We start from the raw sequence: 123,520 nt of genomic DNA, 5'->3' as shown, positions 1-123,520 counted from the left end.
TATATTTGTCATGGTGCTTCATTGGCTGCTGGTGAAAAGGAGACAGCTCATTGTTCTGTCGCCTTGTCAACAGCACAGGGAGCACATGTTAGGTCACAGTAGGGAGGGCACTTCCCTTGAATTGAGATTTAATAAGGTGAGCTGTGATTTTTGTATCAGGCAAAGCAACAGTTGGCCTAATCTTTGTTCATTCTCACTGAAAAAAAACAAAAAAAAAGTGGTATAATTTCTTTTTATTTTAAAGCAAACGTTAACCCAGTTTGAACTTCAAAAAGTTAATTTGTTGCTAAGCTAATAGCATCTTTCAAATGACTCTGACTGAATAAATCTTTCGTCAGGTTTTGGTCCAGTAATTATGGGTGAGTCATGTTCATCGCTGTCACTAGTCACAGAGAGTATCTGTGTCATAGTATCTACATTCGTTGTCAGCAGTGACTATAATTGACCTGCTCACCTGTTAGAGTCTTCAGGTTTTACTGAGAGCAAAGATCAGCAAATAACACATTAATACTTTTGCTGCAACATGTTTTTATTTTACCTGACTCCTAACTCATTGTGATTCATCTTGACTTCAAGCTACAATAATCAAGACTTCGCTTATTCATTTTATCCAATGACAATGTGTAAAAGGAAATGGATGACCCACAGAAGATATCAACCTACTTTCCATATACATGCAGATCCTATGGTGTTCTTTGTTTCCTTGTTTTGATCTCATTTCCTACACTTGTGCAATAGAAATGCAAGAAAACCAAGTTAGTGATTAGCTTTGTGATCATAGTGGAACATGGAAGCTGATTTATGGCTCCTTTGTCAACCTGGAAGGGGTTACAATGGCCTCTTGTAAGCTTGTGGTAGTCTATGATGCCCCTTAGAGGGGGTGGAGCAATGACCGGGACAGCTTGGCTGGGGGAATTAGTAATATTCAATTGTTGAGAATGTACAGGGAAAAAATAATGAAATGAAATGAAGTAAATTAATTTAACAGTTAAGAGATAAATGAAATATGCTTTAGGTAGCTAAAGTTTGATGGCTTCATTTAAATTTTTGAATTGAATATTATATAATATGTACAACATTATTTGCAGACATGAGCCCCCTAACAACTGCAAAAAATATTACTGAGTCTATGGGAGAAATAATAAATCAATAAGGATACTGTCCACACCTGTTAAGGTAACTAAAATACTATAACGTGTGTCTGACAATGTTTGTGCAGACAAAAATAACCAACAATAATTACCGCATTAAAACCCTTAAAACCCTACCCCACTCCCAGAAAAAAGGCAGATGACATGAAAATCCAATTATTTTTCATGTCACATGTTTACCTGCTGGACATAAGATGTCTCTTACTTTCACCATCTACTTTCACCACTTGTGTCCTGGATGCTCCTTGTTAAACCTGCATTATTTGAATTTTGGACCCGGATCAGCTTCCAAGGTATTCATTGTACCACAAATCTTGCTCGTAGGACCACTTCTTGAAATGATATTTTCAAAGAGAGAAGAGAAATTAATTATATAATTACATAAATTATATAAATAAATTCAGAAATTGTTATACACAAATCTTGCTCTTAGGACTGCTTCTTGAAATGAGATTTTCACAAAGACACTCAAACATTCATCATTGAAGAAAAGACATTGACTGCAGGGATAAATATACATGAAGTATTTCAGTAGAGGTGGAAGTGTGGTCGTTGCATTACAATTGTCATATCAGGCAACAGGGGCAGGTGCATCACAGATGAATAAAGAGATATCAACTAACTTTCTAATGATGCAGTCTCAATCATCCCGGTATAACTAGATTAGTACTGTCTTGGGTTTATACGGTTCCTCTCTTGTCTTATTTACATTGCAGATCCAGAGGCAAACATTAACTTTGGGCTAAATCAAATATACAGCCTACTCACTTGACAAGCTTGTCACAATTTTTTGCTGCCACACGTCACTCTTGACACTTAGCTGAGCTGTTGTGTAATTATTCAAAAGGAGTTTTCACTTAACAGCAGACCTGTAATTCCTTCACTGACCTGAGCTTTATATGTTGAAAGTTGCATTTGTGCTGGATACAATCTGTAAATATCTGTGTTTGGAATCTCATGAAGTCACATGGAGGAAGAACGGAAGCTGAAAGATAACAGCTGAGAGACACCATGCTCCCTGGAACAGGTTATGGCATATAGCAGTAAGTTGGCTGTCTGGATTCATGTCCTGTATTACAAAGGGAGGAGATCTGGTGTCACTATGCTTTCTATACACTTATTGTGGTGTAAACATATCATTAGGAAGTGTAATAATTTTACATAGTGCTACATTACTGTTTGGTCCACTTCTTTGGTATAGAGCATCAGTCTATAAGGAAATGACACATTATGTAGGAGAGTTCTCAGAACACTAACAGGAGTGACAACCTATTTTTCGGAAAAGGTTCGCTCGTGGGCTGTGGTATTGTCTTTCAGATCAAATTTCAGTTTAAAACTGTACAAAACAGGAATGACCAACTTTCAAAGCAAAACTTGATATAGAAGGGATATTTAGCAGAGGATATAAAATGAGATGATATATTGACAAGATGTTTTAATAACTCAGTTGAGTAAAGGTTTGAACTCTGGTGGTAAAAAGGGCAGAGGATTAATCTACAAAAAAAATGCAAGCAGTTAAGGTTCCCACCCTTCGTCAGGAGCTTTACCTCTACTGTAAACTCCTCTAGGATTGCTGCTGCTGCTGATAGGAGTGTTTTCCTCTCATCTGCCTGAGGTCCAGGCAAGACCAAGTGACTTCTGGTGCAACTTTCAAGTCAGGAAAAAAATGGAGGAAAGAACTGAGGAGCTGAAGAAAGACATGGTGATGGATGCATCGAAACACTGTCAAAACACCTTCAAATATCATGTCACAACAGCTGTCTTTTAATGTGTGTGTGTGTGTGTGTGTGTGTGTGTGTGTGTGTGTGTGTGTGTGTGTGTGTGTGTGTATGTGTGTGTGTGTGTGTGTGAGACACAATTCTGCTCCATGGACTCAGGCTGACTGCATTGGTTCAGACATGCTGCCCTCCCCTGTACAGTTGCCCTATGTTTCAATGCAAGCAGGAGAATGGGCCAATAAAACTGTGAGTAGTGACTCAAAAACAACACACCTTCTGTTTCCTCTCAGGTTCTGAAAAACAAAGAGCAAGAATGGGAGCTTTATTTCCATTCTTGGTGCAGTCATGGATATGTAAAACTGAGCAAGGAGAAAGTGTGCTTTTCAACTATCAATTACTAAGTTTACAGTGCGTTCAGAGCTATAGTACTTATATTGCATATTGCTGAGGAACAAGGGATATAATAGCACTAATCATTTATTTTCTGATATGTAGGAAAAGGGTTTTAAAGGAATGGATTTTTATACATGCATGTGTGTGTCTAGTAGTTCAATGCCATACACATCATGCAGCAAAACCAAAGACAAGCTGTCATCTACCAAGACTTCGGGGAAGTTACGCAATGTTTTGTGAATGGAACATCATAGTGAGTAGATCATCAGCATATCTTGTGAATGCTCCTCTCCATTGTCAAAGATATTGCAGCGATCGCGACTTCCATTGGCAAGTTTTTGAACTTTTTTGGTCTGTCCTCATAGTGGCAATGCTAAAATGCAGATTTTTTTTAATTGCTTATCATGTTCCACGACCTTGCTAGTTAGCATGCTAACACAAGGAAGCATTAAACATGACATGTGACAGAGGCTGAAGGAAAGCCTGTGCGCCATCTACCCCTTTTACATGAATACATGTTGGACAGGCTGAGAATGTAACAAGAAAGCACTACAGCACAAGTACAGATCTGAGCGATGTACTGCTTGAATCTTTCTGGTTTACACTAGTTATTGGAGATTTAGGGTTGGATCTATAGATCTATAGATTTATAGATCTCAACAATGTCAGGTTGATGTCAACAGGGCGGATCAACTCACAAAAGCTTAACAGTTCATAACCAATGTGATTCAGTAGACGTGGAATACATCAAAAGTTGATATTACCAGAGCAGAACTGGGACAGGTGGATACGGGAGAACAGCGTTGTTGACTGTGGTTGGACTAAGAGCTCATACACTAATGTCACAGTATTAATAAAATCATTATTTTATGTTTTTCCAGCTTCAGCAGAAACATGCAGATGTGGCAGGGGCCCTCAAACTGTTCCAAGAAGGGGTGCGGGTGGCCAGAAATCAGAGCATGTTACAATGTCAGACCTCCTTGTTGATGAGGCTGGATCATCACATCTCAACACACCTGCTCACTGTCAACCAATGTCAGATAGATCAGGTACACCATTAAAAAAACAAAACAAAAAAACAACAACAACGCATTTGAAATAAAACCAAAAGAAACAAATGATGATGGGAGGACAACGGTATTCTCTGGATGACAGATGGATGTATTTAAGTCATTTTAGAGAACATGTGCCGATTGTATACAGTACATCTACAAACAGAGAGCATGAAGGTACTGAAATTGTTGGATAGATACCAATATCTTGTTAATTCTAAAAATTTTAATGAAGCCTGATCAGACTTTGAGACTTTGGACTTTTAGTGCATGTAAGTGTAATCAAATTTAAAATGTTATCAACAGACTGAATGCAAGCTTTCTTAAAGCAATTTAATTTGTTTACATTTGGGTGTTTGCAGAGTGAAACAGTGTCTCCACCTGAATCTGAAGCACATGATAACCACAGCAGCTTGAATGCAGTGCTGGAACGATACAGGAGGCTTCTCAGGGGGAAACTGGAGCACCTTGCTATCGACCTTGAAGACAGCATCTGCAAAGCGTAATGCAGCAAACCAAGACTTAAGGGATTGTGTAAATTTCACAGATAGAAAAGAACTTAATTGTACTTCTTTGCTGCCTGAGGAATTATCCAAGATATTAAGAGATGGGGACCAGGACTTCCAAACCTCATGACTATCTATTTAACATTTTTATATTTCGGGAAATTTTATTACATAAACCATTAATGTGAACGATAGCACTATAGTTAATCTCAATATTTATAAGAGAACGATGAATATCTGTTCTAAAAGCCATGACAATCCAGTTTATCCAAAGTCCAAACAGGTGGGTGGACTGACTGGCTGACTGATTAAAGAGTGGTGTGACACATTTTGTGGACCTAAGAATTTGTATTGAAATGTTATTCAATATTTTACCAAATGGAAACACAGATTTTGCCCCGTTTGTACATGCTGTCACCAATCAACTGGTCCTCAGTATATGGACATTACTGAAAGTGGATTAAGACACACACACACACACACGCACGCACACACACACACACACACACACACACACACACACACACACACACACACACACACGCGGTGCGCGCGCGCACAGGTAGCTATTTTTTTCCATGTATGTTGAATTAATGTCTTTATAAACTTTTACCACTCTTTGTCATACGCACATGTATAAAATCCTGACTGTAGCGCCCTCTGCAGAGTTTAGATGAGAAGTGCTTTATGTTGAATTTAGCAGGTTGGAAAATAGAACCGTGATTTCTTGATAATGATTTGACAAACTTTCATTTCTTAATGGAGAGAAATATTCGTCTGAAAAATGTACATTTTGAAATATAGTCGATCAAATATAAAGAATAGCATCAATTTCATTTCTGTTATTCAAAAAATTGATAAATCAAAGAATCATTTAAACCTAATTTTCAAGGACAGTAAAGTAGATACTGGCTCACAAACCAACAATCTTTTATAAGCTTACAGTCCATATTAACCCATAAGTCCCTTTATTTGATTTTACTATACAAATCTTTGCATGCATTGCATCCAAAACAATTACATTGAGTATTTTGAGTAATTTCCTTCATGTTTATAATATTTACAATTGTGAAATTAGATTTAAAGTGTGCTTAATCGCATTAGTCCAGATTTATTGCTTATGATCGGCCGGCAAAATGCAGTGCTCCGATTAGCCGAATCATCTTGATCATATGACCACAAGCAACAGGCTGAAAACAACGGACAAAAACATGGCAATGTATCAAATTTGATATAGCTAAATAACTAAATCCGGAAGTATCGCGTTTTTTATTCTTGAAGCAATGTACCGTGCCATTTTTATACTATATTTCCAAACACGTAAGCCATTTGTTTTGGTCAACTAATGTGGACCCCTAAACACTTCTCTGAGAGTTCTTTTGTATTCTCGTTTTTCAAATATTTTTATGATCATGTTACAATTATTATGACATGATTATGTTTGCCCCGCGACCCTTAACGGATAAGCGTAAGGAAAATGGATGGATTATATTTGCTAGTCTTTTATTTTGACTGCATTAACCGGAAGTTATGTTGCGATTCACGTGAAGTGACTTTTTTGCGTCACATGATATTCAACAAGCCTCAGAAGCTGGTCATCCTGAATGGACTTTTACCTGACTTTTAAGAGGATGAGCAGAGACCGAACTACTTTATGTAAATAGTCAGGGCAGTATGTTTTTTCTAATTGTTTAGTTTTTTTATTCATAACAAATGCTCTTGTTTCCGTCTCTGCTATACAGCTAGTTAGCTAGCTGTGTTTTCACTGGTCGAGCATCAGCGCGTGTCAGTGATTAACTAACCCTTCCTTAGAGGTAAATATTTACTGGCGGGTATTAAGTCTTTGTTGAGACGGATATTAGGAGGAAATCTGGGGTGACGCACGGTCCCTAATACTCCCGAACCCCTCATGAAGTTGTGAGGCTTGTCAGAGACAGGTTTCACTATGTCAGAGCGGACTCCTCTCCTCCATTACCGTCTCTCCACCAGCGTCAATGAGTCCGAGCCGCGGGCACCTCCGGCCGGCCAAGCTCCGGAGCAGCACCCGGGCAGCCCTAGGCAGAGGACGACCCACCAACGACAGCCGAAGAAACTCTCCACCTTCTTTGGTGTGGTGATCCCGACACTACTATCCATGTTCAGCGTGGTAGTGTTTCTGAGGATAGGTGAGTGTGAGGATGAAATAAGTGCGCTTTTAGTGTGAATTTGATTTTCAGGTAAAGTTAAATGAATGTGTCTCTACTTTAGCGTTGTGCTTGATGTAGTGTTGACATTGATGTGATGACCCAACTATCGGCCTTCATCACTTTACTTTGGCCTAATTGATTTTTGCCTTATCCACACTGAATCCAGATTCGTTTTAGACAGTTTGGACAGCAAAAACAATAACAACAAAAACCCAAATGAAATCTGATTTGTTGCAAATCTGTTCATTGGCATGAAATCTGTCTCCAAACAGATTCTTCTCAGTCTGAACACTGAGAAAAGTTTCATTCTCTACTTATAACCCATTCCTTCATTGAAATTTCCCACTTTCACTGTCTGCCTTGTAGCTACTGTGGTTTGGTGGTGCCTGGACACAACAAAACTGGTCTTGTCCAAATAACTGTGTAGACAGAAAAAGATCCGTTTTGACAATCAATCAGATTTGGCTGCAGTCTGAGAGCCCAAATAGATTCAGACTGAGAAGTGGATGAATTGCAGAAGGCCTTCTCAGGCAAACATTTCAGTTTTCACCTGCATTTTCTATTTCTATATGTAACACGTCTGTCTGTTCTGTAGTTCAAATGAAAGAGGAAGTCTGGGTAAATGCAACCAAAAGAGGATTTTATGCTAATTAAATCACTGGTTTAATGTTCAGAGGCTGAAATTAAGTAGTTTTGCTTGTAAATCTGGTCTGGAGAGGATGTTAACAAAGGCCCACCCTCATTAGATGTGGACTGCTTAAGCATTGTCATTTTATCTCCCAGAATTAGCGGAGGCTTGGCTTATGGGGGCAAAATGTCAAACATTAGATATGTGTTGTAGATGTGTAACTAGTAGAAAGGCTCAACCCATGCTGATGTTAGGGGAGGAAAAAAAAATACAATGTGAATATATAATGTGTGAGACATTCAGGAATCCTGACTTGTCTTCTATATCGATGTTTGGTATCACAAGACCTATCATTATTTATGTCATGTTATTTCATGGTAATGTTTATATGACATGATACAATTGTCGGTTTGTTAATTTTATGAGGCATTTGGTGAAGAATAACCAGATATTAAGTGTATACTATGTATATAAGTACTATGAATATATAGAGTATGTATACTTTGCTGTAGTATACTACACTATACCTCTGTACAATTTGGTTGTTGTCTTTTATTTTAACTTTACTACAAACAAACTGGAATTGTATTACTGAATCTTCACCAGCAGATTAAGTTATACATTGTCTCAACCTAACATCAGCAAAGATTTTTTCACAACACAATAGATGTGTTGCTCCATCCAGGGTATGAAATTAAGAAAATATTTTGGGAGCTATTTTGGCCCCCATGGTTTAAAAAAAATGGGAGCATTTTTAAAGCCTATCCCAGCTGACATTTGGCGAGAGGCCGGGTTCATTGTCGGGCCAATCAGGAGCAGCTTGGGGCTCAGAATGTTGCTCAAGGATACTTTGAGATGGTCACTGGCGGAATTGAGGATTGAACCAGCAACCCTTGTGTTGCTAGACAGCCACTCTACCTCTGAGCCATTCCACCCCCTGGAAATTTTGTTGTTGTGGTTTATTTTGGTCCAGCTCATTAGGAAGTGTGATTCAGTAGGTCGTCTGCAGTAATGACTTTGAAGGTTATAGTCCATGTCATAGTCCAAGAGAGTAAACATTCTGCGCTCCTGAGAAAGTGTGAAGCTCAAAATCATGATATGACATGCTGTCAAAAGGTTTTGCATTTTCCCGTCGAAGTGTAAAAAAGAGGCCGGCAGGCAACCAAAGAAGCGTTTAGAAAGATGCTTTCGTTTCACATGTAACTTCATCTTCCCTTCTCTCGCTTCCAGCTATTTGAGTGTTTTTCCCCTCCTAGTTACACCACTGAGTTGTTTTTTTAAGTCTCTCTCTCATCCCCCACCTCCCCTCCTATCCCCCCTCAGTCTCGTGAGATGTCAGCTGCTGTGCGTTCGACACTCATGGTGCACAGACTCACGCAGACACAAATAGTAGCGTTTCTGTGTAGGACCCACACACTAACATGCCAGTCTACAACAGCAACTTATAGTAGCTTCATTGTGGAAGTAAAGTAAATTAACCAGCCTCGAAAGCCTCATTATTTACATATATTGTTTGATAATGTTGTCAGAAGTTAAAAAAAAAAAAGCACTTAAAAAAATCATTCTTTGATCCACAAAATCCCCAATATAAAACGATTTCTACTACTCCTGTTTACAGTGCAGCAGCAGCTTTGAAATGTTAACTTCATACGCATCGAACACATAGACATACAGTAACTATTGACTCACTAATGTTAAAGACACAAGCTTGTACCAGTTAACAGAAAACTGTCAGTTCTTATGAAGCTGACTCAGAGTTCTTGGTCTGATATTTGCTGTCTTATAGAGAAGTTTGAATTTAAATCAGGAAAAAACTCTGAAGGAGGTGGTAAAAACCACAGTTTTCAACATTCTGGGAAATTTGTACATCTGGAATCTGTGGAAAATCTGGGTCGTAGTTTCACTTTCATTCTGTGCACAAATGGACAGTCGTTCTGGATTCATGTCAATGATAGAAACTGAGCTGATTGTTGATGAGTGCGTTCATGTGCTTCTCATTCTACACTAAATGATGCATTCTATATGTGTGGTACTCTTGGGAAAGTTTAACTTCTCTCTTTAAGACACCGCTGCCAACTTCTGCTTTCATCCAGCCAATGTCAGGGAAACTAACTCAGTACAACTGTGCTCTGTGTGTGTGTGTGTGTGCTCTGTGTGTGTGTGTGTGTGTGTGTGTGTGTGTGCTCTGTGTGTGTTTTACAGGGTTTTTGGTGGGCCAGTCCGGACTGTATCAAGCTATTGCCATGTTCCTGGTAGCCTACTTCATCATATGCATGACCGTGCTGTCAGTATGTGCCATCTCCACCAATGGAGCCCTAGATGCTGGGGGAGCCTACTGTATCCTTTCTCTTTCACTCTCCCTCCCTTCTCTCTCTCTCTCTCTCTCTCTCTCTCTCTCTCTCTCTCTCTCTCTCTCTCTCTCTCTCTCTCTCTCACACACACACACACACATACACACACTGCTCACAATATTTATTACATGGCATTTAATTCTTAACTCAGTTTCTGCAGTTTTGGGAGTAGTTTCAGTTCATAGGTGGTAGTTTCAGTTCGTAGGTATCCTTTGTATTTGTGTATATGTATTATGACAAGGTGAATATTAATTCTGAATAAAAATCTAGACAGCCACCTTCAAAAATGACATAGACTGTGTAAGAAATGGAGGGCAAAACAGGGAAAATGCTCCTCTATCAAATTTTTGCAACATTGCTATTATGGGAGACTTTTTGAGGAGACGCATGTGTCTTCAGATGCAATTGGAATTTACATCTTCAGGTAGAACTTATGCTTCACTATAAACCCCATATCCTGATGTAAAGTAAGTTAACCCTGTCCATATTAACCCTTCACCATAGGAAACCTTAGACTCAAGTCAAGACTAAACACAAAAACTAAAAACACACCCTTCTTCTTGCAGTGTACCTGACAACGTCTCCTTAACGTTGCTCAGACATGATCAGCCGAGCACTAGGTCCAGAATTTGGCGGCAGTATTGGCATCATGTTCTTTCTGGCTAATGTGTGTGGCAGTGCGCTATATGTGCTGGGTCTGGTTGAGGCCATTGTGGCCACCTTCGGGGTGCCAGAGGGTGAGATTTTATCATTGGTCCAAGAGGTTTTTGTAAGGATTCCAAAGCTTTTGAGTTCAGGTCTATTTCTGCTTATTAATTTTCTTTGTTTGCTTCCATAAATGTAGCCTGCAATTGCAATTTCATGCCATGGTGTTAATAAACAGGCAATGGAGGGGAGCTGTTTGAAATGAGCACTGTTTTCAGAGAAGCCAGTATTGGAGCATATTTCCTAAGTCTCTGGTGACATATCATGGCCTTTTAATGATGGAACAGTGAATTTAACACATATATGTACAGTATATATCTTTAAAATGACTTCTATAGGAAACAAGCTTAACAAATCAGCTGGATTTAGGTCATCATGACACTAACAAAGAATGTCATGGAAACATTTACAATTTCTAAATCATTTTTGTACAAAGTAGAAACTCTATTAATGGAGATAACACTATTCTCCTTGCGCAGGAATAGTACATGTTCTAGCCCCACAAGGTGTAAAAGCACCTTGCAGGAAAGAATATGTAGCTTAGTAATGATCCTTGGAAAAATACATTAAAATGGGATTTGTTCTTGCCAATTCTTGGGGAAAGCAGTGTTATTGCTCAAGAAAAAGGATATATAGAGAGGATATATATATATATATATATATATATATATATATATATATATATATATATATATATTTCTTTTAAGTTCATTCTCGACTCTTGAACGTATTCCATCAATCATCATTGACAGGTGCAACAGATCAAGCCTACAGTTGAATTTGTATTGCTGTTTTTCTCTCACAATTTCAGTTTCTGGTCATTTATTTTCTTTATTAAAGAAATGAAGTGAAATTGAAACAGCAGACAACAGAAAGATAGAGACACTGAGCTGAGAAGAATAAATAACATGAATATAGTTACTGTGTGCTCCTGTGTCATTACAGTATAACTTTTGTTTACATTTGGAACCAGGGTTGTGTGCAAACTGAACCTTGAGTAGTTTGTCTGGTATGAACAAGTCTTCCCCTCATGACTTTTGGCACTGATTCTTCCCCAGATGCGTCACTGGCAGCTTCTTCCTACCAGGTTCTGCCGTCAGGCTACTGGTGGTCCCTGCTATACGCCACAGTCATCGCCCTGCTCTGCCTGCTCGTGTGCCTGGTGGGTGCTCACATCTATGCCAAAGCCTCTTTTCTCATCTTCCTGGTGGTCATGTTTGTCCTGGGCACCATATTCATCAGCTTCTTTGCCGTAAGCCCTCGAACCATTGTCCTGCCTGGTTCTGCCTCCTTCAACCCAACAGTGAATGGGACGGCTCCTGCCACAGCAAACTTCACTGGCTTCAAGTTGGACACTCTGCTGGGGAACCTATGGGGTAAGGTGGACAAGAGTAACGTTGGAGCTCTTTTTTAACTGGTGACAACAGTGCAATTGAAAGTAGAATCTATTGGATCATCATGAATGAATGAACCATGAATGACACGTTCTCAGCTGCATGTACATGCACAAACATTGAACACAATACGATACATTTCGGGGCAGATCTGTTTTTCAAACAGATCTGCAAACTGTTCTTCTAGTTAAAACTCCGTCATTGTACAATGAAAAGCTTTGACGAGCCTTAGCCCCCAGTTAAGCTGCCAACCGGGATAAAAGCATTTGTGCTCATGTGCTCGGTTAATTCAATGTATCCTCTTGAATGAAAATGAATACAATTATTATTGTGCTACTTTGACATAATAAAATAAAATATTGCTTTTCTCCGTAAGCCTTGCCTGTACATGCTTTTAAATATCTCAGTCACTAAGCTATTCATTGCCAATATGGAATATTCACTCCCTCTGTATGCTTCTCGGTGATTACCTCACTGTTGGCCTGAGGTGTGATGCCCACCCGTATCAATCCAAATCCTAACCCATTTATGCTAATGCCTTCACCAACTGCTAGGCGCCGCTATTTTAGTGAAAGTGAACAATTGTTTCCGTGAACATAACGTAACTAAGTGAGTGAAATAGGATGATGAGGTGCCTTATTTTAAGCTTCATTTGAGGGAAATCCTACATACTCACTCTTTGAAATCCTTTTCAAGAATGTTTTGAGGGCCAGAGATAAATCAGATCATTTGTAATTCAGAGTAGTAGAGACAGCAGTGAAAGCCTCTGGTTTTTGTGTGTGTTTGCTTCACACCATCATAAGTTGATGTTATTATCTAATCCATACAAGCATCGACTGTCTTGTTTCCCAGGTGAACCGAGGGCCGAAATTGTTGAAGTTTGTGTTTAAATGTTAGTTAAACTTTTGACTCGTGTTAGACAGAACATTCATCCAAAGTCTTTTAGTAGATATATTTATTTACAATTGTCCACATCCAGTTTTTCTTAAATATTGGTGTGGAGCATCAACTATAGTTGACAGAGAGGATTTCTTACAGCTCACAACTCTGAAATAGAACAACAACAAAGGCAGGAAAGATTGGAATAGAAAGGCTTTATCAAAAGCTATAAAAACCTGCTCCTGAAGGTTGGTGCTGCACATGTATACAGGAGTGTCAAATGGACTGGCTCCTGGAAGACTGATGATGTTGATAAAAGCACAACTTCAGTGGCTTCTCTGTTGTTATCTCTCCCCACAGCCAACTACACTGTGGATTACACCACAGGGACTTTGATGACCTTCGCCACTGTTTTTGCTGTGATGTTTAACGGCTGCACAGGCATCATGGCTGGATCCAACATGTCAGGTATTTCAGATGCCAACTTATCACCTGCACAATGACTGAATGTGAAGAACATAATGTGTCTGTCTAACCAGGCGACCTGAAAAATCCAAGCTACTCCATCCCCCGTGGCACCATCACAGCCGTCATCTTCACCTTCATCATCTATAACCTGCTCAGCTTGTTGGTGGCCTGCTCCTGTGACCGGTCAGTAACTTTGTTTTTGTGCAGTTCCTTGGTTGAGAAGTTTAATTCCTAACAGCCTGAAACTCAAAAGCAAGAAGAAAAGCTGTAATTGATCCAAACAAGTTAATTAAAAATTCAGGTTGATAAAGGCCAGTTGTGGAAATGGACTTATTTGTTTAAAAGTTTGTTTAATTCATTGATAAAAGAAAAAAAAAAAAAGAAAAATTAATATGAAAAGTTTCCAAATCTTAAATGAAAGGAGCATAAAGAAGAAAAATCTTATTTTCTCTTCCTTTATACCAAGAAATCACTTTACAAAGAGCAAAATATAAAAAACAAAATTACACAAAATAAATAAACTATCCACAGACCCACACAGCCACTTACATTCCTTTGATTTTAAGTTTTTATTTTTTCAATCTGTGATAATAATCAGTATGGTACTCAAACTTGAACCATTTCATTATATTTCATTAACGTACTGGTTTAATTATTTTGTAAAGTATCGTGTTGGATTTGGAATCTTTGTTTTCTTTCTTTCGATTCTTCCATAAACTGATTACTTCCACAGAAATGCAATGTTACATCAGTTTAGTCATAAAATTTCCTTTTTTAAAAAAATGTTGGTTCCTTTTAAGTTCTAATGGCTTTCTCTATTTTCAAATCTCTTCTGGATCTTGACTGGTAAAGTTTTTTATGAGCTTTAACCATGATTTTCAGAATACTATAATCTACCAGTTCATACAATTTCACCAATTTTATAATAATGGATTTGTTGGATCTCTGTATCGTTTACGACTAATTATTCTAATGGCTCTTTCTGTAAAATGAAAATTGACTACATGGAATTTTTTTTTTTACAAGTTTTTCCCTGTACTTCACAACGGTAGGTCAGATGTGAAACAATCATAGTTTGGTATAAAATATACTGTTCTTTGTAATCTAATGAATCCTTTCATTTATGTAACAGCATTTTTTTCTTAAATTTTTCAGTTTTTTTATAATCCATCCACCCATTCATTTTCTTCCACTTATCCTATTAAGGGTCACGGGGGGCTGGAGCCTATCCCAGCAGCCTTCAGGTGAGAGGCAGGGTTCACCCTGGACACGTCACCAGTCCATCACAGGACCAACACATAGAGACAGACAACCATTCACACTCACAGTCACACCTACAGTCAATTTAGAGTATCAATCAGCCTCGTCCCCTCTTGATGTCTTTGGACTGTGGGAGGAAGCTGGAGTACCAGAGAGAACCACACAGGAACAGGGAGAACATGCAGACTCCACACAGAAAGATCCTGTGATGGAGCCGGGACTTGAACCTGGAACCTTCTTGCTATGAGGGGACAGTGCTGACCACTGCACTGCTGTGCCGCCGAGTTTTTTGTAATTTATTTGTGATTTCCGATTATTTAATTTAAGCATCAGTGCCTTTTTCTTGGTTACAAATTATAACAGTTATTTTATGATTATTACGATGAATATTTCCCATGTAGCCTTCAAAACATTGGTATTTATATTTGGTAAACTCCTATAGTATTCCTTTTTAATGCCTTTGTATTATCCATTACAATTTTTTTTAAATATATTTCTGACACCTATCTTCTCCCTCCTTTGCCCTTAATTAAAAAAAGTCAATATAAATGATTTTTTTTCTTGCAGGCATTTCATAGCCCTTTAGTCATCTGTGGTTTGTCAATAGAATTTTTCCCAGTAACACCCCTAAGTTTACAGTCATGGATGAATAACAAGCTTTATTAACATCATTTACATACACTCCATCCCGATTCTGCTATTTGAAGTCATCTTTCAATGCCTCCAAGGCTTCTCTGGATCTGTTCCTGGAGGCCTGGCGGTGGATGCTTTGTGCACCAGCCTAAAGCGGCAGAGCTCTGTCACTGTGTTAACAGATGTTAGCATGTTTTGTTTTCTGCAGATTAAATCCAATACGTAGTGGCGATCAGATAATTCAAACAAGGTTCATTTTCTGCTTCATGGAACAGACTAGGAGCATCAGTGAAATCTCAAACTATCCAGTGAAAGTTGTTTTTCATCATTGTCAGTTAATCAGTACGGCCATAATATACAAGAATGCAAATGACCCTACATACTTAACTGTAGTTTTCACTTATTTGGGCTAATTAGATTTTAAATTCAGGTTTCTGTGAAGTTTCTACACTAAACAGAATGTTGAAGCGCATCTGATCAATAGTCCCATTATGGCTATGGATTAAGTGTCTATGTGAAGGTTTGTATGCAGTGATGAACCTACCGTTGGCTGTAGTTAGCACTGTTGTAAGTTCCTTGTTTCAGTTTTATGGGCCACACCTTGTAATGTTAGTTTTAGTTCTCTCATCAATGTTGAGCCCACTGCACACCAATGGTCAAGCAACAGAAAACAGATTTAACAACTAGCTGCTGGAGCGATTAGCCACTAGTTTCAGCTGTACAGACCTCCATGGAGCTTGAAGAATCAAACTTATACTGATGTTTATCAAGAAGAACAGACATATATATATACACATACACACAGTCTTTGTTTCTTCTTGGTAAGATATCCACACACACCTATATGTATATATATGTTTAATACATTAAGGATAAAAATATTGTCAAATATAAATCAATTTAGTCTCCATAATTCAATTGTACACGAATAGGACAGTGTCACGACCAGGCTTGGACAAAGGCGCAGGGTTCAGGTGTTTCAATAAAAAGCTTTAATGAAGGTTTCCAGGCAACTCAAAGTTCAAGGAACATCAAAATCAGCTCTAAACCTATCGTATAGGATCACCCCTCTTCCGTACAGAAGATGCTTGGCTATGAAAACTCTCAAATAAAATATCACTCCACTGAAAGGAGGAATAAACACAATAGGCTATTGAAGGTTAATCGATATATATGAAAAATTACTAGTTACGGAGGAAACAAGAACACGAAATGTACAGCATAAACAACAAAAACACTCCTAAATAATGGGAGGCACCAAGTTATGTAAAAGAAAGGAAACAAGAGATAACTTCTTGCGGAGGAAACAAAAAGCTATGAAAACGATAACTAAAGACTGGTCTTACATAGAAAAACTTACAAACAACAACAAAAAATCTCTCACTTTGAGGCAGGAAAACACAAATCAAGGCTGTGGCCGGGGTTGCGTTCAAAGGGCTGGGGGGGAACCACAGACACAAGACACCCAGAGAAGCAGACAATATATAGATGCGAGGTAATGGGGAACAGGTGGAAACGCTTAGCAATCAGACCAAGCCACATGAGGAATGGCAAGTGACCTGAAAGGAGAGGAGAGTTAAATTTCAAAATAAAACAGGAAATGACAAGACAAAACATGGAGGCAGGACAAAAACCCAACTTGACTTCACGGTGTTCCGACAGAAAGACGGATTTTAGTCTAAAAATACTTTTGATGTCAGTTGTTTGACATTTGACATACAATATATTTAAAGATAAATGAACAATTAAACTCAAAATGTCAGTCAAGCATTGTTTGTAGTAATTCATGTGCTAATAATGTAGAAATACATAAGAATTCCGTCAATCTTAGTACAATCTACTCACATTTGCTATCTTTAATAAATATCATATTACTTTAATTCATCCATAGTCACATTAAAAAATGTATGCATTCCTATTTCCGTCCCTCCTTTCCTGTCATTGAGGTCAGCATTGTATACTCGTAAAGTAATGCTTCACTTTTAAAATCTTGTTAGGCAAATGAATTAGACACAGTATTTTTAGTTTTGAATTAGTTTGTGTCCACAGCGTACTAAAAACCCACACGTGCAAGCGCATACACACAAAAGGTAACAAGATGCCGAGCACAGCAGATAATCTTTCACACGTCTCCTCCTTTGACAGTCAAGACAGTTATATTGCAGCTAATAATCCACCCAAGACACATACTAATTTGCTAACTAACATTGGTGTCTGCATTGTCGTTTAAGTTGAGTGTGCCGAAGTGTTTACTTGGATGTCGCAGCCGGTATTTACTTCTTTGTGTTTATTTATATACCCTCTCCCTCTTTCAATCTGTCTCTTTCTATCTGTCTTCTGCTGAGTGCCAGAGTTCAGTATCGATGTAGCTCTGAAACGAGTGTTGCCAAGGTGCTAAACTGACATGACAGGGCTATAAAAGAGCATTGGAGATCAATACTGCCATCATTTACCCTGCCACACCTTCCTGTGTGTGTATGCCCACCACACACACACTCACAGATAACAAAGTTTCTCTCCTCCTGCGAACTTGATTTCTTCTATAGTCACACTCAGATTACTAACATAGGGGCACATTTTGTGTGGGGCATTGGGGCACTCAGACTATTGACCTTATTCAAATGAAGGCAATATTTTTATGTAGGTGTTTACGTGAGTTTCTCACAGAATATTCCATTTATATTACTTCCGGAATTTGACCTGAAACATTTCTATCATTTTGTGACCGTGGTAACATTTTTATAGTTTCCTCTCTATTAATGCAGAAAACTGTGTTTCGAAGTGAGTTGGGAATACGAACTTGAAGCTGTCTCATGCATCGTTCGGCAGTTTGACCGCTGTATATGTTGCAAAAATATACTGGGCCAATGGGCGATCAAGGTGTGTCTACAACACACTTCGATAATGCAGACTGAAATTCTCCACACGTAATCTGCATTATTGCCCTGTCCCACCATAACCTCATTTACTTTAAAGTTGTTAAAAATGCTGTTTACATGGTATTATCTTATAAGTATATTGCCATAAGCCATTTGGGGGTAATAGAATATAGCTGTCTATGTAAATGTCAATGGTGCATTTTTCTGCTGCTTGACCATTTACTTTGAAATGATGTCAAAACTTCTTAAAATTAATTCAGTTTTTAAAAAAATTTTTTGCTTGTAATATATATCTTTATATCTGGGTTCATACTGTTTATTCATTAATTTCTTTATATTTGTACTTTTATGATTATTGAAATAGACACATTTATGCTGTCCCTTTTTTTTTTGGAGAAAAAGAAACATCTTTTCTGCTGCATTGGCAACATTTTAAGGGGGAAAAAAAAATCACATATAAAGGCCATATCCAATATGCAAATTGACATAGAGAAATTAGGTAACAAAGAAAAAGATGAAGCCTACCAACAGCTGTAATTTCAAGCATGAAACAATCTGGGTGAGGGCAGATGAGACTGCACAGAAACCTGCTCCTACCCCAAAAAAGCTCAAACCAAGCTCAGTAGCAGTAATAACCCATTTGGAAAAACTATCTGCTGTATTTACATAAATTATGTCTCTTTGAAAGCTTCATAATCACGCTGTCGTACACTGGTGTGAACTGAAAGAAAGGGGGAGACTAAATATGAAAAATTAGACTTATTCCCCTTGTGTTTTTTTTGTTTTTGTTTTTTTTTTTAGAATCACCCTTCATCTTTTTCTATTAATCTCACTGAAGATAACCCTGTAAGATAAGATAGCACCCAGGTTTCTACCTGTTATGTATAGCACTTCCATTATCGATGTGCAACAGGGCAATGTGTGTGTATGTGTGTATGGCCGATGGAGAGGAATCTATGGGAAATTTTTCGATATGATCTATAACGTAATTAAGGGACCATGTATGACTTGCTGTGTAAAATGATCAGAACTACATTAAAAGATCTAGATATGCTATTTGAAATCTTGCGAGACGTATGCACTCCCAACCTGAGCAAGTGCCTGTGTATGGAGGCAGCATCTTATGCAGTGGGACCACATCATCCCTGAGTCTCTGTTCATATGACAGGCCTGGTTCAATTCAGGTCAATTTTATTTGTAAAGCCCCAAATCACAACAAAAGTTCTCTCATGACACTTGACAAATAGAACAGGTCCAGCAACTCACTCCTTCAATCAATCTACACCCAACAGTTCTCCATCAGCAAGCACATCCTGCAACGGCAGCGATGAAACCTTCCTTTAACAGGCAGGAATGTCAAGCATTTGGCATTTGTGTGAGTTTCTGTTTTGCAGCATTTTTATGCTTCCTTGCGAGTGACATCCTTGGCCCGGAGGCATTATGTTTTTGGGTTGTCCATCTGTCCTTCTGTCCCTTTCTTGTTTGAGGGAATTCTCTGAAAAAGCTTGATGATCTCGAATGTCCAGTGGAAATTTAGGATGAATTGTAAAGGTTTTGATGGTCAAAAGTCATTGCAGCAGACGCACGTCGCAGAGGCATACAACTGCAATGGGGTATTTCTTGTCATTGATATCAGCCGTGGTAAGGGACATTGTGCTGTATGTATATGTGGAAGCTCTTGTGTCTGTTTATACATACTCATGTTTTAATGTAGAAAGCTGGCAGCCAAAGGAACAGAGAGGTGGAGTAGAAAATGAAGTTTACCATCTATATCCTCAGGCTTGGGCACTGCTCGATTATGAAATACAGATGGCATGAACACACGTTGACTGTAGCTGTTAGTTATTTTGCTTTCCCTTCAGTCAGCTCAGTGTGTTTTAGCGGAGTTGACCAGAACTGAACTGGTAATGACTACTGTCTAGCTAGAGGATATGTAGTTTAGTCACATCACGGGGGAAACTTTTACTGAGAGGGAATTTCCTTGTGCACTTAGAACTGTTTACCCACGTTCAGGATTTTTTTTTTTTTTTTTTGTCATTCATCTGGAAAAAAAAGAACTTGTCAGAATTTTACCCTGCAGTTATTATTTCCTCATAATTTCTCTTTTAGGCTTCTGGAGGAATTTTCTATATTGTACAAGAGAATCTCTCCCTGTGATAATTCCACCTCTGTATTATAATAGTTGGAACTTAAACAGTGGTATTCACTGAGTTAAAAAGTCTCCAGACTATGTTGACACCTAACTCCTAAGAATGCACACATTGACTGGCTTTGCAGCCACTATCAGGATGTGGTAAGTTAGCCAATATTGATGGAAAATTCCTTCCTGGAATTTGAATGAAAAATTAATTTAATATCTAACTTTAATTCCTCAATGGATAAATTATAAGATATATATATAGGTTTATGTGCTGCTTTGTATTGTAGACTGAATGACTGAATCTGTCATTGACTCATTCATTAGTCTGGTCTAGTCCTTGCAGAAATATTAGCAGCAATACCTAAGTGCATCATAAAACCTTATTGATCTGTTTTTAAAAAGACCAATATTTATCACTGAACAAGAAAAACTATTTTGTAAAGTGGAAATGGTTCAAGAAATGAGGGGAACAAAAGGTCACATTGCTGTCCCGAGTGAAAATCCCTATCTTCTTATTCGATAGATAAACTCATAACAGCATATGTTGGCTTTCTTAGGAAAACATGAAGACAATCCTCAGGCAAAACACAAAAGTAACTGCTGGTATATTTATCTCTCAGCACCAGTTGTTGGTGCCAACTCCAAATAGCCCACACTCTGACACAAACATGTGACAGGCAGGCAGCGGGCTTTTGTTATTAAATTATGCAGACAGGGAAGCTAAGCAAATTATCATGGATTAAAATATGACTGCTTCAATTAAAGTCATCAGTCACGTTATGAAGTCACTGTGCCATGTGTGAGGGAAGTTCTCGCGCCTCAGATGAGACTCCAGGGAAATAGCAGCAATGGCTCTATCTCAGCATCATGAGATGTCACTGTGGGGAGGGTTTTATTGGATGATGGGTAACGCCGAACTTCATTCCCTTTAATTTAGGATTGATACGCACCGTATCAAGTGCCTAATAATTTTTCTCCCCAAGTCATTATAACGTGATGTGTTATGCAAGTATGGATTGTACATATGTTCAAATTATTTATAAGCAACTCAAAAGAAAACCTGTTTTGGCATGTTTTCATCATTTTAAACTCAAGGCTAACACTGAATTTCTCCTGATTCTTCTAGCAGCATTGTTTTTTTAGCAGAAGGAAAAGTACATACTTAATACAAATACAGTATAATAAGCCTAACTGAATGTAATAGTTAAAATTCATGTTAGTTTTAGTAACATACAGCAGTAAAACTTTTGAAACAAGGCGGCACGGTGGTGCAGTGGTTAGCATTGTTGCCTCACAACAGCAAGAAGGTTCCGGGTTCGAGTCCCAGCTCGGTCACGGTATCTTTCTGTGTGGAGTCTCCATGTTCTCCCTGTTCCTGTGTGGGTTCTCTCTGGTACTCCAGCTTCCTCCCACTGTCCAAAGACATCAATTGGGGACGAGGCTAATTGTATACTCTAAATCAAGGGTCTCAAACTGATCCAGTAAGGGGCCGTGTGGCTGCAGGTTTTGATTCCAACTGAGCAAAAGTAACACCTGATACTACTTAAATCAATTAAGCTGTTTCCACACAGCTCATTTGTTGGATCAGGTGTTGCTTTTGCTTGGTTGGAATGAAAACCTGCAGCCACACGGCCCTTTACTGGATCAGTTTGAGACCCCAAATTGACCGTAGGTGTGGCTGTGAGTGTGAATGGTTGCCTGTCTCTATGTGTTGGTCCTGTGATGGACTGGTGACCTGTCCTGGGTGAACCCCGCCTCTCACCCGTAGCCACTGGGATAGGCTCCAGCCCCCCGTGACTCTTAACAGGAATATGTGGAAGAAAATGGATAGATGGATGGAAGTTTTGAAACAACTACCCTGTATTTCACAGTAAGAGTTATTATAATATTTATAAATAAACCTTTAAAATACAAGTAAGATGAAATGCCAATAAGCCAAGTAATCATTTACTCAGAGAGGATTTTTCTAGAAATTTAAATTTATTGCTCTAGAAGTAAACTAAAACCATGTTGTTTTTGTGAGAATAACTCTGTAAACTCTTCTTACCTATTTCTTAATTATGTATACACTGCTTAATACACTAAATGTGGCACTGATAATGTCATCTGGGTGATTGGTTTGGTGCCCCTTTAATGCAGTTGCAAAAGTTGTCCAAAGGGTGGCAGTCACACTCTCTGACCAACCAGTCTTGCTTCCCTCAAAGGGAAGATTTAGAACCACAAAATAACCTTTAAATGGGTCTCTTTTAAATTTCCACCCCTCACAAATTGTAGTTCTGCATCATAGCTTTAAAAGGCAAAGCAGTTAAGAATGTATTCAAAAGTGAATGTCAGGGAGGAATGATAATGCTTGCTAATGGTGCCCCCTTTATTCATGCTTACCTGTGCCAGTGTGTTTGCTGATATCACTGCTCCGCTCAGGTGTGAGCAGTGGAGATGGGGGATTTTCTGTGTGCTCTCATTATATCGAGGGATGAGATAATTTGACCCAGACCTGATATAAACTCTGACATACCTCAGTAGTAGAGTGCCCATAGGCCCTGCATGTGGACGTCGCACTGCTCATGAGATTCCTGGAACATCAGACATTTTTTGACGTCTTGGATTGGTCACCGAAGATGGCTCGTCATACAAAAATATGGCAGCAAGCGCCTAATCACACAATGACAGCATTAACAAGGTTTTCAGAAGCATTAATGCAACTTTGTCATGGACCGATGGTGAATTTTCCACAGTGGAAAGCCTGTAACTGTGAGATTGACTTTGTAGATGCTCTGACACTACAGATTAGTTTGTTTTTTTTTTGTGCGTGTTTGTTTTTACAGCCATATGAGCACATTTTCTGCTTCACAGCTATTAGTCCTGCAAAGCAAATGAAGCTCATTTGGATGTAAAAGCAGCACAACTGATTTCCAGGTCACCGTTAATAGAGCTGCGCCATCATCAGTGATGATATGCCAGTATGGTGAGAGGGACAGCGATGGTGGTGATGAAGGCTGAGGGGAGGTGAGATAGGGGGAATCTATTAACCTCATGTGACCAGCCAGCCAGCCATGACAGATTGCCCTGTCGCCATTTTATCAAGCTCTTTTTTGTAGTTAGTGTGTTTGTGTGCGTGTGTGTGTGTGTGTGTGTGTACATGCACTGAAAAGTGATGACTTACTCTATTTTTTATTATTTTAGATGTTGTTATATACTGGAATACAAACTAACCTGCGTAGTCTCAGTGAATTGGCACATTCCAACTTTTCTATCTGTAATTTGTGTGAGTGTCTGTTTGAAAGTGCACACTACGACCACACCTCCTCCTCCTGCTCCATGATATTGTGCGTCAGTGACCTGTGGGCTAATCCGCCCTGTGCTATAGAAGCTTTTGTATTAATAGCTTACTTGATAATTATATTAGTTAGAATTTGCCAGGCCTTCTTTTGTTCCGCTATCTCTGACATGCAGCCTCGTGAACATGTGTGCAATCCGCATACCCCCCAAAGAGCCTTTGTCTCTCATCTCTCCTCTGCAACACACAAATACTGAATGCAGTTCCTCTCACTTTTCCACAAACATTTTTTACCTCCATAAATTGCATTTCTCTGATTTCTCTCAGGTCCTTCAAAAGTTACAGCATATCTACTTTCTCTTGTCTCTATGCACACAATAGGCTGAAATCAGTACTTTAAAAGTAAGTAAAGTAAAATATTTACCTAATTACATTGGTACTATCGTGTAGCAATTTACATTAATTTCATCAGTACCAAATCTCAGTACCTGAGAACACACCTGGGTGAGAGGGTGAAGTATTTGTTAAAAAGTGGAGGATTTTAAAGCTGCCTTTGCAATTCAAAGGGTGGGTACATTTTGGATTTTGTATGAAGGCAGATGTCCTTGATAAAACCCAGACTGAATAGAGGCTCTGTGCTTGAGTGTTAATATATTTAATTTTTCTGTCTTTAAGAGTGGCTGCCTGTTCATATTTTCTTTTGGGAGTTGATGCTAATGGTTACAGGTGGTCAGGGTGGCTGATAAAACCTTCAAATCAATATTACAGTATTTCAGAGAGATGTGTAATTTTGGTGTTCATGATGATGATGTTAATATGAAACAAAAAGAGAACACTATTTTACTGGTAATTGCAGGCAGAGGCATTTATTCATGCAAATAAAATGAAGTGAATTGACAGTTTTCATCCTTTTCCAGTTACCTCCTGTTATATTGATGACAACCTAATTAATGCACATCTATCACCACCAGCAGCAACATTAATAGTGCAGTAATGACTTAGCATTATATCTACTGACACAGCAAAAATCAAATAAAAAATAACAGTAAGTAGTCTTCATGTAGCATAAAAATTATTATTTCAAGGATGTCTTTTCTACTTTGGATTTTTTTAATCTTTGGTTGATCTCCTTAAACAGTTACGCTTCAGCAGTTTGGATTGGCATCATATCCCTACAAACAATATGCTACACCTCTTGTAACCTTTTCCTCCAAATGAAGTAGCTCCCAGTGCTTGTGGTGTTGTGAGAGGACACGTTGTTGGCCGCATATCAATGCATCATCATGGGAATCATGTAGCTATCATTTATATCACGACGTGGCACTTTTTTTTATCATGGAAAACTTATAAACTTACATTAGGGGCCCCCTTATCAAATAATGTGCACATGGCATGAACTGAGGATGTTCAATAACTACAATAATTCCAGTCACACTTGTTTAGTCCCTTCCTACTTGAGGTGCAAATGCAAATTAAAAACAAATATTTACAGGCTGTGATGTTTTTAGCTTCTCTCATTTATGTTGTTTTTGGCAAAACTGATTCAGGAAATTTGTGTGTAATTCCACACTCCATCCTTTCCCCCTCAAGCGTTATCCTCCACCCTGTCCAGATGTAGTCATTGTAAAGCAACAAGTCCAGCATCCCTCCCTCTTCCCTCATTCTTCTCTCCTGGCACTATCACCCCACAGCAGCACGCTTGGCTTCCCTCTCGTCTCTCGCCCTCCTCTTCCTGTCTATCATTTATCCATCCATCCACGCAGCCCTGATCCCTCCTTTTGTTATTCCCCCACTATCTCTTCACAGCAGAGATTCCAGTTACTTTCGCCCCCTCTCTCCTTTTTCTCATGGCTGTCCCCGTTTTGTTTTTTTGAGGAAGGGAGTGTAACAATGGCACCAGAACAGGCCAAGCCTTTGACAGCATGTCCTGTCTGAATTAAAAGCTTCAGGAAATGGAGAAGGAAATACAGAGAGAAGACAGGAAGGGTTTGGCTGATACAAAGTTTTAAAGTTGGGCTTTAAGGAAATAGGTTGTCAGCCCCACTGGCCAAGTGTTCGCTGTGATAGACATGACACTGTTTACACAAACTTAAATTCTCGTCCAACTGTATGATCAGATTCCACAAGCATTAAAATCTGGGTATCACCCAGTATCTAGCTGATCTTCCAGTAACTTTTATAATCCTCCACTAAAGTTTCACCCTCTATATTTCTGTTAAAAAACATCTTCAGGCTTTAATATTTATCCACTTCCATCAATGTGTGTCAAATTTGACCTGTTGTAGTTATATAGGACAAATGACATTGATGTGGAGATTCAAGCTGATTCTTGTCCTTGGAAAAAGCTGCAGTACTCAGCCTCCCTCACACAGTGTCATGATTATTCCTATACTATTGAATGAATATATTTCCCGGTGAGATTATTTATATCTCGTGAGCTCAGAATTTGAGCTCTGCGGTTACAATATATGTTATAGTACATCTGGACCCCTTCTTATCTGTAGCCACTAGGAGAGAGTGGAGTATGTGGTGTAACCGACGAGCACTTTCAACCAGTCAGCCTAACAAAGCATGTTGGCATCACATTCTGGCGAAAAGGTATTTTCTGCTGCGAAACTCTGCTCATGCATCCTGCCGTTCTTGTTTAATTGCCTTTATTGTGACATCAATAACTGCACTTACATTACATTATTATGAAATATTGTCACTTGCTGCTTCAAAGATGCTATTTTGTTCTACTCTGTTTGCCTGTGGCCTCATCAACTATGACAACCAATTAAGAGTTACATTACTGTTGGGTTGAAGAAGAGCAGTTGGAATGCGGTTTTGATTGGTTCAGTCTACTCTCTCATTTACAGGAGGGATCCAGATGTAGCTGCAGGGCTCAATTGTTGCCAGTCCAACCAGGCTATGATAATAATACAGCTGTTGAGTTCTTTGACGATACCAAAGTAAATAGAGATTCCTTTTTACACTGCCTTTTGTGATGCATTAACACAAATTTCTAGCATATTCTGTTGATATGACTGAATGGAAATATACACATACAAAAAAAAGTGGTGCTGGAACAGACTATGGCAGTTGCTGAGCACCTTTTGGTTGCCTGACATTTAATCTGTTAATAAAGAAAACTGCACCTTCAATGAAATTTCCAGTGCTGATGTGTCTATTATGCATAATCAGAAATGCATTACCAACAAGTCGTCGATCTACTGTAGCTGTAATGTGCCAAATTAGGTTTGGCAGCAGGGCAAAAAATTAGCATCAGCTACGAGCCAAATGCTGTTAAACATACAAGTAGCTGGTAGATTAGCTTCATTGAACAGCAAAGGAAAACAACAACAAAACCCCCATTGGGAATCTATAGGAGCTAGTATATTAAAAAAAAATTGCACATCTTTGAATTGTTCACTTAGCTGATTTGTTGGGTATTGGTCCATGAGGAAGTTGTCATCCTGTGACAGTACATTCATGAAAACGTAATTAGATCGACAGCTACACAGATCGTTCTCATACCAACTTAAAACCCATATTAATTGTTTCTTTGAAAAACATCACATCAGCTGTTCGTAGCAAGTGATAATGCGGCCAGACGAATCAGAATAAAACCCTCTCACTACAAAAAATGAGCCGACAAGAACACAACTCCACAATCAACAGATAAAGTGAAAGAAATGATTATATCAGGATAGATTTAGGTATCAAATGTGATAGAAATGCTACCTTTGTGGAGAGAGGATACACCTTAACCTTGGGAATCAAGTAAATTGTGTATCCTAAGGAAATGTGGTGTGTCAAGAGATGAAACTGGTGTGTATCTTCTGCAGTTTGTCTCCCACTTCTCAGCTGAACCATTCACAGAAGAGCCCAAAATGACTTGTTTCATTTAAGTTGTAGAGACTTCTGTCATCCAGCGGTGGCATAGATGCTTCTCCCTGGGGGCTTTGTCCCTCTGAACATTAGAAAAAATCAGCTGTTGATATTGCTGTCCTATATCAGTCGTATACCTGACTGAATCGGGTGGCTGAAAATTGAAAATGTTGAAATAGGGAGCAGTTGTAAAATGAGGTGAGAGCAGCAGGAGAGATGTGATATAAACATTTTAAAATGTGAATAAGAGGATGGACCTCAGTAACTCCAGAGCAGTTCAAAGTAAATGTGAGGGGTTAGGTAGACAGGAATGGAGTGAGTGAGTGAGTGAGGAAGGTGTGTGCGTGCATGTGTGTGCGCGCCTTTGTTTGGATGCATGTGTTTGTGTGAATGTGTGTACACAGAGGCCTTGTTAGTTATTGATCCCATTTAATAATCCTTAACCACAGTCTGCTCCCCTGGGATCACTTGACTCTCCTCTGGTCTCTGGTTCTCACAACCCCTCTCTTGCTTCTCCTTTACTTTTTACTTTTTCTTTAGGTGTCTTTTTTCCCTGTCTTACCCCCCGTGTACTGCAGCTATACTCTGTAAGAACCTACAAGGTCGAGTTGAAGTGAGGCTAAAGACCAACACTAAATCCCAGCGGTAAAGGCTGGTGTTTTGGGCGAATTCATGTTATGAAGTCAGCTATAGACAGCTTTAGCTCATTCAAAGTACACCAGGCCAGATATAGAATCAAGAAAGATACCATGGTCCCTCACTCATTGAGTTCCATATATTCAGGTTGTCACCGCAAAAACGTTCTTAAGTGTGCTTTGAGGACTTTGCCGTTGTCTTCGCTTTAAAAAGATCTCTTTGGTACGGTGGCAAATTAGGCTAGAGAATATTCATGTCTTTCAGCTAAAATGTTGTCTTTGTACTTGCATTTAATACACCCTTAACATTCATTTAAATTTAGGGTGATGGGGGCACATTTAGGAAGCAGATAAGCATTGTGTCTCAGTGAAGGGGACACATTTTAGAGGGATGTCGTCTTTGATTGTATGGCCTTCATAGATGGCGAAGGCCAAAGAACGACCTGGGCTTTGGTATTTCCCATTTTTCTGATTTTTGGATTCATGATTTTTTTGTCATTGACTCTTACTGCCTTAACCCTTGCATCATAGAATATCACTCCTGTCACTAAGCATCTTTCACACTTTCACATTTGGATCATCAGCTGTAGAAATGTGATGAAACTCAATACTTACTGTAGATTTAAAATTACACTTCACAACTGCGGATTTTGCTAGGGCTGGGCAATTAATCATATATTAAACAAAATCAAGATTAACGGAGAAAAATGTACTCGGGATGGTTTGGGCTATTTAGTATCCACCCATCGGATCCTCTTAATTCAGGAAAACAAGTCTGCTTTTCTTGACAGTATTTAAAGGTGCTCTCAAAATAGGACGGCCTTGGGTGCATTCGGTCATTAAAACAAGCCAGTGTTTTTTTCATTTAAAAGGGTAATCATTAAGTCTGTTTTTGAATTTGTGTATCCCATACCCAAAGAGTAGTCTGATGATATTTCCTATTTTCTGCTATGATTAAGTTCTGGTTGTGTATCAACATAGCAACAAAATGCTCTGTTATAACAAAGACCGCCGATTTATTAGGACACAGCCCTCACATACCTACTGTGCTGCTCTAAGTGCCCATTGTAGCATCGACGATAATATTTCTAGATTATTTCTACCTTTCTAGCACAGCTTCTCTACTGAAAGCCCATGTTTTAAAAACTGCGGGTGGACAAATAATTCGTTCAGGGTTGTTTTTTGTTAATTTTTTTTGTTTTATTTTTCTTTTAACTTTTAAATTTAAGCTGGAACATCGGCTCCAGGGCTATTGAGCTGCTGTGGAAGTATTTATGATGTATATTTAGATGTTGGAAAAGAAGTGTTTAGAAGACTGAAACTGAAAAACACCCAACGCGAGCACTTTGTCACTTTTAAGGCCGATATTGTGAACATGATAGCAATAGCTTTCTTTTCTCTTCTGTTTCAGACTGCCTCACTCAGTAGTCCAACACACACAATAGTCCAGATAGATCCTCTCAGGTAATTCCCCCTCAATGTCAAACACACTGAGAAGCTGTCCTCCTTCACCCAATCTCAGCATCTTATCAGTCATCTTGCTTCACACACACCGTCAAAACCCACAAAGGGGTCAGCCTCCACAGAAAGTAGCATGCCACTTACACTCCTTTCCTCACTGTCCAACAACCCAATGGGAAACACTTTGGGTTACTATGGTCACCATACTGGCAGATCTTTTTGCTTTGCCTCATTGTCACTTTGCCAAACATTCAATAATGATCATCTCACTTCATGCAGCTCTTGGAGAACAAACATTGTCAATTTTTGTAGAGCTAAACTGTCCCACCTCGTGTGGATTCTTACAGATTTTGTCGATTTGGGTCACCACCACCATACCCACCAGATGAATACTATCCTTGCACTGACTGACTTGAATCGCTTGTGTAACTTTTTATATCTATTGCCGAATTTTGTCCCATCTTCATTTCCAGTTTCATTTGCTGATTGTCCTTCTGATTCCATTTCACCCATGCCAAGCACCCCAGAAGGTTCCTTGAGAGAAATAACAAAAAAGGGAGTCATAATAAAAACATAAAGGGAATTTACAACAGAAAGTAGGGGCTGCTTTCATGCCATATTAGAGGATTTCACACTACAGAGCACAAGGGATTGCAAGTGTAGGGAATACATAATAGATCAGTTGCTGTAGTTTATATCCAAGCATTATGAGAAGTAAACCATGAATGATAAACTGAATATTTGTCCTAAGTGTCTGAATTTGTTCTACCTTCAACCTTCCTCCATCAGCCCATCCTAAAGAGCAGAGAGGAAGAAGCCTACTATGAAACGCTAATGCTGTCAGAGATTCACAAGAGGAACTAACCTTTGCTTTCAAGCGAAAGTAGTTGTATTGACTTCTAGGGTCATGGCATCCATATTGCAGTGACACAAATGGTCCCATAATGGTGCAGTGAGCATCACAGGGATGTTAGCTGTTAGCCAGAGCCATCTCAGTAACTAGCTCTGATCCCATTTGAGCATTTATTGGAGATTCTCAGGCCTTTGTTTCTTCTGGCTCATTAAACAACATAATTCTGAATGGCTATGTTGGTCGTGATGATTGACCTCACCCTGGCTGAGTTGAGACCACCAGGATAACTGCAGAATGAGCGCTGTTTGTGGCGTAATATACTGAACACACACATGCACATACTCCTTGTCAGCATTTAATCCAATTTGAGAAATAGTGGATGATTAATACATTATGTTTGACCAAAGCGCTGGTGAATTATCAGAAGCACAAACACATGAACTGATGGATTAAAAGATGAATACGCATGAATACACAAATGAGGGCATGAATAAAATATGGTAAACAAATGAGCTGAAGGATGGAGCAAACCGGGAGGAGTGAGAACAATCGGCCCAATCTCGGAGGACTCCTTTTAGTGGTTTAGCTTTGTTTCCTTCTCTTCTATGAACGAGCTCCTTTAATCTGTCACTTGCTCCCTCACGCTTTTGTTTCCCTCTTTATTTGGATGGCAGGGCTCATTTCCGCAGGATGATCTGATCAATAATTATTATCCAGCCCCACCCCCTATGCACATGCACAAAGTCGCTATATAAACAATTGTTCTTCGCTAATGGATGCACAGCTTTGAAAGAACCGCAAAATTATGAAACACACTAACTATACACATAGTTGTTCTTTCTATTAACTCATGAACAACCTCTTACTCTCTCTCCCCCTCCTTCTTTCACACACCCACACATGCTCCATTTCTCATCACTGTCACCCAGTTTGCAACATTTTTCGTGTTTTGTTTTTAGAGCTAGTTGGAAATGTCAAGCTTTTTGAGATTTATTTTGTTCCTGCTGCATATCAGACAAATTAAGAATCAGCTTTGGAGGTTTTGACCCATGTGATGTCGAAGACTCTGATGAAGCAACGGGTCTTAAACCCAAATCATACACACACCCACTGCAAGTAAACAAAGTAGCTGGCATTTCTTAATTTCCAGGGTGATGTTAACTCCTCAGCAGAACCTTTTGTTTAGTTTATTTGTGGTCATGTAAGTGTGTGTGTGTGTGTGTGTGTGTGTGTGTGTGTGTGTGTGTGTGTGTGTGTGTGTGTGTGTGTGTGCTGCCTGCCTCTCAGGCTCTGTATGAAATAATAGTGTGCTCAGATCTTTGAATAGAATGAACAATACTTAATAGGGTCATGATAATAAGTATTAAAATCAGTGGACCTGAAAGAAAATGTGATGAGACTCTTAATTACAAGAGGAAGACAAAGATAGAATGGACGCTGCTACAAAGTGGAGATGAAATGAGAGAAAGGGTGGACTGTGAAAAAAGGCTCAGCCCCAGAACAAGAAAAAAATACTTGAATGGGATTTAAAAACATCATGGTGAGAGAGATGGAAGTGATGTAGGAGGGAAATGGATGGATTGGATGTGTGTGTGTTCCAGCTATTGCCAGTGCTGTGGGGACATACATTTGTTTACTCAGTCTCATTGTTGGGAGTCGCCTTTATTTTGGGAACAAGTCTCATTAGATAAGTACATATTCACATGTAGATGTTAGTTATGGTGATGGTAAGACTTCTAGAAATTAATGTAAGTGAATATAATGTCCTCTGTTGTGTGTTTGTGTGTGTGTGTGTGAGAGAGAGAGAGAGAGAGAGAGAGTGAGGGAGAGATGAGGATGGATCAGGAGGGAGAGATAAATACTTTGCACTCTAATTCTGCTCTCTCTGGCTTTGTTGTATTGAACCAGTGAGGGGGGCCGGCTGTAATCATGCACACCCTGCTGAGGCTTTTCATCTCTGATCTCTCTGTCTCCATGTTGAGGACAGGCATCTCCTGTACAAACCAAACACACACCAACACTAACACTCTCTCCTGGATTTCATCATTAGGTACCCCTGGCAGTGTAATCATCACCCCCCCTCTTCAATCTTTCACTCTTTTTTTTTTTTTGAACCCCCCCCCCCGATCAAATGAGTTTGAAATGACACTCCACCTGTTGGACCACTTGATTTTGATCTCCTTTCTGTGAATGTAATGAAAACACAAACTCTATTTGCGGCTGCAAAAAACATGGGTGTCCCCTGCAAGTGCAGTGTTTCAGTGCACGGCAGAAGCAGTCAGTCCACTTTATTTGTTCTTGTCTGTTTCTTCTTATTCTTTGTTCCCGTTCCGTCATCAGTCAGATTATTTTCTTCTATATTCTGGATTATGCTGACTAACATGCTAAACTATGATAGTGAACACAATAAACCTGTGAAACAACATTATTCTGCCATTGTTGCTATTATGCAGCATTTAGCTCAGCCTCCAAGTACTGTTACTAAAAAAAAAAAAAGAATAAAAATATATAAACAAATTATAATGGCTTGAAGTTGAAATATCAACTTTGAAAAAATGAGGGCATAAAAATAAATAAACTGACAACAATGTAAAAATAAAGAAATATAATTTGGAATGGATGTGACTGGTAAGTGTCCATTGGCTGATGAGGTACCTTTAATGAAAACCAACCAAAATTATGATTACTGAACGAGAGTAAATGATAAATACACATTGCACCAACCAAATGTGAAATCGCTACCCAAATATGATGCCTGTGTCCTGTGTATATGCAAAGATCTCTGATCCTTTTGTGAGTCAGGATGTATTCGCTGCTCATATTTTGCCACATTTTCTTACGTGTGTTACTGTAATATATCCAATAAAATGAAAGTTGAAGTGGAGATAATTGGAACTGGTTGCTGTTTGCTTTGTTGTTGTTAAGGATTCCCAAGCACGTTTGTGCAAAGAGCCTGTTTTGATAGTAATTTTACTCTCTCAAACCTTGTAGTGTGCTGCTTCAGAAGGATTACAGTTTCCTGCGCGACATCAATGTCTGGCACCCCTTCGTCACCATTGGGGTTTATTCCTCCACACTCTCCGCTGCCATGAGCAACCTCATCGGAGCCTCACGCATCCTCTATGCCCTGGCCCGGGATGATTTGTTTGGTAGGTAGCAGAAGAATTTCATTTAATGCTCATCATTCATGTTTTTACGGTTTTTGGATGTGGATGTCTGTCTGTCCATCCGTTCCATGTTCATTAACATAATATCTCAGGAATGCATCAGGGCATTTAGGCAGACATTCTCACTTGGATTCTTGGAGAAACTGGTTAGATTTTAGAGGTCAAAGATCAAGGTTACTGTCTCTGCACTCAGTAATTTACACCCCGATTATAACAAAATGTCACACAACTGTCTTAATAGCATGGAATGATATAGTGATTGTATTTCATATCTTAAAGGTCAACTTCAATACGACATCATAATGTTCTGCAAAAACACTTCTGGCCAGTATTTCAATGCCATCTCAATAATGCCTTGAGGGAATAATGATGAATCCTATTTGCCAAAAAAGAAACTGAAACCCTTTTCATTACCCCTCTTTAAAGTCTACATCACTTACATTATATTATGAAGCTGGACACAAATGGATGGAAACAACCACTGGACTGATTGGTTGAACTGTCCTGTCAGTCTACATGAAGTCATGATTACACTGCATTTGTTTCGTTTATCATTATAAGTGACATAATAAAGGAAATACTATTAACATGAGGCTTCCACTCGGTAATGTCTCATAAAGAGTTGATGTTTTATGAATAGTCATTGTCACATGCAACGATGTGATAACTCTTATTTACAGTGTTACACCCTTGTGCAGGGCAGATCAAGAGAAACTAACCAGTGTCAGTCACTACATCTCAGAGTTGTCACGTTAACCAAGAAGATGTTCTCGCCGTCGTTCTCCTATCAGGTCCTGGCGGCATTTGTGCGATTTCCATCTGTCCTTGCCTCTCCGTGAATCCTTGCAGCCTGGTGCTTTGTCATTTGTAATGACTCTGAGCAACTTCCTTATCCTATCCTCTGCTCCTTTGTTAAGTCTGTTGCAAATTGATTTGTCGTGTGTGTGTGTGTATGTGCGTGTGCGCCCATGCCTTTGCACTACGCCTGTGCATGTGTCTTGGGAGATTAATGGCTGTATTAGTGCAAGTTCTTCCAGACTGATCGGACCGAGCGGAGGCAGATGACTCAAGTCAGTGCAGTCTGCTTGACAATAATCAAAGGGTTAACTGAAATTAGATTAATCAGTTGAAGAGGAAACAGAAAGATGTAATGACCGGGTGATGCAGTGGTTAGTGTACACAGTTGCTCCCGTCACCCCTCACAATTTTTAATTCTTTCGTCTCTATAACTTGCTCATCTCTTTTATCCGTTTCACCTCGCTCTTGTTTTTCTCTGTCTTCTCCTGACGCTCACTCTGCCTTGCTCAGCCACACCAATTTGGCTTTAATTCTTCTCCATTTGAATCCAGTGATTTATCTGCTTTGAGATCTGTATCCCCCTCCATCACTAACCCTCACATTGCTCCTCCCACCTGCACAACTGCCATTTAATTTTCTGCCTGTCTTGCTCTAATTTATATATATGGGATGGACAAAATATAACACACCTTGCAATACAACCCAACCATACCACAAATTGTAGTCCCAAATGTTGTCTTCACATGCCACACATATATCTTCTTTTTCATGATCTCATCCCAGAGATCTCCATTTGTAGAATTAACACCGATAGACGCTTTCCTGCAAGGTTTAGCATTTAGCCAAGGAAGCAGAAGCCGACTATTTTAACTTTACCAATTTGTCATATCATTGGAAAGCACCTTGATATTCGATATAATAGTTCATTTTTAAAGCTAATATCTGCAAATATAGACGAAATGCCTTGATATCCTTAGTAACAGGCCTCTCAATCAGATTCAACAAAAAACTGAGCATTGTAATCTAATGAATAAAGAACGTTTTCCAAGCTGTTGTATTATACAGCTCAAGTTTAACTGGCAAGTGATTGCATGAAAGGCTGCTATAATTCATCCACTTACTCGTATGTCAGATGAGTTTGCTTGGCTTACTGTCTCATCTAACTTACTTTCTCTCTCTCTCTCTCTCTCTCTCTCTCTCTCTCTGCATTAAATTTCAGTTTTTGTTCATTTTGCTTTAGATATCCTGGTACCTGCTATCGGGGAAGGGAATGACATACAAGACGTACTTCTCTTGTAGTCCTGCGATGCGTTGTGGTGTTGAGTTGGCTGCTGCAAGGTTTTGGGCATTTTTGAGACATTTGCATTAATTCAGAATTTTAGGGATCACAAGTCTGTAGTTGAAAAGTGTCAGGAAAAACAGTGTTTGTACATACAAAAAAGCAATAAAGTGACATAGCATCCCTAACAGTCAATTTTAGATAGAAGATGTTAAAATCTTACATCATTAATTCAATAAATCTTTCTGTCCAGGAACTATATGCGTCCAGTTTTTCCACAATTAAAGCCTCTGAAGGCCAATCATCCTGTTTTCATCCCAGAGCTGCTGATGGAGAGAGGGTTTTTTGTCGTTGTTTTGTTTTGATTTTCTATAGAATTCAATAAATTGGAAAGAATTCAATATTTTCACCAACACTCAACCTTTCCTTCTTAGCTGTAATGATATGGACAACACATAATCTTAACTTTTAATGGCTAAACAAAACAAACCAGCTTATGTAATAAGATAGTTCCATTCATCCACCCATCCATTTTCTACTGCTTATTCCTGTTAAGGGTCGCAGGGGGGCTGGAGCCTATCCCATTTGCCTTTGGGCGAGAGGCGGGGTTCACCCTGGACAGGTCACCAGTCCATCACAGGGCCAACACATAGAGACAGACAACCATTTACACTCACAGCCACACCTACAGTCAATTTAGAGTATCAATCAGCCTCGTCCTCTCTTGATGTCTTTGGACTGTGGGAGGAAGCTGGAGTACCAGAGAGAACCCACACAGGAACAGGGAGAACATGGAGACTCACACAGAAAGATCCTGTGCTCAAGCTGGGGCTTGAACCTGGAATCTTCTTGCTGTGAGGCGGCAGTGCTGACCACTGCACCACCGTGCTGCCTTAAAATATTTCCAAGTTGTGGTTTGACATTGGCAAGATTTGATCAATTCTATGTGTATATACAAAAATTAATAAATCAACTTGCATCAGTAATATTGGATTTGCCCTGTCTTTCCCCCAGGTAAGGTGTTGTCTCCTGCCAAAAAGACATCCCACAGTGGTAACCCCTGGGTCTCCGTGCTCCTGTCTTGGTTCCTTGTGCAGGTGAGAAGCAGTTTATTACTTTCACAAAGGAATCAAAGTACACAACAGACAATCAGCCAATTATATATCCAGTCTAAGAAATACTGTGGACACCAATTAACTGGCATTAGTCAATAATGAGACAAGGTTGAACAGATTTCTAAACAAATTCAAATTCGAACAAACAAATTCGAACAAACAAATTCACAGATACTGCTTATTTTTGTGTTCACTTGGTCTAAAATATGGAGCTTCCTTTGTCAGTAATGTAGATATAACATTCGTCCTGTAGTTTGTTTTACTATTTCAGCAAAATCGAAAAATCAGGGATAAATTCCAGCTGAGGTATGAGAGCAACAGAGCTCAGTACAAAAGAAATGCTGCTTTTTTGAACAACTTCAAACAAGTATCTATTATTCTAGGATAATAAATGCATGCTTGGCAAAGTGCTTGGATAAAATCAGCCCCATCTCCTGTTGTTTGGGTTGTGAAGTCTTATTGTTGAAACTGTCCTCAGGCATAAAGCTGAAGAACTACTCCAGTTTAACGTCGTAGAATTCTTCTTTTCAAGGGTTTCATTCACTTTTAGTGTCTTCATTCACCATCTGCAGTGTAGGGAATTAAAAGAAAATATTTAGTAGGTGCAACTGGTGCCTTCACTGTCAAATAACTTTGGGGTGTTTTACAAAATTTGAGGACATTAAAAAATGTATATAGTCCATGTTTGCTGCTTTTAATGTGAAAAGAGTCCAGGCTGTGGCTTTTATCCCATATATGTGTAAAACTCCCCACCAGTCTCCCAAATCCCACATGTAGACAGAAACATGTTAGTTGGCAACATTGCTTGCATTGATTTTAACCAGACCAAACTCTCCAGAGTCAGTGATAAGCATATTTGATTACTTGGTACGGAGGAGCCGAATACTTCTTGACCTTTGGACTGGCTGTGAGTAAGTCATGAATACTCGTGCTGCTCCATTCTTTGTGCCCTGTGTGCCTCAGTGGATGAGCGTCATCTTAAGCCAGTTTATATTTCATTTTTAAGTGGTGCTGCAACTTTCCTTGCCATCTTATTTAACTTTATTTTGCTTGATGGGGTTGGTGTTGGTGACGGACCAGAACTTGGGTTGCCATCTTCAGTTGGAGTGGTCAGATTTTTTTTTTTTTTTGAGAAGCCTGCAGTCCATTGTCTCATGGGTTTCGTACTGTATATGTTCGAGATAGACACAGAAATAAATTATATGCCTCCATGTAGATTTGGGATATTGAGCATAACTGGTAAAATTAGGTATGCACATTATTTGATGTTTTGCTAACAACCCATATGTTGATTTTTTTTTTAACAACAGATTTGTCTGATATTGTTATTAACCGATGTTGATATTATCAGTTTAAGAACACATTTATACAATATACACATTTTGTATATTAAAAAAAAAAACCCAACACATGTAAACACTGTGAAATTGGAAAAAAAAACAAACTTCTAAAACATTTGGAAAAGCCCATAAATCCCACCTTTACAAAACGGTTTCCTCATCACAAACAACAGACGATGAGCAAAGAAGAATAAACTTACTGTGAATATCAGCCATCAGACTGATGATGTGCCAATATTATCATGTATCCTCAACAAAACTATTTGTTTGTTTGGAGGTCTTGGGAACAATTTTTGTCCCTTGATCACATTATTTAGAGGCACTCTGACAGTTTCTTGTGGTATCTTTGCCCCTCTCCCTCGTTAATTGCAATTTTGCCAGTCTTGCATTTCGATTGTGTCTATGGTTAACACTTCATTACATTAGTCATAATCTTCTTGATTAGAAGGTGACAAAGAAGGATCCACTACTGAGACAACTTGTGTTTTTCAGTTTTCAATTAGAAAGTAAATATCACAAATTACTGTTAACTAATTATTATGACGTTTCAATTAATTAGCAAAATGTTGTGTTGTGAACTGTTTCACTCATTGTAACGAACCCACAGCATCTTTTAGCAAATTGTTGGAGCTTCAGTACTCTGGTCCACTGCTCTCGCTGCTGTTATTTCCAGTTGCAACAATGTTCTCAGCAAAAGAAGGTCGGATAAATCCACAGTACGTCACCTGCCCAGCACCTGAAGTTAGCAGTCACCTTGTAAATATAGTGCAGCATTTGCTAAACTGACGGACAGATCTCTCCCTTTGGTGCTGCTGCAGACGAACACAGGGCTAAAAGAGAAGTGAGTCAAATCGGGATGATAAGTGGATAGAAATGTGGATGCTTGTGCTGAAAAACAAGAAAAAGCAACATTTTTTTCTTTCAACAAGCTAATACAATGTAAAAATGTTTTTTGCTGCGAATGGCCAAACATCAGGTAATGCAGGTTTTTGTAATAGCTTTATTTCATCATTTTCCCTTCAGTAATTGCTCACAGACGGCAGAGATTGTTTTTCCGTTTTCTTCAACAACCCATTGATCTGTGGAAAATGAATTTCCTTAATGTTTCAGGTGTTTAATTTTATTTTAATGCAGAGACATTTCCTCATCATATAGCTTGTGGTCACTGGTCATGTCCTTTTAATTAAAAAAAAAGTAATTTACTTTCTTTTTGTTTGATACAAAAAAAAAAGGTGGTTTGATTACTTCAAGGATGAAGTCCTCATTTGTACAAAGTGCCAGTTGAGTGCTCCCTTCAGACCGAGTTACGTATAAAAAGGTTAGCAGGATATACATTAGGCCACTGACTCTGTTTTGGTCAGAATCGGTGATGTGAGACAACAGTGTTGTCAAGGGTAATTTGGGACCATGTCAGAACACTGTTTTAATCCAAAAAATCAGACATACATGTGCCTGTAGTTTTTTTTTCCTGTGTAGAGGCCTTCTAAGTAGCTGAACGACATCCTTTTAGATTGAGTAGGAAATTTTGGCCGAGGAGAGAGGGGTGAGGATAGGGAGACAGAGAAAGGAGGATCTTGGGATCAGATATGCCTGACTATTGCATCATTATCAGAGGTAAGTGTTAAAGACGGAATGGCTTATCATTATTTACGGTCTGTCTCTTATTCTCTCTCGCTCTCCGTCCCTCTCTCAGTCTCCTTTCTTCATCCTGCACGACTCTCCATGAGTGGAGGAGGAGCAATTACATGGAAATCGTTAGCTGCTCGAAGATCATTGACTCTCTCTTCATCTTTCTTTTCCTCCGCCATTTGAATGATTCACTGATGACAAAAGTCTGATTGTAATCTCGCCTCAAACACTCACTCACAATGCAGTATAGAAAAGGGAAGTGGGTCTTTCATTGGAATTTTATGTAAAGGGACACCAGGGTAAAAGAGGGACAGAAACATTTAGAAAAGAAGTTTAGAGAGGATGATACTGAATATGGGAGGTCAACTAAGGAATGCAGTTTGGCAGGAACTCATGGGATTAAAAAAGAAGACAATTGTATTTGATATAATCCAATTTTATTTCTCTCCCTGATGTGCAATGGTGCGGAGGTCAGCACTGGTTAGAACTTAGGTTGTAAAATTATGGGAATTCCATGGGAATTAACGAGAATTTGTGGGAATAAATCATGAATTTAAAAAATATATAATATAGTTAAAAAGATATAGGGATTTTAAATATAGTTGGGGAAATATATGTTTTAGCACAATCCTGACTGAAACAACTGGTACAGTACCTGATACCTGATGTACAGAAAAATATCTTGAGAGAAGCAGAAAAAGAAGCAACACATTGGAGGTAGCTAGCATCATGACCTCTTCAGTGGTCGATGAAATGGTGCTAGCTATAGCTTACATTTAGCTTCTAACTTATCAGCAAGCTATCTGCTGTATTTGTACATTTTTAGATGAAAATTATCAAGTTAAACATTAATGCCATACATCAAATATATTCACCCCATATTTCATTAAAACTTACTTCACTTTATGTAGTCCACAGGCTCAAATGTGTGGCTTCAATAGTCTTGTGCTCCGGGCTTCAAAAAGGTGGCCTCAGAAGTCCAGGGTTCTAGAACTCATACATGAGGTGGTGAAATGAACAGTGCATTTAGAGGGTGTGGCCTCAATACCACTGCAGGAAATAATGTTTTTTGTGTTTGTAATTGAGGAATAGCATAAATCATTTCAAATTAACGTGCATGAAATCTGGTTGTTTTGATCAGAATATATTGTCCCCAACTACATCTAAAATTCGGGTGGCATGGTGGTGCACTGGTTAGCACTGTCACTTCACAGCAAGAAGGTTCCAGGTTCGAGGCCCCGGCTCGAGCACGGGATCTTTCTGTGGTAATATGGTAAGTATCCAATTTGGAATACAACCAAAATTCTCCAGTTAAACATCTCATTGAAGATTTCTGGAAATTTACTAATTTTTACCCCATTTGCAACCCTACCTAGAACATATAGAAATGGTACCAATAGAAAAAGAACAGCTAGTCATTTAAACGTGGGTCTATGATACAAGGTGATTGTTTGGCTTGTCACCAGTCACAAGCACTTCTCCCAATACAAATGCGCTTATAGGTTCTATTAGCAAGTTTGCTAACATCATCCCAAGATGTTGCATTAGTGAGTTAAGCACTTTTAAGTTAGGCTAACTGATCTATCATCAAAAGCAAGCAATATGCTATGATTTCTGTGTGTGCTCAATATACAGATGAAACTTCTCCTCAAAAGAACTCACCAACTTTTAGAAAATACACTGATCTTCCACCCTCTTCAGAAACAGTCTGCATGAGAGGTGAAACTCATAGACACCAGAATACTGCTAGCTGCTTAAGCGCAATAAATGGTTGTGAATTAGCTGGGTAGCATCTCTAACCCTTAGATGAAGATCCATAATTGATGTAGTGCAGTGAGTGCTGTGAAATGTTTCTCACTTGTCGTTTGACCCAGGTTAAATAGACAGGGACAGAGGCAGCACTCTCCCTATTACAAGTCAGTGTAGCATCAAATGAGTTTGATGCTGTTAAAGTAGTTGCATAATGTTTCTTTGAGTTGCTTTATCTGCATCACAGTCCAAACATACACTCAAGCAAAAACTGAACCCAGAGACACGTCAGTGAAAGCACTGGCTTTGTCTACCTGAACATTACTCAGCTGCTTCCACTCTACTTTCCTTGTTGAATAAGTGGCTGTGTGTGCTAATTTATTTTACTGAAATTTATGGCGATTTATGCACACAGCTTTCCAGTAAAAACATTCTTTCAACTAGCCACACAAAATTTAATCAAAAGCTATCCAGCATGTGTGAGTAGACACACACACACACACACACACACACACACACACACACACTCATACACGCGCACGCACGCGCACACACACTCACGTACATGCGCACACACGCACACACACACACACACATACATACATACATACAGCACTGTGACAGCAGTTGTCCATGCCGGCCTGTGTCTGAGTTAATGGCTAATTAATGCTCTGGTTGAGCTGGCTCCCAGGGGAGCGCTGAAGAGACACCCACTGACTTTGACTGCAAGAGGTCAGACATATTCTGCTTTCTCTCTATTACTCATCTTTTTTAATCTTTTTCATCTCCTCCTTTCCCTTTTCTCTCATGTTTCCCGCCACCTTTGTTCCCTTTTTCTGACCCATGCCATTTTCTCTCTACTGACACTAGTAGGACATTATTAATCTCAATTCCCCATCATTAACTTCTCTCCCCTCTCTCTCAGTTTACTTCTGTGTCATGCTCACAAAGTTAGTGTCACAGAGTTCCTACAGTACTCTCCTCACCCTTCATAAATACAGTGGAGTGCCCTTGAGCACTAGAGAGTTGGCTCCAGTTCCAGTGGAGCTTCTCAGCAGTCAATCCTAAAATTCATGCTAATTGGAAAGAAAAAATATTGTGTTTGTTTTCTCAATTCTGGAGTTACCTCCGGGTTTGGGTCAATCACCCCAGCAGATAAAGATAAGGATGGCGCAATTGATGTTGAGACATGCTGATAGACTGTTTAATTCAGTACAGAAGAGCTAATGATGGCCTGTGCCTGAAAGATTTCACTTATACTTGTGTTTGTCCTGTTAAGAAAGAATAAGTGAGTGCTGCACATTTAGAAGTGAATGCAGCCATGAAGGGTTTCTACAGAAAATGTGTGCCACCCTTTGAGCCATGCGTTTGACTTCCATTATGTAAGCTGTTGTCATCTTGGCGACTAGCAAAAACATGTTTAAAATCCATCTTTTAAAAGAGGGGAAAACACAAAGACAATTAATATATAGAGAAGCTACACATAATAAATTACATTTATCCACAAAAGTGTGTAGTTTATAAATGGATTACTGATCCTGATTTATTAATTCCACTTTAATTTGGCAGTGTTTGAACAACTTCCGTATAACAATGATTAGGCTTACTAAATTATTTCAACAATGATGAGTTGATGTTCTGGTCCGTTGACCAATCATGTGCTCCACATTCTTCCTCTATTGTTTTCGTGATGGTAGCATCCGGTCAGGAGCATCCTAAGATCACCAAGAAAGAAGATAGTTATTTGCCACTTTTTAAATGTATGTCTAATTTAGCCAAAGATCAACAACAAGAGACAAAATAGTTATATGCCAGTTTTCTCCAGTGTAATCTCAGTTGAGCGGAGCGCCGAGGTGCTGCTGGGATGTGCCTGTTAGGCACTTCTGGTGGAAAACAAACCATTGATTAGAATGGACTTTTAAGAGCCACAACCCGCTCATGAGCTGCAGGGTCGGTATTGTGTAACTAGAACTTAATTTTCTCTTCCAATATTAAGCATTTGTGAGTTTTATTAATTTTATTTTGAACATTCAGAATCAGAAGCGTGAGCCAGTTCCTTTCACCCTACACTGAGAAGGTAGTTTGACAAGGAAAGAATGGAAGAGGCACATGCACAACACACAAGTCTATGCCTCCTGCATCTGTAAAGATGCCGTGTGTATCCCAACATGCAGAATGACGTTCTAGCACATTCTCCGTTGTTAAAGCTTGTAATACGCTGCTGAATGGATGGTTAATTGGTGACAAATATATTTACACTGAAAAGTTAAACAAGTGTAACGGAAAAACTAATCATGTGTGGAATGCTGCATTCAGTTAGATTGTCAGCGACTTGCATCAACTTTCATGGCATAAACACAAATCCTAGTTGTTGTCAGTGCTCGTACATCAGCGTGGATGGTAGAAACTTAACAATGTCAAGAGGAGGAATCTGATTGTTGTGAAAATTTGATACTATAGATTCACAAAAATTGTGTTTTTCTGTTTTCATAATGATCCGACTCCTCACCATAGATTAAGAACAAGACAGAAAGCCAAACTTCAGCCTCATACCAGTGCCTGTACAGAGCTCTAATGAGTGAAGAGAAACAGAGGATTGTTGAAGCTTTCATCCTAATCTGTGTCTTCTCCTCTGGGACTGTGGCACTGCTCTCCCCTGGCCCTGGTTCTTTGTTTTAATGATGGACTTGGCTGACTTGTACCAGGCATTGTGCTCATTCCACCGAAACAAGCAAATATTGATACACACTATCAATGTTAAGGATATTGAGACTTAGGTCAACTTTTGTAATTTAATCATTTTCACTGCATGAATTGATTGTAATTTCAGGCCTGGAAAAGTTAAAAAAACAAACAAACAAATAAAGCTAAAATGTTTTTTTTGGGATAATGTGCTTCAGAAAGACCTGAATATCAGAGTACTCGTTGTTAAGATGAAATGAGAAAAATATTTTGGTTAATATTGATTTAATTTAATACACATTCTTTTTTTATGGGGGAGGTTCTGAATAAATGGTTTCTGGCTTCTGATTTTGTGTCATAAAATGTTTGACAACCCAAATTTACGATATTAGCTGGCATAGTTTAATCATCCTGCAAGCTACCATAGCTTTTCCTTTGGGAGGGGTGAGGGGCTGCTATTTCCAACTTAATTTTTATGCCCCTTTCCCACCACCCACACTAAGGTGGGTAAACCCGCTGTTAAAAGGCAGTTGATCCTTTAGATTAGGAGTTGCCTGTCTGTTTTGTACTTTTGTGCTGTCACTTTTGACGTCAACTCAATGGAATTCATCGTATGAACCGGAGTGTTGTATCTTGGGCTTATAAACAAACATTTTTAACTGCAGTAAAAGAAGCATTGATAATCATGGTGTTTCTTAAATTTTTGTCGTGTCTGTTTTCCTAACTCGACACCAACTGAATGTTAGAGGACATTACTGCTTGAATGCATCAGCTTTTATTTGTGTCTGAGATGACATGAAATTGTGAAAATTGCAGACGGAGGCAACAAGCTGTCATTGGCTCCATGTATATATTCAATAGTGACCCTGACCGCTCTTCATGTGTAGGTCAACCGGCACTTTGAGTCGAGGTCTAGATTGGAGCAGGTGCCGGTGCCAGTGGTACAGCTTTGGCCAGTGTGCTCTAGATGTTACTGATCCTACACACTGGACTTTTAATGCTGCAATTATGAATATTTTCCATATTATCAATGGATCAAAAGACTAGTTTGTGACAGCTATAATATGAAAATCCTTTATAATACCTATGCATCTTCATTCTTTTAGCTTTTTTATGGTTGAGATTTAGAGAAGTAGAGAAGTATCTCTTAGGGCTTGTAACTGTACTGTGTTGTTTCACTGCTGCTCTGAATGAGGAAACCCTGAAAAACACATTCTAGATTTCTTACCCAGCACCAAATGGCAAAGTTGTCAGTGACCTGGTGAATATTGTGCTGCATGTTGGAGCTTCAGAAGATGTGGTGGTAGTGGATACAGGTGAGAGTAGGGACAAAAAGAAAGTATCACACATGACTGCAGCCTAAAATATGAATACTTAATGATGCAAATGTTATGCTAAATCTACATTCTATGCAGCCATAACGTGTTATATTTCTTTCATTTTTTTGTTAATAAAATAGCAAGATGTAGCACAAGTGAAATAGAGGAGACTATCTGCTCTTATTTAGGTCATTAACAGGAAGATGGTCTGCACACGGTCTGATGTCAGAGAACATGGCATGAAGCTCTAGTTATAATGGAGGTCATCATTTCCTCTATTAGAAGTCACCTTTTACTCCGGAGTCAGAGATGGAGAGTGAATCTCATACATTCATGTGCTGTCAAGATTATTAGATATTCGACTCTCCCGCCGAATCAGAATTGTAAATGTGTCTCGGCTCGGCTGTGTTGGCACATAGCTGCTGTACAGTAGCGAACATAACTGACTGAACAGCAGCCAAGATACCATCTTAATTAAAACGAAACATTAGCATCAATCAGTAGCTGCTAGACTGGAGTATGGGGAGGCTACCTGTGGTAATTTAAGGGTCCCCTGGAAAATGTAGAACAATTACATTTTTTAACAATTTAATTTTAACACCCTGGTGCTCACTGAATGTTGGTCAAATCTATCCCAGACGTCACCTTCCTAATACAGTGCCGGCAGATAATCATATTTAACAGTTTAAATCTCCGTTGGGACCTGGGGACCAAAAGGAGCTCATGCCTTTCTCTGTGGGAATCACTGGCTCAAAGAACGTGTTGAAACTGGCATTGATAATATTTCACACTCCTTTTGTGTTTAAATGATTTTTTTTTAATGGTTTGGTTAGAAATATGTTCAGAATAGAAATAGAATATATCGATTGTCACTGGAAGCTCCACGTACAATGAAATCAGGAGTGCTAATACAAACATTCTGTAAATGATTACTAAAAAAGTAAGATGTAAAAATATTGACATAAAATTGAGAGCAGGAAAAAGTAGTTAATATAGCATATGTTGGTTGTAAAGTGTTCAATGGGTAGCAGCATGAATGAGTGAAAATGAATGAAAATGAGTCTGTCAGTGTATTTTTGTGTTTGGTGTGCAAATTGCCCTGGGAAACTGTCTCTGAATCAGGAGGTGCATGTTTTGGCCAACCTGTGGTGCCTGCCAGTGGGCATCAGTTGAACAAGGTAGTGACCAGTGTGTGTGGAGTCTTTGATGATGTTGATGACTCTGCTGAGATAGTGTGATATGGTGATGTCCCCCAGTGAGGGAAGCAGGGGATTTTTTTTCCACTGTTTTTACAGTTCCCCTGTTCCCCTTCAATTAATTTACAGCCAACAAATCTCCATGAGCAAGCAAATCTTGTGATAGTGGTGATGAAAAACTTCCTTTAAACGGGTAGGGGCGTTGAGCAGATCTGGGCTCAATGGAAACAGCCATCTGCTTTGACCTGTTGGAACGAGAGCAGTATAACGGGGGCAAAGACAGAGACGGATAGGGGAAAGAGAGAGAGAAAGGAAAAACACGGGGGCAAAGACAAAGAGAGAGGGAAAGGAAGGGAAGAGAATGACAGACAGAAGGGAATGTGAATATGACCAAAGGAAAAATACAAGTGGAGGGAAAGACAGAGGGGCGGGGGGGGGGCACACAACACAACAAACAACAAACACTAACAACAGCAGTAGAAATGATAGTAAACTAGCTACAAATAATAACGTACTGATTACTTAAGCAATCAATTTCAGCATAATATGAACGTTCACAGTATGTGCTAACAAATGCAACACAAACACAATGTTGATATTAATGTTAGTACAGTATTACAAATACTCATATCAATACTACTAGTACTAGTACTTATACTAATACGGATATTTAGGGTGGCAACGAGCCCCCTCCAGCAGCAGCATCAGTCAGGGATCTGGAGGTGGGAAAGCACAAAGTCTCAGGGGGAAAATTCCAGTTAGTAACAAGCATTAGTACAGGAGGACAGAGAGGAGGAGAGAGAAGCCCAGTGTATCATGGGTGATCCCCAAGCAGTTTAAGCCTACAGCAGCATATCTAAGGGCCAGCAGCCCTAACTGTAAGCTTTATCAAAAAGGATGGTTTTATGTCTACTCTTAAATGTAGAGAGGGTATCTGAATCCCAGACCAAAACTGGGAGATGGTTCCACAGGAGGGGAGCCTAATGACTGAAGGCTCTGGTTCCCATTCTACTTTTGTAGACTCTAGGAGCCACAAGTAACCCTGCTTCCTGGGAGCAAAGGGTTCTAGTTGTAGGGAACTGAAAGCTCTGTTAGATAGGAAGATGCTTGATTGTTGAAGGCTTTATATGTTAGAAGGAGAATTTTGAATACTATTCTGAATTTGACAGGGAACCAAGGCAGAGAAGCCAGTACAGGAGAGACATGGTCTCTTCTACTAGTTCCTGTCAGTATACAGTCAGCAGCATTTTGGACCAGCTGGAGAGTCTTTAGAGATTTACTGGTGCAGCCGAAAGGAGAGAATTGCAGTAATCCAGCCTGGAAGTGACAAAAGCATGGACTAGTTTTTCTGCATCTTTTTTGTGAAAGGATGTGTCTGATCTTAACAATGTTGCACACATGAAAGAAGGCACTCCAGGAGATTTGTTGTATGTGAGAGTAGAAGGACAGATCCTGGTCAAAGAGAACACCCAGATTCCTTACAGTAGTGCTGGAGGCCAGGATAATGCCATTCAGGATACCTGTCTCATTTGATAAAGTGTTTCTAAGGTGTTTGGGCCCAGCATGTAACTTCAGGTATGTCAGAATTTAGTTAAAGACAATTGTGGGTCATCCATGTTTTTATTTCCTTCAGACAGGCCTCCAGTTTGGTCAGCCGATTGGTTTCATGTGGATGCATTGATAAGTAGAGCTGCGTATCGTCAGCTTAAGACTGAAAATTAATCAAGCGTTTCCAATGACCTAATGAGAGCGGATATAGGGTGAAGAGTACTGGTCCAAGCACAGACCACCATAGCCGACTCTAGTGGTGAAAAGAAAGATTTGATATTGGTGGACAGTTGGCCAAAATTTCTGGATTTAGAGTCATTCTTTTGGAGACAAGGTTTAATTAGCAGGTGTGTTTAATATGTACGATCCTGGGCTAAAGTCAATTCAGAGCAGCCTCTCATGACTACAGTTGTTCCAAATAGTTCAGTGAGGTGTGACAGAGGGCCCATTAGCTCCCCGTGTCCATGGGTCCAGTCATGTGCGTTAGCAAAAATGGGAAGATACACAATTGGTTTAAATGTATTTATAACACATTTCTTTTATGTCTATGTGAGACAGTTGTAAAATTGGCCTAACTGAACACATCTGAAAAGTAGAGGATAGGATAAGTAGTTTACGTTTAAAGAAGTTAAAGTTTAAAGAAAAAATGCACTTTTCTGTCAACAAATTCATCAAATCAAATCAGCAAGTCAAATTCTATTCAAAGCACATTTAATAAGGCAGCTCAATTTGCCTCACTTTAGAAGAATGATAAATCCATCATCAAAGTTGTCACAAAGATTTAAAAAAAAAAAATTTACATTTAAAATACAGGAAGAATGATTCATATCTTCTAACAGGCAGAAACAATGTGCAGAGCTGGATGTTGTGTGTGCGACCATCTGAATTGACTGCTCTGCTAAAAGAGGCGAGAATAACTTCATGTTGATGGTTCAGTGGACAGCACATCTACCATCTAGAGTTTGATTTCCAGGCAGGTTATCATTTTCACCATAACATTTTGACTTGGGCTTTCCTAAATGTTTCGACTTGGGGAACTTTTTAACACTGACCTTGGCAAAAGCAAGTGCTTGACGAGGTCACAACATTAATAACTCGTATGGAGTTCACTCTTGTTTGGCAGTGTGTTTTTGGGCAGTCAGATAGGGGAAGCTGAAAGAGATTATTTAGGCATTTAAAATGTACTGGTTCTTCCTGGAATGATGTGTGCAGTTGCTGACGTTAATCCATCCTGCCGTCTTCTCCTCTCTCTTTCTTTGGTTCTTTCTTTTGTTTATTTATTCTAGCTGGTGCTTTTTTCGGGGAAGCTAAACACCATCGCCAGTATTGTGACCATTTTCTTCCTGCTGGTGTATGCTGCTGTGGACTTGGCATGCCTCGCGCTGGAATGGGCATCAGCACCTAATTTCAGGTAAGACACACACACACACACACACAACTCCAGTATATGGGCCGTGAGTGTCAGAAATGCATAATTACATTTTCACACAGAAATATAGCACAGCAGTAATGAAGACATGCCTTTGCCTATCATACACTTGCACCACTCACTTTCCATTGATAATGAAGATCTTGTTACCCTGTAACTTCCGAAAGCACTTTTCCTTTTTTTCCCCCAGCAATCCTACTCTTTCTCCTTCTGTCGTTTCTCCCTCTACCATTGTTTATTTATGTGTGAAGGGGAGGGGGTTTGCTTGCCAGTTGGATGCTGCTATACTGACTGGGTACTAATTAAAAGACATAAACCTGGCCCCCGCTTATAGCTCCACATTGGCGAGGGACCGACAATAAAACTGTGTGAGGATGTGCATGTTTTTGTGGGGAACTGGATATTCAAGTAACCGGGTGTGGAGACGCTAAGAGATTTAAATTTACAATGTTTGTGCATCCGTGTTTGCTTGTGTTGTTGGTATTTCAGGGACACTCGCAATGATCCTGATTTATAAATGCTCCCTGAAGCCATTTTCACACAGCAGGAGCATGAGGAGCAAGCTGGTGTGTGTGCTAGCTCAGTGATTCCATCATGACACTGCCAGAGGTTGGCATATATATGAGAGTCTCAGTTGTAGGCTAGCGACTTTGGCAGAGGTCTTTTCGTTTATAAATGTACATCTCTGTGTGCAATAACCTATACTGTTTTCCAAGAGACATATCTTCCATGATTAAACTCTTCCACTAGCTCTAACACACCTTCTAAACATGACTGCAAATGTTTGTGTTTGTTATTGAGGAGAGAATCTGTTGAACACCGTGCATCACCTTCTTATCATGACGGAAGGCCCCCAGTGCTGAATTTTCGATGATGGGTTCATCTTCAGAGATAGTTGGATATTAGTCTGGAAACATGTGAGAAAGCTGGCAGCTTCCCACATCTAGCACTCATCCGTCAAGTGTATCAGGACATTGCAGGAAACATTGTAAACACATGTGCATCTGAAAAACAAAGAGGATGACGACCGGTTTTCGAATAAGTTAGTTCTTCTTGTTTTATTGATCCTCAGCAGAGTAGGATTAATTTAGCGGCTGAACTCCTTAACATGCTATAGGAGGGTGTTGGCAAATTATACTAATTGTTGCAAATTGCATTTGCTCACCACAGTTGTTCACCTGAACGTTGATGTTTTTTTGTTAGCATTCACATCCCTGCTAAGCTGTTAGCTGCACATACAGAATACTGTATGTGCAAAGAGACTACTTTGTTTCCGTTCCTTGTCATATATCGCTAAAAATCCAGACCATTTACAAATATCTCTCGCCAGCATGACCCTCACACACACACACACACAATTTCCCAACAGCAATAAAATGAACTTAAGTACAGATAGATGTTACAAGTATTTATTTTAGTGCGCAGAAACAACAGTTTACAGAAATTAAAATTACTATGTCCAGTCTTGCCGTGAAAAAAACAACTTTACAGCATAGTTTCTAGTGTATAGTTTAATCAACACTACCAAAGATACCATGGACTTTATTTGTCACGAATGATGACATAAAGCATTCATCTTATATTTTCATATGTTAAAAATAAGAGCTATACAGAGAGAGAGAGGGAGAGCGAGCTGTTTTGAAGTTAACTTCCTCTTGGTACATTGAGTGGTTTTGGCTTTATGCTTAAGTGTGACAAATATGTCTCTTTTCTCACATAGTGGGTTTATTGCCATGAGCTATAAATTACGTAGATTATATAACAAACCAGTATTATTTTTAATCACCTAATTTGTCTCAACATTATACTTTTAAAAATGATTGAGGCTTCACAATTGATCTCTAATCAAATCTAATCAAAGTTGCAATGTGACCTACTGGATTTTCAAATTGCAGTGTATCAAAGTACCATTTTAAATGAAATGATTTGGTACTGCAGAGATATCCTGCTGCTACATAATATTCTACTGATTTAAGAAACCACCTTTGTCTTATACTGATTCACACAAAAAACACACAGTTGTCATTTCACCAGCCAGTTTGTATCTGTTTTTTTTCCCTTGATGTATTATTCTTCATTTCTCTTTAAGTTCAATTGAGAGACAAGCCATTATCCATCGTCATCTTCCGCTTATTCCTACACATTAAGGGTGCCCGAGCTGGGACTCGAACCCGGAACCCTCTTGCTGTGAGGCCACAGTGCTAACCACTGCACCACCGTGCAGCCCCAAGCCATTATTATCATTATTATTTTTTTTATATTTATGGTTTGCCCTGTTGTTCCCAGAGCACATGCTTAATTTTGAGTAGATTGCCTGATATATTCACAGAAGTTGGTAGCTCACAAACCATTTTGTGTGGCTCCCTATAGTTGGACCATGCAGTGGTGTATAGTGATGCTTGACCAAAGTATCTGAGGCTCATCCAAGCCTTGTTTGATCAGCTTACCTGAGCAAACCTACCAGTGAACCTAGCAAAGGGTGACTTTGGTTGATTTGGTCATTGTGACATTTTGGGTATTATGCATAGTAGGGGTGCAACCATTATACAAACCAAAGGTTAGGTTTGTTTTGCAGTTTGTGGGTCATGGTTTTGGTTTCAGTTCAGTTTGTATTGCAAAGTAAGGAGAAGAAAAAACATCCCCAACGAAGAACAGCAACATGGAGAGACACACAGACTGTGTTGAAATGAATACAAAACAGAAAAATCAAGTTTTCGGATCAACACAATAATTAAACTCTTTCTAACATCATGTAAATGTACTGATTAACGCTACTGTGTTTTTACTGTCATTTATGGTCGTCTTTGTTATCTTCTCTGTACCCTCTTAGTGAAGGCAGAGATGATGAGCCGCGGTGTGTTTGTGCCTGTGTGTGTGTGTGTGTGTGTGTGTGTGTGTGTGTGTGTGTGTGTGTGTGTGTGTGTGTGTGTGTGTGTGTGTGTGTGTGTGTGTGTGTGTGTGCTGCATATGCAGTTGATACACAACCTCATATCATTTTTTTTTCCCCTTACGGAATTACAGTTGAAAAGTGCGGTCACCATTTGCAGATTAAACCTTTTGTTTGTGAATTGAAATATTCATTTTTGCATCCCTTTGTATCCCTTATGATAGCCCATATGAATTGGTTATATTGGTAGAAGTGTTCTGAGTCTTCTGAAAATGATCCAGTCATCTTTTTACTCTTTATTTAACTTATGATGAGGTTGTGCTTATCCTCACAGTCGTACCATCGACTGTGGATTTGACACCTCAGATACTGTGGAAATGTTATGCCTGATTTATTGTCTGGAGCTGAACTTTTTTTGTTAACTGGTCCACTTTGTCTTCCATTTCCACTGCTTCCCTCTCCTGACTCCTAGATTACTTCTTAGCTAACAAGTTGCTGAGTGGGAGTTGGTGAGCGGTGAAATTGGTACAGTTTTAGATGATGTAAAGGTAACACATTTGTGAGCCACATAATTTTGTAAATCCTGAAAATATTGAAAATATGTTTGTCATCTGGGGCTCATTGGACTGAGAATGCATATAACAAGTAGGCCTGGTCAGAAACTCTCCCTTCTCACCATGGCTAGCACCCAGACTGATGCCTCACACGCACACAAGCATACACCATGCGACTTATTTCCCTAATCCCTACACTATTTTTTGTAAAACCCACAGGTTGAGTCATGACTGACGTTGTAGTGACAAAATTGGGGTCAGAGCCTATCCCAGCAGCTTTCTGGCGAGGTTCACCCTGCACGGGTCATCAGTCCACTGGGCCAACACATAGAGACAGACAACCATTCACAGTCACACCTACGGTCAATTTAGAGTATCAATCAGCCTCGTCCCCTCTTGATGTCTTTGGACTGTGAGAGGAAGCTGGAGTACCAGAGAGAACCCACACAGGCACAACATGCAAACTCCACACAGAAAGACCCCGTGCTCGAGCCGGGGGTTGAGCCCAGAACCTTCTTGCTGTGAGGCGACAGCGCTGGCCACTGCACCACTGTGCCGCCACCACTTTTGTCTCCAGGCAAATTGTTTTAACCCAGCAGCCTCTAAACACACATATGTTGGATTTCTTACCCTGTTTTCTGTGCATCCTATGACAAAGGCAGTTTTGCATTTGGACCACACTTTAAATAAGAGCTCTCACACAAATATATTAACGCCCGAAAAACACTGGGTCAGTCTATTTTTGCTATCAGTATAATCAACAGGAGCAGCTACACAGACCACATTGGTCAAGTAAATCACAGCACATCTCATCTCCATTTTTACCAACAGGTTTAGTTGCCTGCCTGTCCTTCGGGCATTTAACATAACCCAAACTTCACAGAAATGTAGAAAAACAGAGTATTTAGAAATTATGTAATGAACACCTTTTTTCCATCATTGGTTACATGAAAGGCTGCACAGTGGTGCAGTGGTCAGCTCTGTCGCCTCACAGCAAGAAGGTTCCAGGTTCGAGTCCCGGCTCAGGCTCGGGATCTTTCTGTGTGGAGTCTCCATGTTCTCCCTGTTCCTGTGTGGGTTCTCTCTGGTACTCCAGCTTCTTCCCACTGTCCAAAGACATCAAGAGGGGACGAGGCTGATTGATACTCTAAATTGACTGTAGGTGTGACTGTGAGTGTGAATGGTTGTTTGTCTATGTATGTTGGCCCTGCGATGGACTGGCGACCTGTCCAGAGTGAACCCTGCCTCTTGCTCTTAGACGCTGGGATAGGCTCCAGCCCCCTGCGACCCTTAACAGGAATAAGCGGAATACAATGGATGGATGGTTACATAAAGCTGCAGAGCATTTTTCCACATAAAATAGATTTATCAAATCAGTGTCAATAAATGATGCTGTGTTGGTAGAGATCACGTAGGGCAGCTGATCACAAGGAAACTGAGCTGATGGAAGGGCTAAAAGAAAAATAAAGCCTCTCACCTGCTGAAGTTTACACATCACGTGCACCCCAGGATACCTTCAGGCCTGTACTGTTATGTTGCATTTAAGACAGTGGAAAAGTTATGTCATCTTTTAAAATAAGGAAATAAATGTGAACTCCCTACATGCTGGAATAGTTAATGTTCAACTCAACTCTGTAACTGGCATCCTATTTAATTTGTTGTTTTAAATTTTCTTATACTTTATTAAGATTATATTTTTTGAAAAATGAAGTTGATATTGACAAAGGAGATAGGTATTATGTTTTGGATTTTTAATCCCTGTTGTACCAAAAATGAACCAAACTGTGATATTACAAGGAGAGGTACACACTGGAGTATGATATTGTGTAACAATACAAACCTAATGGAGAGAAAATAATTGTTTCCCCTTCAGTGTGGGTGGGACTTAATTGTGCACTCAGTCTCTATTAGCTCTGTTACATCTATTAGCTGACTGTGGAAACAGATATCTATCAGTGAAACATTCAAGTCCAGGAATAAGAAAACCTTTTCATCACTGGAGGGAGACATTGTGGGCGGCATGGCTCAGGGGTGGAGTGGCCGTCTAGCAACCAAAGGGTCGCTGGTTTGATCCCCGACCCCGGTGACCATGTCAAAGTGTCCTTGAGCAAGGTACTGAACCCATAATTGCTCCTGATGAGTAGGTTGGCGCCTTGCATGGTAGCCTCCACCATCAATGTGTGAATGGGTGAATGAGATGACACTGTAAAGCGCTTTGAGTACTGCTAAGGTAGAAAAGCGCTATATAAAATTGAGTCCATTTTCCATTCATTTCTGCAGTATCAACATCAGTTGTACATGTACTTTTACTCTGGTAAAGCGAGAAAGTGTGTTGAAGACTTACTGTGAGACAATTCAGAACCTCTATGTAACACACTCTACAGCGTCTCCTGTGCCTTCTATGTCAAGTGCTATCGGTTGCTTGTGCCTCGTTATCGCTGCATGACGTCCGGCAATGGCTACAGGACATAAAGTTAAACACGCAAAACTTTGCCTGCCATTGATTTCTCCTCTCCCTCTCCTCAACTGAGGAACCCCACGGGGTCCCCACAGCTGATAAGACGGCTTGTTGTTCAGTCGATTCGCCGTCTCCGTCCACTTCCCCCGAGTTGTTAATTCTGCTTATTGTTGCTGTGTCATTGGGCATTTTTTCTGTTTGGTGGTTTATTTATCTATATTTTTCTTGTACTCTCGCCCTCTTTCATCCTGCGCTCTGTCTGGCTCTCTCCCATGTCTCTTTCCAGGCGAAAAGAATTAAAAGCCATTTAGCGCCCTCTCTCCCCCTGAGAACAGCTCTGTAATTAGCATAACTAATTTAGCAGAAATATTTCCCTTAAATTTGCTGTTGTGTAGGAAAGGGATTGAAATTATGATGTAGCGGAAAAGATGTCTGCTTGTTAACTCTGTGTGTGTGTGTGTGTGTGTGTGTGTGTGTGTATGCGTGCGTGTGTGTGTGTGTGTGTGTGTGTGTGTGTGTGTGTGTGTGTGTGTGTTAGTAACACAGCAGTGAAGGTATGCAATTTGGAGACTGAGATCCAAGTCACGCTTTTTCCTGATCGCTGATGTGTGAGTGCATCTGCCTCTTGGACTCTATGTGTATTTGTGTGTGTGTGTGTGTGTGTGTGTGTGTGTGTGTGTGTGTGTGTGTGTGTGTGTGTGTGTGTAGTTGTGTGCATGTGCGTTTGTAGTTTTATCTCTGCGTGAGGGGGCTTTTGTTGGCTACAGCTTTATCAGTGGTGGCTCCAGCTGTGTGCAGTGTTCCTGAGGGGGTGCTGCGTGTCCTGCTGATGCTGCTCAGGCCCTGGACTAGTAGCTTAAACACGCATCAGCGCACACATGAACACACATACATGCATACAGTATCACAGGGTCACTGGCCAGGATTCAGGACATAACTGTGCACTCCACTCTGATGCCAATTGATGTTTGTGGAAAGCTTTGAACTCGGCCGCATACGGGAAATGACCTTCAGTCAGAGTGGACAAGTGAAAGCAACAACTATCAGCTCAACTCACACACACACACACACACACACACACACACACACTCACACGCTTTACCAGTTCAGGGCCATCTGCTGTCCAAATTACAGCTGCATATTCTCTGCAGCCGCTTTGATTGTCTTTGTAATAATCTGTGAATTGTCCAGCTGAACCATTAACTCTAAAAACAAAAGCTCCACCCTCTGCCAACCCCATCCTTTGTCCAAATACGAGTCGGAGCAATCTGACCGGACCGTGTTATTAAATGAGATTAGGGTGTCTTTAAACCTAGATGGTTCATCAACTACGTCTGTATGGATGAGAGAAAATTGGATGTGTGAGAATCATTTTCTGTAAATGGAGGGGTATGACTTGATGATGGGTTGCGAATAAAGGCTCATGCCTCAGATGACAATATAAACTCAGAGCTCTGCCATTTAGGTTTTGATAAGGGTCTGTGAGCTTGCCCTGTATCAATTTACATGTAGATGTACTCTGTAGTAATTCACTTCAATGTCGATGTATGGTTGGGCCGATGGTCGATGCCATTGTCCATTGCAGTTTGTCTGTCATTGCTGCTGAGCCCTCTACCATCATAGCATAGTTGTTTAATAGCCTTTAAATTTCATAGATTTAAAGCCTTGGGTGAAGCCAAGCTCACTTGGTTACTTTCGTGGCAGCTGTTTTTCTTTACTTTGAGTTGCTGTTACTGTGCATCTTTCAATCAAGTGGTTTTTGTGTTTAGCTTAGCATCCTCAGTCTAGCTAGCAGGGTTGGTTAAAGTTTAACACAACAAGTTGCATACTTATTGCAGTGCCAGACTTATTTAAAGTCAGCACAGGGATGTATGTTCGACATTCCCCTTGCAGGAGTGCAAGTCTCTCTGTTGAACAGTTTTTCTGAGCAAGACAGCAGGAGGTTGCTGTCAAAGCAAGTGGTAGATGGTGATGACTCAATTGGGGGGACTGTCTAGCTAGTCGGCTTTGTGATACGAGACAGCGTAAGTGTGCCCTCCACGTAAAAATGAAGTCATGGTCGATTGGTGATGTTTCACAATGGACTGGGGCTCCCTGTGTTCTGGGGGTTTCTGGGTACCCTGGTGGCTTGGTCCTGACCTGCCTGCTATCCTGGACTGGGGGCGTGATGTCCTGGTCCCCCACATCAGCTACAGTCAGCTACCCACAGCATCCAAGACAAACCGTAGCACACACATAGACGCACACATACACACGCACATACACACGTGCGGTGCACAACTGATCCATAATCACACATTCAGACATTTATCTAAAAATTATGTTAAACCAAATGGTAAGCCTGCACTGGAAATTCTGCAACCAATGTTTTTTCTTTTTTTTCTCTCTGTTGTTATTGTTGTTATTGTTTTTTTGTTGTTGTTTTTCTGCTGTTTTTGTGTGTGTGTGTGTGTGTGTGTGTGTGTGTGTGTGTGTGTGTGTGTCTCCCCCCCATTGTCTTCCCTATCCTGTCCCTGTTCTCTCTTCCTATCCACTCCTGAGCCTCAGTCCGTTAGCTTCATCAATGAACCAACACCATTCCAAATAAAATTAAGCACAAATGGCGATAGGAGGAGTTTATCAGATTCCTCCTTTGCAGTTTTAAACTATCTAATTATATCAACCTGGGACTAGTGTGTGTGTGGGACTTCTTGGATTTGTTGACAACTTCAGAGCATGAATTACTGTTAGATCTGCGTCAGTCCTGTTGCCATGTGATTTAGATCACAGTTCAAATACTGGTCTGAGAAAACCCAGTCAGAAGGCAGTGTGGATGCACACATACATTAAAGCAGGGGTCACCAACGTGGTGCCCGCGGGCACGGTTTCGCCCGCAAGGACCACGTGAGTCGCCCGCGGGCCTGTTCTAAAAATAGCTCACCACAGCACCACTCACCAGTGAGCTGCATCTAATTTTTTTTTCTATTCTTTAATCACACTTGCATTGCTGTGAATTAGAAAATGACAACAGGCCTGTCCCAGATTTATCTATGTATAAACAGGTTTTTATATAAAGAGGTAAAAAAACAAATTTTGTATGTATACAATCTCTATATGTGTGTCAATATGGTAGCCCTTCACATGAATTGGTACCCAAGGAGCAGCTCTCCGCTTCACAAAGGTTGGTGACCCCTGCATTAAAGTATACAGAAGAGAAGAGATGCTTGCACCTGATGGCTCTGATGCAGGACCACCTATGTACACTGTCAGAGGAGTTGGAGACATACTTCCCCTCTGCAAAGGATACGAGGATAGGAAGAGTTCCTTTACCTCTGAGCTGTCACACACTTGTGAGGCCGAATTTTCAGCTTTGACTGCCACCAAAAGGCTACACAGCAATCTGGATGTTAGAAACACACGGCTGTCACACAACACACACAACGCCATGTTACAACTATTATTGTGTCTCTGACAACAGGCAAGGGCTCTCAGTGATGGTGAGATACATTTTCAGGTTGCATTCTGTGTGTAATGTACTTCATATTCGATCAGAAATATGAACACTGCTGTCTGCTTTGTGTTGTCAGAAAGGATCGGGTCCACTGATTTATTCTGTCTCTACTGGAACTTCTATATCAGTATAAACTATTTTATGCTAAATGGACTGTATCTATGTAGTACTGCTCTACTTAAGCGTGAGTCAAAGTGCTTCACAGTGTTGCCTCACTCACACACATGCAGGCACGCACGCACACACACACACACACACACACACAGATGCACACATGCGCACACACACTGATGGTGGGGGCCATCATGCAAGGTACCAACCTGCTCATCAGGAACAATTGGGTAATTTGAATCCAATAACTTACTCAAGGATGTACGGTGACATCAATTTAGATTTTCATCCAAAGATGAACAGAAGGACGTTAAACGACGACAGCAACATTAACACTGTAGAAACATGCATCTGGTACAAGGGTCACAAATTTATAGAGACTGAGTTTTCTGCTGAAAATTAGTTAATACTTGTCCACTTAAGTACTTTTCTGTTGATCTGAATTCTGTGGCTCTTCCCTAACCCTGATTAAATCAGCGAGACTCCAGTAAGATCTATTGTGTTTAAAGGCTGCTGTACCGAGCATAAATAGCAGCCAAACCATAGCTCAGTTTGTCTGAGAGAAGAAGGATAACTTCTCTTAGATGGATATGCTCTAAGGGCCATATGTACATAGCTGACAGAAGTAAAACCAAATTATAAAACTGAGTAGATAAAAAGTGAAGTTGAATATTTAGTGCATCGTGCATTTTATTTCATACATATTACGTTATTAATAAATTGTTTTATGCTAAGTGAAATTTTTTTTAATTTGAAAATATTGATTCCCCACAACAGATTTTAGGACTTCATCCTTTGAATACCGTCTGAAGGTGGAGACGTAAAGGAGGCATTGGTGCAGAGAAAATAGACGAGATGCTGCTGTTTAGAATGGTGTCTTTTCATGACATAATGGCCTTGTATGTGATTAATCAGAGACTGTGATGAGCCGATCGCATTCCTGCACAAGCATTGGTGGATTTAACAGCAGGTTTCACTCTGGGGACCTGGAGATCATGTGGTGAGGTTGTCATTGCACTTTCCACGAGTGTTGACTGACGTAATGTCTCATACACTCACTGACCTCTCACTTATAGAGACTGTCATCTCCTGGCAGCATGCTCATCTGTGTGTGTGTGTGTGTGTTGTGTGTGTGTGTGTGTGTGTGTGTGTGTGTGTGTGTCTCTCAGTGAGAGAGAGAGGGAGAGTAAGGATAAAGTTTTTGCCCTCACTTTCCTTTAATTATGACGTGTTTCTTGGCTTAATGCCGGGCCTCCTCTCCATCTTCATCCCTCTCCTCTTTTTTAATGTCTCTCAGGGCTTGATTTGCGACGATTATTTCAGTGTCCTTTTGCTGAGTCAGCTAAGTGACATCACTTGCTGGAGAACCAGTGAGGAGACAGGTGAAGGGGTGAGAGTGAGGTGATTGTATGGAGGGGGACCATTGTCGCTGATGATAGAGGGACAGGAGAGACAAAAGAGATGGGTGGGGGAGAGCAGACCGGATGGGTGAGCTTTTATCGTAATTACAGCTACTTTCCAACGGGATGGAGACAGGGATTAGAGGAGGGAAATGTGGCAACCCCTGAAGCAAAGTGATCAAGTTGAGAAGAGACACAAGCAAACTTCGAAGATAGTTGGCCCATGCAGTGCAACAGCAGAAACTGACTAGAATACATCCAGACACAACAAGATGATCACAGGTGCAGTCATTGGTGTCTGGATAAATGCATGGGTTCGATTTTAGCATTTAGATTTAACAGTCGTAATACAATATTTTCCTCCTCGATTTCTACCTGTCACGGTGACCTTGAACTTTGCGCTCCAAAAGCTTTTGAGTCCCAAAGGATGTTCCAGACTTACCCTGTTCATGATAATGGGATCGACATTAGGATGAGCAACCCATGGTTGTTTGGGATGCAGAGGCATAAATAGCCAGTTTGAGCAAGTGTGTTAAGACAAGGTCAACTTTTCCAAAGCAAAGTTTACAAATTCAGATTGTGTTCTTATGTCTTTGTCACTGACTCCAGCTCACAAATGCAATTCTGTGCATGTGGTTCCACCAGAACCTGATTTGTTGTTAAGGGCTATGCGATAGGATTATTTTGGCTACTGCTAATTAAAGGTCATCTTCCTTTATTCATTTATTGATACTGGTAAACCAATTACCAGTGAGGTTGAAAATTAAGGGTAAACGGTAGATCCGTCTCAGTTACACAGAATGACACTTTTACAACAATGCAAAATATCAGCTTTCAGTAGGTTTGATGTGCAGGTATAAGAGAATTTGCTTTCAAGATCCGCTCACTTTCCCCATTGCTGTTCCTCTACTTCTCTGTGTCTGCATCTTCCATTCCCTTGTGTGTCTCTTCTTCTTTAATTCAGCCTCCTGGCACTGTCACCCCCTCCTATGCTCTCAGTATATTAGCCCCTTTCCCCTGTGTTCAGTGCTGCTTACTTCTCTCCCGCTTCAGAAAGTCCAAATGTGCCAGAGGGCCAACAGACAAAGGTGGTCGGTCATTTGAGCTGCATTATGTAATTATAGCTGGTACTATTTTAAAGACTGTTGATGTGAATGGTGGCAGTCGCAGCAGGAAATTAGGGTCAGTGACATAGGGCTCCAAAAGTGTAAGTAAGTTTAAGTGTAAGGGACTCCATTCTTGGTGGAACTCCACAAACTCTTCAGATTGTCCATCCATCCATCCATCCATTTTGTATATGCATGGGGGGGGGGGGGGGGGCAGACATTGGGCAAGAGTAGGGGTTCACCCTGGATGGGTTGCCAATCGGTCACAAGGCCACAAGGCCATCAGAGGAAATTAGGAGTTCAGTACCTTGCTCAAGGATACGTCGACATGGTCACCGGGGTAGTGAGGATCGAACTAGCGACCCTTCAGTTGCTAGACAGCCACTCTACCTCTGAACCTCTTCAGATCATTTACACTTAAAATGCACAGGTACAAATGAGCAATGAATTTCACTAATGCTCACAACTATATTTAATTTTACGCTCATGCACATAAACACAGTGCATTTTGCTGTGGCATTGTATTGCTTGTGTGTGTTTATGTTAATTGCTCTTTTTCCAGAATTAATTCTGTATTTGCTTTGATTCTACCGCACAGCTTCATATTAGAAAGTCAAAGTGTGTTTGTGTGTGTGTGTGTGTGTGTGGGGGGGGGGGGGGGGTTGTGCTTCATTTTTAATTAATATCTTGAAAATTAAATGTAAGCATGGCCAAAATTGCATCATATAAATGTGTATTGGTTGACATGTGTCAGTAAAAAGTCCTTTGTTTACATTTCTATAAAAAACATTCACTTAACCCTGTATATTCCAAGTGCAGTGGAAGTACAAGAGTGTGCTTGCCAGGTGACGTGCATCGTGTTCAGCTTCCAGAGCTCATAGGGCACACATTCTCTTGCAAATTTTCCAATTAATACCCGAGTAAAATTGATTCGGATAAATACAACAGCTTTACAGCTTTTGGTTACAAAAATTCATTACATTGACCATCATGTGACATTAAAATTGTATAGTGGAACCCAGACAAATGTATTGTTTTTCTTGTTGTGTAGCCTCTCTTTAAAAGATTCACTCATCATTGATAAGTTCATTCTCCAAATGTCTGTTGCTTGTGCTTCATGTTCACACTCAGGATGACAAAGGAAAATATATACAGAGAAACAGATAACTAGAAGTACAGCACCACACAATGATGTGTGTCTGTCACGGTGACCATTGACCACCAAAATCTTTTCTATTGTCTTTGAGTCCCAGTGCACATTTGTGGCAAACTTGGATGCATTCCTTCAAGGCATACCTGAGATATGTATAGAACTGGAGACTGCTGTCAAAAATGCTGTGAGAATAAGGTCAGTAATGACAATAAATAAGACTAAACATGTATTTCTTTTCTCTTGCCAAACTTGAATGATACATCATTCCTGTTTAATTGACCTTTTCAAACTAGGTGGATTTAAAAGCATGTTAGCAGAATCTTAATTTTTTAATGAAATCTCTTGTGTTTGGTTGAATCCCCCTTTTTCCATTTGGGAAGTCCCTCTTCACAGGAGTAGGATTGCAGCTTGTTACTAACAAAAGGATTTTCTTGCCTCTAAAGAATCCCTGTAAAAAAAACTTTAATCAGAGAACCTCTCTTTGATAACCCTCAAAAAAAGGCCACAACTCTATCACCAGAAACTGCCTGATTGCTTTCAAAACTTTGGAGCAATATCAGTTCATCTGTGAGGACTTCATACAAGGGTAACCTTGTTAATATCACCTTGAGAGTACTTAGGAGCTGAATCGATTTGTCCTTGATTCAAGTTCTGCTTTTGACTGATTCCAAACCTTCTGAACCGGCGAAACCATACCTTAAAAATCAAATCGGATGCATATTTATTCATCGGTTATTCTTTATACCTCTAGCAGCGGTCAAAATGGAATTTTGGGTTGGAAATGGGGCTTTTCCGAACAATCGTTGGGTAGAATTGTTATTGAAGTAGTTTCTGTTACAACCTTAAATAATTAATCGACTTACTGCCATTTTTTAGGGAAGATCCTGTAGATCCTGGTTCCTGAATAGTGTTGTAGGCTGTTAGCAGTACGTAGCTATTCACGGAACAGCAATTTTTGATGTTAGGAAATTTTTATAAGGGTACGTCCTTGGTGGATGTAAATGTTCTTTGGGGACTTTATAGTTTTGATTTTGTTTTTAAAAAGCATGTCGACTGTTATTCTTTCCTGTTTAAATTGATCCATTTTACCGCCCATTTCATATGTTTTTTTTTTAATGTGTGAAAGTATCCAGTCTTGATATTCTTGCAAAACATCACAGTTTAGTTTTTGTTTCTTCCTTTTGTACGCTTGATACTCGAAACAATCAATGACCAAATCTAACCCCCACCATACACAGATATATCAAAATGTATTTATCGCGGAGGATCCTCTATTCACCTGAGGTTTCTTTCATCTATAATAATGACTTATTTTCTTTTCTCCGCAGGCCCACTTTCCGCTATTTCACCTGGCACACGTGTGTGTTAGGTATTGTTGGCTGCGCCGTCATGATGTTCCTCATCAACGCCATCTATGCCTCAGCCAGCATAGCCTTCATGCTTCTGCTGCTTCTGCTGATTCACTACCTCAGTCCCACCTCCAGCTGGGGATACATCAGCCAGGCTCTTATATTCCACCAGGTCAGGCAGAGAAACATTGAGACACACTCACACACACACACACACACCCTCAATACTGCTATGTCATTACTGGAGCAACTAAAATCTCAGCCCCTCAACTTTAGAAGAGCCTGTACCTTTGCCAAGCAATCATTTCATCAGGTTTATAGGGACACACAAACACAAACAGACTGCTGCCTCACTCTCAGCCAGGCACTTTGCATTTAGCAGACACACACATTTTCCCACTTTTCCCTCGCATTCACACAAAATACTTTGTTGTCATTGCTACAGCAGCCATCTATCACATTTATATCAAGCTCACCAGACACATACATACATTTACATTTTTCCTCCTCAGTAAAGCAACCTGCTTTTATTACAACATTTACAAACATTCACAGCTGTACATCATCCAGCTCTCCATGTCCTCTATCTTGCGAGCCTGTTGCTCTCAAGGAGAAGGGGCACCATTGCCAGGAAGGCCCATTGCCGAGGGGAATCGTTGCCAAGGCTGCAGGCAGGGGTTATGGGTGGGGGGTTGGGGTTTGGGGGGGGGGGGGGGGGGGGGCTGGCAGGGTTTGCCAGCAGCTTGTCAGGAGGCAGAACATTATTACAACCACTTAACTTATTGCACTTTTCCTCCTCCTCCTCCTCCTCCTTCTTCACCTTCCTTCCTTTCTTATACTACCTCCCCCCTCCTTCCACTCTCTCTGCTTTTTCTCTCACCTCAAACAGAAGGAACCAGCTCAGTCCGATTTAAAAGATTACTCTAATAAGCCTAACGGGAGAGGTCTCATGTGTGCATGTAAATATCTCTCACATGCCCTTTTTTTTCTTCTTTTTTTGTCTTCCTTTTTTTTTTATTGTTCTTGCCCCTCCAAGTAGCAGCCAGTGTGGCTGAATGCCAGCTAGGTGACATTGCAACGGGGACGGCTTGCCAGAAAAACACACCAGGAGATAACGGACAGTGTTGAGAAACGAAAAAAAGGAGGAGGAAAAAGACAAACTGAGGCAAGAAATGCTGATGGTATCACAGCAGGAAGAAGATAGAGACAGAATATAAGCAGAGGAGGGGGGGGGGTTGTGAAAATGGAGTGATGGATGAGACTGAGGCGAAAGAGAAATGATGATAGCTTGATGGATGAGAAGACAGGAGGAAATGGAGAGATAAAGGGAGACAGATGATTAGATGAGTAGAGGCAGTCAGTTCCTGAGACCTTTTTTTGTTTTGTTTTAATAGTAATTACCAGTCACAAACACAAAAACAGTTATGGTGACAGTAATGTCGGAAATGGTTGTAACTTAATGCTTGATGGATAACTGCACGGACCTTGAGTTCGACATGTTTTTCTAAGACGATCATTATCTAAAGTAAAGCCACTCTTTGATATCAATACCTCAAACCTATTAAATACACCCTAAAAGTGTTTCAGGTCATTCTCAAGGGACTCTGCTCCATTTAAGAGCTGTTTATCACAGGCACTAAATAGTGCCACTTGTGAAATTGCCTTAAAGGAGTTGAGGCTCAATCCCAAACAAGCTTCTATACACTCCCCCTCCCTTTTAGCATTCGCGTGATGGGTTCATCAGATGAAGGGCATCCCAAATTTAGTAGTAGGGAGGGGACGATAAAACCCCTCATCAGTGAGTGTGCATCAAAGCCAGCGCCACCAACCCTTGGCGCAACAGTGAATAGAGAATAGAGGAAACAGGATACAGTTCTGTCTTGCTACTTCGTTAATTATTAGCTAAAGTCCTGCACATGAAGATAAATTGTGTTTATGCCACTTGGATTTACCTGAAGAAGGAAAGAAGACCGCAAAAAATATATATTTTTTGTCTTATCTGTTTTCTGATCTCTGAACATCTTTATGCATTTTTTTGCTCATACGAATGCCATAGCTAAGGCAACAAAAGAGGATGAACAGTACTGTTTGCACGACTGGTTTTATGTGACACACATAACACCCTACCCTGAAAACATGTTGACATATTGACACAACACAAAACCACAAACACACTGGATGTAACCATGGTGACAGCTTATTCCTGTGTCTGAAGGAAAGCAACAAGGGTGCCTCAAAGCTTTTACACCCCCCTCCTGAATAAGGAGGGCCCTCCTGGGGTCGTCAGTGTGACATCACAGTAGGGAGAATGACACTCCGAGTGAAGGGCGAGTGGATAGAGGCCAGTTTGGGATTGAATCTTCCCCCACCACATTCGCCCTTAGTGTGGGGTGACTGGAGGACCACGTACAGTTTCATCACATCACCACTGCGCTCACATCGGACATGACTTTCTCTGTGCCTCTGAGATAGAAGCTCTCATGTGCAGCAAAGAAAGAGGCTGTGTTATCCTCTAAAGCCAACCTTCAAAGCGAGTATGAGCACCAGATTTAATATGGGGGGCATGTTGTCACCGAGCTAATGGTCATTAATTCCAATGAGGGTATAAATTGAGTGTTAATCATTCTTAGTAGACTGTAGGTTTAGATCTAACATTTGGTTCCACATGGTTACATTTCCTTAATGGTCCCTTGATGCTGCCTCATCAGCACACTGGTAGAATTCTAATGCTGGTTGTGTTTTAGCGTGCTGTGTACTACAGACTCATACACACTGGCAGTGAAAATTAAACAATCATAGTTGGGTAAATTCATGAAAAATAGTGAATAAATGTTTCTAAATCAAAGATTCTGCTGCAGCACACCAGTCTACGCATGCATTCACGACAGAGGTGCAGAGAGTTGGTGGATTATGTCAGCCACTTAAAAAGAAACTATGTAACCTTTGCAAAACCCTGCACACGATGGTACAAGTAGTAATTAAAATACACAAATTGGGCTGAATAACGGTGTAATAGTAGCATAAATAAAGTAGAAGGTGGAGTGGAATCAACGTTAATTTTAATGCTGTGGTCTTAGTAGTTGGACTTGTCTCTAAATTTCTGGGTCAGTAGGAGCAGACCACGCTGACCCTCTTGTGATTTCGCAACTTATTAGTGTTCTAATTTCTCCAGCTTCTGATTTTGTTTTAGAGAGTATAATTTCCCATTCAATTCTTCCATTATCATTATAAAAAGCGTTTTACAAACCAACGAGCCGGTGAATCATGACCACAACACACAACAGAAGAAAAAGAATTTGAAAAGGCACAGGGACAAGACTGTGTACATAATTCTCTGAGGAGTAAAGGAAATACTCATCCCACAAGGCATTGCAAACTTTACCTGAGATCCAACATATTTTATATTTCTTGCTAGAAAGGGAAATCATATTTTTGAGAACATGAGGGGTGTGTAATAATTGTGGAAGTCGTTCCTTATTTTTATCCCATGCATATCTGCCATGACCAGAGTTTTTGAAGTGAAGATTTCACAGAACTCATGTGTCGAAGTGGGTAAAGTATCGTTAAATCGCCGACGTTAAAGAGAAACTAAGCTGAAGACTCATTGTTCAAGCTCAGTTGTCGGAAGTTACACAGACCCCCCCGCTGCCCCACCCACCGTCCCGACCAAAACTGTCTTTTTCTTGACTATAATACTTACAAATTAGTGAACCTGTTTGGATCTTTATAATACTAATATCTACTTCTCCTTCAGGGTTCTGTAAATATCGGGGATGTATTTTTGCTCCAGGGTAACTACACATCCGATATGAAGGCCAGTTTATAGTTTTGAAAAAATGACCACACACTCACATATGCACACGTGGCTGCCTGAGCAAGGCATCAATTCCCTGGTGTGCCTGAATCATGACACGTTGAGCTTTAGGGTGCACTTGCAATCACTGAAGTCTGGTTAATTAAAAAGAGAAGGGATTTTAGATAGACATTTCACTGCCATAATCCCTTCTCTTGTCACCTGTAGGTGCGTAAATACCTGCTGATGCTCGACGTGAGGAAAGATCACGTCAAGTTCTGGCGGCCTCAGATCCTGCTGATGGTTTCCAACCCTCGGAGCAGTGTTGGCCTCATCACCTTCATCAACGACATCAAGAAGAGTGGACTATACGTGCTGGGACATGTTCAGCTTGGAGACCTCGGTAAGGACACCGACACATCTAACTTTACCTTTAAGTCTTATTGGAATCATTTTTCTCTCGTGAACGTTAATGAGAGCAAATACTGTCGACTTCCAAAGTTGTTAATGACAGTTTCCACTCAGACAACATTTGCTTATGCACCATTTCTCGTTGACTCTCTCTGTGAGAGGGTGACTATTAAACAGCCAAACAAATCTGTAGTGATGGGATATAGTTTTGAGGTAATTCAACAAAATAGCCATTAGATTTATATTCACTTCAGTGTTTTCATGCAGGACTCATTCAAAACGTGTGAGTATGAGTTGCAGTAGCACATGCAGTAGAGTGTCACAGTCAGCACTGCTTCACTTAGTGGATCGTTTTAGAATTCTGGCTCTTCTTCCATGACATCGGCTCATCTGCTGCTGGTGTCTTTCAAGGGAAGTAATCGTACTCACACAATCCTCTGAGGCGTTGCTTTTCTTTCCTGCAGAGACACACACTCGCAGAGTTTCAGCAAGTGCAGGGTCATTGAATGTTTTCTTTTCTTTTATGGATTGTGTGTGTGTGTGTGTGTGTGTGTGTGTGTGTGTGTGTGTGTGTGTGTGTGTGTGTGTGTGTGTGTGTGTGTGTGTGTGTGTGTGTGTGTGGACACCAGGGCTGAATGAAGACTCATCCTGTGAGAGTTTCACATTGGAGGAAAAAGTGATATGTTCATTAGTAGCTGAAGAGCCCTTATTTCATCTGAGTACTAATGAGGGTCCTGGTCTTGAGAAATATAAAAGGTGTGATTCACCCATCATGTATCCGAGGAGGGACAGTGTAGATGTGGCCTCTGGATTGCTCTCTACAAACAACATATTGATGTTTTTATTACCAGATTGATCATTTGTTACTCTCCTTTGTGTTTGCATCTCTCTTTTACCACTCCCCCACCCTCGAATTCCACCTCCTGTTAGTTCTACCTGTGGTTCTTGATATTCTGAGCACATACTGAGCTATTAGCTTCTTTCTCACCTCATTTTGCCCTCCTCCACCAGACACATTACCATCCGACCCTCTGCAGGCCCAGTATGACTCATGGTTGTCCCTGGTTGACCATCTCAACATCAAAGCCTTTGTCAACTTGACGCTAGCCGATTCTGTACGTCACGGCATCCAACATCTGCTGTTCATCTCTGGTCTTGGTCAGTGTCTCCCTCATTACTTTTAAATGTCTCTAACATTTCAAATGTTAGCTTTCCTTTAATATTTGTATGTGTTTTAAGTGAAATTTTCTTTGGTCCATCCAACAGTTTAAAATGCAAGAATCTTAGTTTTCTCTTATAAATACCAATACAGCAGCAAATTCTCATATTTATGAGAATGGAACTAGCAAATGTTACGAATTTTTGCCTTTAAAAAAAGCCTGAAACAATTTATCGATTCAGAAAATAGTTGATGAATGTCATTTTCAGCCATTAGTTTGTGCAGCTTTAGTTCTGTTCTTCATTAAGTTTTGATGTGTAAGTTTGATAGCAAACCATAAATTCCTTTTTTTTTTGTGTGTGTTTTTTGATCAAATACTCTGACACAAATGTTGACAGAAAATTTTAGATTATGAAATGAACCCAGTTCCCCCATTGAGATTTCTCAAGAGATCACCCTTCTTGCTTTGGAGTGAGGAAGAACGTATACTTACCAAGATGGAGTGGATGAATCTGTGTCAAGTTCTTATTGTTGGAGGAAGTCCACCCCCCCCCAACCCCCTCGTCACATCTGTTTACCAGTCAGGGCTGACATAGTTTAACTGCGTTGTCTATCAACACAATGGACAGCAAGGGCTGCTGATCTCTGCTGCCTCCGGCTTGGTTCATAGTCTAGACATAATTGACCGTGTTTGTGGATGGGAAGCCAGATGAAGGTATGTCACTACACTCACACCTCCTCTGGGTGATGAGGCACATGTTTGGAGGGAGTGAGGGAGGGGAACTGGGCAGGAATAGTGTGATCCTGCCAAACACTACGTTCTCCTAATGGAACTCTTTGCCCACCGCAACTCCAGATGTAACAGAGTTGGTTTGTGGTCGTCCGCGGTGCTCCCCAGATAGGCTATGTTCAATTAGGGAGAAATACAGGAGGAAAGAGTAAGAAAGATTAAATCCATCCATCCATTGTCTTCCGCTTGTTCCTATTAAGGGTCACGGGGGGGCTGGAGCCTATCCCAGCGACTATGGGCGAGAGGCGGGGTTCACCCTGGACAGGTCGCCAGTCCATCGCAGGACCAACATAGAGAGACAAACAACCATTCATACTCACATTCGGTCAATTGAGAGTATCAATCAGCCTCGTCCCCAATTGCATGCCTTTGGACGGTGGGAAGAAGCCGGAGACCACCGTGCCGCCTGAAGGATTAAATGAAAATCAAAACTTTTTGATATTTTGACACCTTCATTTGTGTTTTACAATCCCTCAGGGGCTCCTTTCCCCCACTTTGGGGAGCTAGAGAGAAGAAGCTTAAACACCCATAAACAACTTTTTCTGGATTAATACATACCATTATACATTGCACCACAACATCTCCTAGTGCGTGTTTTCAGATTAGTGGTTTTCAAGTTCTTTCCCGGTTGCCTGCCATCTTTGTTCTGTTTTTAAAAGTGCCAGTTTTGTCTAACTTTGACCACTCTTCTTTTTTTTCTGCCCTTCCCTTGTCCCCCTCTGGCTTCCTCCCAGCTCCCGTCTACTTCACATTTGTCTCTGTCTTTCTCTTCATCAGATGAAGTGACTGAACCTCTGCAACCTTTCAATTAATACCTCAGAAAATCAATGCCAATGACAAAGAAATGATTTGTGTAACGAATGGGCTCTTTCTCTCATTTCTTTTTTCTAATTTCCAGGTGGGATGCGTCCCAACACCCTCATCCTGGGTTTCTATGACGACAGCCTTCCAAAGGACAAACTGATTGAGCCCTCACTATCCGGCAGTCTGTCCACAGATCTTTTGTGCACCTCTCAGGAGCTGCAGCATCAGCCCCTTCGCTTCCACTTTGCCTCCCTTCGGGGGTCAAGCAGCAGGCAGGATGGTGGTGAATTTGGGGACGGGAAGGTTCTGGGGCCTCAGGAGTATGTTGCTATCATAGCTGATGCCATGAAAATGCTGAAGAATGTGGTGCTGGCTCGCTATTTCAACAACTTTGACCGTGCGCAGGTCCTCTCCCAAGCCTCATCCTCTCCCGGGAAGGGCGCTGTGTATGTGGACGTTTGGCCCGTCAACCTCTTACGTCCTGACAGCTCCAGCTACGTGGACACTTGTTCTCTCTTCTTGCTCCAACTAGCATGCATCCTCAACATGGTGCGAGCCTGGCGCAAAGCCACTCTCCGTCTGTTCTTGTGCGTGGAGGAAGGCCGTAGCGTGAGAGGCTCTGAGGAGAAGCTGGGCCAGCTGTTGAAAGAGCTGAGAATTAAAGCTCAGATCTACCCTGTTTCATGGGACCAGCAGGTCTCGCTACACTGGCAACGTCAAGGCAAGTGGGGCAAGAATCTTGGGCCACCATCCCCGGATACCATCAAAGAAGATAAAAAGCAACAGGTAGATGAGGAGGAGGATGAAGAGGATTACGTCAACAGCTTTCCGAGCAACACCACGCGTCTCTCAGATGACTACTTGTCAGCTGTCAATCAACTGATCCTGGAGCAGGCCCGTCCACCTCCTGCCGTGCGTTTCCTCTACTTGCCCCGCCCCCCGGCTGACACCCGTCGCTACACCACTTACTTACGCCAGCTGGAGCTGCTGACTCAGAACCTGGGTCCCACACTGCTCATCCATGGCGTCACTCCTGTCATCACCACTGATCTCTGAACAGTTCCTGGCACATCAAGAGACGTGTCTTTAATGCTGCAGTATTCTGACCAGCTGCTGTGTGGAGCGCTCCCCCAGCGCTGACCTATTCAACCCAACGCAGCCCAGTTTTACAGCCGTTGAACTCAGGCTGGGATGTCACAGCTGACTCACTGCTGCACTGTGATGCACGACATGGACAACAAATTTAACAAGCATTTGAATTGAAGACCAGATATTATACTGTACATCTTGAAATGAAAATCCTGTTTGCTGCAAGCACATGAAAGAAACCTAATATAATGTCACAAGGACAACTTTAATTTAAACAAATTATGATTAAAAAATGGACGAACGCCTCGTCTCCACGTACAGACGTCCACAACAAATTATAATACACTGGATATCCATTTATGGCCTATGGAAACTATCGTCTCTGATGTGTTTGTATTTGCCTCTATTTAGTTTAGCTTCTTGGTTTATCATAAAGATCCCCAGTAGCTGACTGCTACAAGGACTAGCTAGTCTTTGTGGGGTCCTCGACAACATCACATTACATTCCACAACACAAAAAGATGAAAGTAATGAAATAAATAATAAAATGCTAAAAAGTAGGAGGAAATACAACCATTGCCATGAAAAAGGCCACTCATTGAAAAACAACCAATACTCCGCTTTAACATATACAGGCACTAAAATTATAATCAGACAGCAGCACAAAACTAACTCTGACCATAAACCTCCTGTTGTATGTTTTTAAGTTGGAACAAAGCTCATATCAGGATAATGTATGCAGATGCAGGTGGGTGCCCTATCTATTTCTAAAGCAAGTCTTTCTAATAATTGTATGAATATAACTCTGAAGATGATTCCACGAACCTCCAGCCCCATGAATGACTCTTAACTTTTTTTTTCTTTTTTTTTTGTCAGAAAGTTGGATTCAGGTTGAGGGAGGGTCATAAGCCCACAACTTGTACCATGAACAAAAATGTAAGACTTGCTGTGGAGTTAAGACAGAACAACCTGGCTAAAATTAGCAAGAAACAACAGGTATTTGCTATCAAGTTTAGGTGACAAAGGCAGTTAAATTATTCTCTCACCCAGGATATAAGAGGATGTTTCAATTGCCTTTCAGGGGACGTCCAAATGAGGAAACAAGGTGTGAAGACTCCGACACCCTAAATTTGTCATCCACTTGGAGTGTTTTTTTTTTTTTTTGGATTACATCACAGTTTGTGCTGCAGGGTAGCCAGAACGTAAAGAGAACAGAGCGGTTTCTAAGGAGGTTCTGTCGTGTTAAATATGAGGAAGAAAGAAGAAGAAGAAAAAAAAAAAAACCTGTAGCAAAAAAGTCATGTCATCAGTGACATTTGAATCTCACACATCAAACATGGCCAGTGTGGCTGCTCCGGTTCATTGCAGTAATTACCAACTGCAGTCAGTATTGACTGAGTCGGAGCGTTTCAGGCTTAAATTTACCGAAGTGAAGTTAGCAAGGGACAAAAAATCAGGCAGTCAGAAACATGTATCACACAGCCGAAGATGTTCTTTAACTCAGGTGTGCCACTGTTATGTCCCTGAACCTAGAGGCCTACGGGGGAGAATGTCCACTCATCTAGAATGCCATCCCACCGTAGTCGCTCCATCCACTATTCCCTCACCCCTACCTTCGATAGAGATAGTGCTCTAATGAAGGATATACTCTCAGCTGAATCTGAAGTGTCCTCTGGCTCCTCTTGTGGATTTTTAATATTTTCTCTGCTACTGCTGCTGCTCACATTTCTTTAGATGATCATTCCATATGCCTTTCCCATCAAAAGTGCCTAGCTGGTGAGGGAGCCAAAGTGTTAAATCAGTCCACATTTCATGGGTAGTTGGACCGAATATTCCAGAAAATATGTTTACTCAGTTAGTACGAATGCATAATTGAAAATAATAATGATGATATTAATGACGGTGCTACTATGACAGTCTTAGAATTATTGTCTCAGGAAAACATTCCTCTTTCTCCCAAGTGCACTTTTCTGCTTCCTCTGCCAAACAGCATGTCGTGCAGCTCTCCAGGACGACCCAAACATTTTTACAGGACCAAGAACTACTGTGATTGTCCACAATGTCGGAGTGATCGCCTTCTGTATTTTAGCTACTTTTAGAATTGTTTTTAACTCACTTGTGATGCTAAAGCAGCCTAGAAACTGAAACACCTACTTGGTACAGAATATTGAAGCACTATCTCGTGGCATGCAGTACTTTCAGCAGTTTCCGGTACTTCCTCTGGAGATGTTAATTATACTGAATGTGCCCTGTGTTACGTACAGTATTATTTTAAAATAATTGTAAAGAATGAATTGTAAGTCTTTGAATCCACGACAATTTATTCGGCTTCCCCACACTGACTGTGTAAGTTTTGAACACCCCCCCCCCCCCCCCCCCAAAAAAAGGTTGTTTTATTTAGGTTTCCACTTGTCTTGACATCCCTGTATTTGAAATGAGGTAAATGTTTACTTGTGAGCCAAATGGACCCATCCTAGTTTCATGGAACGGTTCTTGTTTGGACACTACCTTCCTCAGTAGACCAGCAACACTACATCTCTTCAAATGTTTGTCATGACTATCTAATCTTAAAAGAAGTACAATCTTTGAATGAAAAAATTAAAGCATCACCAAAAAAGTGTATTTTCTCTTTAAAGTATTGGCAAATAGGTGTTTTCCCCCCAATGAATCACTTCCTTGTAACTCCAGAATGCAGAAGGAAACCGCTATGCATATTTAGCTTAAAGCTAATGGTGACTATTAGCTAACAACAGCTGCAAAACTGTCAAACTGTCACTTTGCAAATGTTCATGTGCATCGTCCCCTGTAAGGGACGTCCTCTTTATCCAGCTGTTTGCTCAGTAATCGATAAAGATTGATTTCAACTAAAAACAACTACTTGCCCTTCCTTCAAGAGTAGACAAGCATGACCAGCTGAAGCCATCAGTCTCCATTACATTCAAGCTAGATGTATGTGGCTAGCTCTGTCTGCATTCTTGACTCACAAACCATAATGCAAGAAGGGGAAAACGTTTTTGTGCGCCGAAGTTTTACGCCTTAAAGACAAAATACACTTAAGATTGAAGAATAGCTTGAAGTGTTTGAACTGTTTGGTTTTTTTTAATTTGAAAATCAAATGCTTAAGATGTAAGCTGAAATGACAGGAAAAAAAATAAAAGGTTTATAAGAGAGGTCGTGTTTTTACTGACTCTGGAAGTTGTTTATGAAATCCATATCAAACATAATGACCAAGTCGAACTTCATTTGATTTCAACCATTTAGTTTGTCTCTGAGCTGTGGATCTTTGTGTCGACGGCACTTGTTTGTTTGAGGTAAACTCAGGAAATTGAGGCTGCGACGGCTCGGGAGCTCAGACAGCTAGCGGGTGCCAGCCAGCCAAATTACCTTGTCCTACAGTCAACCTCGCCGCCAAGCAGGCAGAAATGGATTTCATCTCTGCTTTGAGGGAAACAACAGATTGGAGAAATAAGCACAAATACCCATCGATATCTTCTCAGGAAGAGGAAGGTTGACATTTATCACTGAGGGGAAGACCCCTGCTCTGAGAAGATTTGATGCGTGTGTAAAGAAATGGGTTCAGGATTAGGTCTTGTGATGTGTAGAGGAGTGTGCATTTAGAAAAGGCCGCAGGCATCCGCATTAAATTTTACATTCAAAGTGTTTTGCTCGTTAAAACAAAAAAAGCTACAGGCTACAAGAACACAGGAGACGGTGACAGGAAGTAGGATGGGTGGGTGCAGTGGTGAAGAGAAAATGCTCACCTTAAGGGGCTTTCCTAAATGTGTGTATGTGTGTGTGTGTGTGACAAAATCAAAGACGGAGACCATCGAGACTGAGCGTGTGTGAGCCTCCGAGCCTGAAACTCTCGCTCTGTCATGTCTGTAGCCCTGATCAGAGGAAACTTGTCATTAACTTGTCACTTCCTTCATGTATCATATCCCTAACGCCCAGTCACAGAACTGGCACACACTCCAAATTCTACCACACTCCCCATTTCATCTGCCTCTCCGCATCTTAACATCCACTTAATGTTACATGACATGCAGTTTGCTTGAGTCATCAGATGGATCCTGGGAAGAGATGGAGGCAGAGAAAGAATTAAAGGATGGAAGTGGAGGGTAGAGTGTCAAGTGGATTTTGGTCACACTGACACCTAGATGCGATTACTAGTTACAGGTTTTTTTGAGGCCAAACAGACCCCTGGCTTTCCTTGTGAATCATGTATGCATTGAAGTTAACGGTGTGTGTGTGTTTGTGTGTGTGTATACATGTGTGTATAGATTCAGACTGGCTGTCAACAGAGGCATTTAAAGTTCAGACTGCTGAGAGCCTGAAAAAAGCTGAAACATAAAGGCTAAAGCAGCGGGATGCACGTCTTCGCACGCGCATCTTTGCATGTCGGCTCTATGTTTTCAGCCGCATGGCAGTGACAGTAGAAGTACGATTGACTGTTAGTAGCTTTTAAAGACAAAAATAACTGAGGAAAGTGCATTCAGTAGCATTACGAGAGCCTTAAAGTTTTTCCAAGTCCACTTCTCTCATGTCAATCATGTAGCAACACCAGTAATCTTCAGCTCAACCTTTTATCTATTTTTTTAATCTATTCTATCTATTTTCATGTCGAATTTGATCAACTCTTCCGAACCTGATTGCCTGATATACTTTTCTACGTTGCAAGAATTGGAACAACGGAGAAACACCTAACAACACCCCAAAACCAAAAGTCACTCAAACCTTCATCTCCATGTGTTGACATCCCAGGCCTCATTTTCAAATTCGAATTCTAAACCTCTTTTATTGTGTTCAGTGGAATTTTCTCAGGGGAGTTTGTCATTGTCGCTACAAACCAGAACCACTTAACACTCACTATAACTAAAATTCAGTGTTTCCTTTTATCCTTCATTTACGGGCCAATTTGGGTCATAAATAAATGTCTCAAGCATAAAACAAATGAGTGGAAGTCTTGTTCACAATTCAGGTTAAAACAATACATTTTGCAGTGTCATTTATCACATCAGGTACGGGCAAAGAATAAAAGCATATGACAACAGCTGTCTCTGCTGTGATAGTGGAGTCCAGGCAAGGAAAACTGCAACAAGAAGAATAAAGATAAGCTGTTTTTGTCGTAGTTTGTTTATTTTTTTCTTTTAAGTGGAAGTGGTTTGAAGAAGCGAGTCGCGGTTCATGATGTATTAGAGCGTTTTGTTGCATTTGGGACGAATAAAAACGATATCAAATTCCTCAAGCGATGACTGGTCAGCTAAAAATGTATAAGTAAAGTATTTGTAACTTGATTCCTTTTTTGTACTTGATGCCTCAAACCAACAAATCAATGACAACTTAAGTACTGATTGATTGATTGATCTGTAAAATATCTCCTTCATGTGTCTGCAAACCTTAAAAAATATGTCATTTAAGCAGAAAATATACCTGTTGCACCCAAAGTTTGACCACCTGGTCACACCTCCTCTGCTCAGCCAATCAAATGTCAGAAAAAAAAAATCGCCCCATACACCTGGTAAAAATGAGACAGGTAGATTCTTACCACTGTGGAGAAGAGGAGGTGTCCATCTTCTCAGATCTTTGTCATTGCCTGCATCTGCAACTATCCCTTGCATCACACCTAAACTGGATCACAGTCTTCACCCAGGCCCCGGGCCCAAGGCCCCAGTCGCAACCCACGGGGCTGTCCCAGTACTACAGGTAAGTCTGACAGTGTCGGGGAGGTTTTGGAATTCTTTTGTAAAGAGTGTGTATTTTATCTCTGAAGCAGGAGGGATTAAACATGACAAAGGTTGCCTCATGACTGTAACAAAGATGTCTTCTTTATTTGGGTGGACAGGATGTCTCGCCTTGACTGGAACTCTGTCTATATTTTTGACAGTGTGGACCAGAGAACTGGTTTCTGGTTGACTACGTGACTGCCAGCTTTTGAACAAATAACACACTTAATATCTTGCATTCGAACTGAGTCATGGTCTCTATTACGTATTGCTGGTTGAATCATTTCTATGGTGTTTGGGTTTATTAGACGTGGGATCATGACTAAGCTTTGTGAGTCCACTGTAGGGTTTTTGACAAACTAAAAAGGGTCAGGCCAACCTGACTGGCACCGTAGCTAAGATGAATGAATGAATGAATGAATGAATGGCACATTTCTTTGAGAGAGCACCCTATCAGCTGTTTCACCTAAATGTAAAGCAGAGCTGAATCCTGCCGTACACGCCAGTCTCTCTAATACTTTAAAGCGACAACAGAAATGATCGCTGGTACATTTTACACTTCCCTATTGATAACTCTACCAGGGGTGGAACAATACATCGTGACACTCACAGACACTCGTACTTTGGTGCAGTCCAATGCTGATGTGAAACATTCAGCTGTGTGAGAGTCAGTGTTGTGCCTGAACGCGTTCATATTTTGGAGGAACGCGTAATGAGCGTACAGCACTGCTGCCTAGTGAACTCGTTCTGTCTGGTGTCTGTGAACGGTTTGCCCTCTCGTTCATCTTCGTTCAATGGGGTACCAGATTTCAGGTAAAAATCCGGCTGAAAAAAACTCCGTAAACACCTTTTAACATATAACGGAAAAACACCCAATGCGGCGGCGCAGCCACCAGTGTCGCGCCGCCGCACGCGTCATCAAAACAGAAAGCAGCATGGAGGAGGCGACAGGAGCGGCGTGTAGTTCCAGCCCACGGACAAGACGAAACTCGACTCAACAAACCAGCGAGGATGCGTCGTGCGGTCATTTAAACGCGTTTTATGACAAAGTCGAGGAAGATGGCAAAAATCTTACATTTCTGTGCAAACTTTGCCCGCCGGGTTTCAAAAGGAAAATACGCACTTCAGTCACATCCACCGCAAACCTGAAACGGCAGATTGAACTGAAGCAGCCGGGTAGCCTTTCAAGGGATGCGCAAGTAAACAAAGGATGTATGACACATTGTTTCATTGTTAGAACTGTTAATAGTTAAAAAACGAATACAGTAACTGCTGTCTGTGGTACTACATGGGCTGGAGCAATCATTTAAAAAAATAAGAGCTCAAAGCAACATATGGGAAAAAAGAACCGAACAAGTAAATTTTTAGAACTGTGAACTTAGTTCAAAATTTTTAATGATGAACTTTGAACTGAACTAGTTCATTTTAAAATCTGTCAACTGAACTTTGAACGAGTTCATGTAGAAAATGAACTCTCCCAACACTGGTGAGGGTTATGAATTTATTTATACTGGTATTGATGCAAACATTGTGTGACTGTTGCCGTTTTTGTGTTGTGTTACACGTTAGGCTTATGACTAATGGCAGAGTGAGACAAACTCCATGAAGCAAATCTTTAAAGATGTATCCACACAGTGTGTGTGTGTGTGTGTGTGTGTGTGTGTGCGCTGTTTAGCGCTCCAGCTGGAGTTTCCCCCTTGAGTGTTTGAATATGGTAATTATGCTTGGTGAGCCACAGGTGGAGAACCTCCAGCGTCCATACTGTCTCACATTAGTAGGGCAGCACGCCAGCATGCAGGAGAAGGTGCAGAAAGATGGTGGCTTCCTGGCTGAATGTCATACCACATTCCCACCACTGTTCCACTGGGCTACGCAGCATGTCTGTATATTGAGGGGGTGGGTGGTGAGTTGGGGGGGGGGGGGGGGGTGAGAGGAGTTGGCACAAACAAATCACATCAAATGGAACCAATAGTGAGCCTCCTCAGAAGGCCAAGGAAAGTGTGTGTCGCTGCTATTTTTGGTATAATGGCACAAGATCTCAGCCCCTCTTCATCAGTGGCCTTGATGGAAGTTTTAGCAGGAACAGTCGAATCCTCTCAGAGGTTGAACTCAGATGGCGTTTGTGTGTGTCTGTTCTTGTCATATTCAGGGTCAGTCTGAGAGATGTGCGTGTCCCTGAGTAGCGGGAATGAAAAAGTGCTGTTGCCTTTGTTGTTATTACAGCTGTAATAATACATTAAAGTAGCTGAAGCAGAATGAGTGAAAAAAGCTGAGCACGTTCGTAGCCGACAATCACGTCTTTTAACATTTCCCTCCCTTTTTCACTCATCCACCCTCCACCTGGCTGCCCACTCTTCATTTACTAAAATGATGATTTTTGCCATCTTTAGTTCTCCAACTCCTCTGAAACCACCACCCTTTTTGTATTTTTATAAAATGTTTGCATGTTGACATCATTGAATCAGTGCTGCATCCCATTTGCTCGAATGGCAATGTTTGAGAATGATTGCAGATGGGGCTTGGATGTCTTCTAGCTGCACCAGCACTGCTGAGTTTGTTCATATATATTTTGTCAAAATGTTCCTTTAATAATATGATAAATAAACATGTTTGTCTAGTTTTATGTTGTTTTAATGCACCCTCCCTTCTTTATTGCACAGATTCTCCCACGTTGTGTTAATCTATTCTGATTTCATCCCATCCTGTGGTCAAAATTACTACCAGCCTCCACATGGCTTTTAACCGTCAGTAATATTGCTTTCTCCGCTTGGATAGGCTAACTTATTGTTTTTCTTAGAAGGACAGCCTCCTCTAACCTGACAGGCCAGATAATTCAGAACCATTTGGGAAGCTCTCTGTAGAAACTGCGAGAAAAGACCGATATTAAACATCCTTCATATCAAGAAGCTGCTAGTTCTGATAGGACTGATGCTACTGCAACGCCTACAAGAACGGCATTGTTGTTTTGAATACGGTCGTGCTGTGCTCCTTGCCAGCAACATGCATGTGGTTCTTGGCCCACTGGACACAGTGTCACGTTTTCAGATCTTTGAAATCAGTGGACTATAGCGTCATTATCGAAATGATAGCAACATTATGATAAACAATAATTATATTAATATGTGTTTCCATTCAATTCCCGGAGCATGTGTGCTAAAATCAAGCCCAAATGGACAGTAACTCTTTCATAGTCACTGTTGCAAATTGAAAGCAACCCAAATGTTTGATTTCTGGTTGGCAGAATAGCCCATGAGGCCAAGAAGATTACGTCCACACCTCTATCCCTCGATCGTACTCTCTTTTTTTTGTTGGGAAATTATATCTTATCATGTAACTGACAGAAATTTTTCAAATCGGCTCGCCACAGCTGAGCTCTTCATGATCACCCATTTTGTGTGTAATCTTCCTGATGAGTCTGCTTTAAGCAACATAATAAACCTAATACTCATTTCATCTCAAGCAATCAGAAGCAGAGCAGTGACCCAAATGAGGAACAAAAACAGGTGAGTGACCTTTTCTGCCGTATTCTACTTGAGTCTCGCTGCCTGTCATTATCTTTACACCTCTTCTTTCGCCCACTTCTACCTTCCCTCCTTTACCCCTCCACTTGGCCTGCACATGTAATCACATACATCCACGACTAACGTCGCTACCACATCTACCACCCACTTCCTTCTCAGGAGTCTGGTCATCCTTTCAGGGAACAAACAAATGATGTGTCCATACACAGTCCAGACAGGAGCAATCAATTGAGGGGAATCAGAGAGCAGAAGGAGCAAGGAGGGAGTGAAATTAGCCAGCTAAATGGTTATGAGTGTTATTCTTTGTGTGTGTTTACAGCTGTAATTAGTGCATTATGCTGTGAGTAAAATGCTCAAGCTAGCCATGCAAGGGAAATTAGCAAGTAATGGAGTGTTACCTATGCTGAAGCACACCCACGGTGTTCATTTAACATCCAACACACACACACGAGTGCACTCATGGATGCTCCTAAAGACAGAGAGAAAATGTCACGCAGGCTACTGGCAAGTGTTTTAGTTAAATGATCATTGGCCTGTGTGATTAACTCCAACTTTAGAAGCTGAAAGGAAGTGAATGAGTGTGGGATCTTGATCGTTGTAAAACAAGACAGCGAGGGTTAATGAAAACAACACAGTTATGGCAGTAACTCTGTCCCCTCTGGGCCACTGAAGGCACAAATAGATGCATTAAAGGTTTCTCAAAGTGCCGGGGATAACAAAGTCCTAATAACCTTTGCTTTTGATTATTAGGCAGCTCTTTTGACACATGCTTTTCTCCTCAATTTGACTGCAATAAATCAATTTTAACAGAGGTGCAGAAAGAAAATACAAGAGTGACAAAATCAATAACAAAAAAAGGAATTGTTTGAGTTCCCAATTTTCTTTTTTCAAGCCAACAAACAGCTGCACAATATGTTCGAAATATGCATTCAGCGTGTTGTGCTGCATGTGCCATACTATCAAGTCATTGTTAGATTTTTTGTGACAACCTGATGAATCACACATTTTTTTTTTTTTTTTGGGGGATTACTTGGGTTACGCAGCCCCTTTTCCAGTTCATGGGTAAGGAGTGTCTCCTATGTTTCCCTTCTTTACTGACAAGAAGCTTCAAGTAACATTATTAACACGTGTAAATGTGTATCACAGTCTTTCCAGTGCAGTAGTTCCTACTCTGCACTTGGCGTTTAATTTGAATTTAAAAAACCTCTGTGGACAAAAATGGAGGATCTGGCAGCAACGTGTGGAGATATTTCACGCCCATAACATCTCCAGGTCAACACAACGATTAAAGGACAGCAGAAGGGGAAGATTATACTGTAAGCTGTGTGTTCTTGCTACCACCATAGATGTTGAACCAAGCATTAGCCTACATAGCTTAGCCTTGACTCCAGTATGTAATCTTACCAAAAGTTCTTTGATACACTCACTTCCAACTCCCTCTGGAGTCCGTAGAGTCCATCCTCTTCAGGCCCGCAGATTTTTTTTTTCCTCCCTTTTCTTATTTTTTAGCGCATATAAACATGGTTGTTTACACTGCATGCTCACACAGGTGGGGGTTTGGAATGTTCACATGGCTTCAGTGGAAGTGAAAAGTCATGAAGTGTGTGTGTGTGTGTGTGTGTGTGTGTGTGTATGTGAGAGAGAGAGAGAGAGAGAGAGAGAGAGAGAGAGAGAGAGAGAGAGAGAGAGATCCCCAGTGGTTAATCGTCATAGCCAAAGCTTTAAAATCTTCTGAAAATTAATATATACTCCCAGTCTTTGCATTTTTTGTTAGGATTGGGAAAGTAGTCACATGGACATTCTGGTGGCCACATAGAAAGCGAATCTATGTACATCTCTTTTGGTTGTTTTTAATCCAGAGCTTGCAGCAACTTTTGGCCTTTCTGAATGCTTCGGGCTGTAATTGAGCTGAGTGTGTGACGTACTGCTCATCAAATTGAACTCCTGGATCATGGGAGTCAATTCAATACTCCTAATATAAAGATGTTCAAATAGGGGGACTTATCTAACCAGCATGTTGGTGTGAATGCAATGTAATGGGCTGAGGGTGCATATAAAGGGCTGTAAACAACAGTCAGAGTTTGGAGCAGGAGGATCTTTAGCAGCCCTTGTGATTTCCCCTCAGAAGAGTCGCATGACATTCTTCTATATAAAACAAAAATGACAAAATTTGATTCAAAAATAGGTCATCACTCACCAACTGCATATGAAACCACTGATAGAAATGTTAAAGTGCATGGCTGACAAATGATGCGTTGCCTGCTGATGAATGTGAAGTCTGGACAAACCGTGTGTGTGTGTGCGTGTTCGTTGAGGGAACTGCAAAGGTAGACGAATGTCCCCTGACACTTTAACTGCGTTGTGTGTTCTCTAGCCTTTATAGAAAATGGTGGTATAAAAGTCAGTCATGCACAGCTGAGTTTATGCTGTGAAGAGGAAGAAGAAGAATTGGACATAAGCAGAAAACAGGGATGGAGGTGGGACTCTGAATGGGACTCTGATCTGGCCAGCAGGAGGAAATGAGATACGACATCTTCATTTAGTTTTAACATCTGCCTAACTCTGCAACCTGCTCGTCTCAGGAAGACAGCAGCAGGCTCAGCTCTCAGCGCTAACAGATGGATTTAGACTTTGACTCAGACACTTGGCAATATTCGCTGCCTCAGGTGAGATTTTAGAGTTTGGTATTGAACCAAAGCATATCAAAGCAGTCTTGGGATATGAAAAGTTGATGCATAAATGGGATTTTCTTTTTTAATTAGTCACTCTTCTGTATTCCAGGGCCCCACCTGTATGGTTGGTGCCTCTGGGCTGTGAATTTTGTAGATTTCTCTATTGACTGTCATGAAATAAGAAAAAAAAGAGAAAGTAGGAGGAGGGATGTGACAGCAGCTCATCTGACTGACTGCATTACGCTTCTGCACCACTGAGGCAAAAATGCGTCCATGCAACTCTATGTGTGTGTGTGTGTGTGTGTGTGTGTGTGTGTTACATGAAGTATGTTAGTTTTGCACCATCCATCCATCCATTTTCTTCCACTTATCCTGTTGAGGGTCACGGGGGCTGGAGCCTATCCCAGCAGCCTTCAGGTGAGAGGCGGGGTTCACCCTGGACAGGTCACCAGTCCATCACAGGGCCAACACACAGAGACAAACAACCATTCACACTAACAGTCACACCTACGGTCAATTTAGAGTATCAGTCAGCCTCGTCCCCTCTTCATGTCTTTGGACTGTGGGAGGAAGCTGGAGTACCATAGAGAACCCACACAGGAACAGGGAGAACATGGAGACTCCACACAGAAAGATCCCGTGCCTGAGTGGAACCTGGAACCCTCTTGCTGTGAGGTGACAGGGCTGACCACTGCACCACCATGCCACCCTTAGTTTTGCACATTTAGTAGAAGTAATTAATAAATTGTTTTTCAAACTTTTTGTGTTGTGACACACACATACACACGTCTGCCGCACCTTTTCGCGTACATGACAGGATAAAAATCTATTTTAGTTTTATATTTGTTTAAATTCCTGTACTGTCACAGTCAACATTTTATAGCCAACATTTGTTATAATCACTTACTTGTCTCATCTTATCAAAATTGTAAAGACGGGTGACTGACATGACAGATTAGACACACAAACACACACACACACACACACACACACACACACACACACACACACACTTTTTTTCATGATCATGATTTGTAAGATGTATGGGAACAATGGTGCATCCATTTACAGAATTACTACAGATTAATAGAATTTCAACCATATAAGATAGAGTAATAATTCTTTTTCATATAAAACCTATGGGGGCTGCACGGTGGTGCAGTGGTCAGCACTGTCAACTCACAGCAAGAAGTTTCCAGGTTCGAGTCCCAGCTCGGGCACGGGATCTTTCTGTGTGGAGTCTCCATGTTCTCCCTGTTCCTGTGTGGGTTCTCTCTGGTACTCCAGCTTCCTCCCACAGTCCAAAGACATCAAGAGAGGACGAGGCTGACTGATACTCTAAATTGACCGTAGGTGTGACTGTGAGTGTGAATGGTTGTCTGTCTCTATGTGTTGGTCCTGTGATGGACTGGTGACCTGTCCAGGGTGAACCCCGCCTCTCGCCCGTAGACGCTGGGATAGGCTCCAGCCCCCCCGTGACCCTTAATGTAGGAATAAGCGGAAGACAATGGATGGATGGATGGATAAAACCTGTGGAGTTACACTTGCATATCACGCATTCAACCTGTCCCTGAGCGCTGTTTTCATCCAATAAGGAGCTTGCAGAAAACCAGGAAAAAAATTCACAAAAACAACCTCAAAATCCATATAGCGGTTCTTCACAGCACTGCCAAAATTGAAATGAATGTCATTACATAGTCTGCGTAGTCAGCTGTATCACATGATTTTATGTCATCAAGAAGTGACACACTTTCCCTGTCATTTGTAGTTTTTTTTCTTTTAAACGATCTAATGTGTTAAAATCCCTCTGAGTTTCTCTGAAACCCCTGCCACATATGGGACGACAATGCTCCTCTTCTTTTGGGCTTCATCTTTCTTATCCTCCCTGGGCTTCTTGGCAGTTTTAATGAAAGCCCAGTTCGGATAACCACAATTTTGATGAGCTGAGTGGATGTGGTTGTGTTTCCTTCTTTTCCCATCTGTTTTGGAAGGGATATTTTGCGCTCTGTGCTTGAGAGTTTGGATCACCCCTAGTTTGTGCTTGAGTGGGTGGTGTGAGCCAAACAGGAGATACTGATCTGTGTGAGTGGGTTTCCTGTAGACAACAATGTTAAGTTCCCCATTGTTTTCAACGTGTACCGCACAGTCTAGAAAAGCCAAACAGCTGTCTTTGACATCTTCCCCCGTGAATGTGATGTTCTTGTCCACCGAGTTAAGGTGTTCAGTGAAAGGCTCAACTTCACTTTTCCTGATGGTGACCCAGGTGACGTCTACATATCTATACCAATGTCTTGGCGGGTGGCCTCTGAATGTTCTCAAGGCTAGACTCTCCATCTCTTCCATGTACAGGTTTGCTACACTGGGGGATACCAGAGATCCCATGGCACAGCCGTGTTTTTGCCTGTAGAAACCATTGTTTTATTGGAAGTAGGTGGTGTTGAGGCAAAGGTCAAGAAGGTCCCACACCTGTTCAGAGGTTGGTCCTTTTCGCAAAAGTTTTGTCTGTCTGAAATTTTTTCTTGACTGTCTGTACAGCATCTCCCATGGGGATGCATGTAAACAGAGATGTCACATCCTATGAAACCATGGTTTCTTCAGGGTCTAGACTGATTTGTTGGATTTTGTCTGCAAAATCCATGGAATTTATTATGTGGTGGGGGGTGTTACCCACCAGAAGAGAAAGGATGGAGGCAAGAAACTTTCACTTTAACCACTTTCACCAGTTCTTCTAGGGAAATCCCAGGACACGAGATGTTCCCAGGCCAGCCGAGAGATCCTTCCAGCGCAGGGGTCTCAAACTGATCTAGTAAAGGGCCTCTGTGGCTGCAGGTTTTCATTCCAACCCAGCAAAAGCAACACCCGATCCAACCAATGAGCTGTGTGGACACAGCTTGATTGATTTAAGTAGAATCAGGTGTTGCTTTAGTTTGGTTGGAATGAAAACCTGCAGCCACATGGCCCTTTACTGGATCAGTTTGAGACCCCTGCCCCAGCGTATCCTGGTTCAGCCCAGAGGCCTCCTCCCGCAAGGACATGTCTGAAAACCTCCCAAGGTAGGCATCCAGGCGCATTCTCACAGGACTCCACAACTGACTCCTTTTGACATGGAGCAGCAGCAGCTCTACTCCCAAATGTCCAAGCTTTTCACCCCATCTCTAAAGGAGAGCCCAGCCACCCTGTGTAGGAACCTTGTTTCGGCTGCTTGAACCTGCGATCTCATTCTTTCGATCTTTACTAGTTATGACCGTAGGTGAGGGTAGGAACCTAGATCGACAGGGACATTGAGGGCTTCATTTTTTGGAATAGCTCTCCACCACAACGGACCAGTTTAGCACTCGCATGATTGCAGACATCGCCCCAGTCCGCCTGCCAATCTCCCGCTCCATCCATCATCCTCCATCACGTGTGAACAAGATCCTGAGCTACTTAAACTCTTCCACCTGAGGCAGGACCTCTGCCCTGACCCAGAGTGGGCAGTCCACCGTTTTCTGGACCGGTCTTGAGGACCATGGTCTCAGACTTGGAGGTGCTGATTCTCATCCCAACTGTTTCACACTCAGCTGCAAACTGCCCCAGCAGGAGCAAGAGGTCGTTGTTTGATGGAGCTAAGAGGAATCTACAAAAAGCAGAGACGACATCCTTCCACCACCAAACTCAACAACCTGACAAACGGCAGCCTTGGTGGAGTCCAAACCTCACTGGGAACAAGTCTGACTTACTGCCAGCAACGTGAACCAAGCTCTCACTCCCTTGATACAGAGACTGAAAGGCCCTTTGCAAGGGGCCATCTTCCCCATACTCATGGAGTACCCCCCACACACACACACACACACAAACATACACACAGGACGCCCCTGGGAACATGGTCATAAGCCTACTCTAAATCCACAAAGCAGATGTGGATTGGTGGATTAGCCCAATGCCCTTTCCAGCACCCTTGTGGGAGTAAAGAGCTGATCCAATCTCCTCATTCTGAGATTCAACTATCAACCACGACATCAACCACGACACTCCAGTACCCTGGCATCGACCTTTCTGGAGAGGCTGAGGAGTGTGACCCCCCGCCCCCAATGATTGGAACACACCCTCTGGTCCCCTTTCTTAAAAATGGAGACCACCACCTCAATCTACCACTCCAAAGGCACTGCTCCCCAATGTCCATGCAATGTTGCAGAGATGAGTCAACCAAGACAGCCCTACAATGTCCAGAGCCTTGAGATCCCAAGAGCAGATCTCATCCACCCCCGGAGCTCTGCCACTGCACAGTTGTTTCACTGCCTTGGCGACTTGTGCCTTGGAGAGGAAGTCTTCCTCCGGTTTTGTTTCCTCCATGGAATACGTGTTGGTGGGATTGAGGAGTTCCTCAAAGTACTGCACTGTCCAACTATCTCTCCATTTGAAGTCAGCAGCCTCCCATCACCACCGTAAACAGTGTGAGCAAATTGCTGTCTCCCCATCTGAGGTGACGAATGGTTTGCCAGAACCTCTTTGGAGCAGATCGATAGTCTTCCAATCCAGTTTAAGATCACTGAGAGATCAAAGTAAGCACAAAGAAACTGGTTTCTTAGAGACCACAGAGCACGGAATTTAGACACGTGTCAGTGACATCGAAAGCCCATATAAAAGAAATCAGCTTCATCAGTAAAAACATTTCACCCATATCGGCCACCAGAATCAGTTGTCACCCAGAAAGTCTTTGGTGTAAAAACATGTCTTCTTCAGTTCAGCCCACGACTCGCTGGCTACGCTCCAAGACTTCCAGCTACCAGGTGGTGTCCCACCTTGGACAAGGCTCCTTTGGTCTCGTCACCAAATGTATCAAGACAGATGAAAACAGTGACAGAAGACAGAAGACAGTGGCCATCAAAATGATTAAGAATGAGGAATATTTTGCTGGAATGGCCCTTCAAGAGGTAAGAAGGCAACCTGAGGATTCTCAGCATCCACACTTGTGATAATCCTTTGGGACACGAGTCTGGTGCTAACCACTGCACCAGTGTACCGCCTCCTTTGTGACATTTTAAAATCTTAGTCTCATAAATTTTCAGATCGCAGCGTTGAAGAAAATTAGCAGCCTGCACTCAGAGAAGAGCAATCTTGTGAAATGGTATGGCCATTTCATCAACAATGGACACATATGCCTTGAGTTTGAGCATCTTGATCAGAGTCTCCAGCAGTTCATGTGTGAGAGACAGAACAAACCTCTCCTCCTGGAAGAGATACGGCCTCTCGTCTCTCAGGTATCTTCTATCATGTCAAGTTCTGCAAGTAATAGAATTCAGAAAAAAGATTTCTGATGAAATATTTTTGACCTTGTTCTTTAACTTTTCAGATAGCAAATGCTCTTCAACACCTTAAGTCCATTGGAATCATACATGCAGACCTCAAGTTAGATAATATTATGCTGGTCGGTCGGAATGAGCCCTACAGAATCAAGGTTATTGATTTGGGCCTGGCCTTTGAGGTGTCTGCTGCCAAGGTGGGGTCATATATTCAGACCCGGCCATACCGGTGAGTAACTGCAACCCTATTTGATCTCTCAGTATTGTCTTGGTGGCTGAAACTTAACTGTTGATGCTCTCTCAGGTCTCCAGAGATCCTGCTTGGAGCTCCGTTTAACGAGGCCATAGACATGTGGTCTCTCGGCTGCACCGCTGCAGCTCTTTACCTTGGTGTACCTCTCTACTACGGAAAGAATGAATATGACATGGTAAGTAGCACATCAGGTCTGTTCTGTTTTGAACTTGGATCAAGATTTTATTGAAACGCGAGTGAATGAACTTTTTACATTCTTTCACTGTTCATACAGTCAAAAACTGCAAACCAAAAAAAGAAGAAAGTGACAGACATTTTGCATTTGTTACATGTTCATTTCTTATTTCAGTACTGACTTAAAAATCATTTAAATAGTGAGTGGGAACATGTGGCATGTTGCTCCAATGGTATGTCAGAATGATGTGTCTTTCATAGGAACTTGGAGGTAATTTGTGACGTGACGATTAACTCCCTCACTTTTAGCCCAACCATGTGACAACAGATATAGCTGTTTCATTGAAACATTCATACTTGATTATTTATGTAAATGAATGAATTGTTTGAAACTGACTTTCTTTGTGTTATATCTTTAGTTGAGGTACATCATGTGGACGCAGGGTCAGCTCCCAGAGAACCTTCTGGCTTCTGGAAGCAAGACAGAAAAGTTCTTCCAGAAATGCTCTGACCTTCACACCACCACCTGGACATTAAAGGTATGGAACTCTCCAGTAAACCTTGAATCTTACTGACACACACACACTTCTTCTAGTGCTTCATATTTTAACAAACAACATCTCTTACTCATCATTTTTCCTGAGAGATCATAGATGATGGTTGTTTTCATCGCCTGATAGGTTTTTCGAAAGAATCAACCTCTAATTGGCCTGTACTTGGTGCCTAGTTTAGACATGTGGAGTTAAGATCCAATCAGAGGAAGAGAAGCAGGCTCTACACTGACACACAGAAAGCATTGGTTTAGTTTTGACTGAGGATTTTGAGAGGATTAAATAAATGTTTTTAGGTGTGTCTCTTGACATAACTTTGATCTCTGCCCCCCCAGTCAAAAGAACAGATCCTAATAGATGCTGGGATTGAGTCTAAAGAGACCAGGGCAATCTGGTTTAGCAGCCTGGATGATCTCCTGAATGTAAGTGACCTCAGTAGAAATGAATAAAGGTGTTACACGCTCAATAAATCCCAATGATGTTTCTATTTACTCTGAGAACTGAGTGATACATCTGAACTCTCTTTTGATTTTTCAGCGCAACAAAAACGTTTTCAACCGGGATAAAGATCAGGCTACAAGGAGAGCAGATACACTCATGTTCGTGGACATGATTAAAGGACTGCTGCAGCTCGATCCGTCCCAGCGGATGACACCCTGCCAGGCTCAGAAGCATCCCTTTATTAGCATGAGCTACCTGACGGAGTTTCACTCCAGCAGCTCCTAGTAAGTCCAAGCTCTGAATTTGATGAACTATTCCTCCCTTATCTCTGTGATTGTGGATTTATGTGTAATGTCTGGGACATATAATGAGCTCTTACTGCATTTTATCCTGCAAGTTTTTTTGAATAAGTTTTACATTTGCACTGAGTTGATGACGGGAGCAGGCCATTCAGGCCATGGAGTAAAAAAAACTGATCCATTTGCTTCATTTGAACATGATTCATTCTTTATATGTTATATTTTCAAGGCTAATGGATGACTTGATTTTTCTTTCAGTGCACAGTCCTGCTTCAAAATCATGTCCATCGCTAAGATCAGGACACAGCCAGCTCCACAGCAGTCCCATCCCAGGACTGCCATCCTGGTCCGTGAGAAGCTTTGTCCTTCTCTTGCTAAGAGAAGCAGTCTGGACCACCTTCCCCACAACAGTGGACAGAAGAGTGGCATCCAAGAGATGAAGAGGAAGCGCAGTCCTGGTCCTGATCCACTCAGGACTGCAGATCCTGGAGATCAGCACAGGTAGACTCACCTGCATCACTCTTAAAAGACTCAGAGATTGACCTTTTTCAGTAAAGTCCAACTCATCTTGCGCCCAACCAAATAATATTTCCTTCCTACATGGCCAGCCGATTCCATCAGATGGCTCCTCCTCCTGCTAAGAGGAGCAAACAGGACCCTCCTCTCAGCAGTGGCCACAGAGGTGACATCAGGGGAACGAAGAGGGCTCGATCTAAAGATGAGATGAGAGCACCCCCCCACCACAGAGGAATCAGGACTGCAAATGATGATCAGCACAGGTAGGCTCACCTACATCACTCTTAAAAGACTCAGAGATTAAACTTTTTCAGTAAAGTCAAACTCATCTTGTGCACAACCAAATAATATTTCCTTCCTACATGGCCAGCCAATTCCATCAGATGGCTCCTCCTCCTGCTAAGAGGAGCAGACAGGACCCTCCTCTCAGCAGTGGCCACAGAGGTGACATCAGGGGAACGAAGAGGGCTCGATCTGAAGATGAGATGAGAGCACCCCCCCACCACAGAGGAATCAGGACTGCAAATGATGATCAGCACAGGTAGGCTCACCTACATCACTCTTAAAAGACTCAGAGACTGACCTTTTTCCATTCAAGTCAAACTCATCTTGTGCACAACCAAATAATATTTCCTTCTTACATGGCCAGCCGATTCCCTCAGCTGGCTCCTCCTCCTACCAAGAGGAGCAAACAGGACCCTCCTCATAGCATTGGCAACTGGGGTGACATCAGGGGAAAGGAGAGAAAATGCTCTAAAGATGAGATGAGAGCACCCACCCACCCCAAAGGAATCAGGACTGCAGATCCTGGAGATCAGCACAGGTAGACTCACCTACATCAGTTTTGAAAGACTCAGAGATTGACCTTCTTCAGTAAAGTCAAACACATCTTACACCCAACAAAATAATATTTCCTTCTTACATGGCCAGCCGATTCCATCAGATGGCTCCTCCCCCTGCTAAGAGGAGCAAACAGGACCCTCCTCTCAGCAGAGGCCACAGGGGTGAAATAAAGGGAACAAAGAGAGCAAGGTCTAAAGATGAGATGAGCGCAGCCCCCCATCACAAAGGAATGAGAATTGTAGATGCTGGAGATCAGCACAGGTAGGCTCAGCTACATCACTCTTCAAAGACTCAGAGATTGACCTTTTTCAGTAAACACATCTTGCATTCAACAAAATAATCCATTTGCTTCATTTGAACATGATTCATTCTGTATATGTTATATTTTCAAGGCTAATGGATGACTGGATATTTCTTTCAGTGCACAGTCCTGCCTCAAAATCATGTCCATCGCTAAGATCAGGACACAGCCAGCTCCACAGCAGTCCCATCCCAAGACTGCCATCCCGGTCCGTGAGAAGCTTTGTCCTTCTCTTGCTAAGAGAAGCAGTCTGGACCACCTTCCCCACAACAGTGGACAGAAGAGTGGCATCCAAGAGATGAAGAGGAAGCGCAGTCCTGGTCCTGATCCACTCAGGACTGCAGATCCTGGAGATCAGCACAGGTAGACTCACCTGCATCACTCTTTAAAGACTCAGAGATTGACCTTTTTCAGTAAAGTCAAACTCATCTTGTGCACAACCAAATAATATTTCCTTCCTACATGGCCAGCCGATTCCAAGAGTTTGCTCCTCCCCCTGCTAAGAGGAGCAAACAGGACCCTCCTCTCAGCAGCGGCCACAGAGGTGACATCAGGAGAACGAAGAGGGCTCGATCTGAAGATGAGATGAGAGCAGCCCCCCACCACAGAGGAATCAGGACTGCAAATGATGATCAGCACAGGTAGGCTCACCTGCATCACTCTTTAAAGACTCAGAGATGATACATTTCAGTAAAGAAGAAATACATTTTCTGCCATTAAACTTCTTATTTGACAAATATTTACTTCCAGGAAGAAGAAGCTTAGGTTGGGCCACACCCACAGCAGCGGCGTGTTTGGGCTGTCCGACCACGGAAGGACAAAGAACGATGGCTGAAGCTGGAAAGCTCAAGCTAGAGTCGCCTGAGAAAACCTGGCATAAGAAGCAGAGAGACAACAGCAGCTCCGATGGCCCTGTTCTTGTTTTATTTCCCTGTTCTTTTGATTTTTTTTAATGTTTGTTTAAAGAAAATAAAATTGACATCAAAATAGACTCAGCTTGTTTTGTGTCAGTCCATTTGACAAATAAAGAATGTTGCATTTTTCCTCAATATTTGAAATGTCAGTAATTTTTTGCCAGGACTTCCAATCAACTTAATCGGTGTTTCGCCAAACATGGGTTCCCAATTACATCCGCGGGCGAGCGTATACAGGCTAACACCGCGCTCTGTGCTCCAGCCAAAACCTGCCCCTGTTGGTCTGAATGAGGTTATCTTTTGCTGTGGATTTTATTTCTATATGATTTATTAGACTCTACTAATCCACTGGACGTGGATACTCCGTCACTGCCCCGCACCTGCTGCCCTCTATGCACAGTATTCTTCTCCACCGTGCACACACACACACACACACACACACACACATACACACACACACACACACACACATACACACACTCACACACGCATATACAAATTCACAAGAGTACTGCTTCAAGGCATTTATTTGAAAATTGCTACCTTCAACAAATAAGATGAAATATGATTTTGGAACACAAGTATGTCATGCATTTGTCCTGCTGTCAGTCAGAGACACTCATTGGTGAGTGACACCTCTGGATTTGCTGACACCTCCGGATTGCCTTGGTTGGGTTGAAATCTTTGAGTGGCCCTGTTCTACTACATCTCACCTCCCACTGACAGGTCACCCACATGACGCTAAAATCGATGATTGTCATGGCTGCACGGAAATACCAGCTTGCTAAAATGACAAGTTGCTTACTGCTTTTACAGTAAATTAGAATCACAGTTCTGGATTATCTTTATGCTTCTTAATTCCTGTTTCACTATACGTTTTGATGAATTGGTGGGTGCTGTGTTTGGACTTTCACAGTTTTAGTTTTGAGAAATTATTAAAAAAGATCATTTGAAAACTGATTAGTGTCGTTATCTTTTTTCATTCTGCTTTGACACATTCATTTGTTGTGAAGCCTTTTGCTCTACATCTTTACGTCTCACCCCTCCCTTCAAGCCCAGAGGGGTCTCCACCCCAAGGCAATTGTTTATTCATGTCTTGACATTCTTATTTTATTTTTACCTATGTTTTTAAATTGTTCATGCATCTGTTTTTTTTCTGCTTATCCTGCTAAGGGTTGTGGGGGACCGGAGCCTATCCCAGCAGCCTTCAGGTGAGAGGCAGGGTTCAGCCTGGACAGGTCACCAGTCCCTCACAGGACCAACACACAGAGACAGACAACCATTCACACTCACAGTCACACCTACAGTCAATTTAGAGTATCAGTCAGCCTCGTCCTCTCTTGATGTCTTTGGACTGTGGGAGGAAGCTGGAGTACCAGAGAGAACCCACACAGGAACAGGGAGAACATGGAGACTCACACAGAAAGATCCCGTGTCCGAGCCGGGACTTGAACCCAGCACCTTCTTGCTGTGAGGCAACAGTGCTGACCACTGCACCAAGAGTTCAAGTAAATCAGGTGTGACACAAATTCATAAATGAAAGCCTGACAAGATGTTTTGTGACATGCTCTTGTGACATTATAACACTACATCTGAAAATATTTCTTTCAGCTAAACATACATTGCTGGGTCTTTCTGCATTCTGGAGGCACAAAGAAGTAATGCAGGAAGAAAAAAACATTTTTGTGAATAAAAAAAAACTCCTATTTGTGAGCACTTGTAAGGCAAAATCCACTTTTTAGAGAGGTATCACGTTTTAACATCTGCACGAAAGTTCTCTAAACTCCTCTTTGCACATTTGCATGAAAGCACACAGGAATTTAACTTTTCAATTTTTTTGATTTGTATGGAAAAAAAATGGAGCAAAATTTACCAATGTTAATGAGGAAAATGATTGGAAATAGCAAGAATCTTATAGGGAGAAGAGGAGCAGATTGAGGTGCTAAGTCCTGTACATTATCCAGGATGTTTCCGGACAACATTCATGGAGGAAACTTGTGAGTTAAGAGTCTACATCATGAACAGAATGATAGCAATGTTTAGATTAAATGAGGATTAGCTCTAGATTGAGGCAGTGTCAGAGCCTCAACCTCAGTGTTACCACACCTTCAGTCTATAAGTGCAGTCAAGAAAGGCTTCATAAACAAATAATACAAACTCAGTCTCTGTGTGTGTTTATTGTGCAGCTCAAGTGTGTAATAAATCTTAAAGGCCGGAGAGAGAACGAGCAGCAGGTGTAATTCACTTCTGTCACCTGTGCCGCCATACACACACGCACGCACGCACGCATGCATGCATGCACACACACACACACACACCGACTATGTAAGATACATGTGACTATACGCACATGAAATCAACATCATCTGTGTCTTATTCTTTCTCATTAAATGTGTGTGTGTATGTGGTCATGCTGTATGTGTGTGAGTGAGCTGTGGGAACATTCAGACTAAAGTTATTTGGCTCCTACTGGGAAATGAAAGAGAGCGAGAGAGAGAGAGAGAGAGTGTGTGTGTGTGTGTGTGTGTGTGTGTGTGTGTGTGTGTGTGTGTGTATGTGTGTGCGACAGAGAGAGAAGAGAGAGAGAGAGAGAGAGAGAGAGGGAGAATAGAAAATAAAACAACAGAAAGGGGGGAAAAAACAAAGGCTCCCCTCTGATTGAATCTGTTGAGGCGTGGCATTGAGATAGATCACAAACAGTGGTGTGTGTGTGTGTGTGTGTGTGTGTGTGTGTGTGTGTGTGTGTGTGTGCGTATGTGCGCGCAAGTGCCGTCTGTCGATTGCACAAAGTGGAAAAAGATGGAATTTCCTCTCTATATCTGACACATGTGTTGGTATGGGTTTGTGTGTATGTGGGTCTTCCTTTATATGTACAATTTAAGAGTGTGCGTGTATGTATGATAAACACATTAGTGTGTGCATCAGCATTCATGCAGCTCGGTTTGTGTGATTAGATATTTACTTGGTGCTGCAGTGTGTGATTAAGTGCGGTTTGAGCAGTGGCTTTATGCTACACCGCGTCTTGGACTCTGCAATAACAACACACACACACACACACACACACACACACACACACACACACTCTCAGGTAGAGAGAAAAGTACCAGCCGAGTGCTGCATTCCATTTCTGCTCTAAAGAGACGCAGCCTATTCAGAAACTAAGGAGAAACTAATATGTGTGGAAGCAAAGAGGCATGCTTGCTTTGACAGCCTTCAAACACACTCAGTGCCCCTCATGCCTTAACAGAAGTTCCTCCACTTTTATATACTGTAGGAGAATAGATGGGAATTACGAAAGATAAACCGTGATATTTTATTGTCATTTTTAAGAGAAGTATTTGAATCATTTCTGTCAGTTCTGAACAGAATAAAAAGGAATGACGACTGAGCAGCGTGCTGGTACTTTGTGGTCTCGCAGTGCAAATAATTACCTGCAAAGAATTTTAAAGATGGGGCGGCATGGCTCGGAGGTAGAGTGACCATCGAGCAACTGAAGCGTCCCTGGTTTGATCCTCATTTCCCCTGGTGACCATGTCTCCTTGAGCAAGATACTGAGCCCCTAATTGCTCCTGATGGCTCTGTGACAGACTGAGGACCCATCCAGGTTGAACCCCTCCTTTCACCCAATGTCGGCTGGGATAGGATCCAGCCCCCTACCCCTGTGACCCTTAACAGATAAGTTTTATAGAAAATGGATGGATGAATGGAATTTTTAAAGATCTGTGGGTTCTTTTTGAGCACTGGCCAATCAATTAATTATAGCAATTACTATATAATGATTTGAAGAGGCTTGCAGTTGTTGTTTTCGGTCAATCCTCCTTTACCCTAAATTACTGCTGATTTCAGGGTCCTAAACAGGTGGAGCTGACGTGGCCTCCCTCAGAATAAGTGAAGTGACCACGACCTCTGAACACCTCATTGTGAGGTGGTGGCAGGGATGAGAAATGGGTGGAAATTCTGTGCAATGTGAATCAATCAAGACTCTCTGTTGTGGTGGGCATATGAATCACACAAGGGGAGATTGTTATTAAAACATCCACTTAAATGGAAATGAAAAAAAAGATAATTTAATGTTGTTATTTTTTTTTTTAAACCTTCAAAACAGCTTTAAATGCCAGCAGTAATGTTGTGTTGTTGAACCAGTGATCTTAGTCCAGCAAGGCAAAAGGATCCTCATAGATCTGCTCTTGTTTCTGTGGTGCCGGAATATAATTCCAACATGGGATTCCATGTTTGGAGGATTTTTAAAGGACATGTAGTTCCATTGGACATGCGATAACATGAATGTAAATGTAACATGTTCAGGTCAAAGATGCACTGCATTTACTGTTTATAGCAAAATGATAATTTGCAATACATGTCCAAGTTAGGAATCTAAAATTTCTTAGAAATATAGAGATGAAATATGAAAGTTGTATTTTGCGTTGTCGTTACAGCTCGGTTAGCAAACAGTTCCAAGGTTCTGCTCCAGTAAAAGAAAAGATTACCTTTAGCTGGGGCCCCTGTGTTCCCAGGACTAGCATCCTGCTGTCTCGTTACAAATTCATTAAAAAGAGAAGGAAGCAGACCATACAAACATTCGTAAATATATTTTAAATAACGATCAGGAATGAAACTTTCGAAGTTGAACGTGCAGTGTTTTTCTAAGCTGTGACATTTGATGAAATCATTGACTCGAAGGCTGTTTTTGGGGTTTGTGACCAGAAAATAACGGAGTATGATAGAAAAATACTAATCGAAATATCATGGTTTGCATATACAGCCGAGATATGTTCAGTGAAATATATTTTCTGAGGATTCCGAAATAGTTGAAACTGGGTTTAACGTTTTTCTTTTTTTTTGCAAAATATCATTCGTTGTTTGTCAAATATTAAGTGCCAGTCCGAGATAAAGCTGGACATTTCTGATTTCATTGATGAGCGCGTTATTTAATTTTTACTGCTGCAATGGTTCCATTCATGCTGTTTGTGCAAAGGAAAACTTAGGAAGACGGTTTTTTCTTAAAATCTCAGACATTAAATGAGATTGAAACCGATGTGATACAGAGTACTATATTCATATGTATGAAAAACTGTAGTACCTTAGTGGAGACATACTACAGAGTAAATAACTCAGGACAGACAGAACCATTCAAGAGAACCACTGTTCGCCTCTATAAACTGGTATGTATTTGTCAGGCTATGAAGCAGGCATCCCTCACTGGAAACAGCTACTCGATATCTCACGGATCACATGGTGCAGATTCATGTGTTTGTGGCTTTGTGAGAAAGCATTGTGTTAATGGTGTTGGCTTGTTTATTTTCACCTAGAACAGCTGTGTGTCTCCCTCACAGATAAATCATTGCAAAGTATCCGAGGACATGAAACTCATCTTCTTGTTTCATTGTCTTCAGTTTCCAAAATGTTTCATGAGTGTGCGCGCGTGTGTGTGTGTGTGTGTGTGTGTGTGTGTGTGTGTGTGTGTGTTATGAATTACAGTCCGTAGCCCTCAACCTCCCCCAACCCCTCATTGGGATTATTTTTTTGACTGACATGTCTGCCCTCTTCACCTTTTGAAAACCAATACACATTCCGAAACCCAACTGTGGGCTGACAGGACCAATGGGGTAATATCTGTGTGAGTGTGCGTGTGTGCGTGCACTCGTGTGTGCATTCATGTGTTCATGTGTGCATGTGTGCTGGCGTGCGCGCACCAGTTAAGTAAACACAATTTCCTGTCATTAGATTACTCCACCACCACATTCATGTCTCCTTTTCTTTTCCCACCCTCCTCTCCATCTTCTATTCTATCTCTACGGGTATATGTGGTTAACTCTGAAGGACTTTCCAATTGCTGTAGTGTGTGTGTGTGCGCGTGTGTGTGTGTGTGTGTGTGTGTGTGTGTGCGTGTGTGTGTGTGCGTGTGCATGTGTGTGTGAACGATGATAGATTTATAGGCCACTCACATATGCCGGAGCAATCAAGGAATCACCCCCAACTCATATTCTCTCTTCTTATAAAAAAGAAGAGGGCGAGAGAGAGAGAGGGCGAGAGAGAGAGAGACAGAGAGAGAGAGAGAGAGAGACAGAGAGAGACAGAGAGAGAGAGAGAGAATAAGTTGGAATTGATGAGTCAAAAATACAGGGAAGAAGAAAGGGATGGAAATTTTAAAGACAAGGTGTGGGTGGACCCCTGATTATGTGTGATTTTTTTAAAACAGTTTTCAAGTTGTTGTGAGATGCAAGAAAAGAGAGGAAAGGAGGGAGCGATGGATGGATGCTGTGGGGAAGGTTAGATTGAGATGATTCAATATGGCTGGTCTTTATGAGGTTACTAGTTTGACCTAAGCCCCTCTCTCCTCTCTTCTATAGTCAAGATAAATTAACTTTAATAAGTAACATAAGGGATATTTTATCCCCTCATTCGTCAATATTTAACATATTGGCAGTTTTTATATCTTTGTTCACAAACGTCTAAGCAATATTGGACATATTTTCATCTGGACATCGATTTGTTTCCTGATATATTTCTTGATATGACCTCTAAAGCAGCTTTCTTCATTAATTACTCATGAGAGGGAGGTTTTGAAGCACTGAATTCAGTTTTTATGCTAAAAAAAAAAGTAGAGCACAAATATGAGCAAAAGTTTAAAGCGTGGAAAATCACAAGTGGATACACTGCCTTAGAGTAATTTCTTCCATTATTATTTAATTTCTCAGTGTCAATCATCATCTCTAAGGATGTCTTCAGAGTGTAAGTTACACATTTGAGAGTTCCAATTTCATGACTTTGACTCAAGTAAATAATGTTATGAGAACTTAATACTTCCATTAAAGAACAGACCGTCAGTACTTTGTCTGCTCCCATGTCACTTAATGACGTCACATTGCGGGTTGGTTTCATTTATATAAGTTTGGTCATTTTTACATTTCACTACATCATGATTAAATTCTCCACCCCCTTTTTTTTTTTTTTTTGCCTGTTCTTTAACCGATCAGATAATTACAAAAGCATTCGTTTAAATTTAGAATCATTTCATTCAATCACATATTCACAAGATAACATGAATCCCACAGAAATAATCAATGAGCATCTCACCCATTCTGTATAATGCAATACAACAGATTTGGAATGTATTATGTTGAGAATTTTAGCCTAGCATTGTAATTTTGCTAATATTTACAATAAAATCAAGGGGGGGGGGGTTAATGCAGGCTGGAAATGTTAAAAGAAAAAAGAAATTCGTAGTCACGTAGGAGTTTCAAAAACAGCTACATAATGCTGCCAGAAGATGGTAGTCAGAGCAACATATGGCTGCGACAATCAGTGTGGAAGAGGATCCACCTAGGAAAAAATAGAGCGTAAAATTATAACCATTCTTAAGTGCCAGCTAATAGTGAAAAGTGTTGCAAACTTTCAGTGGACTTTGAGCGGAATCAATCATGAGGATGACGTTGCCGGCAACAACTAGACGGTCGTGAGAGTTGAAGATTATCCGTCATTATACACATTTGTCTTATATGAGCTTATCTTTGGGGCTGCACGGTGGTGCAGTGGTTCGCACTGTCGCCACACAGCAGGAAGGTTCTGGGTTTGAGTCCCGGCGTGGGATCTTTCTGTGTGGAGTCTCCATGTTCTCCCTGTTCCTGTGTGGGTTCTCTCTGGTACTCCAGCTTCCTCCCACAGTCCAAAGACATCAAGAGAGGACGAGGCTGATTGATACTCTAAATTGACCGTAGGTGTGACTGTGAGTGTGAATGGTTGTCTGTCTCTATGTGTTGGTCCTGTGATGGACTGGTGACCTGTCCAGGGGGAACCCCGCCTCTCACCCATAGATGCTGGGATAGGCTCCAGCCCCCCCGCGACCCTTAACAGTAAGGAATAAGTGGTAGACGATGGAGCTTATCTTTTTTTTTGCATTTGCACTTTATTCCAAAAACAAACAAAACAACAGTACTTCAGTCAAGCATTTTTGTCTTCTTTTTATCCTGCAAATGGGAAGGATTTATTTTTCCTAATGTTCATCATTTTCTAATCTGTTGATATAAATCCGACTGCTGAGAGAGAGTGAAAGAGAGATTACAGCGGCGTTATCTCATAAGGAATCTCATTTGTAGCTAAATGTGAACTTGTAAACAAAATTAAACTCTTTATAACACATTTTGTCAGAAAGGACACTCTGCTGCAGAGGAAGTGGGGCGTGCAGGGAGATGCAGATGCTTCTTTTCATGGTTGAAGGTGCCACGGTGTTCCCACAGTGACTCCGTGGTGTCTCTGGATGTGGGTCGAGAGATTAGTGCCTCTGCTGTTGGACGCGTTTTGCATAAATGTCTAACAACAATATCCTCCATCTTTCATATAAAACCCCAACTTATTTCACACTTGGGTTTTATGAATTTTTTCATGGCGCAACATCAGTTTAAACTTCCACTCCATTACTCACCAGTGGGTGCTTCTTGATATATTTTCATTGTGTTTATTTGTTCAGTATAATTTTGTCCATTACTCGGCCGGCCTCTTCTCCAAAATGAACTAGCCTCCACCCGCTGCACGCCCTCCACTGCTGGCTGCCTTGACTATTGTCTCGTACCCAGCGCCTCCTGTTGCCATAAATCCCTTTCATCGCATGCACAATGTACCTGTGAGCAAGTCTGCATTTTACTCCTTCTTTTTACTGAGCTTGATACCTCCTCCTTCTCTGCTTCTCTCATTCCCCTCTACTGTCTGTTTAATAAAGAGCAATTTAGGGAGTCATAATAGGTTCATTTAGGCGACAAACACGCACACACACACACACACACACACACACACACACATCCCATTGCTTTCTTTTCTTTCTGTTGGCACGATTTTCCTCTCCTTCCTTCTGACCTGTTCATTTCTTTACTAGCATGTGCAAAATTTTGGGCATTTTTTAATTTCTCTTTTGCTTTGCTTATGCTGACCAGTTTTGGGCAAGTTACTTTAAAAATGTAATGCGTTAAAAATTTTAATGTAATAAGTGACCTACAATATTACTGTCTGTGTAGGATTAAAAGTTCCAACTTTTATGTTACTTCTGCCAACTTAACTGCAGATAACTTAACTTGGCAGTAAAAAAACAAAACAAAAACAAAGGCAGGTAACTCTCATTAATTAAAATGTTATTTTTTTTTCTCATGACTGGTGAAATTGAAAGTATTTATGAAGTGATAAACACAAAGTTTGTCTGTAAACACAACGGACTCTAACAGGTCAAGCCTGGGCCAAGGAAGAACCGTCTGAATCATGGGGCAGGTATACACTTTATTTTCTCTTTCATTAACATTGCAAGACGTGACATTTAATCAACCAGATGTTTGGGTGAAATCACACCTACTCTGGAGAGGATTTTAAATTGGTCTCCAAAAAAAATTTAAAAAAAAAAAAACTCCCTCCCACAGCAACAAATCTTATTCTTCATGCATATCAGGCACAATACTCAGGTTTTGCTCTGTGAGTGACAGGAAGGCGTAACCTCCAACTGCTTCACACACTTCAACGTTAATTGAGACGAGAAATTTCTGCAGGGAAACCAAAAGGGCAAATAACAGCCTCCAGGTACCCATAACCTTAGAGGCACAAGTTGCCTCTGTCATTTGTCATACTTCTTCTGTTTCAGGTTCAAAACAGATTTTAACAGACTGTATTTAAATAAATAAATAAGAACAACACACGTGGGATTAATGGTTATGAATATCCACGCTGTGATTTACGCATTACACACTCTACAGATCACAAGAAATGCCTTGACATATTTCTACACTTGATTTGGCAATTCTGAGCTTATAAAGCTCAAAATTATACATTACCATACATTACCAGTGTGTTAGCATACCATATTAATTCAAACAATCTAAAAAAGCCCAGTGAAAAAAACAACCCCATATTTAACCAGGACATTTATGGTTTTCAACATGAAAAGTTATATTTAGGTCTTTGAGAGCTCCAAGAATACACGCCTTTCCCTCTGTGTTTTGTCTGCTGTATGTAGTCCCCGGCAAGTTTTAGCACAGAATGTGAAATACATATATTTTCATGCTGTCTTTATATTTTTGGTCAGTATTGTCATGGAGGTGGTGTGGAGCAGGACCTAAATGCAGACAAAAGGAGAAGAAACAGGATGTATAAAAACTTGTTTAGTTTATTCATTTTTGATTAATCCCAAGATTTGGCTAAACACCAGGGAAAACCACAAACAGAGAGAGTAACCGGGAGAGGAGACATGTGCAGGATCTGACGAAGACTGACATGAGAAACTGAACATGAATATATAAATAATATGGAATCTACTAGTGGCAGCACGGTGGTGCAGTGGTCAGAACTGTCGCCTCACAGCAAGAAGGTTCCGGGTTACAGACCTGGCTCGGGCACGGGATCTTTCTGTGTGGAGTCTCCATGTTCTCCCTGTTCCTGCGTGGGTTCTCTCTGGTACTCCAGCTTCCTCCCACAGTCCAAAGACATCAAGAGGGGACGAGGCTGATTGATACTCTAAATTGACTGTAGGTGTGACTGTGAGTGTGAATGGTTGTCTGTCTCTATGTGTTGGTCCTGCGATGGACTGGTGACCCCTCCAGGGTGAACCCTGTCTAACACCCGAAGGCTGCTAGGATAGGCTCCGGTCCCCCCCCCCCAGGACCCTTAACAGGAGAAGCTGTAGAAAATGGATGGATGGATGGAGGGAAGACCTTTCTGACTAAAACAGGAACTTACTAGAGTAAAGGGGACAAAATAATCCTGAAGAAAATAAGAAACACAACTAAGATCAGAAAACAAAGCTTGAGTGTCCATGTTGATCCAAAGTAAAGTCCAACACTGAAGTCTACAACTAAATAAAACAGGGATGTAACAAATATCACCTCTACAGGTGTTTTTTTTTTTTTAGAAAAGAAAAACTTGTCTGTTGACAAATGAAAGACTGTAATCATTTACTTTTTTCAAAAATACATAATTCATTTTGCACAGAACACACACACACACACACGCACACATACTTCTCCCGTTTCTTTTTTCTGTTTCACCTTTTTTTTTTCTCAGGTCTTTAGTGAGAGCGCAGAGCAGATGGTAGAATCGGCGCTCCAAACCTCTCCTTCTTAGCGACAAAGTTTGATGCATTGTAAACACCGCTGTAGTTGTTGTAAGGCAATGATCAGTGAGTCAGAGAAAGTGGAAAATCTCCCATTTTTGTGAAAGAAGAAAACAGCTTCCCAATATCTCGATTATGTTTGAATGGTTTGAATATGTTGAATATTGTTCAGAACATGGTCTAACATGCTGTTGATGGCCCCTCATATGCATGATAACACTGTCATGTTGTCAATATAACAAGAATAAATGCACTGTCAATGCACAATGTTTTTTTAAAATCCGCTCCCCAGCTCACTTTGTGTTCCCCTCCCCAAAGTATAAACGCAGCTGGTTCTGTGGGGTTTACGTCATTATATCGGTCAACACGACAGTCGCAGCCACACAGACCACATTCATGTTTCTAATGCAGCTCTACTTTTTGGGGGGGGGGGGGGGGGCAGATCTTTACTCATTGCAGGATGATGAGAAGAGAGAATCTCCATAGAAACAGCTGTTTATACTAAAACATGAACAGAAACGGTTAATATGAGGTGCTAAGAAACCTGCGCTGCAGATGGAGCGCATCACCGACGTCTGTTCCTGTTGAAATGTGGTCATGTTGGACCGATTGATTATACTGATTATTACGGCTGTTGATATGTTCATGTTACATGTTGTTAATGGACATTGGCTGTTTGACTCATGACTCAGAAAAATCTGTTGATAAACATCATGGAAAAAGAATTCACAGGCCACATCATGGGTTTTATATATAATAGGTGTACTTGGAAAGTGTCAAGTCAAATATGTATATATATATATATATATATATATATATATATATATACTGTACTGTATATAGTAGAGATATAGATATAGATGCATGTCACTTATCCTGGCGTGAGATGGTTACACAGCCCATCAAGACGACATGTCAACCAGCAGTCACTCCAAATACTTCCAAGCAGCTAAAATTCAGATTTTATAGCTGCAGCACAGTTGTAGGTAATCACCCCGTAATTAAAAGACAAGGGCTGTGCTGGGATTTCTGCGGTATTTACATGTAAATGAGGCTCAAAGAGAAGTTCCAAGCAACAGAGTATTTGTCTGACTTTCTCTCTTACACAGCGGACATGAAGCCTGAGTGCTGATCTGCCCCCCTCTGTTTGCCTCTGACTGGCTGCTCATTACTGACAGCTCCGCCACAGAAATGTTTGTCTGAAAAGAACATTTGTAACTTTTTGAGTAAACATCGCTAAAGCGGTCTGAAAAGTTGCTAAATCTAGCGTCAGATTTAGTTGGCAACTTATTTCAATTGCATACAGTTGCATTCACAGAAACTTGGTCATGACCAAGAGGGAGGCCAATAAGATTTCAGGGGTGTCCGTAGGACCCTGGGCAGCCCCCTTGGCAGCGCCCCTGGGTTAGAATGATCCTGGTCCTCCAACACTTTCTCTTTATCCCCCTGGTCATGGCAGCTTTGACAGCGAGTGAGGACAGAGAGAAAGGCCATGTGGTGTTTCAGATAAGCACAAAGTTCTTTTCTAAGGAACACTAGTTCCTCCAACATCAATCACGCTTTCTCTCTCTCTCTCTCTCTCACACACACACATACAAACACACACACACACAGTGATATAAATAAAATCAAAGAGAGTTTTAACCAATCTACACTCATTTAACCTCATTTTCTGGCTAAGTTTCACCCCCCCCCCCCGCTAAAACACACACACACACACACACACACACACACACACACACACACACACACACACACACACACACACACACGTTTAAATATTTCTATATTTTTGGGGGATATGGCATTAGTGAACCAGGATGTTAACATCACTAATCCTGTGAGTTTGTTGTCAAATTGTCAACAGAGAGATCAAACCTGTTGGCAGTCGTGTTATAGTCAAGACTAACTAAACTAAGCCAAGACCAAGACTGTGAGAGGTCAAGATCAAGGCAGGGCAAGACCGAGCCAAAACCAGAGCCAGGAGACAGTATCAATAAGAATTTTTTGCAGTTTTACAGACTGTGGAGTGCTTTTTTCCCCATCAAAGTTTGTTTGCATATGAAATCGTTATGGTTTATGTATCCAAATTTAATCATGGATAAATTTGTTGAAATATTCCTCTCAGCTTTGGCAAAGATTCTAGCAGTGCTTAAAAGTAAGTAATATTCCCACAGTTGTGGTCCAGTCTGTACATAAAATCTCATGTGTGCTAGATCCAGGATCGAGGAAGAATACTCTGGATTCCAAGACAAGACTAAGACCTTTAAAAGGTTGAGACTAAGCACTGGTTGAGTACTACAACAATAATTGTCTGTGTAACTACAAAAATCATATATGCATTATGATCTCCCTAACATTAAAACACCAAAATGGTTGAATAAAGATCAACATAAATGTGTCTGTGACTGGCCTATACACACGTATGAGTGCACAGTACACCATGTGTGTGTGTGTGTGTGTGTGTGTGTGTGTGTGTGTGTGTGAGAGAGAGAGAGAGAGAGAGAGTCACCGTATGTCAGTTGCCTGTATGTATATATGAGTGCAGGCCTGCATGTATGGCGCTTTTATGGAGGTGATTTATTGGCCTCAGTCTCCAAAGTGAATAATAATAGATTTATGGCTGGAGAAACTTTGCAATTCATTTAAACTATGAAGTAGAGTGAGATGTAGTCTGTCAGAAAACAGAGTGAGCGGATGTCAGGAGATGAAGACAACGGGTCAGTTGGAATGTGAACCAAAAGAGCTGGATGAGTCGGTGATCTGGGAGCTAGGATATTTTGGAGTCAGCACTAATTTTTACTGTAAAACACAGGTTTATTTCATGCTTTTAAATGCTAAAAAAAATGTTCATCTAAGAGCCACATTGTTGTCAGTTTATTCTCTGTCACACATCCTAAAGTGCTATGTCAGGTCATACATAGCGAACTTCTGTTAGTGCCCAGAAAGTTTCAACCTACTAACTGTCCAAAATGTTAACAGCTGTTTATTCTGCATGGCCTCGAACTCTCTGCTCTAATTGGGACTTTGTTTTGGTCACTCAGCCAACTGGGACATTTGACTGAGTCCCTGAACATCTCTGCCCATTTTCTGTTGGCCAAGCTGTCTGACGAGGTCTGCTGCAATATGTGTGTGTGTTTGTGTGGATGTATCGCACGAGGCAGACAACAAGGGATGCAAGCAAGTTCCCAAAACCTTCTAACCGCCCCAGCTCCTGCATCTGCCTTTTATGAAAAGCGTGCGCACGCATATGTGTGTGTGTGTGTGTGTGTGTGTGTGTGTGTGGTGTGTGTGTCTGTCTATCTGTCTGTCTGTCTGTCTGTCTGTGTTAACTCCATAGTAGGATCCTGCCTTCTGTTTAAGGACAAAATGTCCCCACAACTTAAATTAATCAAATTTAGGTTGAAGACTTGGCTGAAGATAAGAGATACTGTGGTTTTGGTCTTGGGAACTCTCCAGGAAATGAATGTAAGTCAGTGTAATGCCCTTTGCAGTGACGGAAATAACCCCCCCCCCCCCCCCCCCTCTCTCTGTAAGGGTAGGGGTTGTTGGCCTATCACTAAAACATTTGGGCGGAGAAAGAAGAGGATAGCAACATTTTATATGTGCATGCATGTGTGTGCTGGAGCTCTTTAGACCCCATTAGCAGTGTTTTTTTTAATAGGGAATCTAATTGATTGAAGGTTGTTGCAAGGATAATGCTGTTTATAAGCACTGCCTCCTCCTCCATCTTAAAGGAATCCATACTTTCTGTTGGCCTGCTAAAAGCATGAATAAAAAACGATTCGTTTTGGCTGATCTGGGCGCCAGTGTTTTAAGAGGAAGGGAGAGGGAGTAAAAGATGAGAGGAACAGGGACGGGGGAAATATAAAAAACACTCTTGGAAGCGGTTTTATTTGTCCTGCAAAGCAACGGGAGTATAGTTACGCTTTGATTGATTCTCCGGTGGTTATTTGTTCAGCCAATCAGGGTGCTGCATGCTTTATGGGAACAAATACACAGGTTTGCACAAAAACCTCTTACACCCTCGCTGACATGATGCTGCTGGCTCAAATGGACCATAAGCCAAACTCCTACATCATATTGTCAGGGCAATAAACAAACTGCAGTAATGTGTGTAAAATGGGCAGTTCATTATGACATCAACCCTTTGTTTCTTCCCGTAATGAACTGTAGCTGTTTCCTCCTGCTGCTGTCCTGTTGGCATCTTCTTAATCGTTCTATACTACCTCTTAAGGGGTGAACCATCCATTTGTGATTGTTTTGCAGCAGAGGGTTTTGGACGATCATGAAGTGTTTTAGATGATATTTCAAAATATGTTGTGTTATGATTTAGGCGAAAATTATAGCGATATTGTTTATTCGCCAAATCGTCCCCACCCCCCCTTTATTTTAATGTAAAATATTCCACCTGTGGGTTTTGTGTTCCCTCATCCCTGCTCTGCTGGAACATATCACACCTTTGAGACAAGATAAGTTTTTTTTTTGTTTTTTTATAGATTGTCTTGTTTACCTTGTAAAATGAGCTCAATCAAATTTTGCTTCAGGAGTCTTACCAAAGCAATTAAAATTTCAAAGCATTTTAGTCTGAGGTGTATAATTTTCCATCAAAACATTTGTGATGTCAAGCCGGCATTTAAAAAAAAAAGAAGTTGTTATTGACACAACAATTTGAGAAAATTATGATAATAAAGAAAATGAGAGACCGCAATAATAAGGCCAGCAAATGATAAATAGTTTCGTTGATGATTCTTTAGTTTTTGTACAGCGGTATAGAAAAGACCGGTGGGGAAGATGACAGTTAGAGGTCTTTGTCAGAGAAAATCTTCAAATGTGATGATGGCTAAATGTGAAACACACCATAGTTAACTATGGTGTCGGTTGTAACTTAAATAAAGGTGCAAACAGTGTGTATGCCTGAAAACCATACAGCTTTTTTCCTACGTGAATCATCAATACACATATTGTAATGCAATCTTTACAACCTATATTTAATTTTTTTTTTAAAAATGGTCCTGTATTATATTTTCAGGCCTTCGGGGCATTGGAATTCCTTCTTTTTTTTTAAAATTGTGTATATATTATTATTACATAACTATATTATGTAGCTGTGCATAGTGGTTGCGAGGATGGCTGCTCTGGTGTTGTTGGAGTACATTGCAGATGCCGATACTTGCACAAGTACAAGAAAAAATATCAAATTAAAGTCCTGCTTTTTGAAACATTTTACCTCTGTGCCCCCTCTATCTTCAAAAATGGTTCTAGCACCACCAGTGGGTGGGTTAGCACTGCCCTACAGCAAATTCTTTTTAAATTCAGATTGTTTCAACCACTTTTCTGTATTTGAACAAGTTAGGCAATAGTGGGTGCTAAAGGGCAATACTCTTGCTCACCATTTTAGATTATCATTATAGGTTATTTAAGATGACGCGAGCCACTGTGTTCCTCGAATTAGGGTGTTGTTAGTGACAAGTCTCAAAGAGTCCTCACAGTAACTGTTCGGGTGTTTCATTCTAAACCAAAAGCAGTATTTCAGGCAGCAATTGTAGAACAAATTGTAACAGAGGGAGGAATTAGAGAATTTGCAATATGTTACCTTTCATTTGGCTATGCATGTGACTTTTGGAGAAAGAGGTATTTCTTTGCATCGGTTTCATGTACATGTAGCGACAAACCACTTTGTTTCCTTTTAAAATGAAACATGAAGGATTGGGAGATGGCACTTGTTCAAGTGTTATTTTCTTCTGATTGATGTGTAGTAAACAGATCAAAGTGTAGTGACCCCTAAACATTGATCTAATAATATTAGTAACATATTAATTCTTTATTGGTGGCTTTAAAACATTTTTTTGTAATTATTTGAATACCTTTAATGTTGTAACTTTTATGTCCTCTTTATGACATCATTTGGTTTTACTGCACTTAGAAGGCTATTTTGGCAGCAGTAGTTTGACAACTTTAATTAGAGTTCCTTTCCAGATTTTAGTGAAATGAATGCAAGTCGTCATCTTTCTGGCTCCAGGCCTCCCACTCCCTCACTCTCTAAAAGACATTTCTGCTCTCTGATGACATAATGCTATTCAGGATACTTGCTTAGTAACGTGTGATGTCATATTAGTAGCACTGATTGATTTTGCTTGGGAGTCATAGATGCTGTAATTGGTCCCCAAGAATAAATCTTTAAAGTGGCCCCATTAATTAAGACACTGCAGAATGACTCAGCTCAAGTCTAATGGATTGGTGGGTGAAGCCCAAAGAATAGTTGAACGCATTTGGAAAACTTGAGTACCGTTTGATTTATGTCATCTTCATGCAGGTGATGCAGCAGTTGAAGTGCCTGACAAAAGACAGAAACACTCCTCAATCATCTGGACCTTGTATGTAAGGATGTTTTGCAGTAGTAGTTGTTTCATGCAAGAATATTCTTCTTTCTTCTTTTCTTGTTACTTTTTTGCTGGTTACACATGGGATTTACAAACCCCTCCTCACAAGCGTGTAGTGAACTGCTTGGTCATAACAATGCTGAGCAGTGCGTCTGGTGCTATATTCACTCAAAAGGATGTTGAATGATAGTGCACAGGACATTTAATGGTTATGTACATGCAAGATACTTCAAGTACTATACTTATAATCAGTAGATAGCATCAGCTTTAAGCTGAATATCAGTGTACATATCTAATGAGGATTGAGGGGTAGCATGCTTGTTCAATCCAAATAAATTTAAGCCTGCATGGCACCTTGAGAACAAGACGAGGGAAATGCCAGTCAATGTCTCATGCAACAGTGGCTACTACTTTTCAACATTCAAAGGTACAGAGTGACGTGCACACAGCATTGTATTTGCATCTGTTTTGGTTGCAGCATATCTATTTGCACTTGTATAAGTGGAGGTAAGGAGAGTTGAGGGATTCAGAAATTTCACTTGAATATTATAACACATCTGACCAATTTCTTTTAACTTAGTTTCATTATTAATTGAACCACGATAACTATGCAGCATCAGCGTTGTATTAAAAATTTATTTTACAAAGGGTGTAGATGCATGTCAAAAGCAACAACATAAACACACACACACACACACACACACACACACACACACACACACACACACACACCAAGGTAGATAGAACACATAAAACAAAAACTAAACATTTAGATATACGATGGATAGATGGATAGATGGATGGATGGATGGATGGAGGCTGAGGTTGATTACAACTACAAACCAAATTAAAATTAAGCCCTCTACCCCACGGACATCATGAAACTCACTATATCAGCAGCAATGTTTGTACTCTCCTAAGTGCTTGTGCCACATTTTCACATTCATGGTTAACCAAGCTAAACAAACTGTGTCCAAACAGTTTTTGTTTAGCTGGGCCATGACATTTTGTTACAGCAGCTGGAAATATGGCTTTTATTCTTGTTTGTTGAACAGATGGTTTGAACATTTATATGTTCTGACTCTTTACCCACAAAGCTGTTCTTTCACTTGAACTTGGAGTTGACATCAGCTCAAGTAGAACTTCATCTTTCACTTCATCCGGTTCACTGGATCCACTGTTTGTGTGTGCATGTGTGCTTGCGCGAGTGTGTTTATGTGTGTAAAATTTCTAAACCACTGCCTCTTACTTCAGGTCATTAAAGTAAAGATAGTGGGTGAACCAGCTGCTACCATCTTCTTGAATCTCAACTGACAATGCAGAATATCAGTATAAGGGACTTACCCAAAGGATGCAGTGAAATAAACATTAATTCCTATTTGAATATTTATTCAAGAAATGACAAAATAATCATCAGACCTGGCACTAGACCCACCAAATAGATTTTTGTAATAATATAGCCATGGAGCTTAGCAGGCCTACTCCCCAAAAGTCTCAATAATGTGTCTCTATGAGCTTCTTTGCAAGAATAAATTCCTCATTTTAATCCTGAGCTGAGAATGTTCAAGAATCTTGGTGTCAATAGAGCTGCAGCAAGAATGAATCGAATGTGATTTGAGAGAAAGAGTTTGGTCTCTGCGCCGCTGGAAGCCTGTTGATGGCTTTGTTTTGTTCTCACTAGTTTGCAGCAGACATATGGTGAGCGTTATGGTCCAGACCTATTTCTCCACATTCATCAGTACTGTCGAGATCAAATGGCAAGTCAAGAGGAGCTCATTCTGCTGTGAAAGACAACCCTCTCTGCTTTGTGTGTGTGTGTGTGTGTGTGTGTGTGTGTGTGTGTGTGTGTGTGTGTGTGTGTGTGTGAAAGCCAAGCCATCAGTCAGTCTAAACTCTGCTCCTGTGGGAGAAAGCCTTAGTTCTGTCTATGCAGGTAAAGTGTGTTGCATGTGAAATGACACATGTTAATGCACTCAAACGTGGGTGTGAATATGTATGACTCGTGTAATATGAACTTCAGAAGAGAAGTGAGTGTGTGTGTGTGTGTGTGTGTGTGTGTGTTCGAGTGTATTATGTGAACATTGTAGGTGATGTCAACTGTGCTGTTCTCCTCCACTGCTGTCTCCCATTAAGCCTGCTCTGGAGGACCCCACAACATCTGGAACTGTCATCATCATCCCAGCCCAGACTAGAGGTTCAGGCCATAACACACTGAGGGTGTCTTTATTCATCTCTGTTTAAAACACTTGTGAGAAAACCTGTACTTTTCACAAGTGAAAGTAATTTACTTGGGAGTAGTTTTACATGTATGTATCCTTCACGTGAACAGAAGCAGAACGAGACACATGGCACCCCAGTGGTTTCATGTTGATGGAGGCAGGTCTGTGGACAACTAAATCTTCAACCTTTCCTTCTGAATTAACGGAGAGCAAAGCACAGTGAAAACAGCTGCAGTGCTGCTTCTCAAGTTTTATTGGTGTGATAAACATCACCCTTCCACTGGAAGTGCCCTCATTTATATAAACAACCTTCATATCCTTTTAGCATCATCAAGAAAACATTGGATGCTTGTCCTCTCAGTCTCATCAGGTTTTCCCTTTTATCCTCAGTCAGTAGCAATAAAGAGCTGATATGTTTTGAGATATGTGATGATAACTTATGCTAAGCATTAATTCTCTTCATCACTGCGCGTTAAGCGCTCAGTGGAATTCTGGGTTGTTTGTGGAGGTTTGGCATGACTGTCAAGTATTAAAATAGTCATTAATATAACAAGACATTGTGTCTGGAGGGTCATTTGTTTAGGGTATCTGAGGATAATGGATGTTACGTGTGTTAAGTTTGTACAAGTAATCTTTCACGCTTCATGTTTTCTGCATACATTTGATCGCTTACACTGTACTACACGGTTCACTTAAGTTAATGTTAAGTGATGTGCTAACAAACGTTCCTTTATAAACAGGTTGGGTATGATTTTTATTAGGCAATATCACAATCCTTGCAACAAACTTCAAATTTTATTTGGCAGTTTGCCTTTATTAACTAGTAATAACCTTATTATACCTTATTATGTTACTGGCATCAAACAGGACTGACCTGAAAGCCAACTTCCATTGTAGCCACACTATAAAAAATTTTCTTTCAACATCCTTGGATAAAAACAGTAAAGAAGGCAATTCAGTTTTGTTTTTTTCAGTTTTGATTCCAAAGCTGTTTTGATATGAAATTAAGCTTCTATTAAATGCAGACTGATCTTGTAAATCCTATCATGCAACCAAATCTGTGAATTAAACTTCTGCTGATTCTTCTTCAACAAAAGCCTACCTGTCAGGCTGAAACTGATATTGTGACATACATTTGACACCTTCAAAATTGCTGGCACATTGAGTGGCATTTCTCAGGATTTCCTTTGAATTGACGGACACCAGTATGTGATGGAGCAAGGTGGAGTTGGAAAAAAATACACCAAAATACAGTAGGTTCTGGTCAACGGGATCTAAAAAAACGAGAATCGAGTTGAATCAACAAATTTGACAGGCTTAAAATTGAACAGAACATTCGCAACGTGATATATAATTCAGTAGGCCTTCTGATATGTTTGCAGGTGGTGTGAGAACAATTTTGGTGTGATTCAAGTCTTTGAAACTGCTGCTTTGGAGGATTTGCCTCCAGGCAACAAGGGGATTAACTCTAAAGAGTGCTGAAGACTTAATGATTAACCCACATCACACATTCATAATGCACAGGGCTTAATAGTTGTTAGTTAGTGTTTTTTTTAAAGACTAACAAAACACAAGTTTGTTTTTACAGTTGCAATGGTTTGTACTCGGCTCTTATTGACATCATAGTGCATGCAGGTACTACTTGTACATAACTTCTCCCATCATGACCAATATCTGAACTGGGAAAAAAAAGAGTTACATTCTCACCCAAGTGATTCTTCATGGTGACTTAGCCATCATCTGCAAACTAATATATCAGAAGAATATTGTTTCTTGAAGTGAACCGAGGGTGGCACTACTCGAAGTCTGTACTCAAACCTAACTAGGTGTGAAAATAGCCTCAGTAACAGAGGAACTAAGGTGTCTGGAAGACAGGAGGCAGGTGTCAGAGAGAGCAGTAAAGAGGGAGGGAAAGAGTACGGAGCTGGAAAGAGGAACGACACAGAGGGACAAGAAGAGGAGCTGAGGATGACCAGGATCAGAGAATGAGGGGTGTGTACAGGAATGAGAGTTTATGGGGGTGAACGTGGGATGGCGATATACAAATGAAATAAATGGGGTCAAAAGCAGAGAAGTCTACAGGAAGGGAGGGAGGGTGCTTGGGTGTTACAGAAACACAGTACTGAGTGTGTATGTGAGTGTGTGTGTGTGTGTGTGTGCGTGCGTGTGTGTGTGTGTGTGTGTTTGTGTGTGTGAGTGCTTGCCTTACCGTATTGGTGGGGTCTGAAAAAAGAGTTTGAAAAGGACAGAAAGCCTGAGAGAGAGGTTTATCCAGAACATGTGTTTATCCTTTCTACTCACTCGGGAACTGCAGGCTCGTCCTCAACACAACAGATAGGCAGCTATCAGCTCCAGAGCACTGGCCTAAACCCAGCTGAGTGCAAGAGTGTGTGTGTGTGTGTGTGTGTGTGTGTGTGTGTGTGTGTGTGTGTGTGTGTGTGTGTGTGTGTGTGTGTGTGTGTGTGGAGATGCACATTTACATGATGTGTTAAAACAATTTCGACTGTGAGCAGGTTTTTTTGTGAGTGTCTTCAATCATTGAATACATATGTTGACAGTGTCACCAGGAAACTGTTTGTGGTGCGCAAATAAAAAGATGTTGGTCCATCAGTATGCAGTAAAGTCAGATATGAATGTCTATCTTTTATCTTTAATCTTCTTGAAATGGCAATTGAGGTTACCTTCCTCGATAGCTGGATAGTATGAGCTTTAGTGCACTCATGTATCTGGAGGATGGGTGGGGGTGCGCACAGCAAGACTCACACACACACACACAAATGAATGGAGAGTTTTATCATTTCCCAAAGTAATGAGCTGAATCAGATTCTGATGCATCCCATCACATCAGTGTACTTATTAGATATACGTTTAAGAATTCACCTCGTTCATTAAATAAGAGACCTTGGCTATGTGTTGTTGCCTTGCTGCTTGTGTTTCTACAAGCATAATGAACTGAATAGAAGGCAGGTTAGTTTGTGTACCCTTATGATAAAAATATGCAAGAAAATTTGCACAGCACTGGAAGCCTTTGCCCAAATCAAACCTTTTTGAGGCTCATAAATTATAACTCATACAACTGAGGAAGATAAAGCTGTTGGTATATAAACTGCTATCATAGTGTAACAATGAACATTGCGATGGTCAGTTGGAAAATAAACATTTTTGTGCAAAGCAACTGATGGAGGCTTAGTTTTCAACCATCTGGTCAAAGTACCAGGTAAGCATGGTAAGCAGTTTATTTAACACAACAGCGTGTATGTGAACTTCACACTTGCAGCACACAGAGACGTAAACATCAAATCATGAAGAGGCAAGATTTAAAAAATGAGTGCATTAAACACTTCCTTGTGAGCTGCTGCATCAGAAATATTTGTTGGAACAGTGGGCACATGTTCGAATGGTGAAGCTCTTTCTTTTTCTTGAAATGGCACTCTGATTTAATTCTCGGCAATTTGGCGGTATTCTCGGCGTGCACCAAAGAAAAATTAAAAAAACCCTCACCTCTAATTTTTTCCTAAGCTTTATCCTCATACTCATCTAGACGATATAGTGTTCCAAATACTTTCCTTGCAGGTTGAACATGTTAATCTTTCAGAAACATATTATACTTATTGCACAGTTCAAGACTGAAGATTTCAAGATTTTGTTTGTCATATACACAATAACAACGCAAGCATTGTTACCAGCAATGAAATTCTTTTTCTCAGTGTAACCTCAACTTCTCAAAAAGCAACACAAGACACTGATAGAATAGCTTGAAATAAAATGGAAATAGAAAATAATAATAATTAAAAAAGAACAACAATACAATTCTATCCATCAATCCATTTTCTATATCATTTATCCATTAAGGGAGCCTATCCAAGCTGACTTTGGGCGAGATGCAGGGGTTCAACCTGGATTGGTTGCCAGTCCGTTGCAGGGCCATCAGGAGCAATTAGGGGCTCAGGGTCTCAGTCAAGGATACTTCGACACGGTCACCAGGGAAGTGAGGATCGAACCATCGACCCTTTCGGTTGCTAGATGGCCACTCTACCGCTGAGCCATGCTGCGCCCAATTTGGACATAAATTATAAGGTTAAATTTTTTTTTTTATAAATCCTCACAGTGCAAGAGTGCAGAATGTCAACAGATGTGAAAAGTAGACAGTTGCTGACAGCTCAGACCTGGTGATACACTGCACTGACCTTACCACACTCTGCAGAGCTTTGCGTTTAAGGGCAGCACAGCTGGCGCAGCAGGCCATGATGTTGCCCACGCGATATTCTCCATGGTGCATCTATAGAAGTTGATGAGTAACCTGGAGTCCATGCCGAACCCCTTCGGCCACTGAAGGAAGAAGAGCTGCTTTTCCACTGTCTTGACGATCAAGTTGGTGTGGTGCAATCCTCGTGGATGTTCATCCCCAGGAATCTGAAGCTACTGACTCTCTCCATAGCTGTTCCCCCAATCTCGATTGGGGTGTGTGCTCAGCTTCTTGGTCTTGTTGATGTTGAGGAGGGGATTGTTCTCTTCACACAACAATGTCAGTGCTGTCACCTTATGAAGGCTGTCTCATCTCCGCTACCATCATTGGCTGCGCCACTGATGGTAGCGTAAAATTTCATGATGGTTTTGGAGCTGTGTGTAGCTGCGATTGTGGGTAAGCAGGGAGAAAAGCAGGGGACTGAGCACACTCCCCTGTGGGGCTCCAGTGCTGGAGACAGTGTAGAGGAGATAGTGTTACGGACCTGCACTGCCTGTGGCCTGTTTGTCAGGAAATCCTGGATCCAGCTGCACAGGGAGGGACTGATGTGCAGGTCTCTGCGCTGTGTAACCTGTTTGGCTGGTACGATGCAGTTGTAAGGTGAGCTGTAGTCGATGAACAGTATCTGCACTTATGCGCTCCTCTGGTCCAGGTGAGAGAAGGCAGTGTACCGTGCAAATGCTGTTGCATCGTCTGTTGACCTGTTTGACCTGTAGGCAAACTGTAGTGAATCAAGTGTGGTGGGTAGGGAGAATGTGATGTGGGCTTTGACTGTCCTCTCAAAGCACTTTATGATGGCGGATTTAAGTACTGCTGGGCAATAGTCATTTAAGCATCTCACGACAGGCTTTTTTGGGACACGGATGATGGATGTCTTCTTAAAGCGTGTGGGGACTGTAGACTGGGACAGGAAAAGGTTGAAGATTTCTGTACGGACATCTGCCAGCTCATATGCACACTCTTTGAGAACACAGCCTGGAATACTGCCAGGTCCATGAGCTTTATGTGCATTATTGTTTTTAAGGGTTTTATACACATCTGCTCAGGATATTTGAAGTGGGCAGCATCCTGTTAATACAAAGCCTACAGCTTGGTGTGATTCTTAAAACAGGTATAAAAGGAGTTCATTTCTTGTGGCAGAGAAGCAGGGATCTCCTCCATACTGCAACTCTTTCCTTTGTAATCCATGATGGTCCTCAGCCCACTCCGAATGTGCCGGGTGAAAAAACAACTGTAACATGCCTCTACCTTTTCCCTGTTTTGTCTCTTGGCAGATTTATCACAGCTCTGAGCTCATACTGGGGTTTCCAGAGCGGAGGGCTGCTGTCTGCACTTTGAGCATGCAGCATACTGCTCGGTTATCCAACATTCAACTAAAATCTCTAATTCTGAGGTGTAGAATTTATGTTTCTGACACCTCTTGTGAGTCCGCACTGCTATGCAGCACCTACTGTATATATCCCAATACAATTTATTAACTTGTTTTCATTGGAACTAAATTAGATACATGTGACAGTGGCATCAATTTATGAATTTTTATTCCTGAGTTAACTGTTTTATGCCACTCACAACTTACAATATGGACAACAAACCCTGCAGTGATCATCTGCCATTTTGATATCTTGCACACACTTGTCCCTGGTGGTCAAATAAGATATGACAATAAGATAAGACTTGATTGAAGTTTGTGGTTAGGCCATTGAACTTTTGTGGCTTGCGTATTACATCCTTGTTACTATGTGTTGGAGTGTCTCAGGAGCATCCTTACACAGCCTCCCTAATATGATGTGGTTGATCTTGGCCTCGATGGCGCTTGTGCTTAGGTCCTGCTCTTGTGCAGCCATGAATACCTCTTTAGTGTTTTTCAGTCCAGCATGTTCCAGCCATTGGTAGGTCTTCTTGATGTCAGCCAGTTCCTCAATCTGGTGGTTGTCCATGCCGTGTAGGGGTTTGTCCGTCCACGTCTGCTCCTCTCCCTTCTCACTCTCATTGGGTTTCAGCTGTCTGAGGCATTCACTGAGCAGTTCGTCCTGAGGGGGCATCTTCTTGATGTACTCCTGGATTTTTGATGTTTCATCCTGGACAGTGGCTCTGATGCTCACTAGTCTTTGTCCTCCCTCTTTCTGCTGGGTACAACCCCAGGATGCTGGACTTAGAGTGAAACCCTCTGTGTATGGTGAGGAGCATTCTGGTTTTGCCGTCTGTGGATTCTATCGCCCCCTTTGACCAGTTTATGATCCCAGCGGGGTATCTGATGGCTCGGACCTTGTTCTTACCTATCAGCTGCCCTCTCAGTACTTTTCTTACTCTCTGGAGGTATTTGGCAGTGGTTGACTTTCTTGCTGCCTCCTCATGGTTTCCATAAGCCTGTGGGATCCCAAGGTACTTATCGTGGCTCTAGATGTCACCTGTATTTCCTTCTGGTAGGTTGACCCCTTCATTTCTGATCATCTTGCCTCTCCTTGATACAATCCAGCCACATTTGTCCAATCCGAATGACATCCCTATGTTGACACGATAGAACTTGGTGGTGTGGATCAATGAGTCAATTTCTTGTTCATTCCTGGCAAACAGCTTGACGTCATCCATGGCTGATTGCTGCCTCGCTTTGGAATCGGTTTGTAATGACCAGACGAATTAAATAAATAAATAAATGAATACACATATATATATATATATATATATATATATATTTATATATATATATATATACACATATATATGTATGTAACACATGTATACGGGCTGCACGGTGGTGCAGTGGTTAGCACTGGAAGGTTCTGGGTTTGAGTCCCGGCGTGGGATCTCTCTGTGTGGAGTCTCCATGTTCTCCCTGTTCCTGTGTGGGTTCTCTCTGGTACTCCAGCTTCCTCCCACAGTCCAAAGACATCAAGAGGGGACGAGGCTGATTGATACTCTAAATTGACCGTAGGTATGAATGTGAGTGTGAATGGTTGTTCGTCTCTCTGTGTTGGTCCTGTGATGGACTGGTAACCTGTCCAGGGTGAACCCCGCGACCCTTACTAGTAAGGAATAAGCTGAAGACAATGATGGATGTATATATGACTCTATTATTATAGTCAGGTTTCTGACTCTATTATCTCCATAGTGAAGCAGATGTGGTCCAGTGTCACCCAGAGAGAGAAGTAGAAAGGGGACAAAGGTAGAATAGAGGACAAACAGAATTTAGAAGACACACAGATTAGAAGAGACTGAGAGTAGAAAACACAGATTTAGATACAGCAGTAGAGGCAGAAAGTTTGTGTACAAGAAACAGTGTTAAATACAGACTTAAGCATTGTAGCGGGGTGTGTTAAGCTTAAGTACACATGACAGTTATTTATAATATTTCTTGCAGAATGATACTTTTTAAAAACAAACAGGATACACAGACTAAAAATCCACACATCCCTGGTCATTTCACAGTCAGGAAGAAGAAAAAATAAGATACAAAGAGTACATGTGCCAGTGCTGCTGATCAGCCCCTGTTTTACTTTATATCCTTTAGTATAAGAACAATGTCAGAATAAACTACCTAGAATATGTATTCTATCTATAAAGGAAAAGAGAGATATTAAGTATACACTGCATTCTTTGCAATCTTTAATTCATTGCTATCCAATCATCAAGTAGAACCATTTATCTGTGTAATAATACACCTTCTGAATCGGAGGCTACGAGGAAATTCAATAGGCAGTTTCATCAGGTTACATCCGGTTGCCCCAATGATGATAAACAACAATGGCAGCTAAATGACTACTAAATCTTTGCATTGGAGGTTTGCGTACACCTTTACATGGTCATAGTGATTATTTATTTTGCAAATAAAGCATGTGGCAAGTAAAATTATTATTAGCATACCATATCGGTTGATCATTTCATGCTGCTTTTCAGTCAGTTGGCTAGTAATCTATAGAAACAGATTCTGCATATAAATATATAAATATAAATGTGTAAATCTATAAACTATAGGCAATGGAGAAAATGTTTGGTCCAGGAATCTCCTGATTTCCATTTTCTGTTTGAATAGTTTTGACCGATCACATTTGAGCAAAACTTTGGTTGCATCCAGTCCCTATGGAGAACAAAAGATAAGACTTGATAGAATAAGGGTGTGTTTCTACTGGCTTTCACTGCGGGTGGGGTCGGTTCAGTCTGGCCCCGTTTCCACAGGCCCCTACACAGTACTAACCATTACCATTTATGTCCCTGCTCCTCTGGGGTTCAAAGCACGCCGAGCTGGGACTAAACTGTGATGTAAACACATGGTGGGGTCCTGACTGGGTAACTTACCCGCTTACGTCATCTACTTGGTATCATCTTGGCCTTGGTGGAATGCAGGTAGATTGCTTGTCTTTTATACTTCTCTTGGGTGTTCTGTTTCACTGCTTGAACCCTTGCCTGTCTGTGGTCCCTTACTTTCAAATGAAGCAAAAACCACTGACTGAGCAACAGGCATAATGCTGCCTCCATGTCGTCCATTGTTGTTGCTGTGTCGCACACAAATTACGCCAGGGAACTCTCGGCCGGTGAGCCCACCCACTAACGTGGTACCCAGTGCTAGTGGAAACGCACTCATACTGAGCTGTACCCACCCAACCCCACCCCACCCGAGCCGAAGGGAGCCAGTGGAAATACGCCCTAAATTGGCTGAGATGCAAGCTCAGAAAAATGTTTATAGTCTGACAATTTAACAAATTCACTACTGAAACAATAATTTCGTCATGTTTTAACCCTATGCATGTATGATGAGCTATGCATGGAACAAGGACGTCCTGGACCGGAACCCTGTAATACTGGGCCATGTTCTCAGAGGCTAAGTCATCAAAAATAGATGATAGGTTCAAAGATTGGTCTGTTAGATGAAGTATAGCAGCAGTCACGCCGTGAGATGTTCATCTTAAATATCACAAGACTAACAGTTAACCTCTCTTACCATTCAATGTAGGACTACCATTTTGGAGTCATGGCCAAAGATACCACCACATTTAGTTTTGTCTAATACAGCCCATACTTACTTAGTGTATACCCAGCTTTAAAGACTAGCTCAAGCTCGTTTTGAAAGGGAATAATTTGTAAGGCATCATTGAAGCAGTGATTTTTAAGATGATTTCTTTTCTCTTTAATCCTGTTTTTCTTCCCCACATTCATTTGAATATTCACAAGCAGCTAGTAGAGCAAGTACAGTTGCTGCTGGTGCTTTTGAGCAACACGTCTAAACCCTCAACTGCTGTAGCAAAGCTGCTCACTCACTTTTTTTTTTGGGGGGGGGGGTGTCATCAAATTGATTTCAGAAGCCAATTTTGATGCACTATTTAAATTTAATGAAATGGAATCCATAACATATGGAGAATTGACTTTTCTGTGGATATCTGTGGGCTTTCCAGTAGGTCAACTGGGTTGTCAATGAGGGAGAGAGAGAATAAAAGAATATATCAATGGAAGACGAAGTGAATATATCAATGGAAGACAAATTAATCTGTCCAGTTGGAGAATAAAAGCAAAAAAATAACAGGGTATTTTTTATTTATTTGTTTATTTATTTTTGCTGTGTTCAAAGGATTCTCAGACATGAAATACACTGAGATGGGACTTGAATTTGATCACTGAGGCACGTCTCTGATATTGTGCCGGATCATTTATAAGCCATCAGGTTTTTCCCTCACATCTTACTGTAATCTCAGGAGTTGCCTTTTTTTCCAGATAAATAAAAGTCAGTGCAGTGGGAAGGAAAAAAGAGGCACTTTTAGATGTAAAATTAGACTTGGGCTTATACAAGGGGAAGGCTATATCTTAGCAACTGAACTGAAAATATGGGCTTCGAAGAAAATAGTCAAAAAGTCATACTGATGTTA

At 41.0% G+C, this 123,520-nt stretch overlaps 3 protein-coding genes across 4 annotated transcripts; all 3 read left to right on the top strand.

Moving 5' to 3' along the window:
* The first annotated feature begins 6,389 nt into the window (after positions 1-6,389).
* On the top strand, positions 6,390-75,404 carry LOC147254428 (solute carrier family 12 member 9). Its single transcript, XM_086216048.1, has 13 exons — positions 6,390-6,985; positions 9,837-9,971; positions 10,585-10,722; positions 11,749-12,066; positions 13,324-13,431; positions 13,503-13,614; positions 33,431-33,588; positions 36,698-36,780; positions 49,548-49,672; positions 64,178-64,370; positions 68,220-68,394; positions 69,414-69,560; positions 71,250-75,404. The coding sequence occupies exons 1-13, from the start codon at positions 6,766-6,768 to the stop codon at positions 72,209-72,211; spliced, it is 2,874 nt and encodes a 957-aa protein (XP_086072174.1). The 5' UTR covers positions 6,390-6,765; the 3' UTR covers positions 72,212-75,404.
* Positions 75,405-88,799: 13,395 nt separating this feature from the next.
* On the top strand, positions 88,800-91,994 carry LOC147254427 (homeodomain-interacting protein kinase 1-like). The gene is made up of 9 exons (XM_086215143.1): positions 88,800-89,073; positions 89,209-89,400; positions 89,493-89,671; positions 89,747-89,870; positions 90,289-90,408; positions 90,756-90,842; positions 90,958-91,145; positions 91,419-91,661; positions 91,769-91,994. The coding sequence occupies exons 1-9, from the start codon at positions 88,870-88,872 to the stop codon at positions 91,941-91,943; spliced, it is 1,512 nt and encodes a 503-aa protein (XP_086071269.1). The 5' UTR covers positions 88,800-88,869; the 3' UTR covers positions 91,944-91,994.
* Positions 91,995-92,000: 6 nt separating this feature from the next.
* Positions 92,001-93,811, top strand: LOC147254426 (uncharacterized). 2 transcript variants are annotated; one of them, XM_086215144.1, is made up of 6 exons: positions 92,006-92,217; positions 92,326-92,499; positions 92,607-92,780; positions 92,941-93,183; positions 93,291-93,461; positions 93,571-93,811. In XM_086215144.1, the coding sequence occupies exons 1-6, from the start codon at positions 92,039-92,041 to the stop codon at positions 93,653-93,655; spliced, it is 1,026 nt and encodes a 341-aa protein (XP_086071270.1). In that variant the 5' UTR covers positions 92,006-92,038; the 3' UTR covers positions 93,656-93,811. The 2 variants fall into 2 exon arrangements, with proteins under 2 accessions (XP_086071271.1, XP_086071270.1); XM_086215145.1 differs by lacking the exon at positions 92,326-92,499 and having other exon boundaries at positions 92,001-92,217.
* The last annotated feature ends 29,709 nt before the right edge of the window (positions 93,812-123,520 follow it).

The sequence above is a fragment of the Aulostomus chinensis genome, chromosome 10 (assembly GCF_037954235.1).
Source record: "Aulostomus chinensis isolate RoL2024-O1b breed Wild chromosome 10, RoL_Achi_v1.0, whole genome shotgun sequence".
In the NCBI taxonomy this organism is placed as follows: domain Eukaryota; kingdom Metazoa; phylum Chordata; class Actinopteri; order Syngnathiformes; family Aulostomidae; genus Aulostomus; species Aulostomus chinensis.
This window is presented reverse-complemented; position numbering and strand designations above follow the sequence as displayed.

What these genes read in the sequence shown, in the direction of transcription:
- LOC147254428 (XM_086216048.1), top strand. Translation starts at nt 6,766, where the DNA reads ATGTCAGAGCGGACTCCTCTCCTCCATTACCGTCTCTCCACCAGCGTC. An exon ending in CACCTTCGGGGTGCCAGAGG is followed by an intron (nt 10,723 to 11,748) that starts GTGAGATTTTAT and finishes ATTCTTCCCCAG; the next exon opens with ATGCGTCACTGGCAGCTTCT. An exon ending in GGCCCGGGATGATTTGTTTG is followed by an intron (nt 33,589 to 36,697) that starts GTAGGTAGCAGA and finishes TCTTTCCCCCAG; the next exon opens with GTAAGGTGTTGTCTCCTGCC.
- LOC147254427 (XM_086215143.1), top strand. Translation starts at nt 88,870, where the DNA reads ATGTCTTCTTCAGTTCAGCCCACGACTCGCTGGCTACGCTCCAAGACT. An exon ending in CCACCACCTGGACATTAAAG is followed by an intron (nt 90,409 to 90,755) that starts GTATGGAACTCT and finishes CTGCCCCCCCAG; the next exon opens with TCAAAAGAACAGATCCTAAT. An exon ending in GATCCTGGAGATCAGCACAG is followed by an intron (nt 91,662 to 91,768) that starts GTAGACTCACCT and finishes CTACATGGCCAG; the next exon opens with CCGATTCCATCAGATGGCTC.
- LOC147254426 (XM_086215144.1), top strand. Translation starts at nt 92,039, where the DNA reads ATGGCCAGCCAATTCCATCAGATGGCTCCTCCTCCTGCTAAGAGGAGC. An exon ending in GCAAATGATGATCAGCACAG is followed by an intron (nt 92,218 to 92,325) that starts GTAGGCTCACCT and finishes TTACATGGCCAG; the next exon opens with CCGATTCCCTCAGCTGGCTC. An exon ending in GATCCTGGAGATCAGCACAG is followed by an intron (nt 92,500 to 92,606) that starts GTAGACTCACCT and finishes TTACATGGCCAG; the next exon opens with CCGATTCCATCAGATGGCTC.